General features: G+C 42.5%; 1 protein-coding gene across 9 annotated transcripts; it reads left to right on the forward strand.

Moving 5' to 3' along the window:
- Nucleotides 1-46,004: 46,004 nt before the first annotated feature.
- On the forward strand, nucleotides 46,005-120,811 carry N4BP2L2 (NEDD4 binding protein 2 like 2). 9 transcript variants are annotated; one of them, XM_045844796.1, is made up of 8 exons: nucleotides 46,005-46,109; nucleotides 47,368-48,620; nucleotides 55,021-55,145; nucleotides 63,506-63,594; nucleotides 63,960-64,036; nucleotides 70,385-70,531; nucleotides 111,626-111,693; nucleotides 120,361-120,810. In XM_045844796.1, the coding sequence occupies exons 2-8, from the start codon at nucleotides 47,368-47,370 to the stop codon at nucleotides 120,408-120,410; spliced, it is 1,809 nt and encodes a 602-aa protein (XP_045700752.1). In that variant the 5' UTR covers nucleotides 46,005-46,109; the 3' UTR covers nucleotides 120,411-120,810. The 9 variants fall into 9 exon arrangements, 7 of the variants coding, with proteins under 7 accessions (XP_045700752.1, XP_045700747.1, XP_045700751.1 ...); XM_045844791.1 differs by lacking the exon at nucleotides 46,005-46,109 and adding an exon at nucleotides 46,155-46,901 and having other exon boundaries at nucleotides 120,361-120,811; XM_045844795.1 differs by lacking the exons at nucleotides 46,005-46,109; nucleotides 120,361-120,810 and adding an exon at nucleotides 46,159-46,901 and having other exon boundaries at nucleotides 70,385-70,587; nucleotides 111,626-111,671.
- The last annotated feature ends 1,132 nt before the right edge of the window (nucleotides 120,812-121,943 follow it).

Consider the following 121,943-nt stretch of genomic DNA (forward strand, 5'->3'; position numbering starts at 1 on the left):
CATGCATGAGGATGGGTGCTGCCCGGAGGACAGTAGTAGGGAAACACACAGCTGCACAGAGACACAGCCCCCAGATCCCTTTAATGTTGATGGGGTCTGCATGTATCTCATTTCACTAGTAGGGGCCCCCAATATTCCCAGGCTTGGGCCTTAAGATGGTGTGGGGGCAAATCTTTATTATTATAATAAAATACCCCACAAGGGGGCCTTGGGGTTGTCTTGCATCTGATGGGGCCTAGACAGGTCAGGGTGCCTTCCTAAAGGAGGCTGAGCCATGCCCAGGTGGCCAGGCCATCAAGCAGGGTTTAGTCCTGTGCTCCCTGCCCACCTCACCTGAGCAAAGAGATATGTAAACGGTAACTGATTGTTGGGGGGTGGGGGACACAGGTGGGAGTGCCAGACATAGGCTGGGAGTCAACAGATAAAGTCCATGACACTAAGTAGTTAACAATGAATAAACAGAGTGCAAGTGCTCTCAAATATTGTATGGGCCACATGCGTACTAAATATGTATTTGTCGTTTACTTGATATTCAAATGTAACTGGGTTTCCTGTATTTTTATTTGCTAAATTTGGCCACCCCACACAGGATCATCCTAGAGACTGCTAAAGGGCCTTTCAGGGCAGTTTGCTTCCTTGTCCCCTTCCCTGGATGGAGGCAGGAGCTGGGAAGTCAAAGCAAGATGCACCCCGTACTGGTTTCTGGCCCTGAATCCCTTGGGATGCTGAGTGGTTGACTCCTGTCTGGAGAGCCCCGAAGCTGAGTCACTGAGACAAGGGAGTACTCTGACTCACCCAGGTAGGGTTGGGTACTCACAGCTGCCCTGGGCCAGTGTAGGTGGAGGAGCCAGCAGGGCAGGCATAACCCCCAGGGCAGAGTGGGGGGACCCCAGTCTGGGGCCCGCAGTAGGAGCCAGCCCTGCATGTAACCTCAGCCACAGTACCTGAGGGAGATGGAGCAGAGCAAGGTATCTTAATCTTGGGGAGATCCAGGGGGGGCACAGACCCAACCAAAGACGGGGTGAGCCTTGGGAGGTTCTGTGATGTGCTTTGGGCTAAGCTTCAGGGGTGAGGGCATGGGGACAGGATAGGAGCAGGGGCTGAGAGGGAAAGGGCTGGCAAGCTTACCTGCAGGGCACTCAGATCCAGCTCTGCACGGGATTGCAAACACATTTGCATGGCCTCTCAGCTCAGGCATTGGGCAGTAGTAGCCAGGGGGACAGAGCTCACAGTCTTCCCATGATGCTGCCCCCGGCTCTGTTCGAAAAGTGCCCGGTGGGCAAAGAAAGGCACCCTGACCACCTGGACACCAGTGGCCTGGAGGACACAGGTGGCCTTCCAAGGAAGACAGTCCTAGGGCAAAATCATCAGGCAAAGAAGAGATGTTGCATGGTCCTCTGCCCTTCTAAGCTCTCAGCATTTGGCCTGGAGACAGTGTCTCACCTGGGTTTGGGCAGTGGTACCCAGCAGGGCAGGGGCGGCACTCTGCTCGACTCTGGCCTCCTTCTGCTGCCAAGTAGGTGTGCTCTGGGCAGGCCTGGGGGGCTCCTGCATGGGTCTCCCTCCCTCCAGGGCAGTAGTGGCCAGCAGGGCAGGGGTAGGTGGCTGGGTCCCCTGGAGAGCAATGGCTGTGCTCCCTTTCCACCCTCCTCCTTTTGCTCAAAGAGCCTCCCAGCGCCTTTGTCAGGAGGACCAGAGCACTGCAGGCTGCAGCACAGGTGTCTCACCAGCTTGGCACCAGCGTCCAGCAGGGCAAGGCTCGCAGTCCTCTTGCTGCTTGGCCCTGGGGGTGGCCGCCACAGTGTGAGGTGGGCACAGGGTGGGCTTTCCACTGCCCTCTGGGCAGTAAAAACCTGAAGCACATGTGTTCATATTGGACCCTGTAGAAGAAAGGCAAGCTCCCCCACCATGGGTAACACATGTCCAGGGGGCCTGGGGGATGCTACTGGCTCCAGACTTGGGAGGTCTGGATGTCAGTCCTGGCCCCACCTGCTTTCATGTTTGTCAAATCAGCAACCATCTAACTACATTAGATGCATATTCATATTACATACATATGACATACATAATCATAAACACATGCATATACATATTAGATGTCCAGCAGTGGGTGTTTAGGACCTGTTTAGCTGGGGTGGGTCCTATGATGACAGCTGGGCAGCCTTGCTCTCTTCCTCTTTCACACTCCAAGGGCAAGAAATAGGTTGTTACCTGCTGGGCACGGCCTGGCGCACAGCTGTCCCCGGGGACATAGGGTCTTGGAGTCCCTGGGACATTGTATCGGCAGTCCAGCAGTCCCAGGTAGGCAGAAATAGCCAGCAGGACATTTCCCCCATACCTGTCCACCTCTAACAGCCGGGAAGAGGAGACAGGAATGAGAAGACCAGGATGGAGGGCTGATCTGAGCCTGGGCTCCAGATGGTCTTGCTGTGACCCAAAGTGTGAAGCACCTTGGATTTGTGCCCTGGGAGAACGCAGCAATATACCCACATAAACAAAAGAACAAGATGAGACACTTTACCCCACGGTAAAGCGAGGATGAGTCCCAAAGTGCCCCATCTGTATGCCCCTTTGCAAAAGGTAGATTCCTGGACTCTTTCCCCCGAGTTTGCAGAGCTCAGTGGATAAAGGGCGGGACTTGGAGCTGCCAACAGCAGGACGTGTCCCTTGTGGGGACTGCTGCCCTCACTGTGGGAATAAGGGGAGGGGGGATCAGCTTTCCCTCTGCTTCCCACAATGCCCCAGGGGATGTCTGGGGTCTGCTGGGCCTGGGCTCTGAGGGCCACCAGTCTAATCTCCAGCTCTGCAGCAGGAGACAGCAAGCTATATCTAAGGGTGAACTTCCTGAGACAGGGAGATGAACCTCTCAGAGAGTCTGAGGAACCCTCTGCTGTCACTTTTTAAACAAAATAATCTGCTTTGGAGCAGGCTCACCTCTGCAGGAAATGTGAACTGGGTCTTCTCTTGATGACCCTGTTCCCAGTCTTGGGAGATTGTAGTCTCATTGCCTTCAGCAAGTGTTGGGAGTTCTCCCTGGACCAATGTCTCCAGTGTGCTTTCCTTTGTCTGGCTACTCTGGGGACTTGAACTCTGAGCCTGCCCCTACAGTCTTAAGAACGGCTGGAAGCTGGGGAGTCCCTGAATCACAAGTACAGCATGCTCCCAGTGACTTCTGCTCCCTGGAGAATGTCCCCACTGCATAGATGTGAAAGCCAGGCACAAACACACCAAGTGGGTGAAGAGCACTCACATGGACATTGGGTGCCCCCAGGCCTGCCCTCTGATGGTGCTATTTAAAGATACCATGTGCTCTCTCTCCAGAGTGACCCATTACAAAAGCTGTACTAGTGTAGAAAATTCAGAAAAAGTAGAAGGAAGAATGGTCCATCTTTTCCTTTGAGTGTATGTGCACAACACTGTCATCACCTAGAGGCACAGAGAATTTTTGCTTTTAAGGACTTCCCCATGTTTTCAGGCTGAGTCTGAATAGAAATCTTTTCATTTCCTGCTGATCATCCCTCAGTTTGTTAAAATCCAGGTCTTCGGTAACTGTCCTGGCTCTGTTCATCTCATTGTTGGGCTCCTCCCTCCCTGCTCAGGCTTGTGTAGCAGGGAGTAGAAAGTGAGCACCCTCCCCTCTTGTCCTAAAGCCAGTTCCTCATCCTCAGGACAGTGCCTCAGACCACCTCAGGCTGTTGGGCTTCTTTCCCCCAGAGCTGAGTGACTCTGGGTTGTTACTAACCTGCAGTAGTGGCCAGGGGGACACACAGAGCAGTCACCCTTTTCCCGGAGGCCCACTGTGTCCTGGGGAGTGAAGGTTCCTGGGGGACATGGCAGAGGGGACCACACTCCTATAGAAGAAGAGCAGCTGGTGAAGATGGACAGCTGAGGGCTGGGGTCATACCAGTGCTGCTCCCACCAGAACCAACTAATCCACAACAGGTGTTCTGTCCCTGATGCCCTTTGTGGTATGAATTTTTTGTGTGTTTTTCTGAAAGACAATGGAGTGATAAAAGACGATGGAGTTGCGGACTCAGTTTGTCTCCCCAGGATCATCATCCTTTTACAAAAGAGTTAAATCCCTAGTGGAGGATTTTCAGAGAGCAGTGAAGCTATGTTGGAAGAGAGGTCATTTATGTAGCCCATAGGCTCAGTGAGGTGCCTGCACTGCCTGCTCTCGGGTGAGCTGAACACATGTGGGGTGCACACTGAGTGTATCTCACTGGAGAGCCTCCCTGTGGCCCTGCCTGGTTGGGTGGGATGTGCCTGTGCATCCTCCTCCAATCCCTGCTCCCCTTCCCATGCACAGCCCACAATCTCCCATGGGCCTCAGCGTTTCCTGGTGCATGTGGGCTGTGCTGATAAGTGCCAGGTGTATACCAGTGTGTATATATACCTTCAGTGAGAAGTGAGGGAAGAAATCCCATGACAGGGAAAAAGGTTTAAAGGGAGTAGCTGGATCTACTGGGAAAAATATATATATATATATATATATGACCAGGATTAAGAGGCTGAAAGATGTGAATTTAGTGAGAGGAGGTTGAAAGTGAGAGTCAGCACCTCAGTAAGGAAGGGCTTGGGAGCCCAGGCTAACAGCACTTCCCAAAGAGGGGCCATGGGACCAGTACAACACATAAGTAACCACAGGGGCAGCAGGCCATGTTCTTTGAACTTGGGATGTCCTGAATATTCTGGGGTAAAGGGGGCACATATATCTTTCACATCACGGTCCTGGGGAGAACCATCACCTGTGGATCAAACACATACAACTCCTAAAACATGACACAGTCTATGAACACCTATTTGTGGACGCCTATTTGTCTGCTGGGCTGCCTGGGGACACATATGTATGTGTGTGTGAATTTCTGTGTGCATTTGTGTATGCCTGTGTATAACATGTGCATCTGTCTGTGTGTGTGCACATATGAATTTATGTGAGTGTGGGCTCATGACCGGTGTTTTCAGGGTGACTGGGGACTCAGATTCATGGACAACAAATTCATGGTCATAGTGACACTGCTACCTACTCTGATGGGTTCTGCCTCCCCAGCACTCTGACCTCACCACTGAGTCCTTCTCCATGCCGTGGTCAAGGAGTCACTCCCAGATTGTCAACCCAGATTGGCACAGGTGATGATACCTATACACCATCACCTCCAGTGCAGGTGTTCACACTGGGCCCCAGGCTGAGCGTAGGGAAGATCAGGGCATTGAGCACAATTCAGAGAAGATGAAGAGAAGGGAAATGGGGTGGAGCAGGTTGAGCCTAGAGTTGGGGGGACAGGCGAGGGGAGCTTGCAGGCTGTGAGTGTGTTCTACATTGTTGGTGTTCCCAGTGCCAGCACAGTGCTCTGCATGCAGTAGGCACTTTATGGAGTTTGAGTGAAAGGAAGGAAGAGGGGGGTGTTGAGGAGAAAGAACAGAGCTCCTGGGCATACCAGCTGGGCAGTAGGCATGTGCTGGGCAGAGCCTGGGCACTCTGGAGCCAGGATTCGGGCAGTGAAAGCCAGGTGGACATGAGAGGCAGGTGTCTGAGCCCAGGGAGGGCTGGTACTCTCCTTGGTGGCATGGAGCAGGCCAAGCAGCCCCTGGCTGGCAGAAGTGACCCTGGGAATTGAACACAAAATGGCACCTCTGAGGGCCAGACTGAGTGTGGCTTAGGTGCTCAGGGACTTAGGAGGGTTGGTGTGTTGTCCTGCCTTCTGGCCAGTTGGTCCATGGTGACTGGAGTGCAGGAGGCCAAGAGGCTGTGGGTAGGTGGGGTTGTTGGGGAAAGAGTCTGGACCAAGAGATGCAGGTGTTGAGGTTTCTCTTGTGGTCCCTAGTTGGAGGGCCTTGGGGACTGGGCTCCCTCTCGCATCTCCCAGAAAGGTACCTCAGGGCAGGGGAGAGCCATAGGGCCGGAAGCCTTGGGGTCCACAGGGCATTCGGAGCCCACCACACAGGAGCCATTGGGAGAGCTGAGGCCCATGCTGGGGCAGAAGGAGCCGGCTGGGCAGGGCTCACAGCTCCCTTGGGAGATGCCACCTGGATAAGGAGGCAGAAGGGCACAGGCTCTTTGTCCCCACACTGGATTTCAGCACCAAGGATGTGGACCTTTTTATCATCTGACTTACTGTTGTACCCCAGTGCCAGAATAAAGCCTGAATAGAGGGCTTTATTCTCAAAAGAAGCAGCCACTGGTTTGGGACTCCCTCAGGGTGTCTCTGCCTTGGCATCTGTGGGCAGAGCCCTGCACTGGGCACAGCTTATGGGCCCCAAAGTCCACCCCAGTGGGAGCCCCAGAAGCCCTGACCAACAGAGGCTCCTGCTGTGCTGTCTGTGTCTATTCCCACAGGCTGGGGTCAGATTTGGAAAAAGGGTCCCACAACTGGGAGTGGGGGAGACACAGGGCAGAGCCTCACCTGGGCTGCTCCTCATCGTCCCCAGGGGACAAGGCACAGGGTGCAGAGTCCCTTTTGGACAATAGTGGCCGAGGGGGCAGGGTCCGTTGATGGGGAAGGCAGAGTTTCTCCCAGGAGTGGGGCTGGCTGATCCCCCCTCACAGTAGTACCCAGCTGAGCAGAGCCCTTGGATATAGAAGAACATGGACTTTTAGGGAAGCTACCTGCACCACTGGAAGCCCCTATTTTGCCATCTTCTGCTCCCTGCCTGCTGTCCTCCAACCCCAGAGAGTCATGGAAATTAAAGTAGGAGGAAGGAAAAAGTCAGAGAAACAATGAATTTCTGAGCATCTGGCGTTCTTGGTCAGGGCTGGCTGCTCCCCATGGTATCTAGGGTGATGGCCAAACCAGGAGAGCAGCTTGGGGCCCTTCCTGGGTGCCAGGTGCTGTTCTCAGTCTGCCCTCTCCATACCAACTGTGGAGGTGGGTACTATCATCACCCCATCACACAAGGGAAGACTGAGGCCTCAGAGGACATGAGACTTGTCCAGGTCACACTTGTGAGGCTGAGGCTTCTTAGGAGAGGGAGGGAAGGAGGGAGGAGCAGGGTTCCAGGAATGGAGTGGCAGGAGGACAGACCATGACTGTGCTGTGGCCTGTGAGGACAGCCCTAGGAAAGCTGAGTAAGGGGCCAGGACACAGCTCTGCTGGGCACTGGTACCTACCCTTGGGCTGCCCATTGCCCTCCCCAGGGCAATACCTCCCTGTAGGGCAGGGCTGGCAGGCCCTGGGGTGGAGAGCACCTTCCTGTGGGTTCAGGGTTCCTGCTGGGCAGGGAAATGCAGAAGATGTCCCTGCTGGGCAGTAGTGACCTGTGGGGAAAGCCGGAATGGGTGAGCACTGAGCATCTGGCTACGCACCTGCTTCCTGTGCCCTACAACCTCCATCATTTATGGCACAGATGTCATGGTAGCCCTGAGAGGCACAGAGGGCACAGCTGGAAGGTGAGGCAGGGACTGAGGGAGGAGGCAGGAGGACACAGAGTCAAGTCCAGTGGAGAGGGGGCTCTGAGGGAGGTCTGCTAGGGCAGCTGAGGTGTGCCTGTGTGCACGTGTGTGTGCACATGTGCATGTACCAGGTGTCAACACTGAGGTTGCAGGGTCATTACTTAGTGAGAGGTAAGTGACAACTGTGCTCTGGCTCTGTAGGGCTAAGAGAGAAAGAGAGTTGGCCCCCTAGGGTAGGGTTCTCACAGGTCCTTTGGTCTCACTTTATAGACAGGTTGTGGCTGCCCAGGGACACCAACCCCTTAGGGTAGGGGCAGGGGATGACTGGGATGTCCTACCTCTCAGGCTTGTGTCTTCCCTCCATGACACATGTACACCCCCTGGACACCCACTAGGAATTTGAGGTGAGAAGAATGTATAGACACAGGCTGGTCTTGTGAGGGAGGGCACTGACACTGTCCCTGTGGAAGGTGGCGACCTGGACAACTTCCCCCTTATTCTCCCTCTGCAGCATGATCAATCCCATTTTATAGGCAGGTCACTGGCCTCACTGACAGCATGGAGTTCCAGGATGGAGCCCAGCCCAGGGAATGGAGAGCCTTGTCTACACTGAGCCCTGAGGTGCACTATCCATTGTGATAATGCCCAATATTCCAGTGCTTCCAAGAGCAGGAGCAGAGGCTGGCCTTCCTTACCTTTGGGGCAGGTGGTGGGTTCCATGGTGGCAAGCTTTGGGCAGTAGGTGCCTTCTGGACAAGGCAGGCAGGTGTCAGCCCCAAACAATGGGCTGAAGGTGCCAGGCTCACAGGGCAGCTCACTGTGTGCCCCTGGAGGACAGCGGAAACCAGGGGGACATCTGTATCCATGGGTACCATCAGAGGGTGAGGGGATGGTGCTGCCTCCCAGGCAGATGTACCTGAGGACATGGGAAGCTGTGGCTGAACACCCACATGATCATGAGTCCTGGCTGGGCAGAAGGCAAGAAATGGGGTAATCTTGGAGCCCGGTCATCAGGGTGTACTAAGGGTGAGGCCAGTGTGACCACAGCCACAGGCCAATACTAAGATGAAAGGCTTTCAACTCTCAACCTACTTTTGGCCCCTTCAATAGGAAACTAAGCAGTAGGGGCTCAAGAAGACAGTCTGGGGAAGGGAAACTTTTTCCAGAAGAAGCATGACCGCCTCACACCACCTCTGTCCTCAAGGGCATCTTCTCTGTCCTCAAAAAACTGCCCAGGAGCAGATGGGGCAGTTTTTTTTTTCTTTACACAGGACCTGGCTGAGCTTACTGGTATCTGTGGCCAGTCTTCAGCCCTTTTAACAAAAAGGGAAAATGCATCTGGCAGGAGTTCAGGATGCCTGTTGGTAGAGGATGTTGACCAATGGGATATAGATCAAGGTATGGCAGGGGCCATGGAGGGTGTAGAGGCTGCCCTGGGGCCAAGCAGAACCACAGGCTGGCTGTTACACCCAGAACTCCTTGGACTTGGAAGGTCAGTATTGGAAGGGCCTATGAGGGTGTGTTCAGTTCAGCCCTGTATCTAAGGGATGGCACACAGTGGGACCCACATGACTGGGGCATATAGTTACCCTGGCCTGGGCTTCCCAGGGGCCTGGGAGAGATCCTAAAAGTTTAGGATTAGTCTGTGACTTGAGGGCCCTGGCAGACCTGATCTATGGGCCCTCCTCCATTCTCAGGCCATTGCAGGTCCCCTCACCCTGCATCGCAGAGCCCTGCCTCCAGGGTGTGGGACAGCCCAGGGCTGTTGCAGTAGTGCCCTGGGGGGCACGGCTGGCACTGGTCCTCGCTGGCCAGGCCTGGGGCTGAGGAGTAAAACCCAGGACGGCAGGGCACTGGGGAACCCGTTCCCCTGGGGCAGAAGAAGCCAGGCGGGCAGATGTCATTCCCAGGAAGTCCTGGGGCCTCAACCTGTGTAGCCAGAAAGAAGAAACAAAGGGCTTCAAATTAGGGCCTCCATTTGCAAACAAACACTCAGGCAGGAACCTGGTAGGGAACATATAGCATTGATGTGAAATGAGGCTACATTGCAAATAACAACAAAACATGTAAAGCTCTGTCCACATGTGTTTTTAACTGTGCCAACTAAGGTTTTCGAGATATCTCTTCCTAAATCATAGCATTGACACAGTGCCCTCGCTCCCCTCCTTTCCTCATCTCCCAGCTTGGTCTCTTCTTTGTGGTATCCATGTGGATTTCCAGAGAAAGGGGCAGTCTCTATTCTGAAAGGGAAGTCAGGATGAGAAGGCAAGGGCTATGTGTTCCCAAGGTCACACATCAAGTCAGTAACAAAACAAGAGTAAGAGCCAATCAACTAATACACAGATGCCTATTCCCCTTCATCTGTCCAATGCCTGCCTGTGATGGACACCTGTCCATCCACCCAGCTGACTCCCCACCACCCTGCCTTACAGTATAATGAGGTTGATTTCTTACCATGTGGCCTCAAGAAAATCAATTAGCCCATGTGGCCCTCAGTGTCTTCTTGCCTACAATGGGGCTGCTATGAGGATGCTGAGTCAGCATGCCTAGAGGACAGTCTGAGTAAAGTCTCTTGTGTGTGTTACCTGCTGTGACTGCCTCCAGTCCTTAAACCCAAGATTTCATCTACTGAAAGGCAAATGATTTCAAAGGAAAAATCATTGCCATTATGATTGCCAGATGCCATGGATTATAAGGTACTACTGATTTTAGAGATATTAAATGTGAAACAGATACACATCATAGCATCATTGAAATAAGCTATCACTGGGCCCCGTACCAGGCTCTGGGAACACGACGGTGGGAGAGTCCTGCTCTTAGGTCACTTCAGCCTTGGTTGGAGAGCCTATCAGCCCACCAAGACTCCATCCACCTTTGTGGTCCCATAACACGTCAGCATTGCGGGATAGACTGTGGTACCCAGCATCACCTACCTTCTGCTTAATGGGGGTAGGAGACACAGCTCCCCCTGCACAGTAGTGGGTGGCATAGCAGAACCCTGACGGCCGGGACAGCCCTTCCAATGAGCAGAACATCCCTAAAGAAGCAGATCCAAGGGGTATGTGATAGGAGACCACTTCACCTCCCTCCATCTCTAGCACCAGCCCTGCCTCCCTTGGACTGTGCCCCCACCCCCAGGCTCTCAGACTGGCCCAGGGTGCTGATGTGATGTCAGAGTCAGGGAGTGAGGGGCAAAGTAATTTGGGGAGACATGGAGCTGCCTTGACCAGGGTAGTGCTGTCTCTCCAGCAACACCTGGTCCCTGAAGAGAACACAGAATTGGTCTTGTCCTGGGCCCTAGACATGCATGTGGTGGCACTGGGCACAGGCATGAAGAGGTTGCTGGGCCCTGATCCCTATGTGGACCTGACTTTCCTTTCATTGACCAGATGTTGGACTTGTTCCCTCACAGACATATTTACTTTTCCTCATTCTCCCCTTAGCCTTCAGCCCAGGCTCCCTGAGGTCCCATAATCCAGAGTCCACAAACCTGCTGGGCACAGCTCACAGTCCAGCAGGGCAACAGCTCCCTGTCTGGGCCCAAATGTCCCCCGGGGGCATGGGTGGGCCATGGCTGAATGGGAACCAAGGGGGCAGAAGTATCCCCGGAGGCACAGGCTGGGGCCATTGGCTGTGGCACCTAGGGGACAAAGGCAGGGTCAGCCTGAGCTGGCAATTGGAGCCCTACCTGAGTATCCAGGCTCTGAACCTGCCCTGGGTCAGCCCTCAGTCAAGGTGCTTTATTCTTCATCTAATTTCTGGGTACATTGTCTGGAAGAGGCTGTTCAGTAGATGACCATCTGCCATGGCAGTGGAAAGTATGATGCCCAGGAAACCTCTGTAGCCCCTGAAATCTCCAGCCTTGAGGGGTGCTGGCTATTGAGCATAAAGCTCCCTTCTCTAAGATGTGGCACTTGCCTACTCTGGCCACACAAGGGCCAATGCCCCTGAGTTTACTCAGTGGCCTGCAGGCACCTTTGCTCAGGCTTCTCCGCTGGGACAGTAGAGATGGCCAAGACATCACATCTGTAGCATGTGCCTTGGGGAAACTGAGTTGGGCCACAGCCAACTACATCCCAGGGCTCTAGATCTAAGCCTGTCCTGTCCTGCTCCTTGAGCCAGCATGCTGAGCACTGGTGTCCTAATAAGTCATCATGCAGCCCCTTCCTGGCGGAGTCCTGATGTGCCCTCCCTCTGCTCCATTCAGTAGTCAAGGGCTACACGTGCATCATGACAGTGATGACGATAACCATGCTTCTGGCTTAAGAATTCCTGAGATACATTCTGAAGCCAAATCTAAATGAACACATATGGGGACATCAAGGGTCTTGTGTTATCCTGAGCCATCTCCCTGTGCCATCTCAGGGTGGTTCTTTTCCTCTCTCTCCAAGAAGATGGCATTGCTTCTGCAGGGGACCCAGTACCCCAGAGGGGCCTTGTGCTCAGCCCCAGTGAGCCCACCTGTGCCTGAGGCTGCGCAGTAGAATCCAGCAGGGCAGGGCTCACAGAACCCCTTGGCCTCCTGAGGCTGGAATGTTCCGCTCTCACAGGCCCTTGGCTGAGAAGACCCTTCAGGACAGTAGAAACCACGGGGACATTGGAAAGATGAGGGAGTGGCTGAGGTCTGGCCAGGAGGACAGTAATAACCTGCTGCACACGGTCCATCTGGGAAGCGCTTCCCAGCCCCTGTGCAGAGGGATGGAGACAGTGGGTCTGGCTTCAAATGAAAAGGAAAGAAGAAAAGGGACATGGAAGTGTCTAATGCTGTTGTCCAGGCTTAGAGGCACAGGGTGACATTAACTCAGGACACAGGGCTCTGGAGCCAGACTGTGTGCCCCCTTTCAGACTCTGCAGCTCTGCAGACACAGTTGCATCTATGTCTGTGCAACTGTGCAACTGTGTAGGAGGCCTCTCTGAAGGCACATCCCATGGATTATGCAGAACCAAAGTGAGACAGTATTGGCTTAGGAATCTAGAAATACAGGCTGTGCCATGGTAGTTGAGGTGTGTGGGCTCTGCTACCCCAGCCAGTGCCTCACACCCCAGCCTTATTTGGGTGTGATATACCATGCTCTGTGGGGGTCCCTGGAGACCTGGGGGCCACTGGGGGAATTCACATCTCCCTTCTTCGTTTTCCCAGCATCACCTATTGTCCACTCGCTGCCCAGCTACATCTTGATCTAGGTGATTTCCATAAATATGGACTAGACAACTAAAGCTGGCAAAGATGCATATCACACTCTCTCCTCTTCCTCTCTCCACATGTTCATGGCCATGTTCACCTTCTCATCCTTGGGCTATTTCCTGGCAGGGTCTCCCTGCAGTCCTGCCCTGGCAATTCTAGATGAAGCCCCTGCTTCCTGAGCAAGTCTGGGTACCTTTGAAGCCTGCAGCAAGCATGTCAAGAACTATCTACCTTGCCCCCTTTCTAAGCCAGCAAAGCCCCCCCATCTCCTGGAAATCAGTGTGTACTTGGCTGGGGCCTTCGTGTTCTATTTATTTCAATCCACTTTCCTACTGTGAACATGTGGGGTTGGGGCCAGTTCACCTTTTCTAACCCCCACATCCCTGTGCCCAGGCCTCAAGCAGTGTCCCCATGCTCAGGCCTCAAGCAGATCTGCAGGTCATGCATGATGCGAGGGGACCTAGGATGTCCACTCACAGGACAAATGGATCAGTTAAAGTCTTTGCCAAATCCCAGAAAAAGGACTGTTGTCACCTGAATCTGAGCAGAACTGGCCTGCGGGGCAGGGCCTGCAATCCTCAGGGCTGTGTGCACCAGGCCTCTCTCGGAAGGTACCCCTGGGACATGGGTGCTGCGTGGGGGTCCAGGTGCCCAAAGGACAGTAGTAGCCAGGAGGACAGTCCACTGGCCAAATCAGCCTGGCTCCTGGCCCCTGGATCCCAAAGGGACAGAACCTGTGGACACAGCCAATGGGTAATCAGGAAGGAAGGAATTGCTGCCCCTACATCCCCAAGCTTTCTAGAAAATGATGCTCCACCAGATGAAGGAAGCTCCAGCTGCAGGATTTGGGCAGAAGCAAAACCCTTACAGGACCATGTGAGGTCAGAGGAAATGGATGCCAAGGTGGAGAGCAGCCTCCTGTTTCACCAAATCTTATGCACGAGTGCCCATGGCCCCCAAGACCTCTGCATCAGCATGCCAGTGTTCATTACACTGGGCTCCGCAGGGCTGTGGGGGCTGCAGTGCTGCAGAGGCGCAGCCTGGACTCAGCTGACAGCTGAGGTGCATTCCATCCCCCATCTCTACTGCCAGGCATCACTCACTCCCTGCCGTGCCTGTGGTCCCTGCAACATGTCTGGGCCCCTCTGGCTTCAGTGGTGGAGGGCGGGGCAGGAAAAGTCAGATGTCACCCACATAAAGAAGGTGCTCAACCCCAGCAACAGCTCCTCACTTTCCAGCTGGGCATGTCTTGCAGACAGTCTGTCCAGGTTCATCCTGATACTTCCCCGGGGAACAGAGCCAGGGCTCCAGGCTGCCCTGGGGGCAGAAGTGCCCAGTGGGGCAGAGAGTACCTGGAAAAGCCAAGGGACACAGTTATTTGCTCCCAGGGGACTCCCCATTTCTTTTCAGCTAGGACTCAGGATGACCACTTCTTTCTTTCTCCAGGTAAGTGGGACTGAGCAATGGGCTGTGTGATTCATGGTGCCTATGATGGGTACCACTCCTAGGCCATCCTGTTCTCAGTTTATAGTTGAGAACTGAGGTCCCAAAAGACAGAATTGTGCTGGCTTTGCTCAAGGGAGCTCAAATGCATCTTGTCCTTGGAGTCTGACTTTCTGCTGCTCCTTCCCTGGGCCTAGGGTCTTACTGGAGGGGTGGACGCCCTTCCTGACCCCTCGCTGGAGAGCCTTATGTGGCCTAGAGTACATTTATTCCTTTTCCCAAAGACCGGATTATCCATCTTTGTCCAGCTTGTCAAATGCTTCTTTTTCTTCCCTTATTCTCACTTGTCCTGAGCATCTCTATCTCCCTTTCTGAGCTCTGGGCACCCAAGGAGCCCACCTTGCTAGCACTTTAGCCCCTCCCACAGCTGGTCCACGTCCTGAGGGACCCTGTTACTGCCATAGGGTGACAGGGGCCTGAGTGCAGAGGAAGGGCCAAAAGACATGTCTCCCTCCAGGCCAGCCCACTTGAGGTCCCACAGCACCCAGGGGGGGAGGAGGGTTTACCCTTACCTGGACTGCGCCCCGAGACAGAGGCCAAGGGGCAGAACCAGCCTCCTTCACATGCAGCCTCCGGAGAGCTCAGGCCAGCCCGGGAGCAGAACCAGCCGGCTGGACAGGGCTGGCAGTTGTCCAGTGATATGGCCCCAGGGAAGGGCAGGAAAGAACCTGCAGGTCCACACACTGTGGCCACCGCCAAGAGGCCTCCCAGATGGAGACCCACGGTGGCCCATCTTGGGTGGTAGAGCTTCGCACACCAGTGACTGCAAGACTCCCTAGCCTCTTAGGCCACGCTGTCACCTGGTGTGCTGGAGCCTGGACTCAGCTGACAGCTGAGGTGCATTTCATCCACCATTTCTACTGCCACCATCACTCACTTCCTGCTATGCCTCTGCCATCTGCCCCCACCCCCTACAAATTTTCAACCCTCAGACTCACACTATGTGGGTTTGGGATGGATATTAGAGGTGTCTTCTGTCCTTCCTAGGTATCCCAAGTCCAGGCTTCCACTTCCTCCCCTTTCAAGAGCCCAGAGTGGACCCTGCATTGCTGATGCTCACCTGCTGGTGACTCACCTGGGGGGCATGGAGTGGGCCTGGGGCTGCCCTGGGGACAAAAGTGGCCTGGAGGGCAGAGGTCTCCTGTGATCCCATCTGTGGGATTTGGGACAGATGATCCCCGAGTGCAGTGGAACCCTGCACCACAGGGCCCAGACACTGCTGCCAGCCCAGGCAGGAGACAGTAGAAGCCTGTAGAGGAGAGGAAATGACAGGGTCCCCTGGGCTTGGGGGGTGGGGGATGGAGGAATGGCCACACCCCTACCCCCTCAGCAAATATGGGCTGATCTGATGGGCCCCGTGGGCTGTGGCCAAAGCATCCACTTCTGAGCCAGGCCAGAGTCCAGCCCTCTCTGGTCAGGGAGGATGGGGCATAATATGGCTGGGTCAAGGGTGTGTCCCTGCTCCATTACCTGGCTCACAGGGGATGCAGTCTGACTGCTGGACACCCCCTCTCTGTGGCTTGTAGGTGCCCCTGGGGCAGGGAAACTGAGAAGCAAAGGAGGTGGAGACTGGGCAGTAGTGGCCGGCAGGACACTCGTTCCCCACCACGGAGGAGGTGTTTGCCAGGCAGAAGAAGCTGCAGAGAGGAAATGTGGGGACAAAAGAACTCAGAGGAGTGGGGAGGAGATAGGTGCTAGGCTCATTCTCCATCTCTGGCCTCATCATTAGCCCAGGCTGAGGGTACAGCTCTGCTGCAGCTCAAGCACCAGCAGGGGGCTGTGTAGGGGAGGCTAAATGGCTTAAATTATAGCAAAAGAGAACCTAAGTTTGAAACTGGGAGTGACTTAACAACATCCAACACAGAGATTGAGGGGCATAAAGGACAGTTGGGGGAAGTTATGGAAGTTCTGTGCCTTCTCAAAATCAAAGAAGACTCAGGTTAAACGGAGTCTTAATGAGCATCTGGTTATTTCCTCTAATAGCAGGAAAGCAAACACATGCCCAGCTGGACACATTGTCCCAAAGGCCTCTCAGCACTCACCCCTCAGGACAAGGCTCGCAGTGGCCCTGGGCAGCCAGGCCATTGTGGGTGCCTGCTGGGCAGGGCCTGGGGGTAACAGTGCCTGGAGGGCAAAAGTGTCCTGAAAGGGAAGGAGACCAGACAGGTCAGGGCCACATGAAGCCCTACTCCCTGGCACTCTGAGTGGCCCCATGCTCAATCCAGTTCCTATAGAGTCCAGGGCACTGCAGGAAACCTCCTGGTGGCCCTTGTCCCCTGTTCAGGTGGCAGCTTTGGAACTTGCTCAGGTCCACATCTTCCAGCTCTCCTCAGGTCAGCCCCCAGGAGTACCTGCAGGGCATGGGCCACCAGTCTGGTCTCCCAGTGAGCTGTTTGGGATGAGGGCCCTGCCGAGGCAGAAGAAGCCTGGGCTGCAGAGTCCAGAAGGGCTGGTGAGGCCAGGGGAGTCACAGTAGTGGCCTGGTGGGCACGGGGAGCAAGCAGCCTGCAAGAGACCCCCAATTAAGGTGCTGGCCCCTAGCTCCCATTAGGACAGGGACATAGGGGCCACACCGGGTAAATTAAAAGGACCGCAAATCAGAGAGAGTCTCATTCTAGCTCTCATCCCTCCATCCACAACACGTCTGAAGGCTTCACTATGTCCTGCTTACTCATTCTCCAGGGAGTGGGGGACATGCCTGCTAAGCCAATGGGCTCCTGGTCACCCGGATTTGACCCTCCAAACACTAACATGTGCTGTTCTGCCTGTTTTTTTTTTTCTCTTTGCTTGCATGTCCTTTTGTAGTTTAACTGGTAGTACCACGGTGTGCCTTTATCCTGATCTGCCTCCAGGCAAGGGTGCAGAGGAACAGGCACCCCAGGCTGGGTTTCCTGTGGTCCTCAACAAGCCAGGAGTTGGGGGGATGGTACTCTCCCAGCTAGCAGGCCACTGATAACTGCAGGGCAACCCATCGTTTGGAGGGGCTTGTGGACAGAACCAGATACTAACGCTACTTTTGGAACCTGGCAATTTCAATAAGATTTTTTGCATCCCATGGTGGCCCTCTATAAATTATAAATGAATATATATATATATATATATATATATATATATATATATATATAATATGATAAAGTAATGGCTCGTTACTCCTCTTCTCAGAGCCCTCCTTTGGCCTCAGTTTCACTCAGGTAGTAGCACCTGGCACTGCTTAGCTGGACCCTGGCTCTGCCCTACACTCCCTTAGCAACTCCCCACAACCTCCAAAATGCAGCCACTACAAGGGGGTTTGCTACCCCTTCCAAGGTTCTAAAATCAGCATGTACTAGTTATGCCCATGTCCAATACACACGTACTGGAAGTCTGCTATGTGCCAGGCACCACTCTGACTTCAGAGAGATGAGCAAAAAGACAAACTCCCTAGCTTTATGTGTTAGTGGGGAATACAGAAAATAAGTAAGGCCAAGAAGTAAAGCACTTTTTAAAGTTTAATATGCATTAAAGAGGACCAGGGAAGGCCTCCCTTAGAAAGTAACTTCTGAGTCAAGACCTGAAGGAAAGAAGGCAGCTGGCCAGGTGGCTCTGTTCTCTAATCTCCATGACAACCTTTGGCCTTGGGGGCTAGATCCAAACAGGGTCTCCCCTACACCCAGCCTTTTCCCTGGGCTGGGTCTACTTACCTCTGAGCCAAGCTTGACACGAGTGCTGAAGGTGCCAGGTGGGCAGGGCTGGGGCATGGTCGAGCCCCTGGGGCAGTAGTGGCCTTGAGGACATGGGCCAGCTGCCTCTGGAACCAAGAGACACATTAGCTCTGCTACTGGGAAGCCCAGAGTGAGAATGGATGGTTGAACAATCCCCCCCTGTGTCCCTGGTACAAGCTCTGGGCACAGAGAAATTGGGCAGCTAGCTCCTGGAGCATACTTGTGAGGCTCCTCTTGTAGTCACACCCTCTTTACCTACTCTCCACTACAGCCTATGCTGCTGTCACAGATGGGAAAAGGTCAGGGGGAGCTTCTCCTGTCATGGACACTTGGGAGAAGTGTCCAAGGAAGGTTGGGCCCCTTGGAGGGCTCAATCCCTGGGTCCAGGAGCAGGAGCCTGATGGGTGATCCCCACTTCAGCTGTTGCCTCAGAGGCCTGCACAACCTCCCTGTGCTGCATCATATTCTAACATTCTGCCTGGTTTCTAGAGTGTCCATTCGTGGCTTCTCTTCTGACCTCCATTCTCCTACGTGGGCTCTGCTTCAAGTGGCCTGCCACCAGGGCTGTGTGGTCACTGGGAAGGGAGCTGGCCAGCTCTGGGCTATCACTGAGCAGACATGACTGTTGGAGCGGGCAGTGGGGAGCTGCACATCAGTGTTTCCACCAGCACCCAGGTCTCCCCGAAGCTGGTGTGACCCCAGGGGCCCAAGGCCAGCTGCAGAGTGACAGAAAGCTGAACCATGGTCAGTGGGCCTGGGTGTCTAGCTTATCTATTGACTATCTTCCCTTAGCAAATAGAACATCTTCTGGAGCCTCAGGTTCCTTTTAGGCCAGAGACAGGGTTTGAACTGGATCGTGGGATTTTGTCCTTTGGTCTAAGGATTTCAAAGGGGACTTGACCCTCAGAAGATGAAAACCCCTAGAATGATCCCTGAGAGCTAATGAGTGTCTAGTATGGCAAGGCCACTGCCATTATCTCTCAGCTGTCCACACCAAACAATGCACCACAGCAAGCACCTCAGTGCATTTGGTCCCAGCCCTCTGTAGCATCTCTCAGCCTTGTGGGATACCTGTGGCACCTCCTTTCCCTCTGGCTTCCTCCCAATTGCCCCAGAGTCTAGATGCAGACTAAGGAATAGGGTATGTCCCTGGCCCAGGATGGGAGGGCAAGGGAGACTGAGCATGGAGCCTGAGGAGACTCACGGCAGAAGGTTCCTGGGGGGCAGAGGGCCCCGGTCAGCTCGTCCTCTGGAGTTGGGGTTGCTGCTCCTCCTGCACAGAAATAACCAGCCTGACAGGACCCGGTAGGTGTGGAGAGGCCTGGTGGGGAGAGTGGAGCTAGGTTGGGGCTGAGTTGGGGTTGGGTAGGCTCATTATGAGGAAGGGTTGGTCCTTTGGGCAGGTGGAGTCACATAGTGTAAGGCTTCTGAGGATGCTAGGCCTGAGGTGGGCTGGGGCTCTCCTCTGCCCAACCCTGTGACAGATGAGAGGACCCCTCCCATTGCAGAGGAGCTCTGAGGGCAAGTCAGTAGGTGGCAGAGCTAAAAGCTGAGTATAAGTGTAGCTCACTCAGGCTGGGCTCTTGACCTTACTATACTCTGCAATCAGAAAGGGGGCTGAGGGCATCGCAGGAGCAGGAAGAGTCTAGTTTGTGTCTGGATCACCAGTTATCAGTAGTTTCTGGCCACATAGGTGCTCAGGAAGTGTGGTTAATTAAACATGAGAGCAATGAGAGAGGATGTGCTAGGAGTCACTGAGCCCCTCCCTCCTCAGAGAGGCCTTCCCTGCTCCTCCTGTGATTTTTTTTGGTGACTCACCTGTGCTTCCACGCAACTGTGACAGCAACAGTGACTATTTATATAGCACAGCTCTGCCAGTGAGTGAAGAAGCACACCACCTGAGGCAGGTGCAGACATGAACTTTCACTTCACAGAGGGCTACAAGCCTGCAGTCATAACACTGATGAGGGAAGGCTGGGCTCACACCATTCTCTTACTGAGGTGCATAGAAGGAAGGCTGGAGAGGGCTTGAGGTCCTTACCAGATGTGGCACAGAAAGAGCCTGGAGGGCAGGGTATAGGCTCTGAGCTGCCCTTGGGGCAAAAGGATCCAGCTGGGCACTTCCCTCCTGTGGCAGTAGCAGGACACAGGCAGTTATCGCTGGTGTAGTTGTCTAGGTCAAAGGGGCGTGGGGTCCATGCTGCCAACATGCAGAACCAGCCTGGGGTGGAGACAGTCCAGGTCACCCCAAGTCCAGGGGCAGCATTGGGTGGGAGTATCTTAGGGAAACGCACCTGCATCACAGAGTCCAGAGGCCTGGGTCAGATTCTCCTGCCTGCAGTAGTGCCCTGGAGGGCAGGGCAGGCAGCCATCCAAGCTCTGGGTCAGTGGGTCTGGGTTGTAGTAGCCCCGAGGGCAGGGGAACTGGGTGGCATACTTGGTTCCTGAGAAGCAAAGTCCAAAGATGGGAACCCATCTGCTGGAGTCTAGCTGGGCCAAGGGCTGGGGCAGGACAGCCCAGGCAGCTGCTCTAGCACCCTCTGGCAGGGCGTGTCCTTCAAACTCCTGGCCTCCACCACAAGAGCTAACACTTCGCCAATTGCTTACACCAGACTTCCCAGTCTGAGTGGCCCTTGCCCTGGAGTCCACAAAGCCACAGAAGAGGCAAAACTCACCTTCCCAGTGGTCAACTTTACTGAAAGGCAGCAGGCCCCAAGTTTGTAATGTACTGGCAATTTAAAATCTATTTTTTAGCCAATGTGGATATGTTGGGGAATTGAAAGTGAAATTCTCATGAGCTTTGAAGATAAAACAAGAGTTATATGAAATGTGGTGCCCATGGCAGGCTGCTTTTGGCTCAGTCCATGTGAAAGTCCCTCCCTGGACCTTTGGAATGGGCGGTGGGTGAGTCTCGGAAGCATAAGATACCATGTGCTCCCCAGTTGCCACAGCAGTTTATAGAGTAGCCAGTACCTCAGTAGGTCAGCTGAGCCTGAAGTATCTATTCCACCCTCCACTGCCAGCCTCGCCCCTGGGAGCTGCAGCCCAGGCACTCACCTCTGGGGCAGTAGAAACCAGAGGGGCACGGGTGTCCACTGTAGGTGGTGATAGCCTCAGGGCAGTAATAGCCAGCAGGGCAGGGGAAGCAGGACGCTTGACTAGTCAGGTTGTTGTAGGAGCCGGCAGGGCAAGGCTGGGGGAGGCTGGTGCCCCTGGGGCAGAAGTGGCCTTGGGGACAGGGTCCCCCCTCCTCCAAGTGGCCTGAAAAGAGGAAAGTAGCTGAATGAGGGATGCAGGTCCAGTCATAGCAGAGCATGCTGGAACCTGGAACAACTTGTGTGGGGTTGCCAGGACCAATTGTGAACTTGGGTTTAAGTCACAGATTCAAAGGTTTTTTAAAGAAATAATGCCAATAACTAGCATTTATATAGCACCTTCTAGATCAAAAAGCATGTGTTTTACACATGTGTTATTTTATTCAAGCCTCAAAAATAATGACCCGGTGTTACTGGGAATGATGTCCTACCCAGCATCTGTCTGTGTTCTGTCCAACTCAAAGCCTGGTTATCTGACATCCCCCCATTGTTTGTTCAAGGGTATGCTCTTTGTTTGCTTATTTTTAAATAAAATTGACTTAGACATGTTGCTTTCATATGTCATTATACTGAACTAGGACAACTTATTCTGCTTTTGATGGTTCGATCTTACTGCATAAGCACCCCCTATCCCCTCTTTCTTGCCAGGCCTGCACTGGGGACGTGGCTCCCCATCCAACTGCCCAGAACTTAGCCTTCCATTTGGGAGTTGGACTGTTGCCTCAGATGTCTTCTGAACAAATGGAAGTGCTTAAGAAGAGGGCTTTTAAGGACCTTGACTGAAGCTGCAGCTGAGCGTTGTGTGCTCCTAGAACAAGACCAGGGGTCACTAGAGGGAACCAGGACCCTTACACCCCTCTGAATGTTGCTGGAGGTGCTGAGGATCTTCCCTGTCATTTTGGCCTTGCACCCATAAGATGCTGTCTTCAGTCTCCATGGAAAACAAGGGCCACATTCTGCTCCCAGGGCACCATTTATGTACCCACTGGCTGGTCTCCAGAAACCCCTGGTCCTCCCTGCCCACTTTCCTGCAAATCTATAACATCCCTGTATTTAGGCCAGTGGGGATATGATTCAGGAGGTCAGGTGGGACTGAGATGGGTTTGGAGCTGCAGCTGTGAGAAGAGCCAATGGCCAGAGCACAGGAAGGTAGTGAGCCACAGTGAGAAATGCTGCATGAGGATGACAGGCCAGTGTGTTCAGGAACAGCAGTCAGGCCATTAAACACTCTGGCCAAGGATCATCTCCAGGCCCTCCTTGCTCACACACTCTCCCTCTGTCCTCAAAGTGCCCCCCACCTGGTAACCTCCCATAATCAGAACGTCCATCTACCTCTGGCATCTGGCCAGTTCAGGACCCACTCCTGTCCTGAGGCCCCTTACCTGTTGGGGTCGAGGAGGTGACTCCTACCAGACAGAAGTAGCCGGGAGAGCAGGGCCCAGAGGGGGCAGTGAGGCCAGACGCACCACAGAAATGGCCAGAGGGGCAGGCCAGGCACTCAGAAGCCATGGAGAGAAACATCCTACAGAGGCGGAGAGAAATCTGGGTCAGTGGAACCAGGAGGTTCTTAGGGTGGAGGGACCATGTCCTGGCAAGGGACATGATTTCTGGGACTGCTTTTGCATTTCTCCTATTCTAGGTTTTCTGGGGTTCCTCCTGTTTACAAGGGGTCCAAGGTATGGCAGACAGGCACCTGGTCATAATCCTTTTTATCTTAATCCTCATTTCAAACTCAGGCTGTCCAGGTCATAGATGCCTGGGCCTGGCAGCTGCAGTCAGAACATCCAACAGCTCCACAGCTGTCCCCTTGCTCTGGGGTGTCTTCTCTTAGGGGTTGGAAGGTTCCTAAAGGTGGGAAGATGGGGCTGTACTCTCAAACGGGGCACAGGCAGGCACATGGGATTCTTGATGACTTTGATTCCTTGGGCTCCCAGCAGCCCACATGGGCTCCCTTTTCGGGCCAGCTCCCTCCTCCCTCTATGGTCAGAGGGATTGTACCCTGACAGGCAGTGTGGAAGTCCTACTTTCTAGGGCTTATGTTCCTTCGTGGCAGAGGGATGTTGTTGGTAAGATGGTCAGTGTGGGAAGGAGGACCAGGAAGAAGACAGCTTCAGCTCACCCCATGGGCCTGGGGGCAGTTGCACTCACCGATTTGAGAAGGTGCCCACAGGGCAGGGGAGGGGCATCCCTGTGCCCACTGGACAGAAGTGGCCTGAAGGGCAGGGGCCTCCTGCTGTAGCACATATCTTCCCATCAGAGTGGGCGACCTCAGCTCCTGCCCAGAGTCAGGAATGGGTGAGATCACAGAGCAGCCCCTCCCCGGTGCAAAGACAGCAGCCCCCACCTTGCTTACCCTCTATAGTAGGACATCTCCTGGGATAAAAGCTTGAAAACTTGAGTATCAGTACCCTCAACTGCCAAGGCAGCTCTCAAGCCTAGGGTCTCACCCAACCCTGACCTCCAGGGAACGTGGGTGGGGTCCCAGAGGTGGGGTTAGGGTCCTGAGGTGTGTCCCCTTCTGTATTGATTAGGTTATCTTGGAAGGACCCTGCTTAGGACCCTATGGACAGGAAAAAGTGTGGGAATGCCAGCCTCTGGCTTATCCTGGAGAATGGTGGGCACAAGACAGGATAGGAGAGCCAGGGGCTCAAGGCCCATCCCAGGAAGGACTTGATGTTTGTCTTGAAAACTTGTTCCCATCTTGGTCAAGTTTGTTTTCTACTTGCTGACATCTCCCTGGAATTAGGTGGGACACTGAGAATAAATAACTCTGAGGAGAAAAGACCTCGTATTGTTATGGGAGGAGAAAAAATAAGTGGTTCATGATAATTTTTGTGACTTTCCCCAAAGCCGGTGGATTTGTTTGGGGAAGTGTGCATGTGTGCCCACCTGCTTACACATGTGAGTGTAGGAAACATGTGAGCACTATCTGACTGCGTGTCATACTTCCTCCCCAAACAGGGCACCAGGGTGGAGGAAGCAGGCAGAGCAACACAGTTTCAAACATCTGTGATCCTGTAGTTTGCATGGAGGTCATCCCCATAACTCCAAGAACAACTGATATGACAAGGGGGAGGATGAAAAGTCGCTTCACGGCATGAGGCCTCCTGGGATGAGGAAGGGCTTGGGTTGAGGGATAGTTCTGAGAGCCTCTGAGCCACAGACCTCCTCCCTACTGTGCCCCGGACCTGCCTCGGGGCACAGGTGCCACTTGGCATTCTTGTAGCATAGCCCTTCAGCTCCACGCATGGCTCAGTGCCAGCCCTGGCTACAGAGGTCCCAAAGGCAGAAGCTTGGGAGATACAAGGCCTAGGTAGGTCTTGGTAGGGTCACTCAGGCATCTGGACCCTAACCTGTCTTTGGAATAGTGATTTCCCCCAGTTAGGAAAACATGCTAGGAAGTCTTGTTCCTCCAGCCCAGAGCTTCTATAGTTCATGATATCATGGCTTCTCTTGCTTAACTCTGCATTTAATAGCTCACACTCCAGAAGGTCCCCTGATGCTGGCATGGTAATGCCAGCACAGATAAGGGGTTAGGGGTGGGCTTACCATGCCCCTACCCTTCGTGGAGGGGGCCATACTCAGCAGAAAGCCCAGAGTCACAGAGCATGTATCTTCAATCATGCGGATCCACAAGCCGCAGAACCTAGTATGGCCACTTCTCAGCCTCATCAACTTCTCTTAGGGTAGGTGTTGATTTACTGCCCTTCCATGCTCTGTCTTACTTAGTTTTTCCTAAATATCACCTATTACTATACTCTTAGTGTTCCTATTGGGCACCTGGGGAAACAGAGTGGTTTCCCCTAGTAAGGAGGACAGTAGTGAACAGGGGGGCAGGTCCTCTCCCAGTGGCTCTCTTAGCCTAAAAAACAAATGGACTTTGGCCACCCCTTGGCTTGCCCACCCCATGCTGTGATTATTTCCATGGCAATTTCACTCTGCTTTGTGTATCAGCCCAAGTACCTGAGCCATTGCTGTGCTGCCTGTCTGGCAGGGCCATGGCCACCACTGAGCCTTCAGGGCAGGCATGGCCATCAGCACTGACACCTCCCCACAGCCCTCTGAGCGGTCTCGGAGTTCGTGCTCCTCCTAGGCAGTAAAATCCTGGAGGCAGAGAAAGCACTCAGGCTGCTGCCCACCTCCTTGCCTCTTTCCATGAGGGTCCCACTGCACCAATAATGGCTTTGAAGGGCAGGTTCCATAGGTGTCCCAGAGAAACTAATAATTTAGTCTTCTTTAAACCTCACCCAAACTTTACTCCTCCCCACAACCCCATGGATATCCAGGACCCTCCCATTCTGGAGGCCGTGGGGGGTGGTCAGGGAGTTGCCCAACCACAGCCAAAACAAGTGCTCTCTCTTGAGGAGATGGGCCTTTCAGGGCTGGGCAAGCAGAGTCTCTTCCTCAGCCTTTGGGATACTATGACCCTTCTTTGTTCCCTGCCCTCTTCTCCTTCTCCCTCCCCCTTCACCCAGGGGCTAGAATAATCCAAATGTCTGGTGTGTGTCCCCTACCACATTTAGAGTCACTAACAGTAGCCTCCCCCCTGTTTCAGCCAAGCCCAGTCACATTAAGCTAGACACACCTCCCTTGGCTCTCTCTAGTGCCTCTGCTTTAAAGCTGAGGAGGCCAAAGCCAGAGCTCAGGTGGCAGATGGGGGAGACTTGGGAGCCCTTACCTGGTGCACACAGGCCCCTGGGGGCAGCTTGGCCCACTGTGGCACAGAAAAACCCAGGTGGGCAGGGCAGGCACCAGCTCTTGTCCGGTGCCCCTCTCTCTGCATTCCAAGTGCCAGCCGGGCAGGGCCTCTGCCTAGGGTCCTTGGTACCAGCTGGGCAAAAATGGCCAGCAGGGCAGAGGTCACCAAAGGGAAGCCCCTCCTGGAGAAAGAGGGGTCTGTCAAGGCTTACAAGTCTAGAGCAAGGGATTCTCTTCACCGGTTCCCTCCCAGCACTCCCTGATCCCCTCTCTGAGGAAGCCTGCCTGGCTCAGCCTGGACACTTCTGCTCACTTAAATGCACTGATCTGCAGTTCACCTCCCTTTGGGAACAGCTCGGGGAATTTAACTTTCAGAAAAATAAAACAAATTTTAATGTGAAGTAGCTAAAGCAATCCCAACGCTCTGCCTATTTGCCAGAAGTACTGATATACAGCTTTAATTGTGATAAGATACATCTGCTGTCTGTCTGTCTATCTATCTATCTTTTTATCTATCCATCCATAATCTATCATCCATCCATATATCATCTATCTATCCATCCATCCACCTATAAATATGTACATATCCATCTATAAATATATACATATTTACACCCACCATAATCTATGTACCTATCATCTATCTTCTGTCTTATCTCTCTGTTATCTCTCAATAATCTATGTATCAGTGCAGTATACGCATATCTACTTGTCATTATTAACAATTACCTAGTATCCCACTGGGTCAACATGACTTATTTTCTGCCTAGATATTTTTCTATTACTGGGCCTTTGTGCTGTTTTGTGTTTGTTTTGTTTTTGTTCTACTATTAAAATTTGTGGTGTTTTGAACATCTTTACATAAGTGACTTTTTTCTAAAGTTGGAATTATTGGGTCAAAGAGCTTGAACTACCTAAGGCTCCTTCTATAGGCAGCATGATGAGAATGGACTCTGACCCTCGCAGTGCCTTCTCCGGGCTTTGGCAGTTGTGTTTACCCTTGATGACAATTAGATGCATAGTGTAACAAAAATGACTTTGCTTCATGTGTCCTTAATTGTCATCCCAGCTGCACCATTTCCTAACTGATAAATTGCATTTAGTCCCTTTCCAGTGGAAGCTGGAAAGTGACATTAGACACTCTGGCCCTTTCTTTACTTGTTCATGCTTTTATTGGTGATGTTTAAGGTTGAGGTTCTACTAGCTCTGTCTCTTCGGTATAGCTCAGACCATCTTTGCTGGGAGTTCTCTGTCACCCCACTAGGCAGTAGTTCCACAGAGCAGACTCTGGGCCTTAGCGCTGCTATGTTCCCCTGACCTGGCCCAGGCCCCTGTGCTCAGGCCAGCCTTGCCTCTGGGAGGCTCGGTGGGACCTACACTCACTGGGGAGGAGGTGTTAGAACCAGGCCCACAGTGATATCCAGCACGGCACAGTCCCTGGGGCTTGGGCAGGCCTTCTCTGCCACAGAAGGTCCCAGGGCGGCACAACTGGCAGTCCTCCACACGGGCAGCCCCTGGGACCTCTCGGAAAGTTCCCTGGACAGAAAGAAGCACATTGTCAAGGTCAAAGTCCTAGAGGCCAGAGTGGAGACTTGCCAGGAGGGGAACAGAGCAGGGTCCCTCTACCCTCACCCTAAACAGATAGGCTGGGGAGGAGATAGATGACTTGCTCAAGAGCTGAGACTCCAAGAAGTATGAGTGGGTTTACTTGATAGGCCAAAAGCATTTGACTATAGAACATCCATCCTATAAGGAATGTTAGTACTAGAACTCGTTCATAGCAGATTCTGACAGTAGGTAGGGAGAGAACATTGAGGGCACTAGGTCACACAAAGAGGTGTGTATATCTTGGGGAGAGGAAGCCATGGCTGGGCAATGGGGGAGTGTGGAGATTGTGGCTTCTGGAGGTTGAAGAAAAAAAGGCTGCACTCCAGCCCTGCCCCAACCTGGAGCTCTCCCTGAGCCTAGGTTCCATGGCCCCCTGACCCTTCTTTTCCTTTCCCCTGTTTCCATCCCACCTCTGCAAGCCTGGGTTACTTTGTCCCTTGTGGCTTTCTGGTCTAGCACCACTATTGGAAACCAGCTGCAGGGAAGTGAGTAGTTCAGTCCTCATCTGAATGGGGTGGGAGGTGCAGGGCTGGGGTGTGGCCATGTCCTCATGAAGAGATCTCATCCATCCCAACCACCAACAAGGGACTGATACCCAGAGCTTTCCTATGCAAAAGTGGAAGATGCCAAAAGTTACAAGAGAGCTTCTCACCACAGGACAGGGGATGGACAACACACCCCGGGCTGGGCAGTAGTGCCCAGGGGGACATGCTGTGGGACCAGCCAGCTTTGTCTGGTTGCAGAGATTTCTTCCGGGGCACTCCTGGCACCAGAGATGGCTGGGACCCTGGAAAGGGAGTTGGTGGTAAGTTTGGTGTCTTTCCATACCCCTAACATTTGGGTGGGCCTAGTGCACAGCAAGCACTCATGAAATGTGTTGAATTGAATTGAGAAAGTTGCTGGCCAGGCCCAGGCTCTGTGTGTACCCCTCTTCCTCCTTAGAAAGGGCCAAGCACACGAGGGGCTCAGACAGGGCTTAGGCCAGTACAACTGAGGTGTTCTCTAGGCCTCTGGCTTGGTCCACAGATTGTCAAAGCCTGGAGGAAGGGGCTCTCTACCCCCTGACTTTAGGGTCCTTCCACTTCTGGGTCCTCTGAGGAATAAAGTCTGCTCTGAGAACACTTACTGAGTAGCTGTCAGAGGCACATGGCTGTAGAATGGTAGTACCCAGTTCAGGGCAGTGGTGACCAGCAGGGCACAGCACACAATTCACACCCAGTCTTGCACCTGGATTCTGGCGGGAGGTTCCCCTCAAAAAGAAGCAGAGAGATCTGAGGATGTGGGTACCCACAGCCTTCCAGGGGAGGAGCTGTGACAGCCACATGGAACCACTATTGCTCCCAGCTTCCTCACAGGGTTCAAGGGCCAGTCTCAGCCAGGAAGCAAGCCCCTGGGGCAGGTGGAGGATGCAGCTAGTGTGGCCAATTGTGGGCTACGTGGGCCAGTGCATCAAGGGAGATTTCAAAAGCAGACATCCTCCAACTCACACTCTTGGTCCCCCCAGGAAAGGCCTCCCTTGAGCTGTCGCCACTCATTTTTCACTGTTTATTTGTTTTCTTCCATATCCTCAGCAATGGTGATTCCCAGCCACATTTCCCCTCTGTATTTAGCTGTAAGTGGAATAATCTAGCTGCCGTTGAACTTCCTGTGCAGATCCTGACTTTCCTAGCTAAGCAGAGAACACAGGGCTCCCACAACTAGGGCCCTAAGGGTACTGCTATACCCCATGTCTACATCTTACAGTCAGCCTGTTAGCCTTTGGATAAGTACCTAGTTAGCAAAGTCATTCTTCCCACAGAGTTCAGAACTGAACTGCCCAACAAAAGCTGGTATTAGGGTGTGGTGTTGCCTCCTTTCCCTCTAAGCTCCAGGCTAGGCATGGCACAGTGGCAGCACCATCTGGACAGAGTGGCCTATGAGGGGAAGCCTCCTGATGGGTCTTGCCAGGGTGTGGGCTTCATCTTGGAAAGCCTTGAAGGCTGAGAGAGGGTGAGTTGGAAGTCCAGCACCAGGGCTCCCAATAAGGGGGTCTGAACCAACCAGCTAGGTAGCTGGACTCCACCTAGGGCCATGGGGAAGCATGTATGGGGTGGGGAGGGAGGGCAGGGGCAGGGAGAGAAGGTCAGGGCACCAAAAGTTTTGCTCTCTGGTTCTCCAAAACAAGCTGTTTCCTCTGCTTGGAGGGTTCTTTCTACTCTCTATGCCTGACTGAGAAAATCCTGGTACTTTCTGGGTCTATTTCTCATATCTATTCAGAGAATATGTTTTCTGACTACAATGGAGTTAAAATAGAAATCAGTAATACAGCTAGAAAAGCCCCTAAATTTTTGGAAATTAAACAACAGACTTCTAAACAAACCATGGTCAAACAACATCAAAAAGGAAATTACAAAACCTTTCAACTTGAACAATACTAAAATAATACTAAACTTTCAACTTGAACAACACTAAAAACTTGACATCATAAAATTAGTATGATATAACTAAAGAATGCATAGATTCAAATTTATAGGCTTAAATGCTTATAAATATTAAATGCTGATCAATATTAGTAAGTAAAAAAGGTATAAAATTTATTATCTGTTTCCACCTTAGGAAGCTAGAAAAAGAAGATAAAATTAAAATCAAACTAAGTAAAAAAAAGTTTATAATACTATCAGGAATCAATGATATAAAAAATAGACATGGAAGATCAGAGGCACAAGATCCAATATGACAGAGGAGTAAGTGGAAGCTATACAAACTTCCTCCCAGGACCAAACTGAAATTACAACTAACCTGTAAAGAAATCATTCTGAATAACCAACTGAACACTGCGGGAAGCCTTATAACTAAGGACAGACGGAAGAAACCACTTCATGATGAGGCTAGTAGGGAGTGTGGAGGAAGCACAAGAGGACTGGCTGGGCTCCTACAGGGTGGCAGCTGAAGTTACAGAGGGATATTTCAGCAGCTGAGGGGTCCCCCTGGGAAGTGTGGGGTCTAACCCCCAAGTTGGGCTCCCCAGCCTACAGCACCAGAGCTGGGAAAGGAACCCAGAAAACATCCAGCTGTGAAAAGCAGCAGGGTTTTTGCCTATGAAGAAAAGATGGCTGAAGACACAGAGAAGCTCTTAAAGGGCCAATGCACAAAATTCTGTTTGCAGCCACTTAACCTGGACTCTGGAAGAGGGAGAGCAGAAAGGACTAGAGACATGTGAGGAGAGACATGTGAGGCTGGTGGCTCTGGGGAAAGAACTGAAGGAACAGCTCCCAGGATCCCTGTGCTGAATCATTCCCCATACTGCAGGAGCCATCTCTCTCAGGCAGAGCACTCCTCTCTGAAAGGCAACAGCCTTAGGGGAAGCAATAGCCTCCCATGCAGGAATTACTCTGCCCTACCCTATAGAGCTTAAGCCAAGCTGCTGAATGCAGCTGGAAGTTATCTCTTACAGAGATAACTGCTTTCAAAAGCAGACATCCTCCAACCTACACTCCTGGTTCCCCCAGGAAAGGCCTCCCTTGAGCTGTCACCACTCATTTTTCACTGTTCATTTGTTTTCCTACATGTCCTCAGCAATGGTGATTGAGACTTAGTTGATCCTCCCCTGGGTCCAGTTCTGGTAAAAGCCAGCCTTGGTGTGCAGTCTGTTTTTTTCTGCACACAAACAGGCCCAGCAGAGGGAGGTACAAGCTGTGGATCACTGATGGCTCCAAATAGGTTGCCCAGGGCTAGTCACAGGGGACATCTGACATGGACACCAGAGTCTTTGTGGATCTACCTAATACATAGAAATAAGCACAAAGAGGCAGCCAAAATGGGAAGACAAAGAAACATGTCCCCAAATTAAAGAACAAGAGAATTCTCTAGGAGAAGAACTAGATGAAAAAGAAGCAAGCAATCTATCAGATAGAGTTTAAAATAAAGATTATAAAGATACTCAATAGCATGAAGAAAGGCATATAAACAATAAAAAAGGACCTATGGGAAATAAAGAATGTAATATGTGCACTGTAAATAATACACTGGAAGGATTAAACAGTAGGTGAGATGAAGCAGAGGATTGAATTGGTGATTTGGAAGACAAGCTAGGAAAAAAAATCCAAGCAGAGCAGCAAAAAGAAAAAAAATTTAAAAGAATGAGGTGAGCTTAAGAAATCTTTGGGACAACATGAAGTGTAACAACATCTGCATCATGGGAATACCAGGAGGAGAAAAGAGTGAGCAAGGAGTCAATAACCTACCTGAAGAAATAATGACAGAAAATTTCCCTAGTCTGGTGAAAGAAAAAGACACACAAGTGCAGGAAGTGCAAACAGTCCCAAACAAGATGTACCCAAAGAGGCCTATACTGAGACACATCTTAAAATGGCAAGGCTTAAAGACAAGGAAAGAATCCTAAAATCTGCAAGAGAAAAGCAGGTAGTTACCTACAAGGCAGCTCCAATTAGACTCTCATCTGACTTATGAACAGAAACATTTCAGGCTAGAAGAAATTGGCATGAAATATTCAAGTTGGTGGAAAGCAAGGACCTACAACTAAGGATTTTACCCGGCAAGGCTATCATTTAAAATTGAAGGAGAAATAGTTTTCCAGTCAAGAAAACGCTAAAGGAGTGTGTTAATACCAAACCAGGACTGCAACAAATGTTAAAAGGCTTACTTTAAGAAGAAGAAGAAAAAACAGAAACAGAGGAAAATAGTTCAAAAATAAAATGGCTATAAATACTTATCTATTAATAGTCACCTTAAATGTAAATGGATTAAATGCTCCAACCAAAAGATATAGGGTAGCTGAATGAGTAAGAAATGAGGCCCATATACATGCTGTCTCCAAGGGACCCACCTCAAATAGAAAGATACACCTAAAAGTGAAGGGATGGAAAAAGATATTTCATGCAAATGGAAAGGGAAAAAAAGCTGAGTAGTAACATTTATATCTGACAAAATAGACTTGAAAACCAAAGCTATAGTAAGAAACAAAGAAGGACACTACATACAGATAAAGGGGACAATCCAACAAGAGGATATAACCTTAGTAAACATTTATGCACCCAAAACAGGTGCACCTAAATATGTAAAGCAAATCTGGATGGACATAAAAGGAAGAAGTAAAACTGTCTTTATTTGCAAATGACATGATATTGTACCTAGCAAACCCCCAAAGTTCCATCAAGATACTATTCAAACTGATAAGCAAATTCAACTAAGTAGCAGGATACAAAATTAATATCCAGAAATCAGTTGCATATTTATATGCCAATAACAAATGAATAGAAAGGGAAATTAAGAAAACAATCCCATTCACAATTGCTTCAAAAAGAATAAAATACCTAGTAATAAATCTAACAAAGATGTAAAAGACCTATACTCAGAAAATTATACAACACTGAAGAAAGAAATTGAGGAAGATAAAAATAAGTGGAAGCATATATCATGATCATGAATAGGAAGAATTAACATCATTAAAATGTCCATATTACCCAAAGCAATCTACAAATTCAATGTAATTCCTATCAAGATACCAAAAATGTATTTCACAGTACCAGAACAAATATTCCAAAAATTTATATGGAACCACAAAAGACCCTGAAGCAATAGCAATCTTGAGAAAGAAGACTAAGTTGGAGGAGTCATGCTACCTAACATCAAACTATAATATAAGGTTATAGTAATCAAAACAGTATGGTACTGGCATAAAAACAGACACATAGATCAATGGAACAGAATAAAGAGTCCAGGAATAAACCCACACCTTCATAGTTAATTAATATTTGACAGAGGAAGCAAGCACATACAATGCATTAAAGACATTATTCAATAAATGGTGTTGGGAAGATTGGACATATATGTGCAGAAAAATGAAACTAGACCACTTTCTTACACCACACACAAGAATACATTAAAAATAGATTAAAGAGCCCTGGTTGGTGTAGCTCAGTGGATTGAGTGCAGGCCTGTGAAGCAAAGGGTCACAGGTTCAATTCCCAGTCAGGGCACATGCCCGGGTTGTGAGCCATGTCTCCAGTGGAGGGCATGCAAGAGGCAACCACACACTGATGTTTCTCTCCTTCTCTCCTTTCCTTCCCCTTTCTCTAAAAAAAATAAAAATTAAAAAATAAAAATAGATTAAAGACTTAAATATTAGACCCAAAGCCATAAAAATCCTAGAAGAAAACATAAGCAGTAAAATCTCAGACATTGCTTGTGGGAATATCTTATCTGATATATTCACCCAGGTAAGGGAAATAAAAGAAAAAATAAACAATGGGACTACATCAAACTAAAAAGTTTCTACACAGAAAAGGAAACCAGGAGACCGTCAACAAAATAAAAAGACAACCTGTGAAATGGGAAACCATATTCACCAATACATCTGATAAAAGGTTAATAACCAAAGTTTATTTTAAAAAAAACTTACAAAACTCAACACAAAAACAAACAATCTAATTTAAAAATGGGCAAAGGACCTGAATAGATACTTCTCCAGAGAGAACATACAGATGGCTAATAGACATATAAAAAGACACTGAATGTCACAAATCATGAGAGAAATGCAAATTAAAACCATAGTGAGATATCACCTCACACCTGTCAGAATGGCCATCATCAATAAATCAACAAACAACAAGTGCTGATGAAGATGTGGAGAAAAGGGAATCCTTTTGTACTGTTGGTGGCAATGCAGACTGGTACAACCACTCTGGAAAGCAATATGGAGATACCTCAAAAAGTTAAAACTGGATCTGCCTTTTGACCCAGCAATCCCACTTCTGGGAATATATCTGAAGAAACCCAACACACCAATTTGAAATAACATAAGCACCCCCATGTTCATTGCAGTGTTATTTACAATCATCAAGATATGGAAGCAACCCAAATGTCCATGACAGGGTAAAACAACTATGTGACATTTACATAATAGAATACTACTTGGCCATAAAAAAGAAGAAAGTTTTACCCTTTGCAACAGCATGGATGGACCTGGAGAACATTATGCTAAGTGAAATGAGCCAGTCAGAGAAAAACAAATACTATATGATTTCCCTTATATATGGAAACTAACAACCAAAATGAACTAACGAGGAAAACAGAGACAGACTCATAGAGAGCAGGATGACAGCTAAGGGGTAGGAGATTGCAGGAGGTGGAGGGATCAAGCAAAATGGCAAAAACAAACAAACAAACAAAAAAAACTCATGCACTTGGACAACAGTGTGGTGATTGCAGGGAGAAGGTGGGTAAAATGGATTAAATGATAATGGAAAAAATACAATAAAAAATTTTAAATCAATAAACTCAAAAGCTAGCTCTAACTAGATTGATCAAGAAAAGAAGAGAGAACACAAAATACCAACATCAAGAATGAAAGAGATGTCACTATAGATGAGACACTGAAAGAATGGTAAGGGAATAGCACAAACAACTCTATGACATAAATTTTACAACTTAAATGAAATGGACAAATTTCTTGAAAGATATAAATTACCAAACTCTCACAAGGAGAAAGGAAAAGCATAAATAGCCTAAGTTTATTAGGGAAATTGAATTTGTAATGAAAGACCTTCCCACATAGAACACTATAGGTGCTAAGGCTTCACTGAGTTCTACACAACACTTAAGAAATAACTCATACCAAATAAACTTTCACCAAGTAGAGGAGCAGGGAGTATTTTGCAACTCATTTTATGAGACCAGTATTACTTTTATATCAAAACCAGACAAAGACACCAGAAAGCAACACTAATATCTCTCATGAACATGGATGCAAAAAGTCTTAAAAATATTAGCAAATCAAATTTAATGATATGCAGAAAGGAGAAAATATCACAACATTGTGCATTTTATCTCAGGAATGCAAGGTTGGTGGAACATTAAAAATAATGATACTTATCATCCTATCAGAACAAAGGAGAAAAACCATATGCTCATCTCAATCAATGCAGGAAAACAGGACAAAATTAAATACCCATCCATGATAACAACTCTCATAAAACTAGAAATAAAAGTGAACTTCTTCAACCTGATTAAAGGCATCTGTAAAAACCTAGAGCTAACATCATACATAAAGACTAAATGCTTTCCCCTAAGAATTAGAACAAAGGAAGAATGTCCAATACTATTCAAAACAGTATTCGAGTTCATAGTGTACTTAGGCAAGAAAAGTAATAAAGTTGTGTGGGTTGCAAAGATAAGAGCTATAAAGTCTTTATTCACAGATAAGATGATTGTGTGAAGAGAAAATCCTAAGAAATCTATACACATGCAAAAAGCCACTATAACAAACAAATGAAGCAGGTAAGAGTAAAGGATACAAAGTTAATAGAAAAAGTCAATACCGACTAGGGTCTTGAAGAGATCTTTGTACACCTATGTTCAGAGCAGCATTATTCACAATAGACAAGAGGTGAATGCAACCCAAGTGTCCACTGTTGGGTGAATGCATAAACAAAATGTGGTCTGAGCATATAATGGAATATTATTCAGTTTTAGAAAGGAAGGAAATTCTGACATATGTTATAGTATGGATGGACCTTGAGGACATCATACTAAGTGAAATCAGCTAGTCACAAAAGGATAAGAACTGTATGATTCCACTTTTGTGAGGTACTAAGGGTAATCAAATTCACAGAGATAGAAAGTAGAATGGTGGCTTCCAGGGGATAAGGGTACAAGAAATGGGGAGGTGTTTTTTTAATGCACATAAAGCTTCAGCTTTGCAAGATGAAAAGAGCTATGGAGATGAATGGTGGTGATGGTTAACAACATTATGAATACATTTAATACCACTGAACTGTACACTTAAAAATTATTCAAATGGTAAATTTTATGTTATGTGTATTTTACCACAACAAAAACAAATTAAAAAAAAATCAATACTAGATACAGCCCTGACCGGTGTGGCTCAGTTGGTTTGAGCATTAGCCTGTAGCTAAAAAGTTCTGGGCTTGATTCCCAGTCAGAGCACATACCTAGACTGCGGGTTTGATCCCCAATCTGGACATATGTGGGAGGCAACCAATCGATACTTCTCTTGCATCTATGTTTTTCTCTCTACCTTCCTCCCCCTTTATGTCTTTCTAAAAAAGCAATGAAAAAATGTCTTCAGGTAATGATAAAAAAATCAATACTAGACACAAACAATTAGAAATTGAAATAAAAATATAATTCCACTTACAGTAGCATTTGAAAACATGAACTACTTGGGGATAAATTTAACAAAATAAGTCCAGGTCTTGTACATTAAGTTTTACAGTTCTTAGTAAGAACTACAAGGAGCAGGATGGGTACTTGAACCATCTTCTAGCACTTATACTCTTCACTGCTAGGCATATTCCCCTCCTTTTGCAATGTCTCACTCATTTTATTCTCCCTACCATCCAGTGGGTGTGTGTTTGGGACCAGGAGTAGGTAGACTTCACTCCTCAGAGCCACCTGAGTTTCTGGGTGTGTGCAGGTGAATCCAAGCACCATGGATCCAAACACCCTCTTCAACCACCATGTGCCTGTCCTTCTCAATGTCATTAGGGTCCCCAACTCACTCTTACCTACCTGTGGGGCAGGGCTGGCAGCCAAGGCTTCTGTCTGTGGAGTAGCCTAAAGGGCAGAAGACACGGCCTATGCACTGCAAGCTTGGATCCTATCTGGGTAGGTACCACTGAAGGAGAACAGGAAAAGACCAGGTGAGACGTGCAGGTAGATTGTGCCTAACATCTATCTGTACCTGGACACTGCTGAGAGTTGGGAATCTCAGCTCCGGTGCTTAGTTACTTAGCAAAGTGTGTAGATGTCCTAACCTCTGTCTCTCTGATTTCATCTGTAAAAGAAAATTTCTGGCAACATTGCCTCCAAGTGTCATGGTGAGAAGGAAATAATCTTTGTGATCCAGAGAGCTTTGTGATTTAGAGAGGTTTCTCCCCTCTCTTCTGCTAAATCTTGGTGGCACCGTAAGCTATAGCTGTGGCTAGAGTACAACTCTAAAGGATGGTAGGGTCCTGGGAAACAGAACCCTGCCTGACCCAGTCCTGTCTACCCAGTACAGCACACAGTAGGTTCCTGGCGACATGTAGTGGTGCTGTGGTTGTTTGCTCCACAGCTCCATGGCCTTATTTTATTGATTATGCTATTACAGTTGTCTCATTTTTATCCTCCTCTTTATTCCCCTCTGCCCTGCAACCCTGCTCCCACCAGATCCTCTCCCTGCCTTAGCTCATGTCCATGGGTCATACATGTAAGTTCTTTGGCTTCTCCATTTCCTATACTATTCTTAACCTCTCTCTGTCTATTTTGTACCTATTAATTGTGCTATGTATTCCCTGTACCTTCCCCCACCCCCATTTTCCTCCTCCCCCTCCCTGCTGATAACCCTCCATGTGATGTCCATTTCTGTGATTCTGTTCTTGTTCTAGTTGTTTGCTTACTTTTTGTTTTCGGTTTTTCTTAGGTTCATTTGTTGATAGTTGTGAGTTTGTTGTCATTTTACTGTTCATATTTTTGACCTTCTTCTTTTTCTTAGATAAGTCCCTTTAACATTTCCTATACTAAGAGCTTGGTGATGATGATCTCCTTTAACTTGATCTTATCTGGGAAGCACTTTATCTGCTCTTCCAGTCTAAATGATAGCTTTGCTGAATAGAGTAATATTGGCTGTAGGTCCTTGCCTTTCATGACTTGGAATACTTCTTCCCAGCCTCCTCTTTTCTGCAAGGTTTCTTTTGAGAAATCAGCTGATAGCCTTATGGGAACTCCTTTGTAGGTTACTATTTCCTTGTCTCTTGCTGCTTTTAAGATTCTCTCCTTATCTTTAATCTTGGGTAATGTAATTATGACATGCCTTGGTGTGTGCTTTTTTGGGTCCAACTTCTTTGGGACTCTGTGAGCTTGCTGGACTTCCTGAAAGTCTGTTTGCTTTGTCAGATTGGGGAAGTTTTCCTACATTTTTTAAAAGATTTTATTTATTTTATTTTAGACAGAAGGGAAGTGAGAAAGGGGGAGAGAAACATCAATGTGTGGTTGCCTCTCGTGCGCCCCCTACTGGGGACCTGGCCCACAACCCAGGCATGTGCCCTGACTGGAAATCTAACTGGTGACCCTGTGGCCAGCACTCAATTCACTGAGCCAGACCAGCCAGGACTATTTTTTTAAATAAGTTTTCAATTTCTTGCTCTTTCTCTTCTCCTTTTGGGACCCCTGTGATTCAGATGTTGGAATGTTTAAAGTTGTCCAGGAGGTTCCTAGGCCTCTCCTAATTTTTCTGAATTCTTATTTCTTCATTCTGTTCTAGTTGAATGTTTACTTCTTCCTTTTGCTCCAAATCATTAATTTGAGTCTCAGTTTCCTTCCCTTCATTGTTGGTTCCCTGTATATTTCTCTTTATTTTACTTTGCATAGCCTTCACTTCTTCCTCTATTTTGTGACCATACTCAACCATGTCTGTGAGCACCGTGATTGCCAGTATTTTGAACCCTGCATCTGATAGGTTGGCTATCTCTTCATTATTTAGTTCTATTTTTGAAGATTTGATCTGCTCTTTCATTTGGGCCATGTTTTTTTTGTCTTGATGAACCTGTTACATTATAAGAGGCAGAGCCTTATGTATGTGCCAGGGTGGTGCAACCCACATCACTGTTGTGGCACTGTATGTGGGGGAGGGGTCTGAGAAAGAACAATGGTGCTTGCTGTGTTCTCCTCCAGCTTTCAATCACTGCCCCTGCTTCCCGTAAGTAAATTGGGCCCTTCTGGTCCTGATTACTGGATGTGTGGGCTTGTGTCTGTTCTAGGACCCCATGGGTCTCTCCAATAAACTCTCCTGTGAGGCTGGGAGTTTCTTTTGCTGCCATAATTCCCATGGGTTTTTACAGCCAAAAGTTTTGCAGCTTTGTTTCCCCATGCTGGAACCGTGGGTTGCACAATCTGTCTCACTCCCCAGTTATTCCTCCTGGTTTATTCACATGTAAATGTGGGACTGCCCAGTCCTCCAGCTGCCACCTTGCCACACAACCTCTCTGCCCCAGCTACCCATCTCCACCCCTCCTACTGGTCTGAATGAATGTTTCTTCTTTAACTCCTTGGTTGTCAGACTTCCATACAATTCGATTTTCTGGCAGTTCTGGTTGTTTTTTGTTTTTAAATTTGTTGTTGTCCTACTTTTGGTTGTGCAAGAAGGAAAATACCTATGCCTCCATCTTGGCCAGGAGTTCATCTGTGGCTTCTATCTTAACTGCTTGTCAAGTGGGGACAGTGGCTCAGAACCTCCCAACATATCAGGTGCATCATTTCATATAATCACCATAGCAGCCCAGAGGTGGGTTACACTTGTTTCCAGGCTTAACCAGCTATGCAAGTCCCTGGGTGCTGGGTCAGAAGTTGGTAGAGGAATTTTGTTTTCACTTATGTCAGCAAGGATGAGGCTTGTTCCTAACCCTGAGAGATTTAGCCTCCTCTGAAGATTTCCTAATAAACTTCATAACACCTCCACACAAGAATGGTGGAGAAAAGGTGTGGTTCCCTGTGGTCACCTGGAAGTCTTTGCTTTCTGTGAGTCCTGGGAGCATCTTGCAGGGCCCAGTGGGGCCTAGCTGCAGAGCTGTCCTGATACCCAGGTGGCTGCAAATGCCAAAGGAAGCTGAGCAATTGAGGGCAGGCCCTAGGTGCCAGGGAGGCTGCCCAGTCAGGGGACAGCTGAGCCTAAATGGCAGCAAAGATAGCTCAGAGGCCCTTCACACTTGTCCTGGGGAGCCCTCAGACTACGCCCAACATTGCCCTTCCAGGCCTTGCCCCTTCTCTTCCCAGGGTGCAAGGGTGTCTTCTACTTACTAAAAACCTGTGGGGCACTGCGAGCAGTTTCCAGCCACACAGTGCTGGCCTGGCAAGCAGGTAATATGACACAGAACGGAGCAGTGGGCCCCACTTCAGGGAGAGAGGGTGGTTGTCTCTACAGAGCACAAAAAAGAGGAGGGTGGGGTGGGCATGAAAATGTTCCCCTGTGGTCTCTAGAGAGGCTTCCTGAGCTGGGCCTTCTTGTGCAATGATGTCACTTCAGCAAAAGCCTACAGTTACTGACAAACTCATGACAAACTGTGATTACAAATGGGTCTTCACTGAAAACTGTGGGTGCAGCAGCTGGTGCTGAGGATGATGGGATTTCTGGACACAGCCAACATAAGACATGGAAGTATAAAAAGCATGAAAATTCTGTAACAGGGGCTGCAGGTTATTGCGAGTCCCACCCCAACCCCACTGACCACAGAAATCTGATCCTGTGAAGAAGCCTCATGACTCTGTGGTCACTCTCACCTCCTAGAATTTCAAGGTACTCAGAGTGCCCTGCCATCAGCATCATAGAACAGCAGGGCTGACATTTCATCTGGTTAGCCCTCTCATTTTACATGTGGAGAAAGAAGCTGGGACTCAAGGAGGTTGCGAGACTGACCATGATGAGGCCTGGGGAAAACTGGTGTAGGCTGGGGCATGCATGGCAGGCTTGGGTCTATGCCCCACTTGCAGTTCCAGAGGTTCCTCTCTTTGTGCTTGCATCCACATCCCATACCCCCAAAAAACCCTGCCGGGCTGAAGACCCAAGGAAGGACTGTGAGAGTGTTACCTCAAAACTGCTCAGCAAATCCTGATGGGGACTCCAAGAGGCTCCAGTGGGGAAGCCACTGGTCTTGGGGACAAACAGACCTGGTTCAGAATCCAGCTCTTCCACCCACTACCAGTTAGCAATATCTCTCCACCACAGTTTTATCTTGTTCTATTGGGACACAAGACCTGCCTCAAAGAATTTTGGGCAATAAATAAAAAAGATTTGATGTATGTGACATATATTAAATAAATAAGTATATATTTTTAAATGTTATATATAAGAATTACATTTTAAATAAATATATAAAAGATGTAGGAATATATATACCTTTTACCTGATACAACCAACTATAAGTACTGGTTTTACATGAGGCTCAGAGAGGCAGACAATTCACCAAGAAAACTAATAGCCACTAGAGCCTGCAGAACCACTGGGCTGCATGTGAATCCAGGGACACAGAAAAAATGCAAAGTAAAAGGACGAGGGGACCAGAGAGGGAGTGTGAGTCCTGGGAACCTGGGCAGGGGAAGGCTCTGTGCAAAAGGTGGCCTCACTTGGGTGGTGGAGAGAATGGGGGCCTGAAGACAAGGGAAGCACAAAAAAAAACACAAGAGGGAGGCCAGTGGTGCCCACTCCCTCCTACCCTTCCTTCAGGGTACTGCCCCAAAAGCGATGAAGGCCATTGACTGGGTTCATACCAGGACCCAATACTGATGACATGCTCTCGGCCAAATGATTGAACCTCTCTGAGCCCTAGTGGTCTTATATGAAAAGCAAGTGTTACTTGTATGTGTGCAGGGTTGATGAGAGATCTAATAAGTAGAGGCCATGGGTCCCAGCACACAGCATGCACCCCAATGTCATGGCCACTATTTCACCAATCTTGCTGTTGACTCACCTGCAATGAGGGCAGCCAGAAGAGGGGTGATGGTCACCAAGTGCCCAGGCTGCAGCATGCTGCAGCAGTGAACAGGAACAGCTGGGCCAGAGAATGTGCTGAATACTTGTCCTGTCCAGGCTGGAGCTTGTAACCCATGCTGCTGTAACCAGACCCTAAGCAGCTGCTTGGACCACCCCCACCAACGTCCCCTGGGAAACAGAGACTCCCTGAAAGCATCAGGTGAAGACAGGTGGGACATGCCCTTTGTACAGCTCTCCTGCCCTCTCCTTCCAGGTGGCAGCGAGAAGAGCCAGATTTCCAGGCTCTAAGGCCTTCATCAGACTCACCAGATCTGTGATACTGGAATGTATTCTTCTTCTGTCTCAGTTTCCATCCGTAAAATGGGGGTGACAAGGAATGCAGTAGGGCTAAGGAAACTCAAGGCACCCTCAGAGCAGTGCCTGTATTTGTTGAGCATTCATTGTTCCCTGGCAGTATACAAGGGGCAGATAAGTGTAAATGCTGACTCATGTTCCCAGGGCTTCTATTAAAGGCCATGGGATACCCTGACTGGTGTGGCTTAGTCAGTTGGGTGCTGTCCTACAAACCAAAACATTGCAGTTTAATTCCTGGTCAAGGCACATGCTTGGGTTGTGGGTTTGACCCCTGCTTAGGGAGTGTATGATGAGAGGCAACTGATCGATGTTACTCTCTCACATCAATGTTTCTCCCCCTCTCTTTCTCCCTCCCTTCCCCTCTCTCTAAAAATAAATGAATAAAATGTTTTTTAAAATAAATAAATCTAAAGGAGGGGAATGTGGGTGGGAGGGGGTGCACAGGACAGAGGGGAATAAAGGGGGAATGGGTCAACTGTAATAGAATAATCAATAAAATATATTAAAAAATAAAGATAAATAAAGGCTATGGGACTAGCCCACAGGAAGCTATCACAAACACAATTAATATAAACCAGTTAGCATCATGTGGCCCCACTGTGAGCCAGGTTTCATTCACTTTTCTCAGGGGCCCTGCCAGTAAGTGGAATCTATATGGCTACGGCAGGAACAGTGACTTGCTGGAGGCAGCCCACTCCAGAAACATGTGCTGCACAGTGACTTCCTTCTAAGGAGTGCAGTATGGAAAGGGAGAAAAGAGTAATTTTACAGTGGAGAAACCTGACAGCCAACAGTTTAGCGGGTGATCAAGTTCAGTATAAACGATGATAAATTATGTTGGTAATATGTACTCTTGCAGTGATGATATGAAAATGACTTTATCCCTGTGGTTTTCCTCTCAAAAACCCATAACACCAGTCTATTCATGAGAAAAGCATCTGATAAATTCTAATAGGATGGCATTCTACAAGATACCTAACCAATTTTCCTCAAAACTGTCAAGGTCATCAAAAACAAGTAGAGTCTGAGAAACTATAACAGCCAAGAAGAGCCTAAGGAGAAATGATGACTACCTGTAATTTGGGATCCTGGACCAAAAATGACATTAGACAAAAACTAAGGAAATTTAGGGACTGTAGTCCTTATTAACAATTAATATTTGTTCATTAATTGTAACATATCATAACATAAGAGGTTTGTAATAGGAGAAACTCTGTAGTGTATGTGTGTCAGTGGGTTACATGGGAATTCTCTGTACTATCTACTCAATTTTTCTGTGAATCTAAGACTGTCTTAAAAAGTCTGAAAATAGATAAACGGACAGCAATGTATTGTAATGTCTTGAACCAGAAAAATACACAAATTTATACTGATAGTAAAGAAACAAATAAGGAAGAGTCTTTTTTTTAATATTTCACTTATTTATTTTTAGAGAGAGGGGAAGGGAGGGAGAGATGGAGAGAAACATCAATATGTGGTTGTGTCCCACGTGCCCCTTGCTGGGGACCTGGCCTGCAACCCAGGCATGTGCCCTGACTGGGAATCGAACCAGCAACCCTTTGGTTCACAGCCTACACTCAATCCAGGGCCACACCAGCCAGGGCTAGGAAGTGTCTTTTATTTATAGCAGCATCAGGACTAATAAATGTGAAGGGCTTGAATGAGTTAGGAAAAAAATCAACATTTTGTAACCAACCTGATAAATATCAGTTGCAGCAAGAATCATCTATGGAGGCTGAAGGATCAAGATAAATGCTTGGTCTCAAAGTAACCCCTCACAGGGTGCTCATTAGTTCCAAGAGGGAACATATATAGTCAAGAAAGTGAATAACACCTTGATCAGGTGATAAAGATTAATATCACCTTATAGTGGACAGATATCTTGTGCCTCCAGATGTAATATCCTGAGAAGAACACATTTCATTTACGTGGTTGTTTTGAGGGAAGATGCATAACTTGAAGCTAATTAGGAGGAAACACATGCCAATGTGGGAATTTGTATTTGAGGAAAATTTTTTGGAAGAGAATGCATTGCTTTGCTGAGCTCTCTTAGTCACAGGGCTGTTAAATAATCAAATGCAAACATGCAGTACTGTGATTTTAACTATTACATTTATAAATTAAAATGCTATGTCAACAAAGATTTATTTAACTATGAAGAGATTAGCAGTTTCCCTGGCAAGGACAAGAAAGAATGTGGAGGAGGAAATGGGTCTAGGCAGTGAGGACCTTAAGCTGAGCATTGCCCATTGTTCTGTTCGTGCTTTTTTTCCTTTAAAAAAATTATGTATTTTTATTGATTGACTTTGGAGAAGGGTGGGGGGACAGAGAGAGAGATTGTTGCTCCTCTTATTTGTGCATTCATTGGTTGATTCTTGTATATGCCCTGACTAGGGATGAGACAGGACAGTAAGAAACTAGGAAAATTCCTTGGCAAGTGGAACAGGGAAACTAAGACAGTTAAACAATAATGGCCAGATGCAAAAGGTCAGCACCCTAAAGATAACATCTAGGCCTCACTTGTATTTCAACTCCAGGCCCAGAAAAGGAACAAAACCAGATGGGTAATGCTAGGATCAGCTTCAATGACTAACATTCCCTCTCCTGGCACTGACCAATCAGTAGAGACCACAACCCTGAAAGGCCACACTGGAAAACTGATGATTATTCTGCTGAAACCTTCCCTTGAAACCTCCCCTAAGATTCCCACCTGCAGGAGAGGTAAAAGCCTCAAGACAAAGGACCCAGGGGATGTACTCTCCCTCTGGAAGCAGCCAGCCCATTCTCTTTCTTTCTCTTCCCCTACTTCTTTCCACACAGGCATGTGTCTCCTAAAGTCTAAGGCAATGGGCAATGTGCAGCTGGCAGTATGTCCCAGGCTAATCCCCTGAACCTGTCTCCAAAGACCCCTATTCTCCAACTTTCCAGTGAGCTAAGGCAGCCCAGCCTAAGTCTCTTGTTGCTTCTTCTATGCTAAGCTCTTCCTTGTTTTAACAGTCCTCAGCTTTTTAAATAAATGTATCCTCATCGTCACCTGGAATGTGTTGAAATCTTTCCTACATGAAGTCAAGAACCCACACACTACAGACCGGCCCTAGGCAGACCCTCTCAGGGCTAGGCCAGGCTAGGCCTGGCCTTCGGTTCGGTAACACTAGAACCTGCAACCTTGCTTATCTGAGTGATGTTCTGACTAAATAAGCTACCCTCTGCCAGGGCCATATTTATTTCTAATTTAATCAGCAACTTACCCAGCCTTTACTTTTACTAGGCGCTGTTCTAAGCGGCTTTTACATACTGACTTTTTAATGGAAAAGTTGACAATAAAATAAAACAAAATAAAGATTAGGGAAAAAGCTCAGTAATTAGTCTTTATCTCCTAAAACAAAACACAGATATGACACGATTTTCTCATAAGTATTTTTATCTGTTAAGGTTCTGCTTGCAGCGATCCTACGGTGGAAGTACACGACCCTAAAATTATTGAGGTTTTTTTTTTCTGGTTTGCTTGTTTTGTAAAAATGTGGGCAGCCTTACTTTGAAATTACCACACGTTTAGTTCCATTTGAAAAACCTGATTCTTTGTTAAAAAGCCTTAAAACCTTAAAAGCACTGAAAGCCGCTTATTTACGTTTTGGGGACGCAGGCACTCACATTCTCATTTCCTTTAGGGGTGAACCCCACAGCAGGACATTTTTTTTTTCTCGCCGATATTGGAGTTTCTAAACAACTTCCTCCCTCCACTTTCAGGAACCAGCTCAGGATTAAGTTTGTTGTCAAATCTGCGCGCCTATGACGCAGTGGATTCTGGGAGACCAGTCGCCGTCCGCAGGGACAGGCAGACGGGTGTGACGCCAGACTTTAATTCCCACAATGCCCAGAGAGAGAGTCTGCGATTTTTTCCGGGTTACCAAGGAATGGCCGCCATCTTGTGCGCTGAGGTGTGGCTTGTCGCTGGGGTCCTTAGGGCTTTCAATCTCTCCAGGTCTCTGTTTTTGGGTCGTGTTTCCTTGTTTCAGCGTCTCAGGGGACCGTGTCTTTCCAGAAGACAGTTTTATTGAGAAGTGAAGGTCATTGCAGAGCTGCGGATAAGGTGAGTATACACCTCAATTCAAGTGTGTGTGCGTCGGGAGGAGTGGTGGCGACGTTTTCGATTTTTTCCTTCTTCCGTCTGCGATGTGTACACTTGCCAGCACTTGGTCGGACCGTTCTGATACCTATACAGAATTCTTGGCAGAACCCCAACCTGTTTCCATTGAGACAGAGGAAGTGATGACGCACTTTTGCCCTGGCCGCCCAGTCAGGAGGCCGTGGGTTGCCGGTTGTGCACAGACCGCGCTCGGTTACTACAACCCCCTTGTCTTTTTGGGACTTTTCTGACGTTTCGATTGCGAAAACGAGAAGCCGAGAGGTGGCCGAGTTGAAGCTGTTTCCTGGAATTCGGCATTCTTTGCAGTTGTGTCTTCCTTGAGCCACTGACCTATCGATACCGTTCTCTTTTGGCCTTTTTACCTTTGCCTTTTTCTTCGTGTTGGAGCAGCACCAGAGAGCGGACAGAACGAACGTGACTGACCGAAGCAAGTTTTCGGATTGTATTCTTGAGCATCCCTTGAAATACGAAGGAAGAAGAGTTTAATCTTTAAGATTTTCCAACCATCTGGAAAAGAGGAGCGCTTTGATATGGGGGAGTTGCCAGAAGTTCTTCCCTAAACAAATGACGTATTTGCGTCATTCTAGTGCAGCTGAAGTACTTTTCTTTCTTTTAAATGAGTGCAGCACACCCGTTTGGAAACCACTTTTACACTACTAGCAGGAATGGAGCCCACAAAGACTGGCATTTCCGTTAACCTGGCGTTTGATAGCTCCGGAGATGTGCTTGTCTGAGGTTGGCAGCCGGATTCATTAACTTCTAAGTACATAGTGGTTTTAAATAGAAGATGTTTATGAAGCAATTTATTGCAGCCAGTTTGGATTTGTGTCAGTTTGGTTTGCAGATTATTCTCCTTAGTACACAGTTGTGTATCTATAGCATCAAAATATATATTATTGATTCAGCTTCCCAAACTTAGTAAGTTTTTTAAGTTCTCTAAATTTAAAAATGCATCAGTTAGGTTAAAGGTGAGGTGTGTCTTTAAAAAGAAAACATTTACTCAGTGAAACCCCTCTCAAGTTGTTAGAACAAAAAATAAGTGGCTATAAAATTACAGTTTTGTAATCTTTGTGTTTTGGGAAAATGTTACCATTTACCTGTCACAAGTTTAAATGTCTTTCTATTTTCTTGTTCCTGAGAAACTTTTGTTTAGACTTTTAAAAATATTGGCTATTAAATGTGTGATTTATGTGCTCCTTAGATGCCTTATGATGAAATTGAAGCTAAATCTTTGGGACATGGGGAAGACCTAACAAGTGAACCATGCTACAAGAAACCGAAGTCAACTGAAGAGTCTTTTATTTTCCTCCGTCATGGTATTTCTAATTTTCACAGAGTACAAGAGAAAACTGGAAATGATTGGGTCCCTGTGACCATTATTGATGTCAGAGGACGTGGTTCTTCTCAGGAAGACAAAACCAGAACTACAAATTTGCTGAAACCAGTGCATGATAAGATGCTTAGTAATAGACCAGCTGTTACTGAGTCCGTTAATTCACAGGTTTTACAGGCTACAAGTTCTCCATTGGTATCCACAGATGATGGGATATATAGCACAAGTAAAGCATTTATAGGACCCATTTACAAACCCCCTGAGAAAAAGAAATGTAATAAAAAGAGGAAGCAAGTAGACAATATTAAGGGTATAAATGGCGAAGGAGGACAAGATGAGAAACAAAAATTTAACTGGAAAAAATCAGAGATTGATAATGAATTATTCCAGTTTTACAAAGAAATTGAAGAACTTGAAAATGAAAAAGATGATTTAGAAGGCAGTTGTAAGGAACCCAAACTCTCTGAGGAACAGTTTATTTCATATGATCAGGGACATAATAATGATCTGATGAAATATGCAGAAGAAAAGAAAAGAGATCTTAGTGCTCTTCAGTTGCATTGTGGTTATCAACAGGACATGAGGAATGAGCCAGGCAGATATCCTTGTCATGGACAAGTGATACCTACATTTTGTGATGTGTCCTTTACTTCCTTCAGGCATGAATGGCAATCAGTGCATTCTTTTATAATACCCAGGGGTCCTCCTTTTCCTAGTTCTAACTGTCATTTAAATATTCAAAGATTCAGTGCTCCACCAAGTCCATCATCAAATATTTTCCATGCCCAAGATGGCTCTCAGACTCAAAAAGGAGGTTATGTGAATAACTGTCATGGTAATTGGAATTGTTTGACTTTTGATCAGAGCAATGAATATACTGACTTTAGTGAAAATATCGGTAGTGATCTTCCCTTTGGAAATGGCTACACTGTACAAGATGCATATGTGAGTGGTGGTTGCTGTGAACCTAGTAAAGGATGCTGGAAAGATCCTATAGATAAGCATAATAGCCCAGATAGGTTTATGAACCAGCAGTTTCAAGAGGAGAAGTTAGGTAAATTGCAGAAGTTACTTATTCTTTTAAGAGGCTTGCCTGGTTCTGGAAAAACAACATTATCTCGGTAAGTAAAGGATACCAAGTGAATACTTGGTAATTCATTACTTTAAAATCACAAGTGATAGTAGTAATCAATGATAACTGCTTTCCTGTTTCTAGTAGAAAATGTTTGTTGTTTGAGAGTAGCAGCTAATGTTTTCTGATAGAGGAAGGGCAAATTTGGCATCTATATTAGGAATTTGCTTAGGCCTTTAAATAGGTACATTGTATAATTATGACAATGGTGATAGCAAATACTGTTTGAGAACTGCCCTTGCCTTCAGTTTTTAAGTTGAAAGTTTAAGAAGAGTTGGGCTTTGACTTAGTTATTTCACTTTATGACAATGGACACATTTTGTTGTCTAATGATTAATACTTGAGAAGCAAATAAGATAACCTAAGGAAAAGAATTTTGAGCGTATTTTAAGCACTTTACCCTGTTTATACCATTGACTGGCAGAGAGAATCCTTTTTTGGCTTCTTTAAGGAGTTTGAGGTGAGCAATATACAGGGGTGGGTGAAGTTAGGTTTACATTTCATATGTAAAATAATACAGTAAATAATAACTCAAGAATAATTTGTGTAACTGTAAACCTAGTTTTGCCCACTCTCGTATGTATTAAAAAGGAGTTAGAACTGGTGATGTTTTATCTAAGACAAAATACATCAAATTCGTGTTTTTTTTACATTTTTAAAAAAGAATATCATGTACTTAAGTACATTTGTACAGTTGTGAAAAATAGCACAAAGAAGGACAATACAAATTCTTTGCTGTTTATGCAGGATGATTGGATAAGGAGAGAAGGAAAATTTATGTGTTATCTTTGGGTAAGAATAAAAAATTCCAAGGAACCATTTCATAAATATTTTATATTTACTTGTAAGACAGTGTAAACAATCTAAACAAAGGTTTCTTTAAAAGCGAGAAATGAGACAAAGATTATATTTATGATACAGACATTTCAAGTAGAATGTAAGCTGTGATCATTGTACATTAAGTTTAGGTCTTTGCATTTTGATTCCTCTCACTTTAGTGAAGATTTTGTAAAGATGAAATTTCAGCTCTTTAAAGGATAGAAATTAAGAGTGAAGTCACAAACCTGGGTAACCTTCTAGATTTAGAATATAATATCAGAAAAGTATTAGTTGAAATTTGGAAATTTGTCCAAGGGATCTTGCTAGGGACAGCTGACTAAATTTTAGAATAAACAAAGGAAAAAAGATTAGGTTTGGGACAACATATTAGAGTATGTTGAAACTGAAGGTGAATAAAGTGATAATTCAATATAATTTCAGGGAGATAGCTGTAGTGTGAGACGATGGAAGTGATAATATGTAATATATATATTTCTTTGAGGGATTAGGTGTATGTTATAAGAATAGAAGCTACAGTAGCAATTACCATTTGTATCACAATTTACAAGAGTATTTTCACATATAAAATCTTGTGATATGGGTTGTATTCTTTTCATTTTATAGAAGCTGAAGAGAATAAATTCAGTTTATTCTCTTTATAATAAGAGAATAATAAGTTTAAGGGACTTGGGAGAATTTCCTAAAACTGGTAAAAAGAACAAACTAGGGATATAAATAAGTGTGTTTCTTCCCTGTTCCTTCACTTTAGTATCTAATGCTTGAGTAGCCGTGTGTGTGACTACTGACTTGGAGGAGCTTGGTTAAAGAAGCAGGAGTATCACTGTAGGTCAACAATGTTTGAATGAAATAGGTTTCTTTGGGATTGGATATAAAGCCACATACTCTCTGGTAAGGAATGTCTTCACATAGGAGTTAGCTTTCAAAATGAGCTTTGAAGAAAGGAGCAAAGATTTGGTAGATCAGAGTTGAGCTGATGTGCGGTACAAATTAAAAGATAGTATTGTTTCGTATTGGTAATAAGGGGGTTAGATAAAATTCAAATTCCTTGGGGTAGTATTCAAGCCACCTTCTTCTTTTAGTCTTTACCCATCTGTCTGCATTTGGACTGGTACCTGCCTTCCACTGCAGGAAACATAGTACTTGTCCATTCTTTGTTCTCAGGACTTTGCTTATTCAGAGATTCTCTTAAATGCCTCCACTTTTCAAGGTTTTGGCTTATATCAATCCTCAGTAACCCTTCAGTAACCCTTCTGAACTCACTATTTGCCTTTATTCTTCTTTGCCTTTAGCATAAGCTGCACAATTCCTTACCTTTCTATTTGTTGAAAATTGACCTAAGACACTTGGTTGAAGTGGCTGAGACTTAGTTATTCATTTACAGCTTGGCTAATACACTTTAATAAAATCAGTCTCAGGTTAAATTCTAACACAAGTACAGACTTTAAACATATATGAGTAAGCTAGTGCAAAATAGTACATATAACCTTTGTAGGTATGATAAAATGTAAACTGACAGCACTTTGATGAAAGGTTCATTTGAGGGAATTTCAACAATATTCTAGAGGTAGAATTTTGTCACCATTATAATTGGCAATAGCCAAACAGAATCCTATGACTCAGTGGATAGACACAGCCATTTAAGGATCAGGCATTGAGAATCATTCCCAGGAGTGTGGGCTATAGATTTTGTTAGCTTCTTATACTCTGTTCATGCAAGGAGGAGGGTTGATTCTAAAATATTTTTGTTACTCTACTTTTTAATTTTTAATACTCTATTTACATTTTTAATACTCTACTTATTTCACCAGTGAGAGAGAGTGTATTCTTATAAACAAGCCACTAATTTCATTATTAGCAAAATGTCTGGAGTGATCAGAGATAAAAGGATAGGTGAAGCACTTGTCAAAGAGGAGGGAAGATGCTACATTGCTGAAGATGAAAGACAGGACAGTGATCCAAGACATTTAAGGTGGCCTTTAGAAACTGGAAAGGGCAGGGAAACAGATTCTCCTTTAGGGCCTCCAGGAGGAATGCCAGCCTGCCACACTCTTATTTTAGCCCAGTGAAATTGATTTTGGTTGTCTGACCTTCAGAACTGTAAGATAATCTGTATTGTTTTAAGGCACTAAGTATGTGGTGATTTGTTACAGCAGTGTAGGAAACTAGTACAATTTATCATAGTTTAAAGAGAGATGAGAAGAGATTTTTCCCTCCATCTTTTGGGGGAGATCTTGGTTTAAACTCCAGAGAAAAGATTTACCTTTCCTTATGTAGGTCTCTATTCTTCAGAGTGTGCAGAATAAAGTGCCCACTTAAAGGGGTTTGGGGCTAGAGGTAAGCAAGGCCACTCAGTACATAAGGAGGTAAAGGGTTCATGAAGTGTCAGATTTCTCTGGGAAAATCACTTCTATTTTTAAATGTACATGGTTGTATTTACGGACATAATGTACAGTTCTTAGAAATTTTAGAAATCATGAAAATTAGCTATCATAGTAGGCCATTTTGGGGAATAGGGTTCCCAAAACAGGATTTAAGGAACAGGATTTTCCTTAAGTGAAAAAGTATAAGCACATAGTACATTAGTTACCTTGTGGTTGTGTAACAAATTACCCTAAAAGTGAGTTGTTAAAGCAACAAACACTGCCCCATAGTTTCTGAAAAGACAGGAATCTGGGTGCCTCTGGCTAAAGGTTTCTTTTTTATTATTATTATTTTATTTTATTTATTATTTTTTTAAAATTTTAATTGTTGTTCAAGTACAGTTTTCTGCCTTTTTTACTAAAGATGTTGTCTAGGGCTGTGTTCTGGTCTGAAGGCTTGTCTTGGGGGAGGATCTGCTTGGAAGTTCTCGCCTGAGGTTATTGACAAGACTCAGCTGTGAACTTTTGAACTGAGGGGCTCAGTTCCTTGCTGGCAGCAGGCTGGAGACTTCCTTAGTTCTTCGTTACTTGGACCTCTTTCCATTCATAGTTTGATGAGAGAAAGAGAGCTAGCCCTGAGCCCAAGACAGACAGCTATTTTTTAAAGTAACCTAATCTCAGAAGCAACATTTCATTATCTCTTCCATATTCTGTTAGAAGCTCTAGTCACTGACTGGAACCCACACCCAAGGAGGGCATTATACACGGGTGTTAGTACCAGGAATCAGGGATCATTGTGGACCAAATGATTTTGGCTCTCCCACCACTGTTTGTTTAACTCTGGTGACCTGATTTCTGAATTATTTTCTTTTCTGATTTGTTTAATATCAAATTACCAAGGTGGTTGTGAGAATTAAATGAGATCATAAATACTTACAAAATGCTCGGCACATAGTAGATTCTCAAAAAGATAGCAGTTTTGAAAATATGCAAACCAAGTGGCCATTGGGCCCACATCTGATTTTTTTTATTAGATACTTGATTTTTCAGAGTTCTAAATTTTGACATTCTGAGAATCTATTTTAGTATCTGACTTGTAAGAATTCTGATAGGGCCCTGGCTGTGTGGCTCAATTGGTTGGCACATTGTTCCCATGCACCAAAAGGGTTGCAGTTTCTGTTCCCAGTCAGGGTTTGATCGCTGGTCAGGGCAAGCACAGGAGGCAACAGATTGATGCGTGTCTGTCTGTCTGTCTGTCTGTCTGTCTTTCTTTCCTTCCTTCCCCCTTTCCTCTTCCTCTCTCCCTCCTTCTCCCCCCCCCCCTTCCTTCCTCTCTCTCGAAAATCAATAAACATAGCCTCTGGAGAGGGTAAAGAAAAAAAATTCTGGTAGAATTTATAAGAATGTTAAAAAAAGACTAACATTCTTAAAATATTTTTTGTTCAAATGGTTAATATGACATCAGATATATTCAGATTGATACAGGCATTTTAAATATAAATCCCCCCAAATAAACCTTCACAGTTTGAGATAACTCAGAGAATTTTCAAAGGATGCATAAGCAGTCTATGCTGTCTGGGAAGAAAAAGTCTCTCTAAGCTAAAATTATTTGTTATGATTTATAGATTTAAGATGATCTTTATAAAGATTTATTCATGTTTCATGTTGACTTGGTCTAATGATGTAAATTAATTTACTGTCTACCCCCCCCCTTTTAATTTGGGAGAGGTTAAAACATTTCTTGAACACAAAAGCCACTTTACTCTTGTAGTATGTATGGTATTATTAATATCTGAAAAGTCATCTGCTAATCAAGTAATAGAAAAGAAATGAATCTGGGAAAGATGGTATCAGTCTCCTGGCACTGTTAAATATGATTAGGTATTGTATGGTTTCTCAAAACCTTTTTAGAAGATTGAGTTTTGGTTTAGAATGCTAATATTGTAGCACTTTATATTCTAGGCTATCTGTATATGCAAATAAGATGCCAAATACATTAGATGGAAATATTTGGGGAAAATTATGGCTGCTTAAAAAAAACATACAAAACCAACTTCCCAAACAAATTTAAACCATTTACTTTCATCTGGTTTGTTTGAAGTAATTTGAACTAATTCTGAGTGAAAATATTTAAAATTTTTTATTTCAGTGTATGCAATTGTTTTTATTATAAATATGTACGATTTTATTATACACTGAGAAAAGGAGAGAGATATGTTTATCATAATAGTTGAAATCCTTTTGTTACTTTTTATTAGGAAGTACATATTCTTGAAACATCTCAAGATAATATTCTTTTACTTTTAATCCCTTCTACCACCTTCTGCTCCCCTCCACCTCTCAGAAAATTATAGAACTATATCCAGTTGCCTAGTGATTGAGGGAGAGGATAGAAATAACAAAATACTTTTGTTATTGTTGGATGCAAATCATTCTTTTACCTTTGTTTTCCCTTTCTCAGCATACTCAGTCTTTTTCACGAGTCACTAGTTATGGGACTTCTCTGACACTAGAATGCTTATTCATCTCACTGCTTAGACATTTAAGATTATCATATTTTGAGAACAAATATTGATTGCCATTGACTTTTTCCAAGAGTGTGTTCTTTATTTAGTGTTGTTATTTCATTTAGTAATTTAATTTCTCAAAAATCGAAAGTTTGAGTATACTGTGGAGGATCACAGGTTGATTCACACACAACCTTAAGCCTCAAGCTATTTCAGACTCCTACTTGCTGGTTTTATGTTTGTGCTCCATGGAAGTGGGTCTGTCTTGGATTAAATACAGTCTTCCCACAGATGAATTGCTTGCTTAGTCTTACTTGCCTTTTAGGTTACCTATTACACTAAATTTAGGCAATTTTAGACACCTGATATACATTCACCTAAGTTAAAACATGGACAAGTGCTTGACATAATTTTGTGATTGGTTGAAAGACTGTTTTTAAAGTTTTAATATGTGTCGCTTTAAAAAAGTTTTTGATACTGGCTATGCAACTATGTAGATTTAAGTGTGAATTGAATTTGAGATCTGAAAGCTTAAAAATTTTAAGAGTCAGCTCCTCAGCTATTCTATTTGCAGTATACTTACAGGTATGTACCCAAAATTCATAATAAACTTTCCTGCATGGCTTATTTCTGACGGCTATAGATTTCATAAATGGCACTTTATGGTTTTTTTTATTAACAGAATTCTGCTTGGTCAGAGTCGTGATGGCATTGTGTTCAGCACTGATGACTATTTTCACCATCAAGATGGGTACAGGTATAATGTTAATCAGCTTGGTGATGCCCATGACTGGAACCAGAACAGAGGTTTGTTTTGGGCCAGGTCTCCCGGTATAGAATATTTGAGTAGGAGTCAGAGGACCTGGGTTTTATTCTCAACTTGACTTTTATCAGCTGAACGACTTTCATAAACTGTTTGAACAGCTTTGAGACCCAATTTTTTCACCTATTAGAAACAGTAATACTTGCAAGGTGGTTGTGAGAATCAGAGAATTTAGATAGAATATTTTGTAGTGTACTAATACAAACTGGTAAAGTAGAGGCCTGGGATATTTTGGTAGGCTTTATATCTCTTGGATACATTCAGAGAACTCTGATGCTATAGTTATGTATTCCCAAAAGTTTTTTTTTTTTTTAAAGTAATGCTAATGTTTTCTAAGACTCAATATATGCTTTGTGTATATTAAAAGTTTTCTTTATTGATACTACTATATAAAAACTCAATTGAATACATTTTTTAGAGGCACATAGGTCACTTTCTTTGCACCTTGGAATAGTGGTTCTTATTCTTGCCTGCACGTTTGAATAACTTAGGGACCTTTTTTGAAAACCCATGTCTGAATCAGCCTCAGAGATTCTGATTTAGTTGGTCTAGAGTGCATCTAAACATTGGTATTTTTTTTAAAGTTATCCAGATATTCACATGTGCAATCAGATTGAAAACTTGATCTAGAACTATAAGTAAATGCACGTAGTATAAGTGAATTTCTTTTTTAATAGATGAAGAATGCACTATGATTCAACGAATTGATTTATTAAAGAAAAAATTTAAACCTAGAGATGAGAGATTACAATGAATCCCATATACCCATCACTTAGAATTGTCAGTTACCAAGAGTTTGTTGTATTGGCTTTATTCTTTTTCTTTTCACTCTCCCTTTTTTATAATTACTGAAGTATTTTAAAACAATTCTAGACATTATACTATAGGCATTTCAAATTAACCACATTCTTACTTAGTATGTTCTTCAACTACAGTGCCATCATCACACCTAAAAAAAAAATTCCTTGACATCATGTAATACTGTCTCTAATTGAATGTCCCCAATCATTTTAACTGTTTGTTTAGTTATTTTGTTTGAATCAGGATCCAAACAAGGTCCTTACAGTACATTTAGTTTTATGTTTCTTTTAATTATTAATCTGTTGCACTTTCCCCTCTTTCACCTTCATATCATTAACTTGCTGAAGAAACTTAGTTGTTTTTCCTGTAGAATATTCCATATCCTGTAGTTCTCTATTTCCTTCCTTGTATCAACATAAGAAATGTCCAAACCTGTTAAGAATTTTTATGGGTTTATTTAAGCCAAACTGACTACAATTACTGGAAAGTAAAATCTTAACGAATTCGGAAAATGCTCCGGAAAATGGCAGATTTACCACTTATTTTACATCAGAATCAAATGGGAAGATGTAAGAGGGTTACATGAAATTCATTGGTAATAGACTAGGGAGGTAGGAGAAAGCAAAGGAAGAAGAAGAGATATTTGAGATTAGATAATATAAATTCCATAGATACTTTTTTTACATTGGTGGGATAGATAGTTAACAATATTTATAGCAGGTAAAGATGGAATGCAGCGGAACAAGATAACTATGTCTTGTCCTCTGATGGGATGTTGTGCCTGAGGGATCAGGGGAAAAGGGGTTACTCTGATTCCAAAGGCATGTTATTGTAGGTGGAAAAAGCAATAGTTAAGCTCAGTTAAGGTAAAGATTGACCTTGTCAAGGAAGATACTGACCTAGGATTTGACTGCCCACCATGACTCCCTTTTTGTTAGGAGGTTTTAATTTCAGACCATCCTATGTGGTTACTTTGGGTCTCTGAGTTTGTAAGGCCTCCATGAAGGCCTTCCCTGAACTTGTCAGGTTTAGTATGTGGCCCCCTTTTGTCCACATTTGTGGTAACCATTTAACTCTTTCTCCTGTATTTACTTAAATGGAAGTTACCAGTAACTTTAGATTGTAGTATTCATTAGGTTCTATTTTTTGCAAGGGTTAAGGAGAGTCTGGTTATCCCATTTTTAATGATGCTGAGAATGATCAGTCACTTCTGTACTAAGAACATCCTCTCATCTAGAACTAACAACTAGCATCACCCTAAAGTACAGTATGTACAGGAAAAACAGGATAAATGCTTTTCTTTTTAATTGTCATTTTTCAGAATAAGAAATTTCAGGGAGGATATTTTTGAGTAAAAATTTCACTCTATTATAATAGTCCATGGTTTCACAGGCAAGTTTAAACATCAGATAAGTTTGACTATAATACTACTTCCTAGTATTGGTTCTATGACATTCTAGGATTTCTCCAAATATATTAGAGAAGGAAGCATAAAAATCTCAAAAATATTAATTTTTTTGATTTTTAAAAAATGCCATAGGACATTATTGCCAAAATAATGTTGGTATTGCAGTTCCAAAAAAATGTTTCGTGTAATGGGCCTAATGTTAGTGGAATAAGAATATATGATAAGTGGAATGAATAAAGGTACTGGGCAGGGTTAGTATACCTTTGGTGGACTGGGAAATTTGTTTATGTGGGACAGTTTTTCTCTTTGGAGAACTGGTCCAGAATTTTCATTAAAAGGTTCATGCCATCTAAATTATACTGCAAAACAATGGTTTCTAGATAAACTACTGGTTTTATTAGTATTAAAAATACCAGCTTTTTAAAAAAGTAATATTTACCTTTTTTGGGTAATGATAACTAGTAATTATCAGACATTTTGAAATTAAAGCATGACTTTATTTAGGGTAGAATTGCTCTTTTCAACAAATATTTACTGTATACTTTAAATGCTGGCCACCATTCTGGGAATATCTGTCTGCCTCATTTTTTATTAGAAGAATCTACTGTATTTTGCCATGTATAATACGCACTTTTTTGCCCAAACTTCTGATGGGAAAATAAGGATGTGCTTTATATACATGGGTAGTACTAATTCCATATATCTCTAAATGTTTTTAATTCTTTTATTTATTCTTATGTGTTAAAAGTGTAACTCTAGAAAGCAGTAACAGTATCTGTATGCAAAATAATACCCTGGAATATAATAATCGGCTTTGTAATACCAAATTTCTTGTACCTTGTATCTATTCTTGTGTTTTGTAATTAATTTGTTAGATAAAATTTCTTGTACCATAATGTGTTAAAAAATAAATGCTAGAATTCCTTTATAATACAAAAACATATCTAAATATAAATAAATAAGTAAATAATTGGATTAAAAAATTAAAATGAAAGGTTTTTCTTCCCCTGAAAGTTTAGGCCAAAAAATGTGGGTGTGTATTGTACACAGCAAAATACAGTAAATTCATTTTAGAATACTTTAAAGTGAAAATGTCTCCAAGGTGTCATTATTCTCCTTAGAACAGGGTGGTTAATTTGTTTAAGAAAATGACACTCATTGTTCGAGTATTTAACCATTGTTTCCTTAAGAGCTCTATTCTCCTCCAGTGCTCTGGAATGTGGTATTTAATGATGATGATTCAGGAAAGAGGATGATGTCCCCATTATTTGGTTGATAATCTTCTTTTGGAACATCACTGCTAGGAGGCGTAGGCCTGTCAGACATTAGGAGAATTACTTGACTATGTTTTTTTTTTTTTTTAAATGAAAGACTTTATCATTTTATGATTGGGGATAGAGCAGTGGGAAATGGATAGCATCTTGGTGACCTGTTTATGACCCAAATTCTAAATTTCTTTTGGTATTTAGAGACATCCTCCGAATATGCACTCAACCATAGTCATTACTCCTTAGCTAACTAACCTTTATAACTCTCTTTGCCCTGGACCTCTAAATAAATGTTTTCATTATGTAGAAGTTACTGGTTTGAATCCTAAATCCCAAGAAAACTTCTATATCATTGCATTTTACCTCAGCATTTTCAATTTTATTTTGGTTCTTAATTATATTTCTGTCTGTTTACACTTAAGGTGTACACACTCCTGTCATCACAGTGGCTCATTGTGGCAGTGATTCTCATGGAGGAAGATATGGTATAGAGATAGGGGGATAGGGTTTTTAAAAGTTCCATTCTACCTCAGCTCCCAGTTTAAGAGACATAGTCCTAAGAAATAATGAGCTTTGATGGGTAAAGTAATCTTGGTTGTAGATTCTTGCTTTTCTATTTAAAAGTTTTTATTATTGCCCTGGCTGGTGTAGCTCAGTGGATTGAGTGTGGGCTGCGAACCAAAGAGTTGTAGGTTCGATTCCCAGTCAGGCTACATGCCTGGGTTGTGCAGGCCATGACCCCCAGCAACCACATTGATGTTTCTCTCTCTCTCTCTCTCTCTCTCTCTCTTTCTCTTTCTCCCTCCATTCCCTCTCTAAAATAAATAAATAAAATCTTTTTAAAAAAGTTTTTATTACAGTAGTTCCAGTTTTTCACCCTTTGGCCCCCTTTCCATCTAGTAGCCTCCACTCCCTCAGGCAGTCCCCCTACCTTTGTCCATGCCTATGGGTCATGTGTATAAGTTCTTTGGCTACTCCATTTCCTATACTGTACTTTACATCCACATGGCTATTCTGTAACTACCTATTTGTACTTTTTAGTCCCCTCACCCCTTTACCCATTCCACTAAATCCTTGTCCCATCCAGCAACCATCAGAACACTCTCCAAATCCATGATTCTATCTCTGTTCTTGTTTGCTTAGTTTGTTTTTTAGATTCAGTTGTTGGTAGATACATATTTATTGCCATTTTATGGTTCATACTTTTGATCATCTTTTTCTTAAATAAGTCCCATTAACATTTCATAAAATAATGGTTTGGTGATGATGAACTCCCTTAGTTTTTTTCTTATCTGGGAAGTGCTTTATCTGTCCTTCAATTCTAAATGATAGCTTTGCTGGGTATAGCGATCTTGGCTGTAGATTCCCACTTTTTATGAGTTCGAATATTTCTTGCCGATCCCTTGTAACCTGCAAAGTTTCTTTTGAGAAATCAGCTGACAGTCTTATGGGAACTCCCCTGTAGGCAATTAACTGCTTTTCTCTTGCTGTTTTTAATAATCCTCTCATTACTTTTAACCTTTGGCATTTTAATTACAGTGTGTCTTGGAGTAGACCTCTTTGCATCCATCTTGCTTGGGACTCTCTGTGCTTCCTGGACTTGTATGTCTTTTTCCTTCCAAGTTAGGGAAGTTTTCTTTCATTATTTTTCAAATTTCTAATTTCTTGCTCTTTCTTTTCTCCTTCTGGTACCCCTATGATGTGAATGTTGGACAACTTAAAGTTGTTCCAGAGTCTGCTTACACTTTTCTTGTTGTTTTTTAACTTTTCTTATTCTGATTGGTTATTTTTTTTTCTTATATTCCAAATCATTGATTTGATTCTTGGCTTCATCTACTCTACTGTTGATTCCTTATAGATTGTTCTTTATTTCAGTTAGTGTATTTTTCATTTCTGACTGGATCTTTTTTATGCTGTTGAGGTCCTCACTGAGCATCCATATAACCAGTGTTTTGAACTTTGCATCTGATAGATTGCTTATTCCACTTTGTTGATTTTTTTTTTTTTTTTGGAGTTTTGACTGTTCTTTCATTTTGGACCATGTTTCTTTGTCTCCTCATTTTGGCAGCCTCCCTGTGTTTTTTTTCTATGTATTAGGGAGAGTTATTACTACCTGTCTTAGTAGCCTGGCCTAATGTAATAGGTGTCCTTGTAGGATCCAGTGGGAGAACCTCCCCATCACCCAAGCAGTATACTTGAGATATACCCTCCATGTTAGCTGAATTATATCCACCTCTTGTAGTTGAGGCTTGATTGCTGTTGGCAGATCAGTGGGAGGAATTTACCCAGGCCAGACAGCTGCAAGGACCATTGACCACTGACATCCGCCCTGTGGAGGATCAGCTATACAGGGGCAGGGTGGTGGTCTCCCTATGTGATTTGTAGCTAGGTACACAGGTTCTGGGGTTTTCTGGGTGTTGCAGGCCAAGGTCAGCCCCCAGCTATGTTCTGCCTTGGGCCACCCTGCAAGAGCCACAGAGTAGTCTGCAAATGCCTGCTGCTTGGGCTGGGCTTGGAGGTCCCCAGGTGAAGTCAAGCTTTCAACCTAGGCTGGCCATTGCTAGTGCCAGGCCTGGGACCCCTTGGCAAAAAGTATGTGGGCTGGGGGCTTGCTGAGGCTGGCTGTCGCTTGTTTGAGAGAATTTAGGAAATTGTGAAGCATGAGCCAAGACTAGCCATTCATTGTGGGAAAGCCACTGTTAACAGCTTAAGTGGGTCTGTAAGTTGGGTGGGGCAGAGCCTCAGGGAATCACCAGAGCGGGATAAACAGTGTTATCCACCTTGATGGAGTCTCAGATATGGCACCCGCCTGCTGGCTCTGTGGCTTTGTGTAGGTAGGGCTCAAAAAGGAAAAATGGCTACTGCCTGCCTTTCTGCCTGGGAGAAAGCTGTCCCCCTAGCTCTCACCACAATGACAGACATTTCATTTCCTCCCTGTATGCCACTGGTGCTTTTCAAGCAGCTACACCAGTGCTAGAGTTCAGGGGTAGTGAGTCTGATTAATTCCACATGGGTTCTTTAAGTGGCTCTGTTTGGGTAACTAGAAGTTTCTTCTGCTGATTCAATCCCTGCTGGTTTTTACAGACAGAAGTTATGGTGACTTACCTTCCTGGCACTGGAATCCTGGGCTGGGGTCCTGGTGTATGGTGGGATCCCTTGTCCCCGAGATACACCTCCCGAATTTTTATCTACCACACATGTGTGTATAACCAACCTGTTTAGCATCTCTGTGTCTGCCCCTCCGACCTGTTGGATAGATGTGTTTTCTTTAATTCTGTAGTTGCAGACTTCCATTCAACTTGATTTCTGATGGTTCTGAGTAATGGTTGTTCTGTAATTTAGTTGTAATTTTGATGTGGCTGTATGAGGAGGCAAGCCATGTTTACTTATGCTTCCATCTTGACCAAAGTCCTGGTTCTTGCTTTTCATTGCTATGAATATTTTCTTGCCACTCCCTCAGGCCTGTAAGTTTCTGTTGAGAAATTAGCTGACAGTCTCTGGGAGCTCTCTTGTAGGTAATTAACTGCTTTTCTCTTGCTGCTTTTAAGATTCTTTGTCTTTAACTTTTTGCATTTTAATTTTGATGTGTCTTGGTGTGGGGTCTTTGAGATCATCTTACTTGGAAGTCAGTGCATCTTGCATTTGAATCTAAAACCAAAATAAACAATGAGAGCGAAATAGACTTATAGATATAGTGAACATTGTGAATGGTTGCCAGATGGGAGGGATTTGGGGGATGGGTGAAGAAGAGGAAGGGATTAAAAGTACAGATTGGCTATTAACAAGATAGACACAGGGTTGTAAAGTTCGGCATAGGGGATATAGTCAATAATATTGTCAACTATCTGGTATCACATAGGTATGAGATTTATTGGGATGATCATTTAGTAAGTTTTATAACATCTGAACACTGGGCTGTACACCTGAAACTAATAAAATATTGTATGTCAACTGTAATTGAAAAATAAACTTAACCACATAGTTGAACTGTGGTATTTTGCTAGTTAGTATATAAAGTTTTGTCAGTAAATAATGATAAATCCATAGCACTTTTTTTTAACATAAGTCTTATTTCAAAAGCATTATTTGTGCCCTGACAGGTAGCTCAGTTGATAATAGCGTCATCCTGATGCAGTGAACGCATTATTTGTAATTGTAAAGTATTGGAAAATACAGATAAGCATAAAATGGCATGTATTCTCACCACCAACAGATAACTGCTGTTTTTTAAAAGATTTTATTTATTTATATTTAGAGAGAGGGGAAGGGAGGGAGAAAGAGATGAAGAGAAACAGTGATGTGAGAGAGAAATATCAATTGGTTGTCTCTCGTACATTCCCTGAAAGTACAGAACCTATGACCTTTCACTTTGTGGGACAACGCCCAACCAGAGCGATGACCACTTGATTTTTCAGTAACTCTTCTCAGGTCTTTGTATTTTGACCAAAATGTTAGATCATATTATATGTTGTCTTGCAACCTACCATTTTCAGTTAATAAAGTTCCAGCTTTCCTTGTCAATAAATGTTGACCTCATTTCATATTCAGACCATATTCAAATATAACTTATTCTTGTATTTCCTATAAATGAAAGTTAACTCCAGGCTAAACTCTTCATTAGTTGTAAGCACAACAAAATTTTTTCCCAAAATGTACTTTACAGTTAGTCAAAGCCAGCACCTGGTCTGGAGAATACACGTGGTGTGTGGTTATGTCTTCTTATTCCCTTTTAATCTTGTGGAGTCCTTTTATTCCCCATGTCATTGACTCAAGAGATTGCATAGCTTTGGTTTTCTATACAGAGATGTAAAAATTTCTTACAGTGAAAGTTTAAATTTTGTTTTTTAAATTCATTTTTTTATTTCAGCTAAACAAGCTATCAATCAGGGGAGATCTCCAGTTATAATAGACAACACTAATACACAAGCTTGGGAAATGAAGCCATATGTGGAAATGGTAAATATGAGATATGGGAGAGTTTTTATATTTTTGTCAATTTTTTAATATTCTGGAATTTTGGTTACTTTGATCTTTATCATTAAAACATTGTCTTTGTTTTCTAAAGAGGTATGTTTGTTTACTTAGTTTTTAAAATATGGGAATGATGTTTATCATGTTCATCTTGCCTGGACTTGAGGATAGTAATTGGAAGTTAACAACCAGTTAAGTGGTCTTAAAAGTTTTGTAAACCATATTATTTTAAAAGTAAAATTTTTCTTGGTGGACCAAATTTAGAAGTATTGTCTAAGTGCAATTTATATCTGCCTTCTTTTTAAAGAAGTATTCTGTGGGTTTGTGTTTTTTTCCTTTTGTTTGTGTAGGCCATAGGAAAAGGATACAGAGTGGAGTTTCATGAACCTAACACTTGGTGGAAATTTGATCCTGAAGAATTAGAAAAGTAAGGCACTCAAATTTATTTTGAATCTTTTTTTTCTCTTCTTTACATAGTCAATGTCTTTATTAGCTTTGCTTATTTATCATGTCTTTGATACTTGATACTTTGATACTTTGATTATGGACTATGTCTTTCTGTTAAGAGGAACATTGCCTTTAATTCAGTGGATTTTTTTTTAGAGGCTCCTTGCTTGTTAAATTTTACTAAATATTCTTGTTAATTGTGTTTGAGGGACAATTAGGGCTTTTCCACCTTGTTTTTTAGCTAGGCTTCTTCTCTGCCTAACCCTTCCAAAGTCATTACCCTCCCATTTTATCTTCCATCACCTTTTTATGTGGTGCTTTCATCTTGCTCCTTCTTTTCCTAAGAATCACTGTGTTGAAATTCCATTTTGGGGTTTCTGTTGTTGTTGTTGTTGTTGTTGTTGTTGTTGTAGTTGTTGTTGTTAGACAGGTAATATAATGCATGTACCTAATCATAACACTCCTTAGCAGAGTTTGGGCAGATTGTCATCATCTAACATCTTACTATTTCTGCATCAAATCTTGACTAACTAGTCTTAAGTAGGTAAGAAAGCCTACATAATCTGTTTTCAGTTCAAGTAGATCATGTTACCAGATGAGCACAGGTCTGGTTCGATTTTGCTGCCATATGAGTGAACAGAAAACAGTTTCAGAGCATTTTAGGTTTCAGAATTTGTGGTGAGGGATTGTGGACTTGTGTTACTTTCAACCCGGCTCTCCTGTTTGTGTTTACCTTTTTCCTTCCTCCTCACGGCACTGGATTTTTGACTGTCTTTTTTCCCTTCACTTCCACTCCCCTTGCCCCCTTTTGGTAACAACTTTGAGATATAATTCACATACTTTACAGGTTACCCATTAAAAGTATATAGTTCAGTGTTTTTCGAGGTCTATCCCCAAAAAGTCCAGCCATTGTTAATATAATGAGAACAGTTTGCAAAACTTTGATGTAACCTGGCAGCCAAGGAGAGTGGACTGGAATGTGTGTGTATGTGAACAATGACAACTTCACTATAGTCAGTGGGGGTGGTAGACGCCATTGAGTGAGCATGTGTACTATATGGCCTCCATATTCAAAATGACTGAGTAGAGCAACAAATTTGCATCACATTTTGCATTAAGCTTGAATGTTCCTCTGTAGAAACCATGCAGGTGATTGAAAAGGCCACTGCTACAGGCAGCTGGTGATGGGCAGCTTCATCATGGCATTGCGCCTACTAGTGTATCACATCCTGCTGAGTTTTTTGTTGAAACATCAAATCACCCAGGTGCCTCAGCTGCCCTACAGCCCAGATTTGGCATCCTGTAACTTCTGGCTTCTCCCAAAACTAAAATCATCTTTGGAAAGGAAGAGATTTCAGTCAATGAGATTCAGGAAAATACATCAGGGCAGCTGATGGCGATTCCAACAAAAGATTTTGCAGAGAGATTTCCCTGGGAGAACTGCGTGAGGACCCAAGGTGCCTGCTTTGTTTTTTGTATCTTCTTCAATAACTATTTTTCATAGCACATGGCTGGATACTTTCTGGACAGATCTCATAGAGTTGTGCAACCGTCACTTCCCTTTTTAAAAAAATCATTTTTAGCCCTGGCTGGCATAGCTCAGTGGATTGAGTGCGGGCTGTGAACCAAAGTGTTGCAGGTTCGATTCCCAGCCAGGGTACATGCCTGGGTTGCAGGCCATAACCCCCAGCAACTGCACATTGATGTCTCTCTCTCTCTCTCTCTCTCTCTCTCTCTCTCTCTCTATCTCCCTCCCTTCCCTCTCTAAAAATAAATAAATAAAATCTTTTTAAAAAAACAAACCATTTTTATTTCTCCCACCTCAGTTTGCCCTCTTCCAGCTTAAAGTGTTATTCTGTATGGTGTCTGTCTTATTTCTTTCTCCTTTGCCTTTTATTCCTTTGGTTACCTTACTTTTCCTTTCTAATTAATATGCTGTGTGTTCATATATAACTAAGTAAACTGATAGACTTACTAATATCTGGTGTTATTTATCTGCTCTGTGTATATTGCACTTCAGGTAGTAGAGGCAGAAGTTTAAACGCTAGAGATATTTGGTTAATATGCACAATGAATTGATGAAATATAGTTAGACTTTGTTTACATTTGAGGGACTGTTGACTTCACAAACTATAGTTAACTGATGTTTAGTATAATTTGATTTTTTTTTTTTGTATAGAATTGATTGAAATATCAAATTTGGCATCTTGTGGATTTAGTCATATCTTGCCAATTTTCAGCCTGAGATTTCTTTTTTGGTCTTTTATCTTCTTTCTTTTTGCTTTCTCTCCTCAACTTCAATGTAAGCATCAATAGTTTTGAAAAGTAAACATTTATTTTGTGTCCTTTTTCTGGGAAAAATGAATTAATCTAGAACATTAAATGTACAGTATTTTGTGTGTGTTTTTGCCATATCCAAGTCAAGTTATGGAAAGCCATGAATTTTAAAAAGTTCTTTGAGGGTCAAGAATAATTTTTAAACCACTTTTGGTTTTCATAATTAAACTCATAGAAAAGTACATAAAATATAAACATATGGCTTAACAAATTGCTTATAAGGCAAATATTCATTTAACCATTACCCATGTCATTGGAGCTTTATCAACAGCTCAGAAGTTCCTCCAGTTTCTTTTCCCAGTAATAATTCTTTGGTAATTACTTTCTTGCTTTTATTTAAAGCTTTTGTTTTTTCCTAAAACATCTTTTGCCATAACACCGCAGTTTGATTTTGTTTTTTTCCCCCCAAGCTTTATGTAAATAGAGCCATGTCCATTTTATTTCACTTAACATAATGTTTGTGAGATGTGTCCAAATTGTTGTATCTAATAATTTGCACTGATTAATAAATTTTAAAAATGCAACAGGACATGTCCTAAAATAACTTTTTAAAAAGTAAACATACTTTTAAAAAGTAATAAATATTTGATAATTGATTTTTGTAAGTCCTACAAGTCTGCTCAATTCTATAATTCTCAAAACAGTCTGTCATTGTCTTGGATTTTGTTATTTAAAAAGGGGGTTAGCTCAGTGGTTCAATGAATCATTAGTTGGCTCTGTGTGATGAAGGTATAAACAGTTACATTTTGCTCTGATTTACAGTATCTTTAAACCTTTTTAAAGTGCTGTTAAAAATTTTGAGAGAGCCAGTATAAATTTTTTTGTTATAAAATGTGGGTAAATGAGATGTGTTTTCTAGTATTTGTTTGTTTGTTTGTTAGTTTATTTTTATTTTAATCATTGTTCAAGTACAGTTTTCTCCCTTTTACTCCCATTCCAGCCCACCCACCCAGCCCTCCCCACTTCCTTCCCATTACCTCCCTCCCCCTAGCTTTTGTCCATGTGTCCTTGAAATTTGTTCCTGTAAATCCTTCCCATTTTCCCCTGAAATTCCCTCTTCTCTCCCCTCTGGTCACTGTCAGTCTGTCCTCTATTTCAGTGTCTTTGGTTATATTTTGCTTATTTCTTTGTTTTGTTGTTTAGGTTCCTGTTAAAGCTGAGACGATATGATAATTTGTCTTTCACTGCCTGGCTTGTTTCGCTTAGCATAATGCTTTCCAGCTCCATCCATGCTGTTGCAAAGGGTAGGAACTCCTTCTTCCTTTCTGCTGCATAGAATTCCATTGTGTAAATGTACCATAGTTTTTTGATCCATTTATTTACTGATGGGCATCTAGGTTGCTTCCAGCACCTGGCTATTGTAAATTGTGCTGCTATGAACATCGGGGTGCAAAGGTTCTTTCGTATTGGTGTTTTAGTGTTCTTAGGATTTAGTCCCAGCAGTGGAATTGCAGGGTCAAAAGGCAGATCCATTTTTAGTTTTCTGAGGAAGTTCCATACTGCTTTCCATAGTGGTTGTACCAGTCTTCAGTCCCACCAACAGTGCACTAGGGCCCCCTTTTCTCCACAACCTCTCCAACACTTGTTGTTTGTTGCTTTGTTTATGATGGCCATTCTGCCTGGTGTGAAGTGGTATCTCATTGTGGTGTTAATTTGCATCTCTCTGATAGCTAGTGATATTGAACATTGTTTCGTGTGTCTTTGGATCTTCTGTATGTCCTCCTTGGAGAAGTGTCTGTTCAAGTCCTTTGCCCATTTTTAATTGGGTTGCTTGTCTTAGAGTGGAGTCATGTAAGTTCTTTATATATATTGGAGATTAAACCCTTGTCTGAGATATCATTGGCAAATATGTTTTCCCATACAGTTGGTTCTCTTTTTATTTTGATACTGTTTTCTTTACCTGTGCAAAAGCTTTTTATTTTGATGAGATCCCATTTGTTTATTCTTTCCTTTATGTCCCTTGCTCTAGGAGACATGTCAGTAAAAAAGTTTCTGCATGAAATATCTGAGATTTTCTTACCTATGTTCTCTTCTAGGACTTTAATGGTGTCATGGTTTATATTTAAGTCTTTTATCCTCCTTGAATTTATTTTTGTATAAGGTGTAAGTTGGTCCTCGATTTTCATTTTTTTGCATGTAGCTGTCCAGTTCTCCCAGCACCAATTGTTGATGAGGGTATTTTTATTTCATTTTATGTTGCTGCTTCCTTTGTCAAATATTAATTGACCGTAGAGACTTGGGTTTATTTCTGGGCTCTCTGTTCTGTTCCATTGGTCCGTGTGCCTGTTTTTATGCCAGTACCAGACTGTTTTGATTACAGTGGCCTTGTAGTATAGTTTAGTGTCAGGTAGTGTGATCCCTCCTACTTTACTCTTCTTTCTCAAAATTGCAGCAACTATTTGGTGTCGTTTATGGTTCCATATAAATTTTTGAAGTGTTTGTTCTATGTCCGTGAAATAAGCATTGGTATTTTAATAGGTATTGCATTGAATGTGTAAATTGCTTTTGGTAGTATGGACATCTTGATTATATTAATTTTTCCGATCCATGAACACGGTATATGTTTCCATTTGTTTGTGTCTTCCTTGATTTCTTTCCTCAGTGTTATGTAGTTTTCTGCATACAGGTCTTTTACCTTTTTGGTTAGGTTTATTCCTAGGTATTTTATTTTTCTTTTTGCTATTTCAAATGGGATTTTTTTTCTTGATTTCTGCTTCTGCTGTTTCATTGTTGGTGTACAGAAATGCCTTTGATTTCTGGATATTGACTTTGTATCCCACTGTCTTGCCAAATTCATTTATTAGGTCAAGCAGTTTTTTGGTGGAGTCTATAGGATTTTCTATGTACACTATCATGTCGTCTGTAAACAGTGACAGTTTTGTTTCCTCCTTTCCAATTTGGATGCCTTTTATTTCTTTTTCTTGTCTGATCGCTGTGGCTAAAACTTCCACTACTATATTGAATAGAAGTGGTGAAAGTGGATATCCTTGTCTTGTTCCTGATCTTGGTGGAAAAGATTTTAATTTTTGCCCATTGAGTATGATGTTGGCTGTAGGTCTCTCATATATGGCCTTCATTATGTTGAGGAATGCTCCTTCTATTCCCACTTTGCTGAGTGTTTTTATCATAAGTGGGTGCTGTACCTTATCAAATGCTTTTTCTGCATCAATTGATATGATCATGTGGTTTTTGTCTTTGCTTTTGTTTATGTGATGTATTACATTTACTGATTTGTACGAATATTGTACCATCCTTGCATCCCTGGAATGAATCCCACTTGGTCATGGCGTATGATCTTTTTAATGTATTGTTGGATGTGGTTTGCCAGTATTTTGTTGAGGATTTTAGCGTCAATGTTCATCAGTGATATTGGCCAGAAGTTTTCTTTCTTTGTTGTGTCTTTATCTGGTTTTGGAATTGGGATGAAGTTGTTCTCATAAAAAGAGTTTGGGAGTCTTCCATCTTTTTGGAGTTTTTGGAATAGTCTGTGAAGGATAGGGGTTAGCTCTTCCTTAAATGCTTTGTAGAATTCTCCTGTGAAACCATCTAGTCCAGGGCTTTTGTGTGTTGGGAGTTTTTTGATTACTGCTTCAATTTCTTTTGCTGTTATTGGTCTGTTCAGGCTTTGTGCTTCTTTTCCATTGAGTTTTGGAAGATTATATTTTTCTAGAAATTTGTCCATTTCATCTAGGTTTTCAAATTTCTTAGCATACAGTTCTTCATAGTAATTTCTTACAATCCTTTGTATTTCTGTGGTACCTGTTGTAATCTCTCCTCTTTCAATTCTGATTGTGTTTATTTGGGTTTTCTCTCTTTTTTTCTTGATGAGTCTGCTTAAAGGCTTGTCGATTTTATCTTATTTATTATTAAATTTTTTAAAGATTTTATTTGCAAAATATCATTTATAGTCTGCACTCTATTACACTAAAACAACTTGCTCTCTAAACCTATAAATTCTTTAAAGAATTAAAATCCTTTTCTTTTTTGTTAGGAGGAATAAACACGGTGTGTCTCGAAAGAAGATTGCTCAGATGTTGGACCATTATGAATATCAAATGTCCATCTCTATTGTAATGAATTCAGTGGAACCGGTGCACAAAAGCACACAAAGACTTCACCCTTCAGAGGAGAGACAGAGGTGGGGAAGTTCTCTAGGCTTGCACAATCAAGTCTGTGTCACATACAATCATTAAGGTGACTATTTTCAGCTAACACATTTGTTGCTTGCCTTTGAAAAATATTAGTGAGCCTTTCTTGATATTTAAGTAGTTTTAAATTAAAAAAAGATTGCATTGCTTCACAGAGGATGTTCCCAGCAGTTGTTTAAAGTATAAATAAAAATTACATAAAATTGTATTTTAAATGTTTTTATAATCTTGTAATACCTTTGGTTACTATAAAGACAGACATCTGAGTGGGTAAGAACCAGAATGTTTTCCACAATTGAATTTTAAACTAATTTTATCTATTTTGTAGAGAATGTTGAATAGTTTTATAGTTTATACTTAAAACTAAATTTTCATAAAACTTTAGTACTTTTCCTTAAGTACTTTAAATATACAAGAAATACTGATTTGTTACAGGCACCATAGTTGATTCACCTGTTTATGATGTAGGTGAAATTATGTTTCTGCAAATTCATCTGTGTGGCAGAAATATTTCTAAGCTATAATTAATATATCAGTTAGTTGAAACACAGTTCTTCATCAAATGCCATATAGTAGGTGTATGAGTTGGATGAGGAGTTTTCTCCATAATATACATATTTATAATAGAATATATATGGATTTATCACCCTTCTGAAGCCATCCCTTTCTTCACAACTCTCTGATTCTGGAATAGACAAATAGAGAAATCACTGTATAATTAGGAAAAGCTCCCCAGGCTAGTCTGATATATCAGTTTTCTCTATTTAGCACATATGATTCTAATAAAAATTGTATTGGACAGTTCCCCAGCATTAATTATAAGAGGATTAGTCCTGTAGGGTATTTAATTTCTACTGGTTTTAATTCTTCTGTAGAGCCAACCATATATTTCACTGGATATGTTTCTTTGTTAGATAAAACTGAGACTTAAATTCATTTCAGAGGTCTTATAATTCATCCTAATCTTTGTTTCATTTGCTCTTTTTTAACACATTTCGTACCGCTCATGAGTTTTCTCATGTTTTATGCGCCATCTGTTAAGGACCACTCACGAGTTTTCTCGTGTTTCTTGCGCTACCTGTTAAGGACCGCTCACGAATTTTCTAGTGTTTCATGTGCCTCAGTCCACAAGCGAAAATGAAGTATAAACAGTTTCTGCTATCAGAAGAGTCTCACAAACAATAGGAAGACAAAGAAACAATTCCCAAATGAAAGGAAAGGAGGAAGCCTCAGAAAGAATGCTAAATGAAATAGAGGCAACTCAACTATCAGATACTGAGTTCAAAGCGATGATTGTCAGGAAGCTCAATGAGCTCACATTGAGCTACCAGAAACTACAGGGAAGCTACAATGAGCTCACTGCAAAAGATATCAACATGAAAAAGGAAATAGAAACTATCAACAAGGGCCAAGATGAAATGAAGAACAGTCTGTTCTATTGGTGGTGAGAGACTGGATAACGGATGACAATAGTGAAGGCTCTCTGGAACCAGAGACAGATCTGTCCAGCCCTTCCCCTGGGGGTGCAAGGAGAGCACCTCATAAAGATCCATCCAAAAGGTTGTCAGGTGATATGAAGCAGCATGAACCTACGTGTATTCCAGTGAGTGGGAAGAAAAAATTTCCTACGAGAGCCTACAGAGTTTGTGCCACCTGTGGAAAAAGGAGTGAATCTAGATACTTATGTAAATTTTGTTTGGCCCCTCTTCATAGAGGAAAATGTTTTATGCAGTACCATATGTTAAAAAAGTACTAGGAACTTTAATTGTTTAATTAGTTGTTTAATTGTTTTTGTAAAAAAATGTTATAATTATTGAAAAACAACACCTAAAGTGCATTATGATCTGTAGTTATGATGATTTAAATAACATGCAGTTTGCCCAAAAATGTGTGGTCCCTGGTGTATGTCTTAGATTTCTATGCGGTACGCAATGTGTTAAGGAAGAAAACCCCCAGCTAATTAGATGCTGTTTTAAAATATAATCATTATGATCTTTCATGTTTTACATGCTAATATTTCATAGCCTTCACAGCAATTATTGTTGTTTTATATGGTATTCAAGTATGAATGCGGTAACTGAGAATTCAGTTAATAGGGTTGAAGGGTTTTTTTTGTTGTGTTGTTTTTAAGATTTTATTTATTTATTTTTAGAGAGAGGGGAAAGGAGGGAGATGGATCCATCAGTTGCCTCTTGCACTCACCCCAACCAGGACAGTGGGCAACCTGGACATCTGCCCTGATTGGGAATTGAACCAGTGACCTTTTGCTTTGCCAAACGATACCCAACTAACCAAGCCACAACAGTCAGGGCAGAGCTGAAGTTTTTTAATGTGTGTTTTTGTTTTAACATCTGCAACCCATAATAAGTAAAGCTTCTTAGTTTAGAATCATAACAAACTATTGCTTAGTTTTGTTACAGTGACCTTTTAGAATATTTGGAGGCAGCAGAAGGAGGAGATTGAGTTTAGTGGTTTTTAGAGTTTTATGGGTCACAATTTGTAAATCGTTGTTTTTTCCATTAAAGTTATTAGCTATAATTGTGTACATATAGGTAAAGGAGTGATTTAATTAAGGAATTAATATTTTGTGATGGTTTTCTTTCTCCTTACCTATTAAATAAAATTATCATCCCATTTTTTATTTTTAAAATTATAGTGCTAATAAACCAGTTAGTCTCTGTATGTATGTCAGATTTTCTCATTAAAAGTATTCTTAGGGTAGTAAGAAGGCATATTAAATTTGTTGGCGTAGATTTTGAAAGAGGAGTAATTAGCGATTATCTTCTTTTTGATTCCTTACACCTTGCAAAGCAAATTAATTAATTCAATTCATTTAATTCAAATTGCCAAACGTATTAAGTCTAAAACATTTCCCCTGTTAGCATGATTTGTAAATTTTATGCCAAACCTTTAAAAATTTATAATCGAGATTTTTGCAGTTAAATTCAGAGATTTTGTAATGGAATGGTTATAATGTATACTGTCTATTGACTATACCAAATGGTATAATTGTTGTAATTGGGTACATGTGTGTTAATTTTGAATATATTTCCTATGGAAATTCATAATGCGTTGTCACTGTAATACTGTGCACAGAATCAAGGGAAAAAGTAGCACAAATAACTCTTTGGAAAGAGATCTGCAAGAGTAAATAGTTATTCTCAAAGCTAAGGCTGTGTCTCTTGGAAAGTTCACTTTTTGATACATTTAAAAATCTGTCCTAGTCATTTACATTAGAAATCATCTCTTTTTCCTTTTCTTCTTACAGATTTAGTTTTTTGAATAACCCTGTCCCATTCCAGGTGTGATGATTACAGTAATTACATATATAAAACACTTCCCAATATAGAAACCAGTAAGTTCAATAAGCTGTCTTAAATTTAAATATGAGTAAAATAGATTATTTTTATTTTGCATGGACCCAGCCATAGTCTCCCCTAAATTAGAACTATATACAAACATTATACCTACTTGATGAGTAACTAAAGACTTCATCTAGGAGTGCTGTCCAGTTCACATTTCCATGTTGCACTTCTTGTAAATTAATGGGAAGATTGAGAGCCTTTGATGAGCCATTGGGCTTTTGCTCTCAATTTTATTATTAATTAAGGGGAAGAAATAAGAATAATTTATTTGCTTGTGATTAAAATGTGTTCAAGTTTAGTAGAGTTAATCAAAAAATACTATTTGGATTATTTTCTTGTTTTGCAGTTTTAACTGGTTTCTCAAATAGGGCATATAAAACTAAAGTTTTACTATGCTTGGGGTTGGTTCATCTACAACTAGTGCTTATAATTGTAAAATTTTGTTTCTGTCTCTTCAGTTGTAATTCTGAACTCATCAGGTTTTTTAGTATAACAAAATGAGAGAAAATTTGATTTGGGAAGGGATTGTGGATTATTCCCTTAATTCTTCTTCCTTCTTTCTTTTTTTATCTTAATAATATTAGAAATTGTGTTTTTTTCATAGTCTTTTTTTGTACACATTTTGTTTTTATATTCTCTGCTCAGCCAACCTTGTAACACTTTTAATGAAGTTGATGGATGGTAAGTGACTGACAGAATGGAGGTAATTTTTTTCCTCCTATGTTCCACTGAATTTATTGTTTCTTATGAACCTTATTTAACCATGTTAAACTTATAGACCACAGCTTTGTGGGTAGTTTCCTGACCCCGTTGTTTAGATAGAACTTTGATATGAAAGTACTCGGAAAGATTTATAAAATTCTATCAATGTTCATTTGTTAGGAACCCCCTAAACATGGTGTAGTATTTGGATATATGGATTTAAGAAGAAGATTCTTTTATAGCACTTAAGCATCATGAAGACAGACTAGTTAAGTTGTTTGAAATACACTATCATGAGAATCACTATTTTACCATGATTCTCCAATCTGCCCTTTTTCTTTCTTTCTTTTTTTTTTAAATTTTTATTTAGTTTTAGAGAAAGGGGAAGGGAAGGAGAAAGAGAGAAATACCTATGTGTGGTTGCCTCTCACATGCCCACTACTGGGGATCTGGCCCGCAACCCAGGCACTTGCCCTGACTGGGAATTGAACCAGCAACTCTTCGGTTCGCAGCCTACACTCAATCCACTGAGCTACATCAGCCAGGACAATCTGGCCTTCTTAAAGAACTGAATGATTTTGAAGGAAAGCTGATAGCAATTTTGAGTTCAACTTCTGCAGGTGGGTCTTCATATTCTGCAGTGTTGTTACAATAATCAATAGGAAGTTAATGGTAGCAAGTCTTAATTTAATAATATTCATTTAGGTAGCTGCCATTTATTTATTTAATGTAATTGTTACAGTCTGATTTTCATAACAATCTATAAGTGTTTTATAAAGAGGAAACAACTTACAGAGATTAAGTAACCTATCCAATGTAATTTCTTTAGGGAGAGATGAAACTGAGATTCAGATCTCCCACATATATTCCTCATTATATCCCATTTTATCTTTTAAACTACAGTTTTTAGTTTTCTAAGGTAGGAAAGAAATTTCAATGAAGAATGCATCTTTACCTTTGATTTACAGAGTTAAAAGGTATGTTAGTTTATCAATAAAGTTGTGTACAAGAAATTGTAAGTGGCCATTTATTTAGAATATATTTTTTGAAGTCAAGATTAAAAGGGGTTTATACAATTTAGTGTCTAAATGTTTTCTAAAAGAATATTGATATAATTGATAATCATTTCAACATCTTTTGAATTTTTATATATCCTTGTGCTTTAATGTGTAAAATCAATATTCATAAATGTATTGCACATTTAATATTTTCTGATAATAAATAGCATTAAAATGTGTAGTAGTCAATAAATGGATTGTCAAATTACATAAGCTGTTTTGCTGATTAATTTTGAGGCAGTATTTCCTAAAGTAAATCAACTCTATTTGTAAGTGGTCTTTTTAAATGTCCACTTAAGTGTAATAGTAGTAGAAGTCATAGAAATAATGTCAGTTTTCTCATTTTCTGAAGAATTGAGAGCTTTTTCCCTTTGTTTATGTTGTTAATTTTCCAAAATTAAAAAACAATAAGTTTTAATTTGTTATAAATATAATTTGTTATAAAGTTTAATTTGTTATATAAATAATACATTGAATTAATTAGGTTTTACAGGGAAAACCCTTTATAGATGGAGAATTTTTACTGTTGAGTATTTGCCTCATTTTGTTTGGTTAATTTTAAAAATTGAAGAATTGGATCTTGTCTGTTTTTTTATTATTTCTTAAGAGTAGTTTTTGGTTTTTTTCTTTGTTTCTAAACGTGAATTCAGATGGAATTTTGTTAGAATAGGCAAGACTTCATGAAAGAAGAAATAGCATTGGTTTCATGATGGTAGTTATCAGTTCAGGAAACTAGAAAGGAGTGTATTATTGGATTGAGTTTATTGGAATATATTGCAATGTAACACTGGGAAGATGTGGTTAAAACATTTAATTTCCATTATAAATAAATTGAAGTATTTACAGGAAATGTAATGGGAGGACTAGGCAAGACATTTTGAATTAATTAAAAAGTGAAGGAAAATTTAATTCTGGGAAATGATGGGAAAAAATCTATTAAGACTAGAAGGTGGTCAGAAGTGGCATTTCTCTTTCCCTGTCCTCCTTTCGTGGTTTAAAGACCTGTAGATCAGGAACAACTATAAAGGACACATGGACAAAACCAAGGGTGGGGGTGGGAATCAAGGGAGGGAGGTGGGGATGGCTGGGGTTCTGCGGGGAATGTGGGGTGGTAAATGCAGACAACTATAATTCAACAACAATAAAATAATTAAAATAAATAAAGACCTGTAGAACCATGGTATTGTGTTAAGGAAGATTATCTTTCACCCTGAGTGTATAGAAGAAGGATCTTCCTTGGACATTGCTGTTTTTGGAGGTTTGTGCTTTAATGAGTCAATATTTACTTATTGTTGAAATAGCCAACAACCTTTTGATATTGGGGACACATTAATTTAAGTAGAACAACTTTATAAGTCAGTTTGTAATTCAGGAAACATGGAGATGGAATGTGAATTAGTTTTATTTGATGCTTGCTAGCGGGGAGAGTGTTCAGACCAGCAGAAAGGAAGGTTCATCATTTATTTAACTGGTGGGTATCTCTAACACCACCAGAGGTTTTGTTTCATATTTTGAACCTCACCAGTAGTCTTTAGATTTGTGATTTATGATCAAGAAATTAAATCCTAAAATACAGGATAAGGAAAGCAACCTTGAGGCTTACAAGTATCTATTTCATTTAGGGTAATTTAAAGATCCTTTTTTTTTTTAACACTGCTGAAGAATTCTCAGACAATCTGAGAAAAATACTTACTTTAAATACTTTAGGTATTTATCAGAATCTTAAAGTGGTCCAACAAAAAGATTGTCATTTTTCAGAACCTTTTTTCAGTGAACTGTGTTTCCAAGGGTAACTTTTAAAAAAAATACCAAGTGCTTAACTATCTGATTTCACTTATATGTGGAATCTAATGAAAAGATTAACGAAATAGACATATGTAACAGAGAACAGACTCACAGCTGTCAAAGGAGGGGGACTGAGGGGCTGGGTGGAAAAGGTGAAGGAATAAATAATGGAAGAAAAAACGCTCAGACACAGACAAAAAGTATGGTGATTACCAGAGGGAAAAGGGAGTTGGGGAAGGTAAAAGAGGATAAAGGGGAAATAAATGGTGACTTAACTTTGGTGAGCACACAATATAATATACAGATGGTGTATTATAGAATTGTACACTTGAAACTTCCATATTTTTTATTAACTATTGTCACCCTAATAAATTCAATATTTGTTTAAATCAAATGTTTAAATTTCTATTGTGAAACATTTATCTTTATTCAGCAGTGAAGAATAGCTGGTATTGATGCACAGCTTCACTTAGTTTTACTATTTGAAAAATAGCATTATTTACCTTCTTTATGCTAAATCTCATTTTAACTTTAGTTTGTTGTCATACTTGGGATAGTTTTCAAGATGTTTGTAGCATGGTTTCATTGGAAAGGACACATTATTGTAATATTTGGGCAGTCTGTTCTACCCTTAGTAGTACCCATCCTTCTATTTCAGTAGAGAGTGTAGCCCTCCTCCCATCTAAGGTAATGCCTTCACCTGTACTCTGGATTTCATCTCTTACCTTCTCAGGAATCTTTATGTTGTTAATTGTTTCTTCTCTCTGTAACTTCAGTCTTGCCTTTTGTTGTTTTTGTTTCTTTGTCCAGTCCCTTCCCCTTTGTTAAATAGGTAGGTAGCATATATAACCAGAACCTTGGTCAAAAAATAGAACATTACCAGCACCTTAGAAACCCTTAGTGGCTCCTCCATGCCTGAGTGATCATTGTAAAATGAAAATAGGATCATATATAAAACCTTCAGTAGCTTCCCATTGCTGTTAGGATAAGACTAAAAACCATAATCTGGTATTTAAGATTCTGGTTGATGGTAGCGCCTACATTACTATTCAACCTTCCATTACTCTTATTTTCTGTATGTCATCACTACTGGCACTACTCATTTCTTGAATGTGTTATTCTGTTTTGCTGGAAAATGCAGTGTGCACATACTGCATACTCATACTGCATACCCTTCCATACTCATCCTTCAGATTTGAGCTCTTAAAGAAAGCTTTTTTGGACAAAGCTGGTTTGGTGAGGTCCAAATTAAATGTTATATTCTCTCATGTTCTTTTTCTTTATTAATTTGTATGAGGAAACGCATAAACCTTGTTTTATTGTGGTTCATTTCATTACTCTTTGCAGATACTGTGGGGTCTTTTGTTGTTTGTTTTTTACAAATTGAAGATTTGTAGCAAGTCTGTCCATGCTGTTTTTCTAACACATTTGCTCACTTGGTGTCTGTGTCACATTTTGGTAAACTTTGCAGTATTTCAACCTTTTTCATCATTATTATTTTGTTACGATCTGTTATCAGTGATTTTCAATATTGTTTTGGGGAACAAATCACACCCATAGACCACAAATAATGGATAAATGTGTGTGTTCCAACTACTCCAACAACCGGCCATTCCCGTCTTCCTCTCTTTAGGCTTCTCTGTACCCCTCTGACCAACAACAGTACTGAAATTAGGCCAATTGATAATCTTATAATGGCCTCTAAGTATTGAAGTGAAAGGAAGAGTTGCATATCTCTTGCTTTAAATCACAAGCTAGAAATGGTTTATGATAATGGCATATTGGAGAGCTGAAAATGGCAAGAGAGTTGAAAAGCTAGGCCTTTTGCACCAAACAGCCATACTGTGATTGCAAAGGAAAATTTTTTGAAGAAAATTAGAAGTGCTACTCCAGTGAACACAAGAATGATAAGAAAGCAAAACAGCCTTATTGCTGATACGGAAAAAGTTTCAGTGGTGTGGATAGAAGCCAGCCACAACATTCTCTTCAACCAAAGTCTAATTCAGACAAAATCTTCCATTCTGTGAACTCTGAGAGAAGTGAGGAAGCTACAGAAGAAAAGTTTGAAGCTACCAGAGATTGGTTTATGAGGTTTCGGGAAAGAAGCCATCTCCATAACAGAAAAGTTCAAAGTGAAGCAGCAAGTGCTGATATAGAAGCTGCAGCAAGTTATCTTTGAAGATGTAGCAAAAATAATCAATGAAGGTGGTTATAGTCAACAACAGATTTTCTACGTAGAAGAACCTCATATTGGGAGAAGATGTCATCTGGGACTTGTGTAGCTAGAGAGGTGAAGTCAATGTCTCGCTTCAAAGTGTCGAAGTACAGGCTGACTCCTGTTAAGGGCTAATGCAGCTGGTGACTTTAAGTTGAAGCCAGTGCTTATTTAACATTCTGACAACTGTAGGGCCCTTGAGAATTATGCAAAATCTGCTCAGTCTGTGCTCTAGAAACAAAGCCTGGATGACAGCACATTGTTTACAGTACTGTTTACTGAATACTTAAAACAGAGTGTTGAGACCTCAGGATAAAAACAAAATATCCCTTTCAAAATATTACTGCTCATTGACAGTGCACCCCATCACTCAAAAGCTTTGATGGAGATGCACAATAAAATTAGTGTTGTTTTCATGCCTGTTAATAATATTCATTCTACAGCCCCTGGATGTAATTATGACTTTCAAGTCTTACTATTTAAGAAATAACATTTTTTTAGGCTATCACTGCCATAGATAGGGATTTTCTGGATGGATCTGGGCAAATTTGAAAACCTGGAAAGGATTCACCAATCTAGAGGCTATTAAGAACATTCCTGATTCATGGGAAAGATGTCAAAAGATCAACATTTATAGGAATTTGGAAGAAGTTGATTCCAACCCTCATGGATGACTTTGAGAGTGGTCAGTACTTCAGTTGAAGAAGTAACTGCACATATGGTGGAAGTAATAAGGGAACTAGAATAAGTGATGCCTGAAGATGTGACTGAATTGCTGCATTCTCATGCTAAAATTTTTAATGGATGAGGAATTGTTTATCATGGATAAACAAAGAGAATGGTTTTTTGCAATGAAAGCTACTCCTGTTCAAGATGCTATGAAGCTTGTTGAAATGACAACAAAGGGTTTATAATATTGCATCAACTTAGTTGATAAAGCAGCAGCAGGATTTTAGATGACTGACTTCAGTTTTGAAAGTTTTATTAAACAGCATCTCACACTACGGAAAAATCATTCATGAAAGGAAAGAGTCCGTCGACGCAGCCAACTTTATTGTCTTATTTTAAGAAATTGCCACAGCCACCTCAGCCTGATCAGTCAGCAGTCATCAACATTTAGGCAAGACCCTCCACTAGCAAAAAGATTGTGACTCATTGACAGTCAGATGATAATTAGCATTTTTAAAAAACAAAATATTTTTTTAAATTAAGGTATGTACATTGTTTTTTTAGATATACTATTGCACACTTCATAGACTACAATATAATGTAAAGAACTTTCATATGTACTGGGAAATCAAAACTTTTACTTGCTTTATTGTAGTCATCTTCACAGCCTTTCCACTTTATGACACCAGAACTGAACCCACAATACCTCTGAGATATACCTGTATATATTTTCCCATAGTTTTAAAACTTCATGAGTCAGAGGTTGTACCTGTTTTGCTCACCATTACATAATTACTAACTAGTGCAATAGCTGGGAGAGTGATACTCAATATTCACACAATAAATGAATATAGTAGTTATCACTTGTAGTGGACTGAATTGTTCCCTCAAAATTTGTGTTGTTCTAAGCCCAGGTTTCTAAACTGGCTATTTTTGGATATAGGGCCTTTAAAGAGATGATTATGATAAAGTGAAGTCATATACTTAGACCCTTATCCACTATGGTTGGCGTCCTTATAACAAGAAGAGATAGACACACATGATGAGAAGATCTTGTAGACACTGGAGGAAGACAGTCATCTACAAACCAAGAGAGAGGCCTTAAAAGAAACCAACCCTGCTGACACCATGATCTTGGACTTCTAACACCCAAAATTGTGAGAAAATAAATTTCTGTTTAAGCTACCCTATATGTGGTACTTTGTAGCTTCAGCCAACAGATTTTGTTACTTGTGATTCTTCTTTAACTAATACCATATAGACATAGCTTTGGAACTGTGTATGGTAGAGGTTGGAAGTGTTTTTGAGATAGGTGTTAGAAAAACCCAGGTTGCCTTGAGAGGTTGTGGTAGAAATTAATATTAAAGGAGACTCCAGTGAGGGCTCTGAAAGAGAGCTGTTGAGAAGGCTTCTGTCATCTTAGAAATACACGTATGATCATGAACAGAATGTTGGTGGAAATACAAATGCTAAAGGTTCTGGTGAAGTACCAAGCAGAAATGAGTAAGAAGTTACGGAAACTGAAGGAAAGCATATTTTGTTACAAAGCAGCAGAGAACTTGGCTAAATTGTATTCCAGTGTTTTGTAGAAATAACACTTATATAAGTGATAGACTTGAGCAAATGTAGCTGAGATTTTTAAGCACAGAGTGTTAAAGGTATGGCCTGGTATCTCCTTGCTGCTCATAGTAAGATGCAATAAGAGAGAGATAAATTGAAGATGGAATTTCTCAGTAAAAAGGAAATAAGACTTGAAGATTTAGAAAATTATCAACCTATGCATATTGTGAAAAATTAGAAAGTCTGGCGGTGCAGGGAGGAGGGGGAGATGGGGGAGAAAAAACTGGGACAACTGTAATAGCAAAAAGTGTTCTAGAGACAACATCAACTTTGTTGTTAGACAGTTTTCTGAAAAATAGATTACAAGTATGTGACTTATGTATTCATTAAGCCATCTCAGCAGGAATAAAGAAGGGATTATGACAGCAGAAACACTGCCAGCTTGGACTGAGGAAAGAGATAAGACACAAAATAAAGGGAGTCAAGATATTTGGGATTCTGTAAGACAAGCCAGGAGAGCTATCTGGCTGTGAACATGTGTTGTTTCTTCAAAAAAAGAACCACAAAACCAGAAGTACCACAAACTGGGTGCAAAGGAGATGGGGCTACTACCTCAGGAGGCCTGGAGGACAGAACATAAAGCCAAAGAAGATTCCTCTTCAACCTCAAGATCTAATAGAACTTACCTTGTTAGGTTTTGGACTTGCTTGGGACTCCTCACTCCTTTCTTCTTTTTCATTTCTCCCTTTTGGAATGGGAATCTCTCTTTTATGCCTCTTGCAGCATTGTATTTTTGGAAGCAAATAACTTGTCTAGGTTCACTGCTGGAGAGAGATTTTGCCTCATGATGAATCATATCTCAAGTTCATCCTACATGATTTAAGCGACATTTCAGTGAGATTTTCGGACTTAGAAGTAATGCTGGAGGGCTTTGGGGACTGTTGGGGTTGGGTGAATATATTTTGTGTATGAGAAGGACATGAATTGTGTGCGAGCCAGAAGGCAGAGTTTTATGGGATGAATTATGTCCTGACAAAATTCATGTTACCTCAGAGTGCAACTGTATTTGGAGATTTTACCTTCAAAGATATTTTAAGGTAAAATAAGTTCATATGGATAGCCTTTCATATGACTAGTGTCATTAGAAGAAGAAGAGATCAGGATATAGGCACAGACAAAGGAAAGACCATGTGAAGAACGCTGGAGGAAGAAGGCCAACTTCCAGCCAAGAAGAGAGGCCTTAGTAGAAACCAACCTTACTGATACCTTGATCTCAGACTTCTAACTTCCAGAATTGTGAGACAATAAATGTCTCTTGGTTAAGTCTGGTGCTTTGTCACTCTAGGAGACTAATCCACAGCTATTAGATTAGTTGAGAGGCGTTTGTAGGATAGGACCTTAACTCTTCCATGGTTTCTTGTGTCAATGAGAGTATTTGGGTCAGTGGTTCTTAATTTTTAGTTTAATTCAAACTTTCTGAAAATGGAATTGTTTCATTGAGACATGTATAGTGTGTTGCATGGGACTGGAGATGGCCACAGTACAATGCAGTTCTGTAGTCTCAGAATGTTCTATGGATTGAACCTCAGATTGTGAAAGGCAGAAACCTCCAATTTTAGGAGAGCATAGAATTTGAAGATAAGTTGCAGTTCTGACTGCAACCCAGGTAAGTCACTTAATTTTCTAAAACTTTTAATCATAATTAAATGAGGATAATATTTTATATAACTGGGTTATTGAGTTGATTAAATGAGATGAATATGTTGGAGTTTTAGTTGAAATAGCTCTTGCGTTAGCCTTGAAATTCTGTGCTGTTGTTTGCCTCTTGATGATTTCACCTCTTTTCTCTTGATATACACTAGGGTGGGCAGGAAGCAACAAATTAGTTGATTTTTTTTGTTAGTTACAAATGCTGTGAGAGATCTAGAAGAATAAAGTGATTTTTTTTTTGTTATTTGTAAAAGATATTCACATTCCTCAACATAAGCAACAAGAGTTAAGCAGTGGAACAGGGCAAAATAATTGATGATGCCTGTGCCCTTTTATCATGAATAATATGGCACCATTTCTTCACTTATGTTGTAATGACTGTTGTTATAATCCAATCAATTTGATATTGTCACCTTTACTGACAGATTTGGTGTGATTAGTTTCACAGAGCAGTAAATTGGCCAGATCACATGAACCCATTTCTTTAACAGAAAAAAATTTTTTTGTTGTTTTTTAATGTTAGGCATAATGAAAATAGCCATCTTTCTCCCCTTTTGGTTTTCATGGAGACATTTTCCCCCTTGTTTTTTGTACTTGGTATTCTGTGTAGTGTTTATGTGACAGTGTCATAACAGCTTCCCTGTGGTTTTATAAAACTCTTAGTTAATTGCCGCAGTCCGGCCACAGCTGGGTCCAGGGGTTCCTGAAAGGTGGGTAAGGTGTTGGCGAAGGGAGACAGACGACAACACACCTCAGAGGACAGTGATGCTCTGTTCCATTTATTGCAAGTACAAGCAGGTTTTTATACTTTCATTTTTGGTAGTGATTAACATTTGTGATTAGGTGAAGCAGAAAAAAATCAATACAAAGGTAATCAGGAAAAATACGAAAATTCCCATAGATTCAATTATATTAAACAGAGATTGTTTTGACCAGGAGAGCCATAAATCAGACAATTAGAAATAGCTGTACGTACAGAGTTTGAATGTCTTATTATTTATTAAAGTTCTCAGAATTTGTCATCTGACTCCCTGGTAACTGTTTTTACCTGCTTAGTTTTTAATAGCTAACCAGCTTTTCTTATTTCTTTGCCTGTCTAATTCTGCTTGATATATATTCCTATTCAAGGTAAAGGCAGGGCTGTTACTCCAACAACTTTTAGACATTCAGGGGCTATTTCATTAGAGGGGATTTTATTCTCTGGTCAAGAAATTATTTCATACAACTTCATTGGAATTATGTGAATCAATAAACCTGAAATACAGATGTCTGACAATCCCACTACCTTTTGATCACCAAAACAAACATGTAAGGAGAGATAAACAGGAAATCCAGCTACAGTAAACCTTTTTTGTTCCTTAATTAATAAACACCAGGGAGGTCTGCTTCGAGCTAGCCTTTCCATGAAATTTAGACTATTATAAGGCATTTGGACTTCATCCTTATTGACCATTCTAATGCCACCCTCATTATATGCTCCTGTATAAGGCAATGGGGGATCTGGAACCCTCTGGAGACTATTAGCTCGTTTTGGGGGATCCCATAATTTGCCAATAACCCAATATGCCACCCAGGGGTATCTCTGGGCTGTGGATAGGGGTCTATATAGTTTTTTCTTGTTTTCTTGAAAGACACTTTGTATCTGTGGGTAAGGAACAGGCGTGGGAAAGTCCGCCAATAATTCAACCTATTGTAACTGATTCATGAATTCTTTTATGGGAGCAATCGGGGATAATTTCTTACTCAGGTTTATAAACACCTTGTTCAAAACAATTTGGGCATGATTCAATAGTCTAGGGAGAACTAGTTGTCCCTTCAGAATTTCCCTCAAAATCAATCATTGACTCTCTTTGAGCCTCTTTCTTCTCATGGCCTGTTCTTATGGGAATCAGGGTACAAAGTAAGACCATGATCAGTATTAGCAAGGAAATTATTAAGAGCATTCCCCAGGAAAATTACTGCCCCCCCCCCCTTTGTATGCCACACTCTCTTCCAGGAAGATGGATTCCTTGAATTCCCTCTTTCCATGTTCGGACCTTGTCAAAAAACATGGTTGGAAGAGGAAGGCAGTTAATTGCAGCTTGGGCTCCTATGAAATGAGATTTAAAAAGGAAACATCAATTTGAGTGGAAATTGGCTTTCTATTTTTTAAATATAACTAGGAACATGACAGTTTATCATAAGATTGAGTAGACAACAGGAAAGTGAGTATATGTTAGGGGGTAGAAGGGGCAGTTTGTAATTTTTAAAATATTTTTAAATTTATAATTACAGTATATACAGTATTAGTTTCAAATGTACAACTCAGTGATTAGACATTTATATAACTTGTATAGTGATTACTCAGTCTAGTACCCAGCTGACACCATACAAAAGGTTAGGGTTATTGACTATATTCCCTAAACTGTACTGTACATCCCCATGCCTATTCTATAACAACTAATTTGTACTTCTTAATCCTTTCTCCTTTTCCACCCATCTACCAACCCCCTTCATCTGCAACCATCAAAATGTTCTCTGTATCTGTGATTCTTGTTTCTTCTGCTGTGTTTTTTAATTTTCATATATAAGTAATCATATGTCATTTGTTTTTCTCTGACTGACTTAATTTCACTTAGCACAATACTCTGTAGGTCTATCCATGTTGTTACAAATGGCAAGATTTCATTCTTTTTATAAATATACACTTTGTTTTAGTGTTCAAGTACACTTGTCTGCATTTTCCCCCCAACACTCAACTCACACCCCAGCCATCCCCACCTCCCTCCCCTGATCCCATCCCCCCTTTGGTTTTGTCCATGTGTCCATTATAGTTGTTCCTGAAAACCTTTCCCCCCCATTATCCCATCTCACCTCCTCTCTGGTTACTGTCTGTCCTTAATTTCACTGTCTTTGGTTACATTTTGCTTGCTTATTTGTTTTATTGATTAGTTTCCACTTAAAGGTGAGATCATATGGTATTTGTCTTTCACTGCCTGGCTTATTTCACTTACCGTAATGCTTTCCAGTTCCAAATATGCTATCACAAAGGGTAGGAGCTTCTTCCTTTCTTTCTGCTGCATGGAATTCCATTGTGTAAATGTATTATAGTGTGTTGATCCATTCATTTACTGATGGGCACTTAGATGCTTCCAGCACTTGGCTATTGCAAATTGTGCTGCTATGAACATTGGGGTGCACAGGTTCTTTTGGATTGCTGTTTCAGGGTTCTTAATATATAACCCCAGCAGTGGAATTGCTGGGTCAAAAGGCAGATCCATTTTTAGTTTTTTGAGGAAATTCCATACTGTTTTCTACAGTGGCTGCACCAGTCTGCATTTCCACCAACAGTGCACTAGGGTTCCCTTTTCTCCGCATCCTCTCCAACACTTGTTTGTTGATTTGTTTATGATGGCCATTCTAACTGGTGTGAAGTGGTATCTCATTATGGTTTTAATTTGCATCTCTCTGATGGCTAGTGATGCTGAGCATCCTTTCATATGTCTCTGAGCCCTCTGTATGTCCTCCTTGGAGAAGTGTCTGTTCAAGTCCTTTGCCTATTTTTTAATTGGATTGTTTGTCTTCCTGGAGTGGACTCATGTGAGTTCTTCATATATTTTGGAGATCAAAACCTTGTCTGAGGTATCATTGGCAAATGTGTTTTCCCACACGGTTCTTTTCATTTTAATGCTGTTTTCTTTAGCCGTGCAGAGCTTTTTATTTTGATGAGGTCCCATTTGTTTATTATTTCTTTTATGTCCCTTGCTCTAGGGGACATATGAGTGAAAATATTGCTGTGTGGAATATCTGAGATTTTCCTGCCCAAGTTTTCTTCTGGGACGTTTATGGTGTCATGACTTATATTTAAGTCTTATCCACCTTTACTTATTTTTGTGTTTGGTATAATTTGGTGATCAGGTTTCATTTTTTTGCATGTGGCTGTCCAGCTCTCCCAACAGAATTTGTCAAAGAGGCTAATTTTACTCTATTTTATGCTCCTGCCCCCTTTGTCGAATATTAATTGACCATAGAGACTTGAGTTTATTTCTAGGCCCTCTGTTCTGTTCTGTTGGTCTGTGTGTCTGTTCTTACACCAGTACCAGGCTCTTTTGATTACAGTGGCCTTGTAATGCAGTTTGATTTCAGGTATTATGATCCCTCCTACGTTGTTCTTATTTCTCACAATTGCTGCAACTATTTGGGGTTGTTAATGGTTCCATATAAATTTTTGAAATGTTTGTTCTTTATCTGCTTGCGAAGTGCATCATTGGTATTTTAATAGGCATTGCATTGAATCTATCAATTGTTTTAAGTAGTATGGACATTTTGATGATGTTAATTGTTCCAGTCCATGAATACGGTACATGCTTCAATTTGTTTGTGTCTTCCTTAATTTCTTTCTTCAGTGTTATGTATATTTCTAAGTACAGGTCTTTTACCTCCTTGGTTAGGTTTATGCTTAGATACTTCATTTTTCTTATTGCTATATCAAATGGGATTTTTTTCCCAATTTCTGTTTCTGACATTTCATTGTTGGTGTCCAGAAATGCCTTTGATTTCTGAATATTGACATTGTATCCCACTGTTTTGCCAAATTAACTTAATAGGTTGAATGCCTTTTTGGTGGAGTCTACAGGATTTTCTGTGTACACTTTATCATGTCATCTGCAAACAATGACAAAGTTTTGCTTCCTCCTTTGCAATTTGGGTGCCTTTTATTTCTTCTTCTTATCTGATTGCAATGGCTAGAACTTCCAATACAGTGTTGAATAGAAGTGGTGAAAAAGGATATCCTTGTCTTGTTCCTCATCTTAGTGGGAAAGCTTTAAGTTTTTGCCCATTGAATATGATGTTGGCTGTAGGTCTCTCTCATATGGCCTTTATTATGTTGAAGAATTCTCACTCTATTCTTAGTTTGTTGAGTGTTTTTAGTATAAATGGGTACTGCACCTTATCAAATACTTTTTCCACCCTATTGATATGATCATGTGATTTTTGTCTTTCATTTTGTTTATGTGATGTGTTACATTGATTGATTTGCGAATATTATACCATCCGTGCATCCCTGGGATGAATCCCACTTGGTCATGGTATATGACCTTTTTAATTAATTCCTGGATGCAGTTTGCCAGTATTTTGTTGAGGATTTTAGTGTCTGTGTTCATCAGCAATACTGGCTTGTAGTTTTCTTTCTTTATTGTGTCATTATCTGGTTTTTAGATTAGGATGATGTTGGTTTCATAAAGTGAGTTTGGGAGTCTTCCGTCTTGAATTTTTTGGAATAGTCTCTGAAGGATAGGAGTTAGCTCTTCCTTATATGTTTTGTAAAATTCTCCTGTGAAACTGTCCAGTCCAGGGTTTTTATGTGCTGGGAGTTTTTTGATTACTGCTTCGATTTCATCAGCTGTTATTGGTCTGTTGGGGCTTTCTGCTGCTTCTTCATTGAGTTTTGGAAGATTATGTTTTTCTAGAAATTTGTTCATTTCACCATGGTTTTCAAATTTCTTGGCATATAGTTCTTCATAGTAATTTCTTACATTCCTTTGTATTTCTGTGATATCTGTTGTAATCTCTCCTCTTTCATTTCTGATTGTGTTTCTTTGGGTCCTCTCTCTTTTTTTTCTTGGTGAGTCTGCTTAAAGGCTTGTTGATTTTGTTTCCTGGATTCATTGATCCTTAGAATTGTGCTTTTAGTCTCTATGTCATTTAATTCTGCTCTGATCTTGGTTATTTCCTTCCTTCTACTTGCTCTGGGCTATCATTGTTGTTGTTCCTCCAGTTCTTATAGGCCTAGGGTTAGGTTATTTGTTTGAAATGTTTCTGTCTTTTTTAGGTAGGCCTGTACTGCTATGATCTTACCTCTCAGGACTGCCTTTGCAGTGTCCCATAAGTTGTGGATTGTTGTGAGTTCATTTTCATTTGTTTCCAGAAATTTTTTTATTTCTTCCTTGATCTCATTATTAGCCCAGATCTCATTATTAGCCCATTCATTGTTTAATAGCATGCTCCTCAATCTCCATGAGTTTGAGTGTTTTTGAGTTTTTTTCTTGAGGTTGATTTCTAGTTTCAAGCCCTTGTGGTTTGAGAAAATGCTTGATATGATTTCAGTTTCTTGAATTTGTTGAGGCTTGTTTTGTGTCCTATCATGTGGTCTTTCTTTGAAAATAGTCCATGTGCATTTGAAAAGAAATGAAAGTGTATATATATATATTGCTAAGTCTATTTGATCTAGGATGTTGTTCAATGCCACAATATCTTTGTTGATATTTTGTTTGGATGATATGTACAATTTTAACAGTGGGGTATTAAAATCCTTTGCTAAAGCTGTATATTTGTCAGTATCTTTCTTGAAGTCCTCCAAGATTTTCCTTATATATTTGGGTGCTCCTATTATGAGTGCATATATAATTACAATGTTTATGTTGTCTTCGGATTCTTCCCTTGAATATTGTGAAATGACCTCTTGGGTCTCCTTTTATGACCTTTTTTTTGAAGTCTGTTTTTGTCTAATGAGTATTGCTACCCTGGCTTTTTTGTTCTGTCCATTTGCCTGAAATATTTTTTTTCAGCCCTTCACTTTCAGTGTGTGTAGGTCTTTTGTTCTGATATGGGTCTCTTGTAGGCAGCATATGTGTGGGTCATGCTTCCTTAGCCATTCAGCTACCCTCTGTCTTTTCCTTGGAGCATTTGAGCTATTTACATTCAAGGTTATTATTGATAGGTACTTATTCATTGCCTTTTTATTTCCTTCATACCTGTGTTCTTTTCTCTCACACTATTTTTCTTTCTCTTCTTAAAACATTCCCTTTAGCATATTTTGCAATCATTGTTCGGAGGAGGTATATTCTTTTAGCCTTCTTTTCTCTGGGAAGCTCCTTATATGGCCTTGTATTTTAATTGAGAGCCTTGGTGGATAGAATAGTCTCAGTTGCAGGCCTTTAGTTTTTGTTTCTTGGAGTATTTCTTGCCATTTCCTTCTGGCTTGTAATATTTCTGTTGGGAAGTCTGCTGCTAACGTTACTGGGGCTCCCTTGTATGTTACTTCCTGTTTCTCCCTTGCTGCCTTTAAGATTCTCTCTTTGCCTTGGAATTTTGCCATTTTAACTATGATGTGTCTTGCAGGGCCTCTTTGGGTTCCTTTTGATTGGGTCTCTCTGTTTTTCCTGGATTTGTGTGACTTTTTCTCTCATCAGATTAGGAAAGTTTTCCATCATTACTTTGTCAAACAGGGTTTTCTATCCCTTGCTCTTCTTCTCTTTCTGGTATTTCTATTATACGGATATTATTATGTTTCATATTGTCTTGCATTTCTCTTAATCCCTCTTCATTCTTTCTGAGCGTCTTTTCCTTTTCTTGTTCTTCCTGGGAGTTTTTTCCTACCTTGTCCTCCAGCTCACTGATTTGATCCTCTGCTTCATCTAGCCTGCTTTTGATTCCTTCTACTGTGTTCTTCAATTCAGAAATTGTATTCTTCATTTCCTCTTGTCTGTTGTTGATAGTTGATACAGTTTGCAGTGAGTTCATCATAGTTTCCCCTGTAGTTTTTGGTAATTCTCTGTGAGCTTATTAAGCTTTCTTATAACCATTGCTTCAAACTCAATATCTGATAGTTGACTTGCCTGTATTTCATTTAGCATTCTTTCTGAGGCTTCTTTCTTTCATTTGGGGATTGTTTCTTTGTCTTCATGTTGTTTGTGTGACAATCCTTGTTTTCTTTGGCTTCTTAAATTGATCTGTTTTGACTTTCTGACTTTGTGGTGTGAACTTCTTTGGTAGGACACCTGTGAGATTCAGTGGTGCAGTCTCCTTTATCTCCTGAACTTGATGCTCTTAGGATGTCATTTATATTGGCTCCGTGGATGTATTTGGGTTTCAATTAATGTTGGGTCTTTCTTGGGTGGGTTCTTCCCTCCAACTAGTTGACTGAGAATCACTCTGACCCCCGCATCTTGTATACTGTTCTGCAGGTGTGGACAGGTTGTGTCGAAGTGGGTTCTTCTGTCTGCCTGAGGTTGTGAGGCTCTCTCTAGCTATTGTTCAGTTGTTTGTTCTGGATAATTTCTCCACTGTTTAGTTTGTAATTTCAGATTGGTCCTGGGTGGAGGTTAGTGTGTCCTACTCTCACTCCTCCACCATCTTCCTTTATTATCTGTTGGTAGTTCCTTTGTTGGTGGATTCTCTCTTCCAGCAGGTATATTGGTGTTCACAGCTCCCAACTACTCTTTTATGTGATCAGTTGAAGGGGGAAGGCAAAATGGATTAAGCAGCAGGAGTGTACTCCATGGGATTTAAAGTACCAACACGTAGAGGAGAGATAGGAGATCCTTTGGTTAAGTTTAGTGTTAACCGTAATATTTCATCCAACTAGCCACTTTTAGAAAGTGTGGAAAAGAGATAAGACTCATGTTAGAGGAGGGAAGGATTGTGAGTTGAATCCAGAGGACAGAATTTGTGGTAGGTCAGATTATGAGATAAAATTAGAGTAAAGGATAGAAAGTAGGCATATTGTGCGACAGAATAGAGGTAACCACAATAGTAATAAAGCTCCAGAAGATAGTGAAATGGGCTAACCTCTGGGAGGGGTGCTGTGTAGTATTTACAATGATATGGAACAACAATATTTATAGTAACACTGGAGCAACAAGCATATGGCATGAATTGTTTGATCTGAATAACAAGAATAGAAAGTACACGATCTAGAGTAGTGTGCTATTGGAACACAAGAGAAGTGAAAGAAGGAAAATTGAAATACAGTATGAAAGAGAGAACAAGGAAAACCAGTCAAACAATGCAATTAAACAAACAAAATGAAAACTAAAGAAATAATAGAAGGAAATTAAAAAACACTAATAAAAGAAGTAAAGATAAAAATAATATAATACAAATAAGTAATAACGTACAAGTTCTCTGGAATAGCAAAGTGAAATTTGTCTCTGTTTCCCAGTTGTTCGGATTAGCCTTATGTTCCTTCTTTGGGTCTCTCTCTGGACCTTTCACACTGCAGGTCTTATTTTTTTACTTGTGAAAAAAGAATTAATAAAAAAATAAAAATAGTCTCCTGCTAACTTTAAACCTGCCAAGCAAGTTCTGCTGGTCTTCCTGGATGCCGCAGGCTGAGGGGACCTGGACTTCGCTTTTCTCCCTTTCTATGTTTTTGTGAGGATGTGGGCCAGGTCTGGGCCACAATTTTCACAGTTGCCCAGCCTCCAGCCCAGGTTCTCCATTTGCTGCTGTGCCCCCACTGCCCCTCTGCACCAGGCCGGCACCTTCAATCCACCAGTTGTGCTATCCTTGAGGTGCACTAATAGGAGCAACCCACATACCACATTCTCCCTCTTTGCTGTCCTAGGTGCTAGACATTCAGGGTAGTTCAGCTTTCCCACTGAGTTAAGTCTTTTCTGGGGACTGCCAACTCACTGAGCTCTGCTGCTTTCTTCTGCAGGGGGTGCCTCCTCCTTCATATTAGTGTGCCAGTGGAGCCACAATAGGGCAGGGATGCGGCCTCTGCCACTGGTGGGGGTAATCTGGATGAGGCTGTGGCAACTGGGGGTGCAGTGACCGCTGCAGGAAAGTTGCCTAAACAGCATCCAAGAGCCTTTGTTGAGTAAAATCCTCCTGTACAAGCCTTCCACTCTTAAGGGCCTGGCCTTGCACACAGCCCAACTTTCCAACCAGACCAGAGACTATCCAGGTCAAGGTCCATCATGTCCCAACTCTTCTCCCTTCTCAGGCATCACCTGGCTCCCCAAATTCTGTGGTAATTACCCAGCCAGCACCCACAGTCTCAGTGGATGAACATCACCCCTGTGTGTCTCCCACTTCATCTTTATCCCCCCCAGTGACTTCAAGCATCCAGGTCCAGTTGGGTACCATTCTATCTCCCCGTTTTGACAGGGGAAGGAGTTGTTGATTTGCCTCTTGTCCAAGGATCCTATGGCAGGCTCTGTCAGATGACAGGCTGGGGACTATAGCAACCCTGGTCCTTGCATTGGTCCCAGGGACCTTACTATCCCAGTGCAGCCTCCTTATCATCTGTTTTTTTCAATGTCCTCGATAATTTTGGCCTCAACTGTCATATATGCTGGGATTCTGTTGGCTGTTCACTTTGTTTCTCAGATCAGCTAGGTGTTCCACCTGTGTGCAGGGGAAAGTGGGCTCTGCTCTCACCTACCCTGTGCCATCTTCCTATTAAATATACACCACTTTTTTATTCATTCATCTGTTGATGGAAACTTAGATTGTTTCTATATCTTGGCTATTGTAAATAATGCTGTAAGATAATATGAATGATACCTCTTTTCAATTAAGTGTTTCAGAATTCTTTACATAAATACTCAGAAGTGAAATTGCTAGGTCTTTGCCTCTTTTTATAACCTTTGTTTTAAAGTCCATTTTGTCTAGTATAAATACTACCTCAGCTTTATTTTTTTATTTCCATTTTCATTAAATATCTTCTATCCCTTTACTTTCAGTCTGTGTGTATCTTCCAATCTGAAGTCCCTTGCAGGTAGCATGTGTAAGGGTTTTTGTTTTATTTTCCATTTAGCCACCATATGTCCTTTTATTGGAGCATTTAATACATTTGCATTTAAAGTAATTGCTGATAGATATGTATTGATTTCCATTTTGTTAATACTTTTATCTTTTTTCTTCTTAGAGAAAGTCCTTTAACATGTCTTATAAAAGCAGTTTGGTGGTGATGAACTTTAGCTTTACCTTGTTTGAGAAGCTCTTTATCTGTCCTTCAATTCTAAGTGATAGCTTTGTTGGGTAGAGTAATCTCGGTTGTTGGTACTTTCTTTTTATCACTTTGAATATTTCATGCCAGTAATTCTGGCCTGCAAAATTTCTGTTGAGAAATCAGCGGACAGTCTTACGGGAGCTGCTTTATAGGTTACAAACTGCTTGTCTCTTGCTGATTTTAAGATTCTCTCTGATGTTAGCCTTTGGCATTTTAAGTATGATATATCTTGGCATGGGCCTCTTTGGGTTCATCTTTTTTGGGACTCTCTCTGCTTCCTGGACTTCTACATCTATTTCCTTCACCAAATTAGGGGAGTTTCTGTCATTTTTAATTTTTATTTTTTTTTTATTTTTTATCCTCATCTGAGGACCTGCTTATTGGTTTTAGAGAGAGGGGATGGAAGAGAGAGAGGGAGAGAAACACCGACACAAGAGAGAAACATTGGTTGCCTCTTGTACGTGCTTCAGCTGGAGATGGAAACTGCTTGTGCCTTTACTGAGAATCAAACCCACAACGTTTTGGTGTATGGGATAATGCTGCAACCAACCAAGCCACACTGGCCAGAGCCCATCATTTTTTCACATAGGTTTTCAATTCCTTGCTCTATTTTCCTTCTAGGACCCCTGCAATTGGTATTCTTGAAGTTGTCCCAGAGGCTTCTTACAGTAGCCTCATAATTCTGGATTATTTTTTCTTTGTGCTGTTCTGATTGGATGTTTTCTGCTTCCTTATATTCCAAATTGCTGGTTTGATCCTCTGCTTTATCTACTTTACTATTGATTCCCTGTAAAGTGTTCATTTTAAATATTGTATCCTTTATTTCTGACTGGTTCTTTTTCATGTTTCTATCTTCATTTATATATTTCCTATCTTTTTGTTGAAGGTGTCACTAAGTATCTACTCTTCACCTACATTCATTATTTTCAACTCTGAATATGATAGGTGCTTGTCTCCATTTTGTTTAGTTCTTTTGCTGGAGTTTTGTTCTGTTTTTCCATTTGGGACATGTTTTTCTCCTCATTTTTTAAGAAGGTTTTTAAAAATACTTTTTATTGATTATGCTATTATAGTTGTCTAATTCTCCCCGCTTTATTCCCCTCCACCCTGCACACCCCCTCTCACCCACATCCCCCCCCCTTTAGTTCATGTCTATGGGTCATACATATAAGTTCTTTAGCTTCTATATTTCCTATACTATTCTTAATCTCCCCCTGTTTTCTACCTACCATTTATGCTACTTATTCTCTGTACCTTTGCCTCCCCTCTCCCCCTCCCACTGATAACCCTCCATGTGATCTCCATTTCTGTGATTCTGTTTCTGTTCTAGTTGTTTCTTTAGTTTGTTTTAGTTTTAGTTTTGTTTGTTTCTTTTTTTTAGGTTCAGTTGTTTATAACTGTGAGTTTGTTGTCGTTTTACTGTTCATATTTTTTATCTTCTTTTTCTTAGATAAGTCCCATTAACATTTCATATAATAAGGGCTGGGTGATGATGAACTCCTTTAACTTGACCTTATCTGGGAAGCACTTTATCTGCCCTTCCATTTTAAATGATAACTTTGCTGGATAGAGTAATCTTGCGTGTAGGTCCTTGCCTTTCATGACTTGGAATACTTCTTTCCAGCCTCTTCTTGCCTGCAAGGTTTCTTTTGAGAAATCAGCTGATAGTCTAATGGGAACTCTTATAGGTAACTGTCTCCTTTTCTCTTGCTGCTTTTAAGATTCTCTCCTTCTTTTTAATCTTGGGTAATATAATTATGAATTGCCTTTGTGTGTGCTTCCTTGGGTCCAACTTTGGGACTCTCTGAGCTTCCTGGACTGACAGATTGGGGAAGTTCTCCTTCATTGTTTTTTCAAATAAGTTTTCAGTTTCTTTCTCTTCTCCTTCTGCCACCCCTATGATTTAGATGATGGAACGTTTAAAGATGTCCTGGAGGTTCTTAAGCCTCTCTTTTTTTAAATTCTTGTTTCTCCATTCTGCCCTGGTTGAATGTTTCTTCCTTCTGCTGCAAACCATTGGTTTGAGTCCCAGTTTCCTTCCAGTCACTGTTGGTTCCCTGTATATTTTTCTTTATTTTACTTTTCAAAGCCTTCACCTTTTCCTCTCTTTTGTGACCATATTCAACTAATTCTGTGAGCATCCTGATTACCAGTGTTTTGAATTATGCATCTGATAGGTTGGCTGTCTCTTCATTGCTTAGTTGTATTTTTTCTGGAGCTTTGTTCTGTTTTTTTATTTGGGCCATTTTTGGGGGGGGGGGGTCTCAGCACACCTGTTACATACTAAGGGGCAGAGCCTTAGGTATTTTCCAGGGTGGGGCAACCCACACCACTGCTTTGCAACTCTTTATATGGGGGAGGGGTCCAAGAGGGAATGGTACTGCTTCCTCTGCTGTCTGCTAATTTTTAGTCACTTCCCTTGCTACCCTCAAGAAGATTGGGCCCTTCTGATGTTGATTCCTGGGTGGGTGGATTTGTGTATGTTCTAGGACCCTGTGGTTCTCTCCAGTAAACTTTCCTGTGAGGCTGGGAGTTTCTCCTGCTGCCACAACTCCCACAGGTTTTTTCAGTCAGAGGCTTTGAGGCTTTATTTCCCTGCACTAGAACGCTGGGTTGCACAATCTGTTGTGCAATCTGTCTTGCTCCCCAGTTGTTCCAGTTTATCTGCACACAAATGTGGGATCTTCCTGTCCACCAGCTGCTGCCTTGTGGCGAGTCCTCTCCACCTGGATGCCTGTCTCCACCCTCCTACTGGTCTGGATGAATGTTTCTTCTTTAACGCCTTGATTTTTGGACTTCTGTATAGTTCAATTTTCTGTTAGTTTGGTTGTTTTTTGTTTTTAAATTTGTTGTTGTCCTTTTGGTTGTGTAGGGAGGCACAGTGTATCTACCTACATCTTGGCTAGAAATCTTTCTCCTCATTTTGACTGCCCCTCTGTTTGTTTCTATGTATTGGATAGGCTGCTGCGTCTCCCTGTGATGGTAGGGTGGCCTTATGTAGTATGTGTCCTGTGGGGCCCAGTGGCAATCTTTTCGGTCACTGGAGCTTGGTGCTCAGGAGTGATTGTGTGTGTGCTATGTGTACCCTTCTGTTGTAATTCAGCCTCAACTGCTGTTGCCACATCAATGGTAGAGATTTACTCCCAGACCAATCAGCTGTGAGGACCAGCTGTGACTGCAGTGGAGGATATACTATGTAGGGAACAACTCCATGGAATCTCTCCTTGAGTGTTACTTGTAGCAGTGGTTGGGTGATGTTTCAGCATGACCTGAAGCTGCCCACTAGGTATGCCGGCTCTAGGGCCTCCCAGGAAGTACAGGCCAAGGTCAGTCACCAATAGTGCTCTGCCTAGGGCCACCAAGCATGAGCTAAAAACTGATCTTCAGATGATTCCACATATGCATGGCTTGGATGTACTCAGGACAAGTTATGAACCAAGGCCAGCTCCCACTGTGCCAGGTCAGGGTCCTCTTAACAAGATGTACAAGACATGCCAAGGCCAGATACTGCTTGTTTGGGTTTTGTGAAACTTTGAGACATCTTATTAATGTCTACATCATGAGCCAAGACAGGCCATTTGGAAAAGCCACTGGAAACAGCTTGGGCCAGTTGGGTGAAATGTAGTCTCAGGGAATCACCAGGGTGTGGCAAACAGTATGAACCACGATGATGGAGACTGAGATATGGCACCTGCCTATCAGCTCTGTGGCTGGAGAGCTCAGAAAAGGAAAAATGGCCTCTGCCAACACTTTTGGGAGAAAAGTGCCCCTCCAGCCCTTGCTGGACAATTCAGTTCCTTCCTATATGTCCTTGGCACCTTTCAAATTGCCTCAGTGCTAAGGTTCAGAGCAATTGAGTCTGAATAAGTCCAGGCACAGGCCCTTTAAGAGGATCACATGGGACTCCAGAAGATCTCTGTCTCACTCAGCTATAATCCTCACTGGTTTTCACAGCCAGAAGTAATGGGGACTTCTCTTCCCAGCACTGGGACCCTCGACTGGGGGGCCTGATATGGGGCTGGGACCCCATGTTCCTTAGGAAGGAACTCCACAGCTGACTTACCCTCCTGATTTTTGACTGCCGCATGTGGATATGGGGCCAGCCTATCCCAAGTCTCCACCTTTTCTACCAGTCTTAATGTGGCTGCTTCTGTATCTTCTTGGTTATAGGACTTCAGTTTAGTTAGACTTCAGGTAATTCTCACTGATAGTTCAGTACTTGTAATTTTGATGTGGTTGTGGGAGGACATGAGTACCACATTTACTTACTTAGCCATCTTGACTGGAAACTAATATTTTAAGATGCAATTACTGGTACCTCATTTGTTTATTTTTTAAATGATAATATACTAAATTTTAATAAGGTACCATTTTTCTTGACTTAGATTATTTTCTACTCTTACAGTGAAGTAGAGGAAATTATTATATTTAGAAACCATTCACTTATCAGAAAATGAGGTCAACTGCAGGCAGAGTAGATAGTGTTCAATGGAGAAAGTAAATCAGAAGAAAAGGCGAGTCCATTTTTAATTAGTTAAATAACTTACCTTTGAGATTTTCTAAGCAAGATGTTGACAAATTGCTATGCTGTGGAACAGATGTGAAGTGTTCAGGTAATGTGTGTTTGGTTGTATGAATTCCCTCCTCATAGAATCTGGGTTAGAACTGCTGAAGGCACAGAGCCCATAGTATGTCTCCAAGACTGAAGTTCAGGTGAACATCTTGCCCAAGGTGGTAAAAAGAGCCATAATGGATCTTAACTGAAAGTCTCAGAAAACATTAAAGATTTTGCTAAGGAAGTATACGTTCAGTCAACAAATATGAAACAAAGGCACGGTGACGTAGGAGATGAGTCAAGTCCTGGCCAATGTGGCTCGGTTGGTTTGAGTGTTGTCCCATAAACTGAAAGGTCATGGGTTCAATTCCCAATCAGGGCACAGCCTACATTGCAGGCTCAGTCTCTGAATGGAGCATGTACAAGAGGCAGCCAATTGATGTTTCCCATATCAGTCTCTCCCTCCCTCCCCTCCCCTCTCTCTAAAATCTAAAATCTATAAGCATGGAGTACTTACAGTCAAGATGGAGGCAAGAGTAAACACGGCTTGCCTCCTCACACAACCACATTAAAATTACAACTCAGCTAGAACAACCATCTCTCACAACTGTCAAAAATCAAGTTGAATGGAAGTCTGACAACCTCAGAATTAAAGAAAACACATCCACCCATGCTGGTAGTAGGGGTGGAAATGTGGACAGGCAGAATGAGCTGGTCCCAAACCAACATGTGGTAGATAAAAATTCAGGAGGGATATTATGGGAACAAGTGGTCCCAGCCCCACATCAGGCCCCCTACCCCTGGGTTTCAGTGCCAGGGAAGTAAGTCCCCGTAACTTCTGGGTGTAAAACCAGTGGGGATTGAGTCAGTGGAAGAAATTTTCGGATTCCCAAGCAGTCCCCTTAAAGAAACCACACACATATTTACTCAGACTCACTCACTCTGAGCTCCAGCACCAAGGTAGTAGCATGAAAGGCACCACTGGCATAAGGAAAGAAATAAAACGTCTGGCATCATGATGAGATCTTGGGGACATCTTTCTCTCAGGCAGAACAGCAAACTGAGGCCATTGTTCCTTTTCTGAGCCTTCCCCCACAGAACCACAGCTGGCAGGCAAGTGCCATATCTGAGACGCCATCAACCTGGCTAACACTGTCTGCCATGCCCAGGTGGTTCCTAGAGGCTCCACCTCACACAACTTACCCAGGCTGTTAACAGTGGCTTTTCCATATGAATGGCTTATCTTAGCTCATACTTCAGATATTCCTAATCCTCTCAAGCAACAGCCAGCTTCAGTAAGTCCTCAGCCCACGTACCTCTTGGTGAGTGGCCCCAGGCCTGGCACTAGCGGCAGCCAGTCTACGTTCATACCCTGGCTTTGCCTGGGAACCTCCAAGCCCCACACAAGAAGCAGCCACTTGCATATTGCTTTGTATTTCGTGTTGGATTGCTTCTGGCAGAACACAAGTGGTGGCTGACATTGGCCTGCACCACCTGAGAAACTCCAGGAGCTTGCATACACAGTGGACAGCTATGGGCCACCTTGCAGCACCTCCACCCTGCCCCTGCACAGCTGATCCTCTACGGAGGGCAAAGGTCAGTGGTTAGCAGTCAAAGCCAGTCCTTGCAGATGAATGGCCTGGATAAGTCCCTCCCATTGACCTACCAACAACAATCAAGAGGAGTGTATACTCAGCCCATACAAACCCTTGAGTACCAGATTGGGTGATAGGGGAGGCTGTGCCACTGGCCCCAACAGGACACCTACTATATCAGACCACACTACTAAGGAAGTCCTAGTAGGGGTACCCAATACATAGAAACAAACACAGGGAGGCTGCCAAAATGAGACAAAGAGACATGGTACAGATGAAAGAACAGATCAAAACTCCAGAAAAAAGCAAACTGGATAAGCAAACTATTAGATGCCAAGTTCAAAACACTGGTTATAAGGATGCCAAAGGAACTTAGTGAGGACCTCAGCAGCATAAAAAATTTCAGTCAGAAATGAAAGGTACACTAAAGAACATTTTACAGGGAATCAACAATAGAATGGACCAAGCCAAGAATCAAATCAATGATTTGGAGCATAAAGGAGAAAACGAAATGTCTAACCAAAATGAAAAGAAAAAATCTAAAAAACTGAGGATAGTGGGTGCAACCTCTTGGAAAACTTCAACCATTCCAACACTGGCACAATATCATGGCCAGAAAGAGAAGGGAAAACACAAGAAATTGGAAATCTTTTTGAAAAATAATGAAAGAAAAGTTCCCTAATTTGGTGAAGGAAATAGACATGCAAGTCCAGGAAGCGCAGAGAGTCCCAAACCAGATGGATTCAAAGAGGCCAACTCCAAGACACATCTTAATTAAAATGCCAAAGGTAAAGATAAAGAGAAAAATCTTAAAAGCAGCAAGAGAAAAGCAGTTAGTTACCTACAGGGGAGTTTCTACAAGACTATTAGCTGATTTCTCAAAAGAAACTTTGCAGGCTAGAAGGGATTGGCAAGAAATGTTCAAAGTCATGGAAAGTAGGGACCTACGCCCAGTTTGCTCTACCCAGCAAAGCTGTCATTTAGAATCGAAAGGCAGATAAAGAGCTTCCCAGACAAGAAAAAAGTAAAGGAGTTCACCATCACCAAAACATTATTATATGAAATGTTAAAAGGTCTTATTTAAGAAAAAAGAAGAAGATCTAAAGCATGAACAATAAAATGGTAATACATTCATCTCTATCAACAATCAAATCTGAAAAACAAGCTAAGCAAACAAGAGCAGAGACAGAATCATGGGTACAGAGAGCATACTGACAGTTGCCAGATGGGGAGAATGTTGTGGGGGGAATGGGTGAAGGGTTGAGAGGATTAAGAAGTACAAATAGGTAGTTACAGAATAGCCATGGGAATGTAAAGCACAGTATAGGAAATGGAGTAGCCAAAGAACTTATACACAAGACCCATGGACATGAACAATTGGGTGGGGATTGCCTGAGGGAGTGGAGGGTGCTAAGTTTGGGGGCAAAGGGGAAAAATTGGGACAACTGTAATAGCATAATCAAAAGATGTAATTTAAAAAAAGATAGGGAAACCACAGATTAGGTGAGGATAGGCATCTCTGTGACCCTGTGATTCCACTCAGGGCCCTGTTCACCATGAAGTGATCCCATGCACTGGAGCAGGCACTCTGTTCACAAGGGCAGGTCCCAGGACTGAGGGAAGGGAGGCTGAGGAACATGACCCTGGAAATGAAGTCCAATTTTCTTTGCCTGGTAATGAGGTCGCAGTTGAAGGACAAGCCCATCCTTGTACACATCTGTCATCTCTGGGGCAGTGCCAGAGTCACAGACAAGGCTGGACACACATGTGGTCCATCTGGATCCTGGCCTCTCTGGTTTGGGTCATTACCTGTGATTGCTGTCCAGTTGGGGCCTAGGTTTGGCATCCTGTGCCTGATGATGCCATGCCTGGCAAGCTGGTATGGGGGAGGAGGGCTGCATGGGGGCTTGGCCTGGGCCACAGGCCACCCCGTTCTTCTTCACCAGCACTACAGCCATACTCTCAGGCAGACCGTTGTCTTGAAATACATATGTGCCTGGATCTAGGAACTGGTGAGCAAACCTGGGGGTGAAGGCCAAAATATGGGGAGAGGTGGCTGCTCATAGTAGGCTAAATCTGGCTGACTTCTTCCCATGGTCTTGGGAAGCTGCCTGTAACCCTCCCTCTCCCACCTATGCATGCTCACAGTCTACAGATTCCCATCCTCCCATGTCTCCTCTTGCCCCTTGAGGAAGACACCGTTACCTACACTGAGGACCCAGCCAGCCCCACCATGCCCCCAGGTAGCCCCATGTGGTCACCTAGAAAAGTTGAGATGAGTCTCTTGTACCAGGTGACTGAGTCTCCTGAAGGCCCCCAGAGTCCCAGTGGGGGGTTGCTGTTGAACAGGTGTTGCTTCTGGTACACAGGGTAGTGACTGGCTGAGCGATCTGGGGAATGAGCTGGGGGTTGGGCTGGGTCCTATAGGCTCCCCAGGCCCCAGCCATGGGTGGCCCACATGCAGGGAGCTTAGTGTTGTTCCCTCAGTTTCCATGAAATGTTTCCAATGAAGTGACTTTCCATCCTTTCATGTGTGTAATGAGGCATTGGTAACCTTGGTGCCAGGACAAGATCTGTCTTCCTTCAGCCTACAGAGTAAGCACACCACCACACGATGGCTTGCAGCAGGGCCCCCAGGCCCCAACACCACTTGTGGGTAAAGAAGGACAGGTGCCCTGGCACCTTCAGAAGTGGGACCTGTTTAACTCTGTGCCCCTGGGAGGCAGCACAGTGCAAGCATACAGTAGGCACTCGATACATGCTGTCCATGGCTGAGAGTGCACAGTGTACTAGAGGGTAGTCAGAGTTGCTAGTAGAAACACAGGTGGACATGGCCTGCCCATTCCCTGTTCACAGGTGTCAGCTCCTTGCTCCAGGCTACACCGAGGTGGGGCTCCAATCCCACCTTCATACCATGTGAAGGGGGACACTTCGGACTCACTTCACAGGGAGGGTCAAGGTTGCCCCAGGTCCTGTGATTTACAGAAGAGCTTGGCCTGGAGCTCAGGGCACAGAGGTCTCATTGGGAGTTCATTGTCCAAGATTGGTTTCCTCCTCTGATGCTCATGGACATGGCACTCCGTGGGAGGAAGTTAGGTTTTTACATAACGGGTAAGACCAGACTCTTTACTGACTTCTGCCTGGGCCCAGTGGTCATTCTGTTCAAACATGGTCAAAGGCATCAACTGTGCTACACTCCCCAGGCCCCACCCCAACACCAGGACTGCAGCTGAAATTCCCCAACCAGACACAGAAGCTCTGAGCCATGACAAAGACACCTCCATCTTTGAGCTTTTCTTCTGTTGTTTTGTACGAGGCATTCTCTGTACTCATATGTTGTGGTTATAAGACAATGAGCGAAATAGCCTTTGTATTTGTTCTGTATCCATACTTCTCTGCCCCATAGTTTGTCTCCTCAAAATCCAGTTTTTTCCCCAAAAATCTACACACCAAAAAAAAAGAAAATCCAGTGTGGGTTCTGTCGTGCATTGAACACTGCAGATCTGTCCCTGTCTCAGCCAAGCCCAGTGCCTGGCCACTGGTGGCAGCCAGTGGGTGGGATGTTGGGGTGCCCTTCCATACACATCAGCACCCTGAGGGAGTGCCAGGTGAGAGAATGGGAGGGAGTCAGGTCCACTGAGGGCCTGGACCATCGCTTGATGTGTAGGGTGTGGACCTGAGCCAGTCAGGGGCAAGGCCCTTTACTGTCAGTGAAGGCCATCTTGAGGAGAGGACTCAGGCTTATCCTGTGAAGTCTCTGGGTTTGGAGTCATAGGGAAGGAGACAGTCCTTATAAATCAAGGTGTCCCAGAGGGAGGGGGTCTGCTGGGAGGCTGAGGGGGTCTGGCCCTGTGAGGGCTCCTGGCCCTGGCAGGACAACTGCCTGGCACAGAGCAGGCCTGCAGGAGGACTGGAGTCCAGGTCAGAGTTCATCTCAGTGGGTTCCCACCTCCATCAGGCACAGAGGTCTGACACCCCTGTGGACTGCAGGGAGAGGTCATGGAATGTTAGAGTTGGAGCACATACTCTGGAATGTGAAATTGAGGCCCAAAGGAAGTGACCCATAAGGCAGAGAGCACAGACTTGGGACTGTACGCAACCTCACTGGACAGCCAGGCAAGGGAGGGATGAGAGCCCAGACAGGAAGGAGGGCCCAATGGACAGACTCACTGTGGGGGAAAAATAAGAAGCTGGAAAAGAATCACATCCCCCCTCTACCAGGCAGATCACCGGGTTTGGAATCTGGGGATGAACACTGGAGTCCTGGGAGATAGGGTGCTCTGGGCCTGCAGTCCCATGACGTCTTTGCAGCTGGGGCCTGGACACAGGTGGTCCTAGAGAGTTTGAGGAAGGAGAGCTGGAGGACCTGGGCCTATCTGGGGGCACTACACCCACATATTCACCCCCATCCTGTCTTCCTTCCCTTTTAGGAGCAGTGCCAGCCCTTCCTCAGCCCTTGTCCTTAGGACTGCCTTCCCACATGGCCCTCCTGAGACTTGCCAGGTGCTCATCTCCTGAGGCAGAGCTAGAGGTTCCCCCAAAGCACCCCCATCCCAAGCCCTTCCAGGAAGAGGCAGCCATGCCCCTCACCCATCTCACCCTCTCTGGGAAAGCCGGGGCTGCATTCAGTCTGACTGCTGGGAGCTTCCCTTACCGAGGAAGGAGCCAAGCGTGTCCTCTCCTGAGATGAGAAAGCCGACGATGCCATGGGGACCACACTGGACCAGATGGACCCGGGCACTCCCATGGAAGAACTGGTCTGGGCCCAGAGTGCTTGCTACTTCCTGAGAACACACAGCACAACGTTATGTGCTCAGGAAGGGGAGGAGGGGCAGTGAGCCTGCACTGAGACTCAGTGAGGATGATCCCTCAGCATAGCCCTGGTCAGTCTCCCTCTGGACATATTTCCTTCCTCACTAAATCCTGTTCAGGTGGCTTCCTGCAGCCTGGGCTCCTCCTCATCTTCAGAAAACACCCCTTACTCAGCTCAGGCCCCTCAACTGGGTCATCATTTGCCCCTCTTTTCTCTCAAATTGCAAACATCCTACTTAACAGAACAATTTAGCAACATCCCCTGTCACCTTCAATCTGCTGTGCAGTCCCCCACCCTTTCAGTAGCAAGCAGACACAGCCACCCAGAGCCTTCTGGCAGACAGACATACAGGGTGAGCTGACAAACAGGCCCTGGTCCCCTGCCCCTTCCACCTCAACAAAACTTCAAGGCCCTGCAGAGAGCCACAGCCAACACCAAGGCACCCAGAGGTGGCCCTGTCCTGTGGCCAAAGGTCTGGGCTGGGACTATAGCGGCTCATCATTTCTGTGACCGTGGTGAGTGGTTTCTTACCCCTGGGCCTCAGCCCCACTTCTGTAAAGTAAAGCTGGTGTTTTCTAAGGTCACTTGTGGATCAAACTGGATGGTTAACATTGGCATAAGAAATGCCTTCCATCTTCCTTCCTGCCCTTCCTCCAGCCCGCAAAATGGAAATCCACACAGATAGCAGCATGCTAGGCAAAGACAACCAGTTATCACATGGACCTTCCCTTCCAGTGCTTGGTTTCTTTAGACTTGGTGCCCGGGGCTCTATCTCCCCCATCCTCAGCAAGCAGAGGCTGCCCTCCCAGCCAGCCCTTCTGGGAGCTGGGCTCACCCTCTGGGTGCTGTCCCCTGCTTCACCCTTCATGCTGAGGATTAGCTCTCTGTGGGGGGCCCCAGGCCAAGGAGAGCTGGGGGGGCCCTGGCCAGACACTGGGCATCACAGAGCTCTTCTGCTGAGACATACTCCCGGCACTGGCAGCTGTGGAAGAAGAGGGGGGAGAGCTGTTGTCTCCCTGATGCTCCTCAGCCAGCCTAGATGCCCACCTCTCAGACAAGGACCAAGATGTCCGATCTTTCTACGTAGCGAGTGCATGTGTAGTGCAGAACCATCAATGACTTGTTAACATGTTCTTTCTTGCTCCTGCTTCTGTGCCAGCAGGCACATCCCAGAATGGAAGCTCTACCTGGGATAGAGCCTGGCCCTGCTTGAGTATTTTTTGCTCTGGGCATCCTGCTGGGGTAAGAGGGAGGACAGAGAGCTGTTCCGTCTGGAACAGTCCTGTTTATTCAGCAGACTTCCTAGCACAGCAGTTCTCTCTCCTCTCCCCCTCCCCTGCTTGCTCAGGCGACTCCATCCAGGCCACAGATCAGCTGCAGCAATAGAACTCAGGACAAAATCAGGGGTCCCATGGGCTTGGCATCAAGTCAGGGTCTGCTTCTGGCAGCTGGCTTAGGGCCCTGGGTGTGGGCCTCACTGTTCCTTGATGCAGCACCTCCTCAGCCCTGGCTGCTGCCCACCCCACCCCCCACCCCCAGCTGGTATACCTTGGTTCAAACCATTATTTTATGAAATGTTAGAGATACTTATTTAAGAAAAAAAAAGATCTAAAGTATTAACCATAAAGTGGCGATAAGTACCTATCTACCAATAATTGAATCTAAATAACATACTAAGCAAAGAAGAAGAACAGAGATAGAATCATGGATATGGACAGTGTTTTAATGGTTGCAAGATGGAAGGGGAGTTTCGCGTAATGGGTAAAAAGATGAGGGCATTAAGAAGTACAAGCCCTGGCTGGTGTGGCTCAGTGGATTGAGTGCCAGCCTGCAAACCAAAGGCTCATCAGTTCAATTTCCAGATCATGGCACATGCCTTGGTTGCAGGCCAGGTCCCTAGCGGTGGATGTGTGAGAGGCAACCACACATTGATGTTTCTTTCCCTCTTCCTCCCCTCCCCTCTGTCTAAAAGTAACATCTTTATTTAAAAAAGGAAGTACAAATAGGTAGTTACAGAACAGTCCTGAGGATGTAAAATACAGGATAGAGAATATAGTGGCCAAAAAACTTACACCTATGACCTATGGACAGAACAAAGGTGTGGGGATTGCCTACGGAGTTCAGGGGTACTGGGTAGAGGGGGCAAATGAGGAAAATTGGGACAACTGTAATAGCATAATCACTAAAATATAATTAAATAAAAAATCCAACTGCACAGCCCAAAAAAAATCAATAAGCCTGACCTTCATTGAGGATATTAAAAAAAAAACAGCCAGGAACTGAGTAATGTTGGGTGCATACAGGGATAATTCCAGGCAATTGTCAGAGTGGTGTTGAAATGCTTCATGCTTGCTTTACTGGGTTTTAGCTGTAACATTTCTCCGTGTGTGTGGAGGGGTGGGAGGTAGACTGATTTTAAGGTAGACATTGAACTAGAAGCTTCTTGTCTGCCTTCCTTACCTTGAGCAAAGGTTTTATATTGTTTGTCCTTGAAAGATGTGGAGTAGAGGTTGGTCATGGTTGGGGTGGGAGATAGGGAATAAGCTTGGGAAAATATCTGCCATTTACTGTGTCTTTATCTCAGGCTTACAGGGCTTGGCCAATTTATAGAATGGAGGACTAACATTTTCACAGGCCAAGTATGGTGTGAAATTCCTGATGGGTATACATTCTGATTGAGTTTGAATAGGCTCAGGTGGAAACTTTCCAGCATTTGGCAGTCATAAGAACATGGAAAGTATGGATAACAACCAAGATTCTGCCTAGTCCACATGAGAATGCTTTTTGTTGTCCCAGGCGCATCTGGAAAATCTTGACTTTTGGGACAATCTATGAAGATATGTAGTAGAAGTGCTTGGAGCAGAAGGGACATCCTGGTGGAAGCTTGTAGGTACTAGGGGTGGAATGGTATTTCCTGATTGGAAGACTATGGTTGAGTGATGTGAACCAGCAGAGAGAAGAGGTAGTAAAATGTTTTCCATTGATTACTGGGTTAGTTAGTGGTCAGTAAGTAAAACATGGAGGATGAGGTTCAGTGAGGGCTTGCTGGAGGAGTTGATCCTTAAGCCTTGCCTGAAAATGGGATTTAGCAAGGGAGAGTATGAGAACAGGGTCTGTAGGCTCAAAGGCTCAGAGGCAGAAGACAGTAATGCATTCACTCACACATGTATTTATTCACTCAACAGTATTTCTTGAGTACCTACTGTATACCATTGTTCCAGGTGATAGAGATACAGCAGTGCACGAATTAGAAAAAGCCTCTACCCTCCCATAGTCCGTGTATGGAAGCAGACCCTAAACCTATAAAACAAGGATCAAGGAGGTCAGTTGACAAGTGCTGTGGAGAAAGTTGAAGCAGTGTAAATGAGGCAGGACAATAGGGCTTGGGGACTGGGTGCTGCTGTACCTGGAGTGATCTGTAAAGACCTACGTGATAAGGTAACATTTGAGCAGAGACTTGAAGAGAGTGAGAGAGTGAATTAACAAAGAACAGTGATTAAAGATCATTCCAGACAGAGTCCTGCAAGTGGGGGGCCTGATGAGGTAGTCCTGTGCTTGGTATGGGGAAGGAATAGCAGGAGGTCAGCTTGTCTGGAGCCAAATGGGCAAAGAGCAAAGTAGGAGAGAGAGCCAAAGAGGATAAAGGAATTGGATAATACGGGTCTTAGAAATTATTGAAGGAACATAGGCCTTTATTCTTCTTGAGATGGTAAGCTACTGGCAAGTTCTGAGCAAAGGATGATGTGATCTAACTTGTGTTTTAAATTGCGCCAGTCAATTCTGGCTGCTGTCTTAAGAATCAGTTTAGAGAGGCACAAGTGAAAGCAGGAGCTAGTTAGATGTTTCTTGCAATAATCCAAGTGAGAGATGATTGTGACTTCAACCAGGGGATGAAAGTGGAGGTGATGAGAAGTGGCTGAAGCCAGGGCTGACAGGATTTGCTGATCTGTGGGTATGAGAGGGAAAGACGAAGTTGCTAACATATAATGTATTGTAGGAGGAGCATATTTGGAAAGAAAAAAGGGTGTTTAGTTTTGGACATGTTAAGTGTGAGATGCCTTCTAAATATCCAAATGGAGATGTTGAATATGTAGTGAGTTTAGAGTTCAGGGGAAATGTCTGGGTAGGAAATACATGTTCAGGTAAGCGGGGGAAAGCAGGCTTTTCATTGCTGTTGAAACAAAATTTCATATATAGTGGAGATAGCTTCAGGCATCAGTGCTTCTCAACCTCTGCTGTACTAGGACACAGAAAACAAAATGTGTAGAATTAACTGGATTAGATGGACTAGGCTACTCATCTAAGAAGAAACAATAGGCCCAAAATGAAGTCACTATCCTAAGCCCCACCAAGACCCAATATCTAACCTGATTGCAGTTTTAGCCCTTTCCAGGAGTGGAATTTTAAACCGATGAGTCTGGAATTTCCTGGTCAGTACTAGGTAATCTGCCTCATGAATCCCCTACTTTCCCCTAAGGGAAGGTGATCTTGCCTGAAATAATCCATAATCCACTCTTTTAATTTCCTAGTCCCACCCACTTTAGCTTTATGGGAACCTTCCATTTTGTAAAATTCATCAAAATGCCCTTCTAGCTGCTAGATGCCATGGAGCCTGATTCATGAAACACTTAGTAAAACCAATTAGATATTCAAAGGTACTTGGTTGAATTTTGTTCTGTAGCATGGTCCCATGGCTCAGGAACTCCACCTGTCCCAGGCTCCATTCAGTGGTCTTACCTGTCACCCATTTGAGCCATTGCCAAGCACACCGGTTGGGAAATTGCTCTAAAGGAGAAGTCAAGTCCAGATCAAGGAGCCTGAATACACAATGTTGATGAACTATGACTTTTTCTTGCAGATACGGGAGATCACCAAAGAGTTATCAGAAATGAATCATAGTCATATTTGTTTTTGATAGGCACTTTTCAAATTGTTTCTGATGAAAGAAAAGTTTTTAAAAATTTTCATTCCATCACAGTCTGATGCTTTGGTAAAGTATAAAAAAGTGAATTACTGGAAAATATTTTAAAAGTCAAATATTTTATCATTAAATTCATTATAAAATTATTCTGCCAGATTACTGTAAAAATTTTTAAAAACTTACCCTCGGTTATTTTACTTCCCTTGTTGTGGGCCAGCAGCAAACTGTGGGACTGCCAGCAACATAGATAACACTTTGAGTAGCACTGTTTGGAATGGGGCATATTGATAGCAAGGATAGTGATAGAAATATCTTTGGCCATCTTTCCAGTTAGTTGGAGGGCCACCAAACATTTTGTCATATTTGTTGAGTACCTAGAGTGGCCTGAGGTAGAGCCACTCCATCAGTGGTTTGATGGAGTCATAAAGTGTGTTGTGGGCTTACTGTACTGATAAGGACACCTGACCATTCTGATAGCATATCCTCCATCTCCTCCAGCATTCTGTTCTTTGAGAGCCACTCCAAGGTGGCTCTGATGTTGGTCAAGTGTAGCTTATGTTTAACTGTCTCTTGGTTGATCAAATTTGATTATTTGAGTTTCAGTGGTGACCAGCATGTTACAAAGGACTTGAGGTGGAACATCTCTCATGATGGAATGACCTTTGCTTTTGCCTGGTTTTCTAGATCATGTAACAGGGTTTATTTTAGTTGTCCAATGCATAGGCTATAAGAAACAAAAAAATTTTGAGGAAGGGGGCCTGTCTGAAATGATTAGCCCTCTAAATGTTAGTGCATAAGGCCACCTTTGTCCTGGTAGAACCAGTGTTCCTTGTTTCCCTGTCTTTGTTTTTATTTTCCTACTAAAAGCACCAGCATTTATCAAGGGAAGATGGGGTTCTCATGAACTCATGTCATGTCCCTCTCTCTGTATTCTGGAGGAACTGAACTGCACCCATCTATCAGGGATGTGATGTACCCAAGTATGTTATTTGATCAAGCTTCCCTTTTTCTTGATTAGAAAAAGCCTTGTTTGTCTGAGTAGCAAGAGTCCACTTCTATTTGTATGGACTTATTACCACATTCCTACCTAACCCTACCTACACTGCTGTGGGCTAACCTGTCAAGCCTTGGACAAAAGTAGTGAGACGACACTATGAGAGCCAATATTCTTAAGATAGCTGAAAAATTCAAGAGTTCATATACACTCTGAGTGAAGGGTCATTGCAAGATGGCTCTTGGATATGAAATATTAATTTGGAATTTGAGGGCATATCAGCTAATGACCCACTTTTTGGCACAATCAACAATTATCTTCTCCACCAGGGCTGAGTCTCAGATATGCCAGGAGGCTGGTCAAAAACCAGAGGTAGCTTTGGTTGCATGTGCCTTTTTGCATCTCTCTTTCTGTCTGTCTAGGTCAAAATCCTGGGGAAGCTGCAGATTCCACAAATGGCCACATGCAGGCAACTCTGGTGGAATCATTGGTGAGTAGTCAAAGCCTTTGGTCAAGGGCTAAATGGGCACCAGACATTACCTGCTGGGGTGCCAGTGATACTACCACTGGCATTTCATCTCTCATCTGTGTTCGGGCCAACTGCCAGAGAGGACATGAAGGAACAGGAGCTGGCAGGCTGAATGCTGTGGTGGCAAGTGCCAGTTATTCCTTGTCGAGATTCACTTGTGTTTCCCAGGGCCAGTGGGGAAAAGCAGAAAAATCACAGACTAGCCTGGGGTGGGGGTCACCCCTGAAGGGAGCCAATGGTGATGTCCAGGAGGCATGATGTTTGGGGCATTGACTGCGTGGCCACTGACCAGTCAGAATTGAGGCTGTTACTGTGCTAGAGAGGAAACTGATGGACCCTTTGGGGTACCAGTTATAGATCCATTAGTTCATGATCTTCAGAATCCATTAGTGTAGATCCTGAAGAAGGGATTGGGCTGTGAAATAGGAGGGAGCTCAGGGTGCCAAGTAGTACAGAAGAATTTAAGTATTTTGACAAAGTGAGTGGCTAAGAAAGTATACTGAGTGATTATTTTAGCCCTTTGACTTGTGAGAGTCATGGACTTCTGAGTATCCATGGCAGTTTTTACATGTATAGGAAATGGCAGTTTTTATATGCTTAGGAAATTGTGGAGTTTCTCCAGTTTTCTCTGAATTCTTTTCAGGGATAGGTAGAGTCACAAAAAGACTATGATATGAGTGTGCCTGGTAGTAGGTGATAGCACCTCCCTCACCTTTGCTATTGGCTGGAACTGATTGGAGGTTAGAAGTTATATCCCTCCCCCTCTTTCCTGGGTACAGGGAGTAGTGTGGCTTCTGACTTATACATGTCAAATTAACAGTACATGTGTCTGTGTGTCTGCTGGTTTTAAGGACAGATCTGAAAACTTGAGCAAGTGCACTTTGTTGAGGTTCTGGTCAGACAGGTTAGAGTTAGGGTTTAGATCTTGGAAACTACAATAAGGGCAGGATGCTTTGCTCAGGGAAGCCAGGAGAGGGGAAATGCAGACAGGGCGTTCAAGCCAAATCTTTGGAGAACATGGGAAACCAATTTTATTCTTTGATTTCAAAGACCCAGAGCTTGGGAGTCCAAAAGGGAATGCAAGAAAGATCACAGAGGGGAAGGTCCAAAACTACCCTAGAAATAATACAAAGAATCTCTGGTGTTCTTCTCAACCAGTTGGTACTTGGAGGAATTGGGTCTGTATAAGTGTAGTGATGATAGTAACAGATCATCTGTATGGAGTTGAAATTTATATAGGAAATTAATAGAAATTATGTAAAAAATGAGACAAATACTGCATCTGGAACCTTAAGGCATGCCCATAGGAAACAAATTGACAGTATGATTGGTAATTTTTCTGATGATAGAATTGAAGGGAGAAGAGAATTCTGTGGAGATTTCCAGCAGTAAGAAATGAGCAGGTGAACTTTGAGTACATTGAACAGAAAATTGGCTGATCATGCGTGAGATGATTTAAAATATACTGCTTTCTATCCTGGCTGGTGTGCCTCTGTGGATTGGGTACCATCCTGCATACCAAAGGGTCATGGGTTCAATTTCCGATACATGCCTGGATTGCAGGCTGGGTACTCGGTTGGGGGCACGCAGAAGGCAACTGATCAATGTGTGAACATTGGTGTTTCTCTCCATCTCTTGTTCCCCCTTTCCTTTTCTCTAAAAAAAAATAAATAAAATATTTAAAAGAATATTGCTTTCTGAGTATAACAAAAGTAAAACAAAGATAGCATAGTGGAATAGAATACTGCAACCAGAGTCAAAAATTAGTCACTGTTGACCAGAGGGGAGAGGGGAGGGAATTTCAGGGGAAAAGGGGAAGAGTTTACAGAAACAAATATGAAGGACGCATGGACAAAAACTAGGGGGGATGGAAATAGGAGAGAGGTGTGAGGGATGGGTGGGTGGGCTGGGATGGGACAGAAAACTGTACTTGAACAACAATTAAAATAAAACTTTTAAAAATTAGTCATTGTTCTCATTAGGTCAGTTTTGTGAACATTTTCAAGCTACTGTCCCAGTTTATGACTCAAATATTACATATAAAGAATATTTTTGTTACTATGAATTTTAATAAGATGCTCTTTATGATATACTCTGGATTCTGCAAAAAAAATTAATGTATTACTGGTTTCTATTTGGCAGAAAAAATTTGACATGTTAAATATTGGAGTGCTAGGACTAAAAGGGATTTATAGGACATCTAGCTCAAATCTCACATTTGTACAATAAATGAGGAAACTGATTGGTGGAAGAACTAGGACTAGTAGCCAGGAATCAGAGCTCATTTCTCCCTATACCAAAGATCTTCCCAATATGTGTTTATGGTAAATAGTATTAGCTTGTAGTATTTTTTAAAAAGACTTTTTATTGTTCAGTTAGAATTGTATCCATTTTCCCCCATTACTCTCCCCTGCCCCACCCCCCCCACCTCCCACATTCAATCCTTCCCCACCCCTTGTCTTTGTCCATAAGTCCTTTATACATGTTCCTTGACCCTTCCCCTTCTTTCCCCTGCTATCCCTCTCCCCCAACTCCTCTGGTTACTGTCAGTTTGTTCTTTTTTTCATGCCTTTGGTTCTATTTTGCTCACTTGTTTGTTTTATTGATTGGGTTCCACTTACAGGTGACATCCTAGGTATTTGTCTTTCATCACCTGGCTTATTTCACTTAGCACAATACACTCCAGTTCCATCTGTGCTGTTGCGAAGGGTAGGAGTCTCTTCTTTCTTTCTGCTGTGTAGTATTCCATTGTGTAAATGAACCACTGTTTTTTGATCCACTCATTTACAGATGGGCACTTAAGCTGTTTCCAGCATTTGGCTAGTACCTTTGATATAATTGTATTGTTCACAGATATAGAACAAACATTTCAAAAATTTATATGGAAACATAAATGACCCCGAATAGCCATAGCAATTTTGAGAAAGAAGAGCAAAATAGGAGGGATCACAGTACCTGATATCAAGCTGTATTACAAGACCATTGTAATCAAAACAGTCTGGTACTGGCATAAGAACAGACACATAGATCAATGGAACAGAATAGAGAGCTCAGAAATAAACCCAAGTTTCTATGGACAATTAATATTCAACAAAGGGGGCAAGAGTAAAAATAACCTCTTCACCAAATGGTGTTGGGAGATATGGACAGTTACATGCAAAAAAAAAAAAAAAGAAACTTGACCACCAACTTATACCATACACGAAAAAATTCAAGATAAATAAAAGACTTAAATAAAAATCCTAGAGGAGAACATAGGCAGGAAAAATTCAGATATTCCACACAGCAATATTTTCACTGATATGTCCCCTAGAGCAAGAGACATAAAGGAAAGAATAAACAAATGGGACTTCATCAAATTACAAAGCTTGTGCACAGCTAAAGAAAACATCAGCAAAATAAAAAGGGAACCAACTGTATGGGAAAATATATTTGCCAATGATACCTCGAACAAGGGTTTGATCTCCAAAATATATGAAGAACTTACATGACTCCATACCAGGAAGACAAACAATTCAATATAAAAATGGCAAAGGACCTGAACAGACACTTCTCCAAGGAGGACATACAGAGGGCCTAGAGATACGTGAAAGGATACTCAGCATCACTAGCCATCAGAGAGAGGCAAATTAAAACCATAATGAGATACCACTTCACACAGGTCAGAATGGCCATCATAAACAAATCAACAAACAAGTGCTAGTGAGGTTGTGGAGAAAAGGGAACCCTAGTGCACTGTTGGTAGGAATGAAGACTGGTGAAGCTACTGTGGGAAACAGTATGAAATTTCCTCAAAAAACTAAAAATGGATCTGCCTTTTGACCCAGCAATTCCACTGCTGGGATTATACCCTAAGAATCCTTAAACACCAATTCAAAAGAACCTATGCACCCCAATGTTCATAGCAGCTTGTAGTGTTTTAATAGTTCATCAATAAGTCTTGGCAGTTGCCAGGTTGGCTATCCAGAGAAATTCATGGATAATCTAAAGCAGTTATATGAAAGTTGATTTCCTTATTAATTTATATATTAAAAGCAGCATAAAGCATGATTGAAAATAGCCTCAATTTTAGTCACTTATTTGACTACATTTAACATTTTAATAAGAAACCTCAACAAGAGACCCAACTCAGCAACCCTCAGCATTCAGAGTTCTTCAGATAATCACACAGAAACAACAAGTTATGTGATCCTTTGTAAACTCTTTTGTTGAGTGATGGTGGGAATATTGGCTGATGAAAGAAGCCTAAGGATGACCAAGGTCATGTACCAATTTAAAATATGAATGTACTGTACTTGTGCAACTTAAATTTAACACAGTTCTACATGTACAACACAATGATGCATGGAATAGAGAAGTGAAAACTGAATCAAAGAAGCTACGCTGTAGGCTATCTGAGAGACAGAAAACATGTTGTGATCTCTCTCTCTCTCTCTCTCTCTCTCTCTCAATCCTTACTAAAGGGCACATTTCCACTGATTTTAGAGAGAGAGGAAAGGAGAAGGAGAAACATCAATGTGAGAGAGAAACATTGATTGGTTTTCTCCTGTATGTGTTCCAACCAAAGATCAAACCTGCAACCTAGTGCCTGGACCAGGAGTGGAACCTGCAATCTTTTGGTGTACAGGATGATGCTCCAACCAACTGAGCCACACAGCTGAAGCTGAACCATCTCTTTTTAAAAAATAAGCAGAGGTCTACGAAAGAATAGCCTTGTCTGACCTTTATGTCCATAGACTTGGACCTACCACAGATTCAATTTTTTTAGTGTTTCACTGGTGAGGTCCAGGAATGCAGCCAGCCCATCAGGAAGGGAACACAGTCTGTATCACAAGTGCACTGCATATGCTAGGGTCCTCTTCAGACATGGTCAATGTGCTGTGTAGCTCTCACAGGTGGCAAGAAGACAGACCTCCCCATCCAGTGTGGAGATGATTGGTAGTGCTTTTGTTGCATTGGCTGTCTGGATGCATAAACCCGAATGTAAACTATACATGTAAATAATTCAAGCATGACCTAAAAAATTCACACATAAGGAAGTAAACCAAAAGTAACAGTTCTTTTTATTCTCAGTCCCCTTCACACTCTACTTACTAGACAGGATTAAGTTTGGTGTGCATCCTGCAGTCCCCTTTTGAGTCTATGTGGAAAAAAACTCATATCTACATATACACATTCCAGATTCTGTGCTAGGTGCTCTTTTGCTCTAGACATAAATACAGGAACAGTTCACTTAGTATTCAATTTCTTTACAAATTTTGTTTGGAATATGACTAGCATCTCAAAAGTAAGAGTGTTCTGATTCACTCAAGTAGATGCCACATGCTCTGTACCTTTCAAAGACTGTCCGAAGCAATTAAATTTTTGTACAAGATTATGATAAAGCTATGATAGTGATTTTTCTTCCACAAATATTTTCGCAGTAGCAGGTGATGGTAAAGTTGGGGCAGTCTATAAAAGAGGAGAAATTGATCTGACAGCCTGAAAACATTTGAGGATATGAAAACACTATAAAATGCAGATAGAAGAACTCAGGAAGCTCAACTATATTGGGGCTGTTTGAAAGAGAGCCAGTAAGTAACTCCAATACATTTCAAGTCATTTAAGGTACAACTACAGCTTAGTACAGTAATGGTATCTTATTTACAGTGACAACACATGGAAGGCAGAAATTGACATACACATTTGATAAAAAAACATCTAGAAATACCCACAGCTTTCCAGTGAATGAAATTATTGATGCTGTTCAGTGGCCAAGTTGTATATGATATTTCTTTGTTAGAAAATAAGGGTTACAAAATATATACATTTTGACATTTTCTATTTGTCTAGATGATATACTTAAAAATAAATCCCCAACTTTAAGTGTATGAAATTTTAAGTTAGTGCTTATGAGGCCATGGAGTTTTAGAAATATTTATTCTTATAGTATCAGTACATTTTTCTTAATTTTATGTTTGAAAATATATTTAGAAATGTAGTTACTATATCTATTTTAAAACAACAGCTCTGACTTTTCATAGGTCAAACATGTTAAGAACTTGAAAGGTTATAGCAAATTAGGGCTGTTTATTTATTTTTTTTATTGTTGTTCAAGTACAGTTGTCTCCATTTTCACCTCACCACACCCCTCAGCCCCCCATCCCCACCTCCCACCCTCGAATCTACCCCACTTTGGCTTTGTCCATGTGTCCTTTATATGTGTTCCTTCATGGCCCTTCCCCTATTAACTCCCATTATACCGGCTCCTCTTTGGTTACTGTCAATTTGTTCTTTATTTCAAAGATCAAATGTGGTATCTATCTGTTCTTACCAGTTTAAAATCAGGGCTACTTAATAAGCACCTGCTACTTACAGGATTTCCCAAGCAGGCCTAAGTGTAAGTTTATGATTTGAAAGGGCATTAATATCCTTTTCAAGCATAATATATTAATGAATTTTTATTTTAATCATACTAATTTCTGATAAGAAAACAGGTGTTGAGCCTAAAGATACTTGTAGAATACATGTAGGAAAAATTATTTTTAAAAATTTATTTGGTATTTTGGGATGTTTTAAGCACCACCTTTTGAAAGTGCTAAATCCTAAAGCAGTAGGTTGGGAACAGACTTTGCAATCAGAGAAACTTGACTTTAAGTCTAATACCACATATTTATTAATTATATGGACTGGCAAGTTTCTGAGCCTCAATTTTTCCATCTATTACATGGAGAAGATAATAATAGTCCTTTCTTCATAGGTTATTTATATGTAGGGTTAAATGAAATTTATTTTTATATGTATATACAACACAAACAAATATCTGGCCCATAACAAATATGTAGGAAATATGAGCCATAATTGCTGTTGTATATTTTAGGTTTTATTTCACATTAATATGTTGTGAGCATTTTTACAAGCTTAATCTTTATTTTTCTGAATTATATTTCCTGCTATATCCATTTATATTTGTTATCTGAATATTTTATCTTTTCCTCTTAAATTTTAATTGAAGTGTCTTACATGAACTTTAGTTGTAAGTATAATAACTACTTATTGCATGTAATAAAAAGTTTGTTTAAACACATTTTTTTCATTGAAAATGGGGTACATAATTCAGCAGGGAGGACATAATTCAGACATTTTTTGAGGTCCAATTTCTTCACATACTTACTTTTCCTTGTTGTCCATCCTTTTTTATTATAATCATCCTAGTGCATATGGAATGGTATATATCTCATTATCTTTTTGGCTTCCATTTCCTTGATAGCTAATAATGTTGAGCATCTTTTCATTTTCTTATTGGCCATTTGTATGTCTCCTTTGGAGAAAGGTCATTTCTGATCCTTTGCCAATTTTAAAATTCAGTTTGTCTTTTTCTTACAGCTTGTCTGTCTCTATCCAAGGGTGATATGTTCTAAGACCCAATAGTACTAAAACCCTAGTTTTTTTGTACACATACGTGTACTTTATGGTTTCTCTGTGGTATGTGCAAATTGCCAGCATCACTACTCTTGCACTTTGGGGCCATTGTAAAGTAAGATAAGGGTTTCTTAAACACAAGCAATGTGATGTGTTGACAGTTGATCTGATAATCAAAGTAGCTACTTAGCGACTAACAGGTGGGTAACGTATGGATATGTTGGACAAAGGGGTGGATATATTGGACAAAGGGGTGATTCATGTCTTGAGCAGGATGGAATAGGACAGCATGAGATTTTATAATGCTACTCAGAATGGTGTGCAATTTAAAACTTATGAATTGTTTGCTTCTGGAATTTTCCATTTAATATTTTTGGACTGAAGTTGACTGTGGGAAACTGAAACTGCAGAAAATGAAACCACAGATAAAGGGGGACAACAGTGTTGAGTTTTAAGAGTATATATTCTGGGTACAAATTTCTCATGAGATATATAATTTGCATATACTTTCTCCCATTCTGTGGGTTGTCTTTTTACTTTCTTGATGATATCCTTTGAAGCCCAAAAGATTTAAATTTTGATGAAATCCAACTTACCTCATTTTTATATGGTTTCTTGTGCTTTGGTATCATCTGAAAAACCACTGCCTAATTGGAGTGATCAAGATTTACACTTACATTTTCTAATAGGAGTTTTATGGTTTCAGTTCTTATATTTAGGTCTTTAATCTGTTCTGAATTGAATTTTGTATATAGTGTAAAGTGGGATCCAATCTAACCCTTTTGCATGTGGATGCCCAGTTGTTCATCATTGTTGAAAAGACTGTTTTCCTCCCATTGAATTGATTGTGAAAAATCAATGGGCCATTAACATAAGGGCTTACTTATGAACCCTGAATTCTATTTCATTGATCTCTGTGCTTATCCTTATGCCAGCACCACACAGTCTTGATTACTATAACTTTATGGCAGGTTTTAAGTTAGAAAGTATGAGTCCTCCAATTTTGGTGTTTTGTTTTTTTTTTAATTCTTATGACCATTCTGGGTCCCTTGAATTTCTGTATGATTTTTAGCATCAGTTTGCCAATTTCTGCACAATAGTCAGGTGGGCTTTTGATAGGAATTATATTGAATCTGTAGATTGATTTGGGGAGTATTGCTGCCATTAAGAAAAATGTATCATTATTTTTTTCATCCTCATCTGAGGACATTTTTTCATTGCTTTTAGAGAGAGAGGAAGAGAGAGAGAAAAACATCAACATGAGAGAGAACCATTGAATGATTGCCTCCCGTCTGTGCCTCAACTCAGGATTGAACCTGCAACCTAGGCAAGTGCTCTGACAAGGAATTGAACCCACAACCATTTGGTTACAGGATGACTCTCCAACCAACTGAGCCACACCGGTCATGGCAAAAATCTGTATCTTTTGACCTATGAACATGGGATGTCTTTCTATTTATTTCAGTCTTCTTAAATTTCTTTCCAGGATGTTTTGTAGTATTCAGAGAACAAGTTTTGTGCTGATTTATTCAATTTATTCCTGAGTATTTTTTATGATATTGTAAGTGGAAATCTGTTAATTTTCAGATTCTTCATTGCTAATAATAGAAATATAATTGATTTTTACATATTGATCTCATACCCTAAAACTTTGGTGATTTTGTTTATTATTTCATTATGGATTAGCACATTTAATGTTTTTTTATTACATCCCTCAGGATTTTCTATTTACTTAAGACCATGTGATCTGCAAATAAAGATAGTTTTACTTCTTTCTTTCCAATCTGAATGCTTTTTATTTCTTTTCTTTGACTAATTCCTCTGGCTAGAACCTCCAGGTTGAATAGGATGGTGAGATCATACATCCTTGTCTTTTTTTCTGATTTTATAGGGAAACATTTAGTCACCATTAAGTATGATCTTAGCTATGGGATTTTTAAAATAGATGTCCTGTTGGGAACCGCCCTGCCTGGTATAAGAAGCTGTAACCCCCACCAAGGCTAAGTAAGGCTGAGGGAGTGATCTTGGACCATAAGTCACCAAGGAGACAAAAGCTTATCTCCCTGGCAGGAGCGCTGCTTCTGCTCCTTTTACTTCACCCTGCCTGGCCCCCAATGCTTGGTTGGTTAGTCAGTAACGGATAAGATTCCCCAAGGGGGGAATGACTTAAGACAGGCACGATCTGGGGGCTATAGCAAAAGGGGGTGATGGGCCCCCGCCCCTTGGCTTTAATAAAACCTGAGTCCTCATTGTCTTTGAGAAAATCTCCTGATCTCTTGGCTGCCTTACTTCCCTTGCTCCACCTAAGCCTGAAACAATGAGAGGGTGGTGCAGCCCTGTGCTGGAAAGGGTGGGTTCCCCGGGTGATCAGGCTTATGAAAGAATATGTAAAATCCTGTGAAACCTGCTTTGTTTAGAATGCTCTCAATGAAATGATAAGGGTCCAAACAAGAAGTAAGTTTGTTCCTCAAAGTTTTATAGCTCTTTAGCTATCTGACCCTGACTCAAGATAGGCCCTTAGACTTCTTTGTTATCTATTGTTCGATCCTTACTTCCTGGCAATGTTAATGAGCTTTACCTGAATTCCTGTGAAAACGAACCCAATAAAAGCCTGCTCAGGCGGGAGAATGGGGCACTCTCCCCTAAGAGGGTGGCTAAGAGGCTCTTCACTCGAGAGAGTGGCGGTTTCATACCTATTTCCACACAGGACTCAGTTGTCCATGTGTATGTTTTTTCTCATGTTTCGATGAGCATCTGCAGCCGTGATGAATACTGCTGGCCCGGTATCCGTTACAATGTCCCATATCAAG

The sequence above is a fragment of the Phyllostomus hastatus genome, unplaced genomic scaffold (genome assembly GCF_019186645.2).
Source record: "Phyllostomus hastatus isolate PE091 unplaced genomic scaffold, TTU_PhHast_1.1 phas_contig_41, whole genome shotgun sequence".
NCBI classification, from domain to species: domain Eukaryota; kingdom Metazoa; phylum Chordata; class Mammalia; order Chiroptera; family Phyllostomidae; genus Phyllostomus; species Phyllostomus hastatus.

What these genes read in the sequence shown, in the direction of transcription:
- N4BP2L2 (XM_045844791.1), top strand. An exon ending in TGACTGGAACCAGAACAGAG is followed by an intron (nt 55,146 to 63,505) that starts GTTTGTTTTGGG and finishes TTTTTATTTCAG; the next exon opens with CTAAACAAGCTATCAATCAG. An exon ending in GATCCTGAAGAATTAGAAAA is followed by an intron (nt 64,037 to 70,384) that starts GTAAGGCACTCA and finishes CTTTTTTGTTAG; the next exon opens with GAGGAATAAACACGGTGTGT.